The 144,179-nt window shown below is 38.1% G+C and overlaps 3 pseudogenes; 2 read left to right on the top strand and 1 right to left on the bottom strand.

The window, feature by feature from the left end:
* Positions 1-52,801: 52,801 nt before the first annotated feature.
* Positions 52,802-139,958, bottom strand: LOC149172700 (OBERON-like protein; annotated as a pseudogene).
* Positions 54,484-54,974, top strand: LOC149172702 (protein SPIRAL1-like 2 pseudogene; annotated as a pseudogene).
* LOC149172701 (homeobox protein SHOOT MERISTEMLESS pseudogene) lies at positions 55,225-55,755 on the top strand (annotated as a pseudogene).
* Positions 139,959-144,179: the final 4,221 nt, after the last annotated feature.

Raw genomic sequence — 144,179 nt, 5'->3', positions numbered from 1 at the left:
TCGGCAATGGATACCTGTTCTTGATGGTCATTTCGTTCAATTGTCTGTAATCAATGCACAACCTGAGAGTACCATCCTTCTTCTTCACAAATAGTACTGTTGCACCCCATGGTGATATATTTTGCCTAATGTATCCCTTGTTAAGCATTTCTTCAACTCTACCAACTTCAGTGTGCTCATCTTGTAAGGTGCCTTACATGTTGGTGCTACCCCTAGTACTAACTCAATATAAAAGTATACTTCCTTGTGAGGTGGAAACTCTGAAATCTCTGCAGGAAATAGATCCTGAAACTATTGTAGAACTAGGTACCTTATCAAAACATCTGCATCCTCAAATTCCTTACGTTTGTCGCTAGAAATATGCACTACAAATAACGCACACCCTTTCCTGCGATTGCGCTTGGCCTACATAGTTGTCACCATTCTCATTGATGTTGCTTTCCTATTACCCTGCAAGACTCTTTGTTACCCATTTTCATCCACGAACTTAATAGCCTTGTCATAACAATCCACCTTGGTCCTATCAAGATACAACCAATCCATACCCAACAACATACTGTATGAGCCCAATGGTAATATATTAAAAGATGTTGAGGTAGGCATACTATTCAAATAAAAAGCACAAGAACTTACCCAATGATGAACTCGCTTATTTGTACCTATAGACAACTGCACTAACCAAGACTCTGTATGTACTTCTTTATTCAAACCACACTTATCCACCAAGTCAGGATTAACATAACTATAATTAGATCAAGGGTCAATCAAATTAGAAACAAAATGATCACAAAGCTTACTTTCCATCTCGATAATAGACGCTTGGTGATCTACCTTCCTATTATCCAGCATTGCATAGATCCTAGGAATACTCTGTCCAATATATCCCATTGTCTCTGCCTCTTAAGCATTGTAGATCTACGGTCTACCACCTTGATGTTGTGGACAATCTCTCTTGTGATGCTCTCTCCCACACGTCCAACACTGTAAAGGCTTCCAATCTTCATCCTTATTCTACTCCTCAGATCGAAGTCCCTATCCTTTGTCAAATGCATTAAACTTCTTAGATGGAACTGCATTCTCTTTATTACCTGTACCTTGAGGACTTTCTTGCTTCTTGTCCCATTTTTTTGTGTTCTTTGCATTACATTTCCAGTTCAGTTTAGTCTCAGATTTATGCTTTGATTTCTCATAAGAATGATTTAGCTTCCGGATGGCCTCCTCTAATGATATAGGCTCATCAAGCTCAATCCTTTATTTGAATGCTATCAACAACCCACTGATGAATCTCTTAATCCTGGCCTTCTCCTCCTTGACGTAAGGCACATACCTCAACAACTCCATAAATCTACTAGTGTACTCCTCATCAGATCATAAAATTCCTTTGCCCTGTCATCATAGTATTTCTCTAATAGATACTTCTTTCGGAATAAACTCTCAAACTCACTCCAAGTCAACTCCTTCTCATGAATATCTATGATGTTCTTTACATCTTCCCACCAAATATCTGCTTTACCTTTAAGACTGAATGTAGCTATTTTGGCCTTCATGTTCACTGAATAATCATGCAATGCAAAGAACTTATTTATTCCTAGAAACCATGCTTCTACAACCTGTTTCTTCTTCATCTCTCCATCAAATGTAGGTGCCTTTGCTTTCTTAAACTCATCCAGAAAATATCCCCTGTCACTCCTCCTATAAGGATGATAATGATGACAATCATAGTGACTGCTAGATCTAGAACTAGAATAGTACCTGTGTCTATCACCACTCCTATTCGGAGTGTCCAAGAACCTACCATTCCTAATTGTGTCATCTCTATATGACCTGCACCCACGAGGAGACCTACTTCCATATGCCCCATTAGTTATTTCCTACTATCCATGACTGATCTAAAGTGGCCCCTGTTGCTGCAATTCTGACAAACTCTGAAGGACCATTGCATTAACTTATGCTTGTTTCTCCTGTGCTTGTAAGATTCTGTCATTATCTACTTTGCAATTCATTATTTCTTCATTCAATCTTCTCAATGTGTCTGCCAAGTCAGAAGAATTCCCAACACCATGCTGTTCATCTGATCCATAAGGAGAATCTCATGAACTGTAGTCTACCATCTTTCTAGTCATCTAGATCTCTTTCCTGCAAGACATCATATGTCAGTTAAACCACATCATAAACAAACCAATGTACCTTAGCATCATTTAGGGAGGATATTGCTGTTGCACTAAGATGTATTTTTTACAGGCAATCTTAATTCCTACATTAATTGTCAACCCAAGGCAAGTCTTTTTATTTCAAGAGTGTCAGCACTATATATGCAGTGAATTCAGAGGTTAACTAATAACAAATCATTGCAATTTCTAATGACTATCTTTTCAAGCTCAATCCAAACAATTCTAAAAGAAGTAACTCTTGAAATAAATTCATAACATACTTTGCAATTCTACTTAACCTATCATGAAAGAAAATGAATCTGAATACAACTATAAAGAATCACACTTGGCAGCCTTAAATGGAATTGAAACTAACTCACTCAATTATTACAAAGACTACAACAATTGAACAACAAATGATAATTGAACAACAAATTCTGATTGAACAACGACTGGTAATTGAACAAAAAATGATATCTGAACAACAAATAACTATATTGCGGAAAGCGATCAATTCTATCTCTGAAATCTATGATAACATTACTTGGAATGAATCAGCGATCTAATGCTCGAACTAACATAACCAATCCAACCAAAAGCATTACTCATATATAGCACACGGCTAAATCTAAATCTCGAATGAACAACGAAAGAAAATCGAATCGAAAATCCTCACAATAATCAAAATGATATTAACTTACAATGAACCAATAGTAAAGAATAAAATAGAAAAGATTATAGCACAGGCGAAGTAGTAGATCTTCTCTTGACTGGGCCCAAAGTCGCCAGAAGTCTCCACTATGAGATGCTCAGAATATAAATATGATTTAAACACAGTCTTCTTCATTCATACGGATAACAGAGTTACAACATCACTAAAGTAACAATATTATATGTCCAAAAGAATAATTATGAACTGTGCATTTCTAAAGTAGTCGTGTAGTTTTACTTTTGGCCTTATATATAAAAATTAGAAAAGTGAATAGATAAAAGAGAATCCTCATGATCAGGGGATCTTGAGGATTTCGTAATAATCGATATGATTCTATCATAAAATAGCATTGGTCTGCCCGGCCTTCCGTTGCCCTGCCTTGCCTCTTATGTTGTCTTTTTCCTTTATGAGATGTTGTTGTTCTGTCAAGTGAACATCTATCGTCCAATTTGCGTCTTATGCACATAAAGATAGTAAAAATTATCTTTTCCTACTTAGATTCGTCTAATTTGTTACTGATTAATTTTACCTAACTTTAACTGTTATTTCCTCTACTTTTATCCATAAACAAAGATAATCATGTGAGGATGAATGCTAAATAAAGCTATTACCAAGGAGAAAACACACCTTTTTCTTGACCCAACATACTCCCCAGCTTACCTTGTTGCATATCCTCATGCAATTAAATGGTTTAGGTGCAAATGGGTTAGGGAATAGGAAGGGTATACCTCCTCCTTATAAACTTTGAAGCCATTTTTCTTCTTAAGTACAATGAAAGCCTGGTTTACTTCTTGATCCTTCAAGTTGTAGTCACTGCGATACTTATCTGGAGGATACCATATGATTGGGGTTCTATACCGACATCCTATCCATTCAGGCCCCATGGTTAAGACCATGTTACTGTACTTATGGAAATGAGAGGAGGCAACTTTAAAGTTCCGGTATCCAAATGGTTCTCAATTTCTAACAATATTGCTGGAGACTTCCCACCTTTGTTTAGCTGTAGACAAGGCTTCATCTTTGATCTCTTGGAAGTAATCCTTTCCAGATTGTATAATATCTGTGTGGAATGGCCCTAATTGGCCCATAACACCTTCTCGCTTCATAAATTGCTTGTGCTTGACAGAGAGATGTATGGATTTTGTAGGTTCCTCCCTAACTCATAGGTCGATTCCATATTCACTCTTTCTAAAAGTATTGTGAGCCTTGGACCACTTGAGTTGGTTAGTAGAAAAAGAAAGAAATGTCTGGAATTGGACATCCCCTATAAAGGGGCCAGGGTTGTTGTCTCGATCATCTTCCAAAAATAAATTATGCATGAAAATTTCATAGAGGAGGCGATGTACCTGCTTATTCTTCTCTCTGAAACACTTGACCAAATCTGGGGTAGTTTTGATTTCCATAGACTTGCCAGCCTTGACAGCTTTAATTTTCAACAGGAGGTACCTTTCTAGGAGGAATAATGCATAGTTTGTAGCAGGAGCTATGCATGACAAGGTGCCTGAATAAAGAGAGCATATAGTCTCCAACTTCTCTTTAGCCTTTTGTAATTTGTCCTGTTCTTTCTCAACCTTTTTCTGTTCAGCCTTTTACTAAGCGAAGGTCTCATCCTCAGTAGCTATGAGTGCCTCAAACTTTTTCCTTAATTCTTGATGTATACGTAGGGGCACTACTTCCTCTTTATGTTGAGTTAATTCCTGTTGAACCTTCAGTAGTTCATTCTGCAGTCTCCTAATAAATGCCTCCCTTACTAAGGGAATGTAAGCAGGTGTCTCCTCTATTTGGGCTTCATTATCTTGTGTCTCCATAGGCTCAGTTTGGATAGCAGCCTCGGCTGCTTCTTGAATTATGAAAAAATCAATTGGGATGCTTTCTTCAACATCAGTTTGAACGACAATGTTCACAGTAGGGTAGTTTGTTTGGGTCTCCTGTGAAAAAATGCAGGGGTCTTCAATATGCCTTTCAGAGTCCTCTACAAGACATGGCTCTGTCTTAGTTTCCTTTGAACAAACCAAAAGAATCTAAGTTTGGGTTTCAACATCTTTTCCATAACAATGTTCTGTCTGTGTTCCTATGGTCGCCATTTCCACTTTCAATTTTATGGCTTTGGTTGCTTCTTTTAACCACTGTCTAAGCTGCCCAATTATTCTCTTCTGTTTTCTATACCTTTTAAGCATTTTTCTAAGCCTGTCCTTGTAGGAATTATTTATTCTGGGACTCCCAACTGGCAGTGGTACAACTGCATTTTCCTCAAGTTCATTCTCAGGTGGTATTGTGTCAGCACCAGGGAGGTTTTCAATTGGAACTGTATCTCCCGATGGAGCTTCATCTTCTAGCTCTTCTTCATCATGAATTTTTCTCTCAGGAGACCCCAATAAAATGGTGTCTCTTGAGCAGTTATTGTTCTCTGGGTTTTCTTCTGGGTAGGCCTCGTCCTCAGGGGACCTGAAAAATATAGTATTGCTTGGTTTATTTTCATCTCCCAGGGTTTCATCTGCAGGATTTTCTTCACCGGGGGGGGGGTCCACTGGACCGGTATCTGCAATCTAATTTTCTTCTCTAATGGCTTCCTCTTAATTCACCTCGACTTTAAGGGGTTTTTCCATAGAAGGGACTGGTTCCCTCTGTTCTTCCAAGAAATCAGTAAATGGCAGGGTTTGATCATAACTAGGGCTATCAGCAGAGGCAGATTGTTTGGGGGTACAATTTTGTCCTTCAACATTCTCATATTATTCTCTTCCCTCACCAAATATCCCCATGTTTTCCAATACCCTAGCCACCTCTTCCTCATAGTCTTTCAAAGGGGCATTTTGCGGACTTGGAGGTGGTGTGTGAGATGGCCCGGCCTCATTTTTTTGAATTGGGGTATGTCATTGGGACTTCACCTGCATAGAGTGCCTACGCTTGGCTGGGTTCAAGGGCACAGATGAATTCTTTCATTTCAGTGTCCTTCTTGGACCTGGGGTTCTTGGCCCTTGTTGTTTTGTTGCTGGATTTTCTGGAGGTGGGGCCAGAGTAGGATTTACAATATTGTCCTAGGTTAGCTATTGCTAGGCCAGTCCATGCATGATAATCAATTTGATCAGTCCATGATGACTGATGACTATGTGTGGGTCCTTAGCTTTCCTAACTCGACGAGTGACATCATGCAATAGGGAATTCAAATAAAACGACAAATTAACTGAAATTTTTTGTTTTAGGATGGCTAACAATTTGAGTTGGTGGGGCTTTACCACATCTTGACGACTGTTGCATGTGATGTACCATTGCACAATGACCGCCAATTCTTGACATGACTGTCTTAACGCTGAAGGGTGAATCTCTTTCCCTGTTCACACCAATTTCTCACCTGGGTCCTGGAACACTGCGACTGCATTGTGCAGAAGGATGTGCTTGTCTGTCCACTTTGTTCCTTCAGTTGGAATTCCAGTGACTTCGGCTATGACTGCTTCAGAGACCATTATATCCTTGCCTCTTACTGTGGTGCTTCCATTCTGCAAATTCTGCAAGAATTCGAGTGTCATTTCTTCGTGAAATCCCTGCAATTTATTCAAATATTGCAGCTAGCCGGCGTGCTCGAGAATTGCATGAGCCTGGTCCGATACCATGAGCACTGTGGGTTCATTTTGGATAACTCTACCTCCCATGGCTGTTGTTTTCCTGTGACTGGTTCACTCACATGGACTTCTCTTGCACTTTCGTAGTTTAGAACAACAACAAAGAACATTAAAGCAATTAATAGGAAAATGACGTTGTTTTGGAAATTAATAACATATATAGTCAAGTCCTTTGTCTCGTCAACAATATTTTGCGCAGGCTCATTATCAATCCGCATGCCATCCATAATGGTCGCCGTATTTCTCTAATTAGAAATACTTTGATAATTATCATGCATACACAATCATAATCTAGTCATTAAACCGGAAATCAATTTAATAATTATCACTCTATTATCCATAGCTGTCACACATGTTGTTCACACGCAGACCATCCCCCCTCCAATGAGAAAAGGGCATCCATGTCCGCCAAGCATGTGAAAAGCAAGAGAATGAATTGGTAATTCATAAATGCAGGCAACCAATCCATAAAATCAGTTCTATTTATGAAAAAACAATTAAAGCAATACACGTATCAGAGGTAAAATGACTGAAAATAAAAAACAGATATTTAAATTATTATGTCAAAGATTTTCACCTTAAGTGGTATTAGTAACAAATGCATAATTGGCGATAAGTATTAATGACTATCATAAAGTGATTGGACAAATATAATATAATGAATATATAACATAAGTTACCATGCATGTTGGCTTGTAAGAGTGCTATTCAAATGGGAAATTTCCTTAGAAACAAATCCATAGGCGGTAATAGAATAGAGAGAATTTGGCAATGTAAGATAATACTCTGATACCACAAGTAGAGCCACTATTGCCAGAAGGAATTCATAGCCTCGACAGGGTTGCTTTTTAACCCCACAAATGAGCCAGAGTCCTCCTTTTAGCATGTAGATGATTCTTTCTTTTCTTGTCATAAAGAGACCACTATGCTGGCATGGTGACCAAATAATCATAGTGCCATTCACCAGGATATATCAAAGTGATCAGGCTGGCTCATGATGAGACCCCCTGTCCTTCTGAAAGTTTTAATTGTCAAGAAGGTCTTTACCTTGGTCTGGTGGCCAACATGAAATGTTACCTATTACATCCTTATGATCATGGTAGGCTTGCTCGTGATGAGACCCTCTATCCTCTTTTTGTTGTATTTTCATATTTCATTATTTTCATGCTTTTATGCCTTTATTGTAAAAAGAGGGAGGCTCATTTACTCCTTAAGAGTCAGGGATGGTGTAAGAAGTAAGAAAAATGCCATTGAAAGTTTATACTTTTACCCCCATCTCATCATATCAAAGGGATTTATCCATTTAAAAGTGTGAAAAATAAGCCAACATGGTTTTTAAATAATGAATCATTTTATGATGCGTCTGAAGAAAAGATGTCCAACCAGTCATTATAGAGATGCACCATATCAGCTTTTGAATAAAGATAACCATCAAAAGGCTTCATAGGTCATAATGGTATAATTGGCATTATTGTTTTTTCTTCATGTGACGCACAAATCCACTCTGATGGTGTTTATTCAAAACATAAAAGAAAAACAAAGATGGCACAATGATCAACAATGAAGCAATAAAAGAAATCACAGTTCTTCCTATAAAAAGCATAAAAAGTGTTGTTCAATTGATTGAACAACAAAATCGAAAAGAAAACAAAATTGTTGTTCAATTTATTGAACATCAATCGTTCAATCGATTGAACAACAAAATCGAAAAAAAAAAACGCAAAAGTGTTGTTCAATTGATTGAACAACAATCGTTCAATCAATTGAACAACAAAATCGAAAAGAAAACAAAATGGTTGTTCAATTGATTGAACAATGATTGTTCATTCGTTTGAACAACAAAAATTGAAAACAAAATAACATGAAAGTGATGTTAAATTGATTGAACATCAATCGTTTAATCGTTTGAACAACTTATATCGAAAATAAGAAAAAAATGCAAACATGTTGTTCAATCGATTGAACAACAATCGTTCAATCGTTTGAATAGCAAATCAAAAACACAAAGGTTTTGTTCAATTGTTTGAACAACAAATCAAAAATGCAAAAGTGTTGTTCAATCGATTGAACAAAAATTGTTCAATCATTTGAACAACAAATAAAAAACTCAAAAGTGTTGTTCAATCGATTGAACAAAAATCATTCGATCATTTGAACAACAAAATCAAAAACGCAAAAGTGTTGTTCAATTGATTGAAAAACAATCATTCAATCATTTGAACAATAAGTCAAAAACACAAAAGTGTCGTTCAATTGATTGAACAACAATTATTCAATCATTTGAACAGCAAAATCGAAAAAAGGAAACATGCAAAAGTGTTGTTCAATCGATTGAACAACAATTGTTCAATTGTTTGAACAAAAAAAATTGAAAACACAAAAGTGTTATTCAATCGATTGAAAAACAATCGTTCAATAATTTGAACAACAAAATCGAAAAAAAGAAACACACAAAAGTGTTGTTCAATTGATTGAACAACAATCGTTCAATCGTTTGAACAACAAAATTCGAAAACGCAAAAGTGTTGTTCAATCAATTGAACATCAATTGTTCAATCGTTTGAATAGAAAATCAAAACACAAAAATGTTGTTCAATTGATTGAACAACAATCGTTCAATTGTTTGAACAGAAATTCAAAAATGTATAAGTGTTGTTCAATCAATTGAAAAACCATCGTTCAATCGTCTGAACAACAAAAAATACAAAAAGTTGCTATTCAATTGATTGAAAAACAATTGTTCAATCGATTGAATAACACTTACCAAAAACAAACAAACAAACAAGAATCTCATATTTATATGGCGATGCCTACCGAATTGCAATCAATCAAAATAACATATACATTATTTACAATTTAAATAAAATCACAATTTTACGAAAGAAGAGATGTCAGGTCATCACTCCCTGTAGCTAAGATTTGCATGAAGGGGTCCTCACATACCTGCTGGCAGAAAGACTCCTTGGTGAGTGGTTTGTGGTAGAGACACACCCAATTCCCATTCACCTTAAAAGAATGACCAACCCCGTCAATGGTAGTCAAAGTGAGAGTACCATTGTTATGTACTTCTTGAATTTCATAAGGGCTAAGCCATCTTGTTTGCAACTTTCCTGGAAATTCCTGGAATCTGGAGTCATAGAGGACTGCCCAATCCCCTTTTTGAAACCTATTCTTTTTTATAAGGCTATCATGCCACCTTTCCCTTTGCTACTGAATAATTGTAGTATGTCGTAGAGTAAGTAGTTGAGCCTCGTCTAGTTCGTTGATTTGTTGAAGGCACTTGGTTTGGGCTTCTGTTAAATCCAGTCCCACTTCCTGAGTCATTCTTAGAGTCTTTATTTTGAATTCAATCGGAAAAATAGGTTCTTTTCCGAACATGAGTTGGTACGGAGAGTATCCAGTAGTATTCCTCCAAGTCGTGCGATAGGCCCACAAGGCCTCTGGCAGTCTAGCAGCCCAGTCTCGCTGATGTGTTGAGACTGTCTTGGTTAGAATTGCTTCAATGACCTTATTGGTGCTTTTGACCTGCCCGTTCGCCTGCGGGTGATACGAGGAAGTGATCCTGTGTGTAATGTGATGATTTCTGAGAGTGGTTGTAATCTTATGTCCTACAAATTTCCCTCCCCCATCTATTATCACTTCCCACGGTAAACCATACCGCATGAATAGCCCAAAGAGGAAGTTAATCACGGCTTCCTCTGTAGCTCTTGGTAAATCTACTATTTCCACCCATTTCATCACATAATCTATGACAACTAGTATGTAGGATTTCTGATTCGATGGCAGATGGAATGGGCCAACAAAGTCCAACGCCCATCGTTCGAAGGGTTTTATGACTAGTTGGGGTTGCATCGGCATTTCATCAGATTGGTCAAGCTGGCCCATCCTTTGGCAGCTATCACAAACCTGGGAATATTTCTTAGCATATTTAAAAATGGTGGGCCAATGATAGCCCATCTGTAGTACCTTATGCCCTGTCCTCCAATCTGTGAAGTGTCCCCCACAGGGCTCATCATGGCAAGCCTTCAGGATGTTAGAAATATCATCCTCGCACATGCATCTGTGTATACACATATCAGACCCTGTGTGAAAATGATATCTGCCAATCCAAGAGAATCGGGCGCTACGCTGAACGATCTGTTTCCTTTCCCCATTGCCTGATAATTTGCCACATCTATGTACCATGGCATCTTGAATGCTATGGAAAAAAAATGCTTATCTGGAAATTGGTCGTCCACTACTAGTGGATCATTTCTGTTTAGAACTCGGGACAGAAAACCAGCAACTGGGTTTTCCTTCCCCAAACGATCTTTGATAGTGATGTCAAACTCCTGCAAGAGAAATATCCAACTAGTCACTTGACCATTTGTGATAGGTTTGTTAGCTAAATACCGAATGGCAGAGTGATCAGTATACAGAAAAACTTGGTAGCCAGTTATATAATGTCTAAATTTGTTTATGGCATAAATGACAGCTAAGAATTCTTTTTCTGTTACTGTATAATTGAGCTCTATAGCAGTAAGATTTTTGCTAATATAATATATAGCATATGGTTTTTTGTCCTCCTCTTGGTCAAGGACAGCGCCTATCGCTGCATCTGATGCGTTCGTGGATATGTGAAAAGGTAGCTCACTGTTTGGTCCTCGTAACACTGGTGTCGTCGAGACTAGTTTCTTTAAACCTGTAGAAACTTTGTAACATTTGTAAGACATCTTGAAATCAACATTTCCAGTTAAAGCATATAAAGGCGCAGCAATTTGTGAAAAGTTTTTAGTAAAACTGCGATAATAGCCTGCATATCCCAGGAAGATATGTACCTCCGTCTATGTATAGGGTGTAGGTAGTAACAGAATTACCTGTATTTTTGTTGGATCTACCTGTATCCCTACTGCAGAAATATAATGTCCCAAGATTATGCATTTGGTCATCATCATGTGACACTTGACATTACTTCAACATAACCTGTTAGCGATGCATCGTTCTAAAACTTTTTCTAATGTTTTCAGTGTTTGATCAAAGTCATCCCCATATGGAGTAAAGTCATCCATATATACCTCAAGTCCTTCATTTATTAGGTTGACAAAAATGTTGAGTATAGCTCTTTGGAACGTGGCTGGGGCATTGCATAAGCCAAATGGTAACACTCTGTAAGTGAATGTACCCCAGGGATAGGTGAAGGTTGTTTTGTCTTGATCTTCAGGGGCGATTTGAATCTGGTTGTAGTTGCTGAAGCCATCTAGAAAGGAAAAGAACTGCTTCCCTGCCAAAGTATCAAGGACCTGATCAATAAAGGGAAGAGGGAAGTGATCTTTCTGTGTTTCCTTATTCAATTCCTGGTAATCCACACAGATACGCCACTTCCCATTTTTCTTAGGGACGAACACCAATGGAGAAACCCATTTTCTATCCAAAATAGGATAAATGAAATTCACATCTAGCAGCTTCTGTAACTCTTCTTTCACAATGTCTTTGAGATGCGGATTCAATCTCCACTGAGGTTTCCAGATAAGATGAGCATCCTTTTCGGTATAGATGTGATGTGTACACAACTACGAATCTATACCCTTCATGTCAGGATAATCCCAGGAAAAATACGCTTTATATTTTTGTAGGACCTGAATGAGCTTTTTCTACTAATCACTGTCCAAAGTATCATTAATGTTTAAAACTTTGCCTGGTTCAATTTCCACAGGCTTGTTGTTATGAACAATAGTTGTTTGGATGTGCTAATCATTGATATCCTTCAAGGGATCTTCCAAAGCTTCATTATCTAGAATTAATTTTATCATTTGACACTTTAGATTGTTCACATTAGCTGGTTGATTGATAAAGTTATTGATAATGTCATCTTCAATCTGATCTTTGAATTCAAGTGCCTCTGCTACTGTGAGTGGTGAACGGATTCTTTCTTCCAGGTACGTTGGTGGTTTTTTTACATATTTTTACAATGGGCAAACTTGGTTTGGCAAGGGGATATAAAACAAGATTTTTCACAGCATCCCCCTTTGCAATAGTCATGTTGCCCTCACGGTAGCCTATATATGCATCAGTTGTCACCAACCAAGGTCGGCCCAGTATCAGGGATGACCATCCAATCGACTCTTCGGGTTTATATCAAGAAAATATACTGGATATTCCCATGAATCAACAAAAACTGCAATATCTTGTAAAGTTCCTTCTAGCCTTACCGTCGAACGATCAACAAGTTCTAGTAAGGTGGTGGTTGGTTCCAAGGCTGTAATACCAAGTTCTTGATAGGTTTCTATTGTTAAAATGTTAATGGCTAGACCCATATCAACTAGCGTATGGGAAAAGAGCGGCCATATATTTGAACTGTCGCTATGGGATTCCCAGGATCTTCATACTTTACCGAAGTTTCCCCTCCCAAGAGTAAATCAAATAAGGTTCCTACAACATGAATGGTGGTGAAGTTTTTGCTTTCCTCACAAGCTTCTTTACAAATAGCCCTTTAATTGTTTTAGCATAGATGGGAATGTCCTCGATGGCCTGGAGGAGTGGAATTTTTATAAAAAGAATTTTTAGTTCCCATACAAGATCAAAATTTGGATAAACAATCGGCTTAGGTATTGTTAACCTTTAGGAGATCGGGGGAGAAGTGACTATGAGTTCCTCGGGATCTTTATGTTGATCTGTCTCTTCTCCTTGTTTTATTTCAGTATCAATTACAGGTGTTGGCATATGCACAGGTGGTGTTTTGATCTCAATTAATGGTTGATCCCTATTTTCCTTAGGCATGATGATACGTCCTGACCTCAATCTTAGTTCATTACATTCTTTTTGTTTAATCTCATAGTCTGAGATTTCGACAATCTGCTCTATTATTTGGATTCAGATTTAGTTGGGCTAGCAGTTGAGGGAGCAAAAGAGGATGAGGATTTTTTTGTAATCGATAAGGAGGTGACAATGCAGGTTGAGGTTGAGGATCTGTCCCCATAGGAGTATTAGATATTCCCAAAGGTCATTGCCAATTTGTAGACCAGTTTGGATTTTGAGAAGTGGAGGCAAGCTACTGGGATTGATAGGGATTACCTTGCCAAACAGGAGTAAAAGGAGAATTTGGCCAGCCATTACTCGGAAAGGATTGAGTTGACCACGGTGTCATAGGGAATGGCAGAGGTTTCCAATTCAAGTAAGGCGGTTGGCCTTGCCATGCTACCCTAGGGTTCTGTTGTTAATTAAACTGTGAAGAAGGAAAGACCTGGGATGCATCTTGTGAAATACCTGTAGGTTCGGCCTACCGTTGTTGACGCTGGTTCATTAGATATACTGGCTCTATCCCTTATTCTACTTCCTTGAACACTTCTTTCAGCCCCGAGAGTGATGGACATTGTTCAGTGGCGTGATCCTTGGTATAGATGGCGCATGTTTGAACCATGTCTAATGGACACTCCCATTGGTTGTGCTTCTTTCGATAGCGTGGGCAAAAAATGGCCAAGTTTTTTTCTACTAAGGCTTGTTTCTATTTATCCTATAGGATATCCAACTGCATTGTGAGGGTGCCCAGGATGTCCGTCTTGAAATCTTCCAGGAGGTTACCAATTTCCATTCGTGTTACGCCTCCACTGTGGGGTTTGCTTCCCCTGCTCATGGGATCTCGACTTCCTGCTCCTGTGCATGTGCTTCCTCGTGAACACTTGATACACAAGCAAACAATTTCATCATAATCTTCTTGAGAAATATCCCCTTTCCCCATTAAGTTTAGAGTTTCTATCCACTATTCTTTCATTCCTTTAATTAATATAGCCCTTAGGACTTCTTTTGGTAAGGTGGCGTGTGGAGATCTCTGCAAGTTATAATGAAACTGTTCAACATATTCTTCTAGAGTTTCATTATCTTTTGCAGCCATCTTAAATATTTCATCTTTTAGCTCCCTAGTCTTGCAAAAGTCTTGGTATCTTGTGAGGAAGGAAGTCTTCATATCATCCCAAGAATTAATAGTATGTCCACCCAGACCCATGAACCATCTTAAAGCTTCTCCTTTCAGAGTAGAAGGGAACAATTTTATATTTTGAGGGCCAGTGGTGTAGTCATACCCTCTGGAGAGGACATCAAATTCAAACAGGAAGGCATCAGGATCCTCCGTGATCATCCCATGAAAATTTGGGACGCTGTGTAGAGGAATATCCTTCATGGGGGAATTAGCTACTTGGTTGACTATGGGGTATTCCAATGTTGAGGTTTTACCTTGAGGTGGTTGATTTTCCATTTGGTCAAAGATGTGCCAATATCCTTTAGGGATTTCAGGGCGTGCTTTTTGAGTAAGCGAAGGATTGGAAATCCGAGTTGGATTTGCAGCATTGCCTAGATCTGGGATCATAGGAGACCCTTGTTCCAATAGCTGAGGTCCTGCCTTAGTAGTTCCACTGGTTTCTCCCTCTCCTTCTCTTAAGTTACATGAATTTCCCTCTTGTAGAGGATCAGAATGTAAATTTGTTGTAACCTAAAGACTCTGCTCAGATCCTCCAATTTGGCTTTGAATCTCAGCGTAAGCTACAGATGGTGAGCCTACTACCTGAGGGATTACAGTAGGACTTTTCCATATACAGCCTGGAAGCCTACTAATGATTGAGACTACTTTTCTTACAATTTCGTCTATAAAGGTCATTCTCCCAAGGTTCATCGATCCCTTGGGTTTTGTGGATTTAGGTGGGGGGTTCTAATCTTTTTCTATCTTTCTATTCCTAGTCATTCATAAAAACCTATTCCTATTTAACCTCTAAGATTTTGCTGAAAAGCAGGCTGGTAAGCAAGAACTTTACTTGCTAGGTACGCAGGTTCTTACCTCCTGTTTTTAAAACCCAATTCTTTTGTAGCAAGATAAAAAGGAAATCACTTTGAAACACTCTCCTCAACAACGATGCCAAAATGTTGGTGCACTAAGATGTCTTTTTTACAGGTAATCTTAATTCCTACATTAATTGTCAACCCAAAACAAGTATTTTTATTTCAAGAGTGTCATCACTATATATGCAGTGAATTCAGAGGTTAACTAATAACAAATCGTTGCAATTTCTAATGAATATCTTTTCAAGTTCAATCCAAACATCTCTGAAAGAATTAACTCTTGAAAGAAATTCGTAACATACTTTGCAATTCTACTAAACTTATCATAAAAGCAAATGAATCTAAATACAACTATAAAGAATCACACTTGGAAGCCTTAGATGGAATTGAAACTAACTCACTCAATTATTACAGAGACTATGGAAATTGAACAACAAATGATAATTGAACAACAAATTCCGATTGAACAACAACTGATAATTGAACAACAAATGATATCTGAACAACAAATCATATCTGAACAACAAGTAACTATATTGAGGAAAGAAATCAATTATATCTCTTAAATCTATGATAACATTACTTGGAATGAATCAACGACTTATGATGGAACTAACATAACCAATCCAACCAAAAGCATTACTCATATATAACACACGGCTAAATCTGGATCTCGAATGAACAATGTTATGCCCCTATACCAATAGGTGTCATATATCATGATTGACTTGATATTGTCCTAAAATATGTTCATACCTTTACTTGTTGCAAAGGTTTTCCATATTTGTGAAAAACAAAAAATTAAAAAATGTAAAGAGGGTATGCCCTAGAAAAAGAATAAAAGGGTAAAAAAAATAAAGAAAAGGTCAAAAAATGAAAGAAAATGAACCCCAACAAAAAGAAAAGACCATGAAAGTGTGCAAGTCTAAATGCCACTACTATTTAATTTTATGTATAATAAAGATTGTGTGCAATCACAATCCATGATAATCAAACAGTTTAAACTCGGTTATTTCATGTTTTAGAAATAGAGAATAAAGATCTGACCAAACAGTGTAATCTTGGTAGATAAGTAGATAGGTAGAGTGAAAAAGGAGCTCAACAGTTTAATCTGAGCCCTTGGATGTAATAAGTGTAGACTTAGATAGGCATCACTATGTAAAAGAAAAGAAAAGTTTGATAAGGGTTTGCCAGTCTAAGTGCACCCTAATAAAGGAGTAAAAATGCTAGGATAAAGTAGGTAGGGTAAGTAGATGATGGTTGCAGAATAAATGTGTGGTGAATGGTTAAGTTTAATGCTTAAATCTTTTACTTTCATCACTAGGCAAAGGCATGTATCACATGGAAAGGCACATCAACATTCAAAGTCAAAATAATTAACTTCCCTACTCATTCCCCTAAAATCTTTACTAATTCCCTAAGTGCTAAAGGTAATTGCCAAAGTTAGAGGGGCTCAGAGCATTTCTCTGACTTTTGGAGGGACCAGACCCTCGGCCCAATAATTGGAAATGCCTAAAGTACTTAAGTCCCTTTCATCAACATTACCCCCCCATAAGATCACTCATTCCTTTGATAAAACTTTTCCTAAGTAAAATCCTATTTTACTTAGGGAAATTGAAATAAATCCCCATAAAAACTCCTTTTATACACTTTAGCCTAAGTCAATATGTTATATAATGAAATATTTTCGGAAAACATTGGACTTAGCGCTTTTTCATTCATTTAATCATATTAACCACTAATGTTTTATTATATAATTCCCTAATAAAGCAAAAATACCCACACCCGTATTATATTACTATACAAAACCCCAAATCACTATATATCCCGCCCCTCGGTTAAATATAACCATAAAATAAATAAATAAATGGGATTAATTAACTAATCTGTAGTTAATTAATAACCCAACCCCGCCACCATTTAATGAGGATTAATTACGTCATTTGGACTAATTAATAACTCTATAACCAATCAAATCAACCCCGATATGATTAATCTCTTTAATTTATATCGGGCCTGCCTTCCATATCCGCCAGTCACTTCATCTCCCCGACCACTGTCTGATCGGATCCCACAGATCCGACGGTCATCACGCATATCGCACGGGCCTCTGTGGTCGACTTTTAGCGTGTGATGGTGAGCGGTTTCATGAATAGTACCCATGCTACGTGTCAAGCAGTGTATGGAATCGCACGGTCCCTCCCCAATACCACTTACCCTCCAAAAGCGGTGCGATGAAACCCGCTTACCGCCTCCCGCTAACGACAAAACGTCCAATCGCCCCTCTGCTGATGCCACCTATCCATGTCACGAACCTGCCAAAAGCTCTGACTTTGCATAAAAAACAAAGTTAAAACAATTTTCGTCCTTATTCCATAAACCCATGCATGCAACCAGAACGTGAAGTCAACCAGCTTGTATTCCAACCATCAGCCACCCTGGAATTTGCAGTCTGACGCCGCTCCAGTCCACCATTTGCACCCAGTGAACCAGAACTCCATTGCTAATCACTCAAAAATAGGTATTTACCAGTTTCCTTCCAGAAACCCTGTAAATACTTAATTTCCTCTGTAATTACGTTGAAAACCCCAAAATTCATTGTAATTCAGTTGTGAAATTTAAATTGAAGACTCCCAGGACCCCCTGTTTCACCAACTCTACTCAAAAACCCCATTTCCATCTCTGAATCCACAAGAACCAGAAATGGAAACCCCCTTGGCCCTCAATGTACTTCCTATCACTACTCCTCATAGAGATTTGGATTATCTGCCCTTAGTAGATAAAGATTTTCAACTAAAAAACCCTGAAGCTGATAATAACTCCTTGAAAGTATTTTGTCAATGTCGAGACAATTACATGAATGGCTCTGATACTATAGGACTTTGGGAATCAAATCTCCCAAGGTATATGCTCCCTTCTGTGCACATTTTCCCTGGCATTATTCGTCAATGTCAAGCCAATTATAATCCCACCCTCAGAGCAATAATGTCCCCCAATCAAACTGTTCTCTTCACAATCACTGCAGACTCAATCAATGAAAGCTATAGTTTCAACCCGGTCAAAACTTCACCCCCATTTCCCTTGGGGAATTGCTAGAGAAAGCTTCTAAAATGTCCCAGTCTAAGCTTAGTCGCCTTTGCCACACTTTCATAGACAAGGATCACATACCCAAAAATCCTCCTCCCTATCTAACATGTTTTTTCACTGAGATAGGCAAAAACATTGTTAATATGATTGTTGTTGTAATGGGTTTTAATACCAGTGAGTTTGTTGATGAATTGAACCTAGCTTTCATGTCCATATTTACCCCTGGTTAGCCTCCTTCTGTCAAATACAACTATGCTGCTTTCATTGCTGAGAAAATCCATGACCAGTTCATGAGACTGGAAAATGAAAAGGTATTCAAGTATTCTACATTCATATATCACCTTTTCCTTTATTATCAGTCTGAAAAATTCCTATTCTCTATGATTAAACTTGATACCAGAGGTAATCCTAGATCAGTCATTTTCTGGACTTCCATCTTCCACTACTCATATACTTGTCCCTATTCATACAATGAATTCATTGACCAGTTTTTCCACCCTGTGACCACCATGCTGACTGGAAATCCTCCTCCTAGGATTAGTGATGAGATCAAGAAAATTTTGCAATTATCAAAGCAATACAAGATAGGTGACTAGTACTTGTACCAGAATCACAATGAGATCCGAATCTATGGTTGTGAGCTCCCTCCTTTCAAGCTACCTAAGTATGTCCCTATGAGATTGTTTGCCTTGGAATATTACAGGCAAATGTTAAACTCTGACCAAATTCATTTCACCAAGGCAAAGAAGAAATCCCAATTAAGGATCAAAGACCACTTAGGTCCATTTGTATGCAACAATAGAGAAGCAGGGAAAAGAGCAGAAGAAATCATAGAAACAACAATGAAACTCAAGAAAAGCTTTGCTTGGAGATATGACCCACAAGGTTTCATTTGTGATAGGAGAATGAAACATAAGCTGTCACCCTATATCCATCACAGAGTCCTTGAGATTGAACAGTATGCAAATATGGATGAATGGAAGGAAGGAACTCTAGTTGAAATGGATAGTAATCAAGTTGAGGTAGAAAATGTGATGAAAGACTTAGAAAAGAGACTTGACCTAGACCCTTTTGAACAGGTACCAGTTGAATCTACTCAAAGGCCAACATCAGAACCTAGTGCCTCTACAACATAAACTTCTCAAAGGCACACATAGGAAACTAGTGCTCCCCCAACAGAACCACCACAGGAGGAACAAAACCAGGGAACAAGTACTCCAGCATCAGAACAACTAGAGATATCAGAGCAGCCTGAAATCTCTGAAGAATGAGCTCCACCACAACCTCATCCAGCTCAGGTTAATATGGGAAATCCCCCAGTTGTGCAGACTCATCTGAATGTGGAAAAGAATTTGAAAAGAGATAGGGAAGTAGCTACCCCTGCTAGTGGTCCTCCAGACCAGCCTAGTGCTAAGAGGCACAAGCTAAATCCATATTCAGAGGAAGAATTCTTTGAGGAAACAACAAGGAGTTTGAGAAAAGAAGGTGGAGACAGCCTACATACATTCCCAACATGTGGGACACCTTCCAGCTCACAAAGACAAGAGCTTGAAAGACAACAGAGTGTAGAAGTTTCATCTTTCAGATCTTCATATGAGAAGATCATAGACATAAAAGGAAAATTCAAGGAGATAAAGACCAAGAATGAGTAGTTGAAGGCCCAAGCCTATGCTCAATACTTGAAGATGGCCCCAACAAATCAAACCAGATTGATGTCAACTTATGACATCAAAGAAGGAAAAATGCAGATGAGCTTTCTAAAGCCCACAGTACAGCAACCCAAGTCATTTGCAGACTACCTCAAGATTGATTTTGAGGTCTTAGCTAAAGACATCCACCCCATAGATTAGATAGAACTACACAAACAAACAGGGGAGATGGTTTATTCTACACTGACTAGTAAGGCAATGATGGCACATAGGTTGCAAAATTCACTGAGCAATACTACTGCCCAATTGCAACTAGAAAAGGCCTCCTCACAGGTAAAGGACAACAGGATCAAATCATTGGAGGAGTTGATTATTGAGTTGGGCCATAACCCAAAGGATATCAAGGCTGCAGAGAGCCTAATAAAGAAAAAGAATGAAGATATAGTTGCACTGAGAAAGCAGTTGAAATTGCCACCACTCATGCACCCTCAAACTGCTGAAGTGATTGAAAGGAAAAATGAAGAAGAGCTTATGGACCTAGTCCTTAAGCTAAGTGAGCAACTAAAAGAGACAAAGTAGGAACTGGAGAAAACACTACAGTCAAGGCAGAGTGAGTCGACCACAGAGCCTCAGACTGTAGTACCTATAGTTTCAACAACAATCCCTTCTACATTGGCAACTGCTTTAGCACCAAATGTTCCTTTGGCGACAGCTGCAACTATAGAAGCAACAGGTACAGGTACATCACAGGCAGGAGCACCAACACAGAGTACAAAAGAATTGATCAAGTCCATGGAGGAAATGAGACTTCAAGTGACAGAGCTACAAAAAGTGAAAGAGAAATTCATTACTTTGGAGCAGAAATATGATGTATCAAAGTTTAATTTTGCATAAGAGATGAGGAAAAATAAAGGCTTGACCTAGCAGATTAAAGCACTGGAGAAAGACCTTACATTTGAAAAGCCTTTGACAGACATTAGGAAGATATTGTGGACCAATATCATTGATTCCATCAATGATATTTGGTCATCAATTCAAATCATTTTTGAACAAATTGATTTGGTCAAACCTGCTCTTGCAGAAGTTCAAAGGACCAGAGAAGAACTAGGAGGAAAACCTGAAGAAGCAAACTAGTTAATCAATTTTATGAACAGTAGAAACAAGCAATAGGAAAAATTAGAAATAGAGGATAGGACTACTACCATCCTTGAAATAGAAAAGTATTGACCAAGAGAAATCTGATGCAAGGTTTGGAAAGAAGATGTCAAAGTATGTAGGAAGACATAGATGAGTTCATGAGGAAGTTTGACATCCTACGAAGTAAAGGACTCCCAAGTCCTTTAGTCATAAATGATAAGCTTATGGTTCAGGATGATTATGTCAACAAATTACATCAGCAAGTTAACAGTCAGGCCAGTTCATCTGCAGTCAAGGCATTGCCCACAGGGAAAGTTCTCTATGATGGCTTGGAGAACCTTTTTTACATTGAACATGAAGTGAAGCACCTATTCCCAGTGCAACCCAATTTTGTGAAATATACTGAAGCAGATGAAATCTACAGGAAACTGACAAGGATGAGTATACCAAAATATGATTGGTGGAATAGCATGACAGACATCCTATAAATTACCATGGTAAACAATGAGGTAAATAGAAGTATTTACCACAGTAAATTTTGGTAAAAGGGGTGAATGATGGTAAAACAGGTAAAGAGTATCAGTCACAAGTAAAAGAGTATCAGTGAAAAGCTAAAATCAATCATCCAACACAGAATTATGAGCAAGACAACAAGATACACATTCATAGGACCTGCCTCCAGCTCCTTCAATAAAAACAGGGACAACAACAATCAGTTCACATTCGGTTTCTACATTCGAGACCATCTGTCTCTATATTCATGTAAAAGATATTTAATTTTCCTAGAATGTATCTCTCTTAGTTAGGAGATATTTTGATGTAAATTTTGTATAAGTACTTCCTTATTCGAAGTACTGAAGGGTGGATTCCTAGACATTTCTGTAGACAATTTACTTTTGGAATTGAAGTGTTGTTGAACAACTTTTGTATGGCTGGCTGGACAAAGTAATAAAGCAAAGGACTTTTACAGGATACCTATGTCAAATGAGAAACAAATAAGTATTCTATATCTTGTGTTTTTACAGTTTTTCTGGTTTAATAAATATTCAAATGTGTTTCATATATGAATGATAAACAAAAAATTATATTTCAGAAAGAGCTTTATTGCATTCTGTCTTTAAAATCATTTATTTTCTTAATGTTTTCTTCCAGACTTTATAGGTAGGGAATTCTTAATTTCTCTCTGCTTTCATAGTTTATCATTGTGATCATTTAACAAAGAATACTTAATTGCTTTGTGATCATCTTGGACCTTGTTGAAGGATTCTTAATTGCCCTTCATCTTTGTTCAAAACCATTTCACCCATTCTGAGCTATCATTTGTCTTTTGTTTAGCTATCTTGCCTTTTGAAGCTTTCCTTTGTTAAATCAACCTGATCCAGTTAAGCCAGCACTCAGTTGACTCCATAGCCCAATGGCCTGAAATACCTTGTTCTATCCATTTGCTCTCGAATTCCACAACCAAGCAAAATCAAAACCCCCTAAACTGTCATAACTAGCCTAATATCCCATAAAACAAAGCTAAATCATAAAGGGAGAGCCCTCTCTGAGCACATATTGGCTAGATTCTGTACTTAAAAGTTGGTTTGTGGTTACCTCAGACCCCTTTCCTTCTTCTAGCAACTTCAAGGAAAATATGAGTGATAACAAACAACAAAATCAAATCGAATCGACAATCCTCACGATAATCAAAATGATATTAACTTAACATTAACAAACAATAAATAATAAAATACAAAAGATTATAGCACAGGCAAAGCAGTAGATATTCTCTTGACTAGGCCTAGAGTCGCCAGAAGTCTCCACTATGAAATACTTAGAATATAATTATGATTTAAACATAGTCTTCTTCATTAATACAGATATATAACAATTAGAAAAGTAAATAGATCAAAGTGAATCCTCGGGATCAAGGGATCCTGAGGATTTCGCAATACTCGATCTGATTCTGTCATAAAATAGCATTGGTCTGCCCGGTCTTCCATTGCCCTGCCTTGCCTCTAACGTTGTCTTTTTCCTTTATGAGATGCTGCTGTTCTGTCGAGTGAACAACTATCGTCCAATTCACGTCTTCTGCACATAAAGATAGTAAAAAATCAGTTTTTCCTGCTTAGATTCATCTAATTTGTTACTGATTAATTTTACCCAACTTTAACTATTATTTCCTCTATTTTTATACATAAACAAAGATAATCATGTGAGGATGAGTGCTAAATAAATCTATTACCAAGGAGAAAACATACCTTTTTCCTGACCCAACAGATATCTCTTTCAAGATCAATCAATCAACATAGTAAATGCATAAACACAATCATAACAACATGTAAATATGTAGCATATAGATAAAACAACAAATAAACATCATTCCAACTAGAGTCTAGTCATCAATGCACAACCATATCAATCACATACCATGACAACAACCATACAAATGTACACTTGACAACACGTAAGCACTTGATATGCATAAACAATGCATAACCAATCATACACTCATGATGACACATTCCACAAACACACCATTAACCTTCACATGGCGACATCATTACAACCATGATCAACGTCATGCATATGCAACATGCACATAGACCACATGTATGAGTAACACATATGCAATCGACATGAATGCATGCCCAACCCACCGGCCATCCAATTCGAGGGGTGAACCATGCTCTGATACCACTCTGTAATGCCCTCCTCCCACATCTACCAAAGTAACTGACCAACTTAATGAAGATTTACTATGATTTGATTCAACTCCCCATGTGTTAGTTAAGGAAGTGGAACAGATGGAACACAACAACACAAACCTTCTAGACCTACTGCAGAACCCCCAAGAGCCATCCAAACCTTCCTGGTGACTCGCCCCTTGTGACAAACTATTTTTTTACTGCATTAATCCCTCAGTCACTCCCATGAAATGTGTATGAGTGAAAATAGGACCCTCTAGTCACTCCCACAACATGGGTACGCCTGCGACTATGGACTTTCCCAAGCAGTTTGGTGCTTGCAACTCTGAATTATGTGCCACTTTTTTAGGCCTGGGGCTTAGGTCACTGCCCAGAACTCCATGACACTTCCATAAATGAAAGATAACAATGGAATAATGATACAATTATAATTACTTGAATAAGGATTGGACTGGACCCCTACTAGCCATGAAATAAATTCCGTCAAACATGTCACAAATATGCATTATACAAGTTTAAACAACAAATTTGAGCATAGGGGTCTCATACTTATTGAAAATCACTAAGAAGCATTGATGTCTCATCACAATAATTGCATTACCATATATTAAGCCATATTTTCATTGTGCATTCAATGATTAACCAAAACATGATGAGAGCCATACATTTCCAATGTCATAAACCATCATATAACCAACATAAATATCAAGGGTATAACAAGCATATAAACCACATATAAACAAGTATATTTACCCATAAAATACCAAGGAGAGAAAGCTCTTATTGATCATTACATAGGTCGACTAGGCATGGGACTTCCACGAACCACCCGACCGTAGACTAGGCTAAACCAAATATTTCTTTTAGCTAGTCACCCCCATGCCATATTCCAAGCATGAATGTGGGATCTCATAAAAAAAATCAATCAAAACCATCCAAGGTTTCCAAAGGCCAAACCACCTTAACCCTCAACTATTGATTCCACCTCACAGTCGCACATCACTAACCATCACTAGATCGGTCTCTACCCAGGTTGTCCAGGGCTCAAGAGCATTTTTTCCAACCAGGGCTTCTTGGACTAGTAACTCAACCCACATCTGTTGTTGGGCTTCCAAAGCGTTTTTCCGACTAGGGCTTCCAGAACTAGTAACTCAACCCACCAAGGGCTTCCAGGGTGTTTGTCTAACCAAGGCTTCCAAGACTAGTAACTCAACCCAAGTTGTTATAGGGCTTCCAAAGTGTTTGTCCAACCAAGGCTTCGAGGAACTAGTAACTCAACCCAAAACCAAAGGCACAAGAAAATAAAATTACACCATGTCTATCTAGGAAATGGAAAGGATAGGTAATCCATTGTCAATCTAAGCAGTCCTCCATGCCAATGACAAATCATAACAAAGAAACCACATGCATATGCCATGCATGCTAAAACTAGTGAGGAAAACATACATGAAATTCGGTACCTACAAGAAAAACCCATTGTCGTTGTTGATCCAATGTCCTCTTGTACTTTCCTACTCTTCCTTTTCCTTCTTGCTCAAAAAATACAAGTATGCCATAGTCCACCAAGAGTGACCCAAGGAAACTTTAAGTGTCTAAGAGTACATGAGAGAGAGAATAGAGAGAGAGCTCCAAAACGGAAATGACAAAAGCTATGAAATGATCCTCATAATCCTTTTTATTAATGATACCTCTATTTTCTTCATTTTCCATTATATTCCTTCATTTTCCTCCTCACATGCAACTTGTGACCTTTCACCTCCCTTTTATCCTAATTTCCATTATTTTCATAAATAAATGCCAATAAATTCCATTTTTCCTTTCCAAAGCCTTAACCATTGCCTTTTCCAATTTCCTTAGCCATTAATCAATCATAAGTGATCCCCATCACTATGTTTTTTCCCAACATTCAACTTGGAATATGTGTCCCATGACCAAGGTATTATTTTACGTTTATGTTGACAGTGTTGGATCCACCAACATTTAGGGGATCCACTTGGTATGAAGTCCCAACTAGAGCTCACACTATTTCGTGTAGGAGTCCCATATGGTATGATGGACTGATTTCCATTATCTTAAAGATATGCCTTAGCTCTTTCTTGTTAGCATATGAGAGTGATATACTTGGTCTTCAAAAAGCGAAGTACATGTGCCTGGTGAGTGCTTAGTGTAACTTGTGTCCAAGTTCCTTCACTGTAGAGGGGGGGGTGAAAGTGAGTCTCTGGTCAAGAGGGAGAAGTCCCAACTCAGGTCAAGACACACATTGTTGGAAATAATACTGAGAGGGGGGGTGAATCAATGTTGTTATATCAATAATTTAATTTTCAAAACTGATTTGTATACACTACTTCAGCTTAGTGAACTAGAGTGTATACACAACTATATGTAATGCAACCATCGTATATGTAGAGATCTTTTGATTTACCCAAATGATCATGCATTGAACTTTAACTAGTATATCAGGAATTCATTAGACAGTGCAGTAAAAGCAGAATAAAGCATCACACATAAGGAACACACAAGAACACCAAGATATAAGTTGGAAACCCAATGTGGGTGAAAACCGCCTGCTGCTGTCGTCTCTGTCTTCTTTTAATAATAAGAAAAAGCTGTTTACAATTTTTGTACTAGTGCAGTCTTATACTAGTACATAGGCTTCTACCTATAGAAGGCTACAACCTTCTCTCATTCTCCAGCTTCTACTGGAAGGGAGCTACAACCCCCTAGCTCTTGTACTAGTTGATATGTTTACTAGTACGTAGGTGCCGGCCTACAAAAGGCTACAACCTTCTCTTTTCTTCTAGGGACCATGTTTCATAAATTTTCAGACTGGATCCATCAACAACATCATTCAATCATCAAATATATCTACATCAACCAATCTCCTATTGAACCAACCACAACCAAATCAATCAATCACTTTGACAACCCATCAATCTGATCTTTCAGAATGCTGTCACCAGAATACAGTAACTAGAACCCAAGCCAGAACCCAGAACACTGCAACAACAAACAGAAGCAACTAAAACATATTTTATAAGGTATATGCTACTTCCATGTGTCAAACTTGTGTGCATATGTGCTTTCCTCAAGGCGAATCAACGCACAGATCTACAAATCAATTTTATGATGTATACGCTGTTTTGATATGCTGAACCAGCGTGTATACACGTCTTTTCTAAAGTGAACCTGCATGTAGATCTATAAATGATGATTTAAACATTACAACAATATCAGACTTCAGTCATACCTAGATTATCATATTTATAGACTACAACATGCGCCAGTTATTCAGATACATGATCAAACCACATAAAAATAATTCACTTCAAGCCTTAAGATCCTGATATATCATTAGATCTTATCCTTCATCAAATGCTAAAGTGCATCCTTGGTTCAGATCAAGCACAACACCATAAGCCAATAACCTGCATATTAGATCTCACACTTCATCAGATATTCGATACTTGCACACTTTGGCCTAATGATCTTCTCCTCCTTTTATAGTTTGTATGCCTGTCTCAATACCATGGACCAAAACCACTTAGGACCAATACCTTGGACCAAATACCTAGGGTCAATACTTCGGACCCGATACCTTGGACCAATACCATGGATCAAAATACCATGACCAAATACTTCGGACCAAAAACTTAGTTTTCCAAGGTGTACGCGCTTTTCCTTTTGTGAAAGTGCGTGTGTATGTATACGCGACTTGTATATAGTCAAACCGCATGTATACGCGGCTTGGCCAATGGTGAACCTGCGTATACCTCTCTTTCTTCATTCTGTGAAGCCTAATCTGTAACTCTGAGCTGTTAATCTGCTGTATTGTGATCTGTCATTTGAGTGAGTTGCCATCAAGGACAACAACTGTGTCATAATGCCAACAATCTCCCCCTTTGGACTTGATGGCAGCAACCACGCCAAGTCACTCTCCCCCTTTGACATCAAGGGCAAAGGGTCATGCTCCTCGTGAGTGCATGCTGAATTCTCTGATATACTGAAATGTGCTGATTGAGCTCCCATGATTGAGTCCATGCTCCCCTTGAGCATAAGCAAAGTCTGCAAAAAGATGTTCTAAAAGAAGAACATGACTCTATACATACATCACAAATGACCTTCCTATCACCAATGACTCATACATACATCCATCTCCCAACCAAGTGGGGATATATCAATTGTTTTTACATGTCAAAAACAAGAAATATTACATCATCCATACCATGCATAGTGGGGTTACAAAATAGGTCTTCTCATGACCGTTACGTTAAAAGATATACATGACATATATAACAGAGACCAAATATCTTAAACAAGACCATGATAGTCATCAACAACTATCATCAGCAGCATCTGTCAATCAACATCCAGACCAACAACCATGTTCTCCCCCTGAACCTGTTCCACCTGAATAAAAAACAACTATGTGAATCTGTACCAAGATCTTCTAAGATAATGCCAACAATGCATTATTAGAAGCATATGCTCCCCCTGAACCTGTGTCAAATGTTCACTATCAGATCTAATCATTTCAGATATCAGAAGAGTTATCAAGGCATCATCATTAATCAAATGTAAGTTATCGACAACTTATGAGAGCCAACATATTTCCACATGTCATCAATAGACTGTAACCATCATCAAGCAGAGCAGATAATTCACTGAACCATATTAGACCCCTTTCTCCTGAGTCTGGCCCACTTCTTTTCCTCAAACCAACATATACATGACTGTACCTGTTATCAAAAATCAAGCACTGAAGGCTGCTAATCAGTCAGACTCTGTGTAACTATTTCAAACCAGACTTTTGACTAAGGCTTAGCCTCCTTAGCCTGAGAGGGCTCTCTCAAAGGGTTATTGATTTTAAATATTGATGAGATGGCTAACTCTTGCAAAGTAAATTTAACATATAAATTGGCTGGACAGACCTTACAAAGATTTCCATTGGGCTCATGGAGTTAATCATCATTTCAGCAAACTATAAAACCACTCATTCATAGAAGTCAGGGCATGTAATGTTTAAACACTCAAGACACCTCTCAAATAAACCTCAACTTACAAATACACACAGGAAATCAGAGCAGCAGAGTGAATTCTGAGTGATTGTGTATCTATAAAGCTGTAAAACATAAAGGATAAAACAAAACCACATATATCTTGAGCATCTGAAACAATGTATGAATCCTGAGAAGAAAAAGCAGTCATTTGTATTACTGAAAACAAGTTCTTACATAAGCCAAAATAAACTCTGTTTCTCAAAAACATCCAACCCCCATTACATCAAAGTTTGATCTATATATAGAGATACACCCTTAACTAATTTGAGCTTCCTCCTCCAGCATGAGGGGAGCTCGATGATTGCTACTAATTACCCCTATCTACCATGTAACTAACTCATTAAATACATTAAGTGCTGAGCTGTAATTACAAAGAGTCCCAACTAAACTAAAACTCTAATTCTATCCTCCTCGTAACATGATTCTTTCTTGATCCTTGACACCTGTCTCCTTTCAGTTTGGCCGAGATAGCTGAGAGAAGGATGCAATGAACAAGCTAGCTTTGGATACTGAATGCGCTGATGGTTCATTAATCATAAGGATAAAACCCCTGTTTTTCCGGTCCTTGTCTCCCACCATTCTTCAAAAATTAAGCAGCATGTTCCCAGCTCTTTAATACCCCAAAAATAACGAGCATCACCATATTCCCAAATGTGCTGGAAGCTTTGTTGATTGAACAGGTGTATAAGCCAAAATTCTTCGTATGCATCTCCTTCCAAAACCCTAACAACCGGTAATAAAGTACCTTTATCAAAGCCTTAACTTAAGACAAAATATTTCACCTTTACAAAAAGGCACACTTGTCATTATCTGAATGGCTATGCTAGCCTCATGTGGTCTCCTTAATGTTCCTTAGGTATTTCCTTTGATAATTTTCTGATCCTACCATCAAACTGTTTGTCTTCATCATAAAACAACACCTACAGCAGTTTCGTAGCGCGCTACGAAACTGCTGTTTTTGCTAAAACAGAGTGTATTTGCCTTAAGGAATTTTTTGCTTGGACTTTTGACTTTTTAAACCTCCTTTACAGGTGGCAGAGACCTATATGCCTTCAGAATAATGGAACTTAAACAAAATTTGACAAAATTTAGAATATGACCTTTCTCACCATCAATGAGCAGCCAGTTAACCTAGCTGTGCTTTTAAATCTGCAACCTCTCTCCTTAAAGCTTTGTTTTCAGCTCTTAAACGCATGTTCATTTTTCTGATGAGTTTAGCTTGTTTGAGAGCTGGAACTGTCCATGTATATACATCAACCACTGAATCCACTTGACCCACTAGGTTTTTACTACCTTTTAACACAGCTCTTCGATAGTTGGCATACCTGACTGCAAGCTCCCTAGTGACATTCTTTGCCTTGGCAATTTCATCTTTTGCTGCCTCCATCTGGTTCTTTATGGCTATGATATTACCCCCTTGGGAAATAATGACTGTTCTGTTCTTGCCTTTTTGCTTGATTTGTTCTGCCTCCTCTGTTCTAGACAATTCTTCAACTACCTCTGTTCTGGGCACCTTTACAACTTTCTCTCCTTTATGCAGCTTCTCAGCTTCCCTTACTTGTTTCCTTGTAACCGGCCTTCGTGGTTTGAAAATAAATTCCTCACCAGGTTCATCAAACCTTAGTCTCTTTGAAGCTTTGGATTTTTTAGTGCTCTCCGGTGATGATTGAGTCAAATCAATGTGCATTGGTTCAATATGCACTGGTTCAACCTGCTCAAACTCAATGGCCTCAAGCAAATCACTCAAGCTGGCCTTAGATATTGGACTTTCCTCAACAGCTACTGATTTGCCCTTTTCTTTGCTTATTTGACTCCTGGTCTTAACTCTTGATACTTTTTCAGACCCACTTGATCCAGGTACATCTTTCTTGTGCTTGACCTCCTCTTTTGATGATGGCTGAGGTGGCTCTTTAATAACCAAGGGCTTCACTGATTTTTTCAATTTAGACTTGGTCTTCTTTTTATCCTTTACCTCCTTTCTAAGCTCAGCTATTGTGGGTTCCTCAACTGATTCTTCTCTTTCTCTAACCGGCTGTGGAGTAAGGCCTGTTTTACTCTGGAAACCAGCCATAAAGATAAAAGAGTTCCAATCCCTACCAATTTTCTGAAGACCATCCAGCACTAACAGTTTCACTAAACCATGGTGAAATAATGATGTCTCACAGTCATCCTTCCTTAATTGAACTTTGTCACACATCTTGCTGAGACTACGAAACAAGTAAAATGGAATATCTATAGATGCCTTACCCGTAAAATGCAACAACAACTTAAAATGATAGGAGTAAACCTTATTATATCTCCCCTCACAGGTTAAATACTTTTGAATACAGGTAAGAAGAAGGGCATAGTGCTCCTTAACATAATTTCTAGGCACAGCCTTTGTTAGATCTTCATTCACATATGCCTCTTTCAAGAACTCTTTGCAGGGGTTCATATCAAATTTGAAGTTCTTGAACCATTCCTGCCCCCCTCTTGGAATCTCAGTTACATTAGCAATTGCCTCTGGAGATACTTGAACCTCTAACATAGATACTTTAGAATTTAAACCTGTAAAGTTTAAGGCAAACTCTTTTGTTACCTGAGCATGACCACCCTGCAGCTTCTCACAGAAATTCCAACAGCCAGCATCCTTGAAAGCTTTCCTCACACCTTCATCTCTCAATGCAAGGTCCAATCCTTCAGGCTCTGTTCTCTGACATCTTCCAGACCTATGCTCCTTCCTCTCCATTCCGCTTTCGAAATTTTTGCACAGAGAATGACCCCCAGCCTCAGCTCAAATGGCAAATTCAATTTTTTAGAACGCAGGCTCGCTTGTAATCAGGCTCACTTGAAAAAGAAACTCGGGCTCATTTGCAATTCGAATATCTTATCACACAAGCTGGCCACTTTATGCATCTTATCACACAAGCTGGCCACTTTATGCATCATTTACAAACATCATAAAACATCCATGCATGATAAAACCGTTTGAATGATTTTTATGTGCATGCCTATGAATCTATTGGTGGAGTGATGGCTCATAAGTGTTTGGGAGGTACGCCAACTGACAATAACCGGACGGAGACAATGACTCATCCCCAGACGTGACCCTTTAGGAATCTGCGCTGCAAAATGCCCGAATCTGCGATTTCGTAGCGCAGATAGTTATAAATTAGCAAAATGCGCTGCGAAACGGCTGGATGCTGACGCGCTGCGAAATGGCTAAAACATAATTGCGCTGCAAAATCAACCAATAAGACTGCGCTGCGAAAATACGGAAAGGACCAGTGACATGTACAAGATAAGACATGGCTTATGCAATCATGATGGAGGATGACCAATAGTATTAGATAATGATTCACATCAAGACCCTTTAGAAACATGACCCCTAAGTAAGAAACATAGGACAAAACCCATTTGACACCAATTTTTGACAGTGAACTTTGGACAAAAATTATATACATGTGACTGTAGTTCTAGGTGATAACAGTACCCACAAAAACCAGCATATATACGCGACTACGCTTCATGAAACTCGCGTATAACCACCTTTTTCTGAAGAAGATAGGACAGTAGGATGATGCAACAACTACTCCCATCTTTTGTCTGAGATATTCAAATGTCTCTCTGGGTAGTGGTTTAGTGAATATATCAGCAACCTATTCTTTGGAGGGAACATACTCCAATTTGACCTTTTGTTCAAGCACTTGTTCACATAGAAAATGATATTTGATGGGTATGTGCTTGGTCTTGGAGTGCATGACTAGATCCTTTGAAACACCGATGGCACTTTTATTATCACATAGAATGGAGATGAGTGGGGTACATGTGATCTGAATGTCTTGCAAGGTTTTCATCATCCAAAGTAGTTGTGTGCAGCAAGATGCAGCAGCCACGTATTCTACTTCAGCTGTAGATAATGCAATTGAACTTTGTTTCTTGCTGAACCAAGACACTAACCTGGAACCCATATAGAATGCACCACCACTAGTGCTTTTTCTGTCATCAACACTTCCTGCCCAATCTGCATCTGTATATGCATGAAGTGTAAGATATGTATCTCTAGGATACCATAAACCAAAGTTCTGTGTTCCTTGAAGATATTTGAAAATCCTTTTGACTTCCTGAAGGTGTGATTCCTTTGGATTTTCTTGGAATCTTCCAACTATTCCTACTGCATGCATGATTTTAGGTCGGGTACCTATTAGATAAATCAGACTGCCAATCATGGATCTGTAAGTTGGTTGATGTACCGCTGTTGATCCATCATTTGAGCTGAGACTGCATCATGTTACCATTTGGGTACATACTGGTTTAGAATCTTCCATGCCATACTTTTTCAAGATCTGTTTGAGGTATTTGGTTTGTGAGAGAAAAATACCATATTTATTTTGTTGAACTTGTAGACCAAGAAAATAGGTAAGCTCACCAAGCAAGGACATTTCAAATTCTTGCTGCATTACTGAAGCAAAATTCTGACTCATGGATTCTTCATTGCAACCAAAAATGATATCATCAACATACAAAACAATTATTAGCAATTTATCAGTGTCCATCTTTGTATATAGATTATTATCTGTTGACCCCTTTGAAAAACCCTGTTGGTGGAGATATTTGTCAAGACCGTAATACTAGGCCCTTGGAGCCTGTTTTAGACCATAGAGAGCCTTTCTGAGTTTGAATACAAGTTTTTCATCATTTCCAAGAAAGAATCCTTTTGGTTGTTCAATATAGACTTCTTCTTCTAAGTCTCCATTAAGAAAGGCACATTTTACATCCATTTGGTATACTTTGAATTTATAAAAACTAGAAAGAGCAAGAAACATTCTTATGGCTTCAAGTCTAGAAGCAGGTGCAAAAGTTTCTTCAAAATCTATACCTTCTTGTTGAGCGTATCCTTTGCAGATGAGTCTGGCCTTGTTTCTCATAACTTCTCCATTTTCGTTCAGCTTGTTTTTGAATATCCATTTGGTTCCTATGATTTTCTTATCATGAGGTCTAGGAACTAGTTCCCAAGTGTTATTCTTTTCAATTTTCTCAAGTTCTTCATTCATGGCCTTGACCCAACATTCATATCTGCATGCTTCATTTACATTTTGAGGTTCAGTGAAAGATAGTAATGCTAGATAGCTTGAAGCTTCGGTAATGGTTCTTCTTAGATATCATTTTGGGATTCAACTGCGTTAAGTAAGTCATTCATGTATGACCATTTCCATGAGAGGTAGTCGTAACTGACTAATTTCTCATGATTTTTGAATAGTTAACTTACTTAACGCAGTTGAATCCCAAAATGATATCTAATATAATGCACTACGTAGAACCCCCATACTTAAATTCAAAAAGAGTGAATGGTTCTTCTTGTCTGCACACCTGCCCCTTTTTCCCCTAAAATTTGAATTTCTGGATGATTTTTCTAAACATACCTGGACAGAGTCTTTTCTTCTATCGTTATCTCTTCTTTTGGTGCTTCATTGGTTTCTTCTTCAGAATCAGTGTGATTTGATGTGGGAAAATGATCCTCATCTTCATCATTGTCATAATCTTCGGTTTTTATCTGTTTTGGACTTTTTCATGCTTCATCAACCACAACATTAATACTTTCAATAATTTTCCCAAGTCTTTTATTATAACATTTATATCCTTTACTTCGGAAAGAGTAGCCGAGAAGAATACCTTCATCTGCTCTGGGTTCAAACTTACCAAGTTTTTCATCAGTCCTTTTGATGTAACATTTTCTTCCAAAACATTTGAAGTATTTTACTATAGGAGTATTACCATACCAAAGTTCATGTGGAGTTTGAGTGTTGTTTACCTGAACATTTACTTGGTTGAGAATAGTGACGGTGGTGAATGCAGCTTCACCCCAGAAGGTTGCAGGAGTTCCAAAATTCATCTAGCATATCACGAGCCATTTGTTGAACAATTATGTTCATTCTTTCTACCACTCCATTTTGCTGAGTCATCCTTGTAGTGGAGAACTGCCTTTTTATTCCACGTTGTTCACAAAAGTCAAAGAATTCATCTGAGGTAAATTCCCCTCCTCGATCAGATCTAAGGCATTTGATTTTGCGATCTGATTCATTTTCAACCAAGGCTTGAAGGCTTTGAACTTTTCAAATGCTTCATCTTTATGCTTTAGAAGACCTGTCTAACACGTTCTCGAAAAATCATCAATGAACAATATAAAGTATACTTCTCCACGAGGTGACTTTTTCCTTGATGATCCACATAAATCAGTATGAACAAGTTTAGGAGGCTTACTAGCTGACCCTTCCTTTTCGATGAATTGAGATCTGGTTTTCTTACCGAATTGACATGATTTTCATATAGTATTCAGGAATGTTGATATCTGGAAGATCACGAAAAACCTGGAATCTACATGCTTTTCTTATTTGAGAAAAGCTTAGATGTCCCAATCTTCTGTGCCATAATCAGTTTTCATCATTTTTTCTTAGATAGCACTGTTGTTGTCCTCCATTGAGTATGTATAGGTTGTTTGGAGTTCTTGTGCCTTTAATCACGGTTTCTCCTGTATCAAGCTCACGAACAACACATCCATTTGATCAAAACACTACTTCATTTCCTTGATCACACATTTGAATCACACTCAACAGGTTATGCTTTAAGCCATCAACATACATAACATTCCCAGCTTTAACTTTTTCTTTCAAGAAAACAAAGCCTTTACCTTTTATGACAGCATGAGTGTCGTTTCCAAATGAGACACTCTTTTCCTTTTCTAAGGCATTATATGAGTGTAGTTTTTCTCTGTCACTTGTCATGTGTTTTGAGCATCCACTGTCGATGTACCACTGGTTTTCTTGTCCTCCTGCATACAAGCCTATACCACATATTTCTATTTGCAGTTCTTTCTTTCTCCATATTTTGGGATTTAATGGAGTTTGCTCCTTTTGAGATATTTGCCAAAATTTACTCCTGCATTCAGATTCTTCATGGCCAAAGTTGTTACAGATTGAGCATTCTATTTCATTTTCAAGAAGAGAAAAGTTATTATAGGAACTTTTCTTGATCCCTATCACATTCCTTTGATTTCGTGCTTCTGTAGTCATGATGGTTTGTAAGCAACACATTGAGCAGTTTTGTGTCCAAAATTATGACATGAGAAACATTGACCATTAAAGAAGTTCCTGCGATTATCGAATCTACTGACCTGGTGATTGTAGTTTCTATTCTTCTTTGAAGCAAATTGAGTATGATTTACTTGAGGTTGGTTGTGGCTTCTGTTCATTCTTGAAGTAAATTGAGCTTGAATTACCTGGTGGTCTGCTTTACGCCTTTGCTGATGATTGTCAACTTGTTCGCTGCTCTTTGCTGCATCAAGATAGCTTTTAGTGGAGGTTGACGGCTTCTATGCTTGAGATGCTTCTTCAGTATATCCAAGACCGGTCTTTATCAGAGGAGAACCCTGCACTTTGATAATTTCATTTAAGATTTCCAATCCTTTAGCAAATCTAAGATTGAGAGATTTTGTTTTCTCAAGATCCTTTCTTAGACTCACAATTTCACATTCTAGTTTTTCATTGTGTTTTTCTCTTTCAGCAAGTTGGAATGTCAGGGTATCTATAATCATATTCTTTTCTTCTAGATAGATTTTGAGTTTAGAGATTTCTTCATAAAGGTAATCTTCATCTAAAGCATCCAAAAAATCATCATCTTCATAAGCCATCAGAAGTCTATAGTCACTACTATTTTCATCTTCATCACTATTTGATAAACCATCGCTATCTTCATGAGTATAGTAGCTCTTTTTACTTACACTTTGATTTCTATTCCTTTTTGCAGATTCCTTCCCTTTATCATATTTAACTTTATGGGGACATTTGGCAACATAATGACTGACTCTACCACAGGCAAAACATTTGAAAGGTAGTTTACCTCTGAATCTTCAGGAACCCTGTTCAAGCTTCTTGACAAAGTTAACTTCCTCTTCTTCTTCTAAAAGATGTCCTGATTCATTGAGTTATTCTTTTCCTTTTGCTGAAGCTTTAAATTTAGCTTCTCTCATATCTGATGGACCTCCTTTTCTCATCTCAAAGGCAGTTAAGATTCTGTGTAGCTGTGTCATAGTAATAGTTTGTAGATCCTACTTTTCTTCTATGGCAGAAACTTTTGATTCAAACTTAGCAGACAAGGATCTTAAAACTTTTTCAACTAAGGTAACTTCCTTTATCTCTTCACCCAGATTCTTCATGCAATTAACAATCTCATATATACGTAAGAAGTAACTAGAAATACTTTCATCATTGTGCATATTGAGAGTTTCATATTGAATTATGAGGGTTTGCAGTTTAGCACGTTTTACCTAAGAGTCTCCTTCGTAGCTTAGAACGATTTTGTCCCATATTTCTTTGGCAGATTTGAGATGCATAACTTTGACAAACTATGATTGTGACAGACTTCCCAACAATGTATTGACAGCCTTGACATTGGTTTCATATTGCTTTTTACCTACCGTATCTGTAGGAATTGCTGATGGGAATGTATATCCTCCTTCCACGATTTCCCAGACATTTGTTCCAAGATATTGAAGATAGGTTGTGGTTCTTACCTTCCAATAAACAAATTTGCTTCCATCAAAGATTGGTTGTCTGATGGATCCCCCGCTTTCCTGATTACTTATGATGATGGAACTTCCTTCAAGTGATCAAGCTTCTTCTGAAGGACCTGCTCTGATACTAATTGTTGGAAATAATACTAAGAGGGGGGATGAATCAATATTGTTAGATCAATAATTTAATTTTCAAAACTGATTTGTATACGCTACTTCAGCTTAGTGAACTAGCGTGTATACGTAACTATACATAATGCAACCAGTGTATATGCAGAGATCTTTTGATTTACCCAAATGATCATGCATTGAACTTTAACCAGTATATCAGGAATTCATTAGACAGTGCAGTAAAATCAGAATAAAGCATCACACATAAGCAACACACAAGAACACCAAGATATAAGGTGGAAACCCAATGTGGGTGAAAACTACCTGCTGCTGTCGTCTTTGTCTTCTTTTAATAATAAGAAAAATCTATTTACAATTTTTGTACTGGTGTAGTCTTATACTAGTACGCAAGCTTCTACATGCAGAAGGCTACAACCTTCTCTCATTCTCCAGTTTCTACTGGAAGGGAGCTACAACCCCCTAGCTCTTGTACTAGCTGATATGTTTACTAGTATGTAGGTGCCGACCTACAAAAGGCTACAACCTTCTCTTTTCTTCTAGGGACCATGTTTCATAAATTTTCAGACTGGATCATCAACAACATCATTCAATCATAAAATATATCTGCATCAACCAATCTCCTATTGAACCAACCACAACCAAATCAATCAATCACTTTGACAACCCATCAATCTGATCTTTCAGAGTGCTGTCACCAGAATACAGTAACCAGAACCCAAGCCAGAACCTAGAACACTGTAACAACAAATAGAAGTAGCTAAAGCATATTTTATAAGGTATATGCTACTTCCATGTGTCGAACCTGCGTGCATATGCGCTTTCCTTAAGGCGAACCAGCGTATAGATCTGCAAATCAAATTTATGATGTATACGTTGTTTTGATATGCTGAACCAACATGTATACGTGCCTTTTCTAAAGTGAACCTGCATGTAGATATATAAATGATGATTTAAAAATTACAACAATATCAGACTTCAGTCATACCCAGATTATCATATTTACAGACTACAACATGCGCCAGTTATTCAAATACATGATCAAACCACATAAAAATAGTTCACTTCAAGCCTTAAGATCCTGATATATCATTAGATCTTATCCTTCATCAAACGCTAAGGTTCATCCTTGGTTTAGATCAAGCACAACACCATAAGCCAATAACCTGCATATTAGATCTCACACTTCATCAGATATTCGATACTTGCACACTTTGGCCTAATGATCTTCTCCTCCTTTTATAGTTTGTATTCCTGTCTCAATACCATGGACCAAAACCACCGAGGACCAATACCTTGGACCAAATACCTAGGGTCAATACCTCGGACCCGATACCTTGGACCAATACCATGGATCAAAATACCATGGACCAAATACTTCGGACCAAAAACTTAGTTTTCCAAGGTATATGCACTTTTCCTTTTGTGAAAGTGCGTGTGTACATATACGCGACTTGTATACAATCAACCCGCATGTATACATGGCTTGGCCAATGGTGAACCTACATATACCTCTCTTTCTTCATTCTGTGAAGCCAGATCTATAACTCTGAGCTGTTAACTTGCTGTATTGTGATCTGTCATCTGAGTGAGTTGCCATCAAGGACAACACCTGTGTCATAATGCCAACACACACAACAAAACAAGATCTGCGCAGCCGCCTGTGGATTAGCCCACATGGATGTGGCAGTAACAAACAATCAGGTAAATAAATAGCACGAACAACACGTAGCAGAGTAGTCCACACATATGCAACGATCGTTATAACAAATATACGAGAATGAATTTGTCTAGTGTGTGCGGATTAGTCCACATGGATGAGACAACAATAACAACCATTACAACACATATTCAACAATATATGCACTAGAATAGCCAAAGTAGTTCAACTATCCTAGTACAAGTTAAGAAGACATGCATTACAAGTGTTTAAATAATAGTCTTACAAAAAAATACAACACATGCACGAAAATGTGTTGGCTCGTGATAGCTTCTGAGTTAAGCAAAAGTTCCAAGACACATTCGTACACCATATATCACTAGTCTTAGTAGTGGAGCGTTGGAGCCACTACTCGCTCCTCAAAGAAAATACTACAGACTCTTAAGGCTATGTGGGAGGAGCCAAGGTGAAAAGTCTTTTGCATGTACAATGAGGGGGTATATATAGCCAAGGGTGAACTGACCCTTGTGACTCTTAGACTCTTCGACTTCCCTCTTCGATTGAGGGGCCTCATGATCCACAAGAGTTGAGGAAGAAGGGAAATCAAGAGGTTCACCATGTCAGGAAACATGAACCAATAATTTCAACTCTTGGCTCATGAAGTCAAGGTCCAAAAGATGTTCAGGAATTTCATGATAGAGGTGAAGGAAGTGGGTAGCAAAGTCCTCAACTGATTCACCAGGCTTCATTATTAAACGAGAGATCCTTTCATAGAAATCTTGGTGGTTATAATTATTGAAGGATTGATGGAGCTCCTTAAGGAGAGTAAGAAGGGAATTGACGGAAGCAAGTGATAGGGTATGACACCACCAATTAGCATGACCTTCAAGGGTGAGGAAAAAAAGTATGCAAACAATCTCTTCACTATCGATTTCATGAGATTCACATAAATGAAGAAAATCACAAATGTGCTTGGTTACAGATGTTTTGTCCTCACCGTCAAACTATAACAAGGTCAAGTGATCGAGAAGCTCATCGGGGAGTGATAGTTGACTAAGGGAGAAATGGGAGAAACACCCCAGAAGCACAATTTGTGTATGATCCATTTTGATAAGAGATTCAAACCAAATGCAACAAGCTTATCTCGTCATCTGGCCCTCCTTCTAGCAACATAAATGTTGATGGTGATGAATCTACCAACATTCAGGGGATTTCCCCGATATGAAGACCCAACTAGACCTCACACCATTTAGTGTGGGAGTCCATCTAGTATGATTTCCTGGTTGCCATTATCTTAAAGATATTCCTTAGCTCTTGCTTGTTAGCACATGATAGTGATATACTTGGTCTTCAAAAAGCAAGGTACGTGTGGATGGTGAGTGCTTAGTGTAACTTGTGTCTAAGTTCCTTCATTGTAGAGGGGGAGGGTGAAAGTAAGTCTCTGGTTGAGAGGGAGTAGTCCCAACTCAGGTAGAGACACACACACCACAACAGGATATGCGCAGCTTCCGACGGAGTAGTCCACATGAATGTAGTAATAAAAAACACTAAGGTAAATAAATAGCACGTACAATACCTAGAGGATTAGTCCAAATGGATGCAATGGTCGTTATAACAAATATATGAGAATGAATTTGTCTAGTGTCTGGCGGAGTATTCCACACGGACGAGACAACAATAGCAACCATTACAACACATATTCAACAATATATGCACTAGAATAACCGAAGTAATTCAACTATCCTAGTACAAGTTAAGCAAACATGCATTACAAATGTTTAAAGAATATTCTTACAAATGAATACAGCACATTCATCAAAACATGTTGCCCTGTTATAGACTTCTTAATTAAGAAAAAGTTCCAAGACACATTCGTACACCATACATCACTAGCCCTAGTAGTTGATCATTAAAGCCACTGCTCGCTCCTCAAAGAAAATATTACAGAATCTTAAGGTTATGTGGGAGGAGCCAAGGTGAAAAGTATTTTGCATGCCCAATGAGGGGGTATATATAGCAAAGGGTGAACTGGCCCTTGTGAATCTTTGACTTCCCTTGTGACTCTTTGACTTACATGACTCTTGAACTTCATCTGTGGGTTTCTTGGACTTCCATGTTACATTGAATTTATTACAACAAGTATGGCCCATAGTAGCGATGTGTTTGAGACGTCTCATGACACAACTTGACATGAAACTGCTAACATGTACATGTTGACTGTGGTGTCTGTGTCGATCTTCTACGTTGCTAAGTGATGAGTATTCTCTCGGTGTATCATATCTTCACCTCTAGATGACGAAGTGTGTGGGGTCTTTGATGGTCTTGGTGTTCGCTTGATGGTGCATGTGTATGTGTCCCCTTCGCTTGTTGCTTGGTATGCTTCATGTATTTGTTCAATCACGAGAAATTATTCTGGCATGTGCTCCTTCTTCATCCCATTCGTTGTCATGCTATGTTCCATTCATGTACCTGTTTTTGCAATCACTCATGATGAGACGACATCAAATACAAAAATCTCCTAGTCTACCATGATTCATTATTTTCCATGATCGGTCCAGGTGACTAAGAGGGAGGACAATGTACTGATATTGCATAGAGAACAACTCAGGCTAGGATGCAGGACAATGGAGTGTGGTATGCACTGTGGGTAAAAACTGCGTTGTTGTCACTGGGAGGCAAAATTGCGCAGTAAGGGGAACCAGTGACAGCTGCAGGCCGTGAAACTAAGAGATATTACTGTGCATATTCTAGAGGGAGATCCCGACAGGGCAGTCGGGAGACCAACAGGAAAAACTATGCATTTTTCTAGAGCAAGGCTAGGCAAAACTACTGAGAACTACTGACCAAATCTACGTGGTTTTCTAGGGCAAGCCAAGACAGGGTTGCTGGAAAAATGGCAGGAAAAATTGCACAGTTTTCTAGAGCAAGGCGAGGCAGAGCAGCTGGTGGACTGGAAAGAAAATTTGCATATTTTCCAAGGAGAGTGTGGAAGCAACGACTTGATAGACATGACTGTGAAAATTTTGAAGACAGTGCAAGGCAGGCAGTTCAAGGGAGAAGCTGAGCATGCCTGCACAGTTTTGGGGAACAGTGCAACCCGGGGTCTCAATGCAGTGTAGATTTTCGACAGACCAGAGGAAGGCTTGATGACTGTGATGCAAGAAGTGCATCTTGGATTAGGTTGGGAGATAATTTCTGCGCAGTTCTGGGCAAAAACAAGGTTACTTAGGGCTAAGACTACACAATGCAACTCAGTTAGGATCCATGTGAAGGAGGTTTCCCAGTCGACAGATATTTCAGGAAAAATGGCTAAGTGTGGGAGAAAGTGAAATCATGTATACATCACCTTATGAACACACACTTAGCATGAATCGATGACAAGAAACCTCAAACCAATAAGCCAAACATGGAAAAGCATGACCCTCTACGAGACTGTCTAATGGTGAAAGTGACAAGTGCGACACTTGGATGGATCTTCGGATGACCACGACGACACTTGCGCAACAATGCTTACAACATTGTTTGTGAGTGTGATGAGTGTCTACATAGTTGAAACAACCCATGCACACAAAGACAAACCTTCGATATCACTAGAACAAGGTCGCAAGCATGACATAGCAATCAACATGCCAAAGACAATAGTTGGTCAAACAAGCGAAAAGGAAGCAAGACATGTAGAGGAAACACACGCAATGACTTTTATGTTTGCACACATGCATGTTATTGAAGAAAGGATGATATGACAATTACAAGCAGTCCTACAAACTACACTAAGAGATGTACTTCAAAAGTTGTTCTTTTACCATACTTACCCTCAAGATGATCATGCATCCGACGGAGTTTGCATGCGGTCCTTATCTTTTTCCATCACTTAATCTCTTGGTCCTTCTCCTCAACTCCTTGGGAGTGATCTTAGCATGTCATCTTTTCCTGCAATCACTAAGAGATTGATCAATGCAGTTTTAGTGGGCAGTGACTACTGCTGGGATGAGGCCCTAGGAGGCCCATCCGCACATTTTATGAATGCAATACAAATAGGGCAATGTGGAAAACACTACGCAGTTTTGAGGCATAGGACATTTCTGCAGGATGGGGTCCTGTGAGGACACCTTTGCATAGTTTTTTAGTGCAGTGCATCTTGGGCAGCTGAGAGGAAATATTGTGCAATTTATGGATGCAAGGCATTGTTATGGGATGGGTTCCAAGAGGACACATCTGCGCAGTTTCAGGTTGCAAGGAAGAATGAACAACTGAGGGACAATATTGCGCAGTTTCTGGAGACAGTGGGTTCTGGCTGGGGGAAGGACATTGGAGGAAAGTACTGCATTGTTTTGGATGCCAAGGGAGGCTAGGGTCCCTGCACACTGCGTAGTTCCAACCACTACAACATAAAAGGCCATTGGTGACAGTCAAAAAATGTCACCATAATCTCATTGGTGATGGTCAAAAGAGCCTTTGTCACCAAAAAACTGCACGCCACCAAAGGTGGCATTGCCAAAAATATAGGTGTTGTGGTGACATTCAACGTGTGTCACCAATAAGGATCTATAACAATAGATAATGATCATCACCATTTCATATGAGAAATGGTGAGATACATTAACCTTTGTCACCAAAAAATTGAACGTTACCAAAGGTGGCATCACCAAAAGTATAGGTGTTTTGGTGACATTCAAGGTACGTCATGAATAATGATTATAATGACGGATAGTTACCATCACCATTTCATATGAACTTCAATTATTTATTGTGATGGACCTTTCATGGTCGTTGTTATTGATGCATATATATGGCGACGTTCGTTGACTGTCACCATTTCATATTTTGGTGAGGGTAGAAAAATGTCACAATAAGCTCATTGGTGATCGTAAAAGGTGTCTCCGTCACTAAAAAATGAATGTCATTGTTGATTCATATATATGTTGGAATTCATTGATCATTACCATTTCATGTTTTGTTGAAGATCGAAAAATGTCACCATAAGTTCATTGGTGATGGTCAAAAGAGCCTCCACCAAAACATAATCATCGCCACTCCATATGAGTATCAGGGTACGATGGAATTGAACCACCAACCTCCTGCTTATAAAATAGGTGCTCTTCCATTGAGCTAGCACCCTTTAAAGAATTAGACCTTGAAACTTTATAAATTTTAAATTCTACAACTTTCAATAAATTATAAAACTTTGTAAAGTCTTGGAAAATCTTTAACTAAACAAACAAAATAGCATCGAAGTTACAGGTCCCTACTTAATGGTTATGGAAGTTATGAAAAGTGGGTGGAGGGAAAATTAGTTGTGTGCCAAATATTCAATATGTTCAGTTGAATACTCAATTAGAAGTGAAACTTTGAAGACATTTATAGCGTATAAATGACCTATGATGGATCCCATTTGGGATTCGAAACGTTGGTGTAAAAATTCCATTACTGTGGGTTCTCCGGTCAAAAATTCAAAAAGCTCAAACCACAGATCTCTGAAGACCTATAATTATCAAACCTAAAATCTGCAATTACACTAAAGATAGATTTTTCACCTTGCGAATCATGTAAATTTGTTGTGACAACATAAAAATTTGCCTCTAAAAGACGAATTTGCGTGTCAAAGAAAAAGCAGTGAGTACATATGATGCAATTATAAATAATGAGCTACATGTTTGAATCCTACTGGGTATGGGGTCTAGAAAACTAATTGGGAGTGCTTCTCGTTATTAATTAATTCAAGATGTTAAAATACAATGATCAATAACAATGATCCTGAAATGTAACCACTAAACATATGTTAAAATTGTAAGCACAAAGTTTGGCTAATATTTTTTACACCAACAAAATATTCAAGGGGCATTCAAACACTTCCAAATCCACACCAAGCATGAGTATCCAAAGATGCAATTGCATGGATACAAACAAATAACTCTCTACCTCTCAATGATAACTATGTCCTCCCACAAATACTTCAACTAGCAAAGGGGTGTCAAGACAAAAACCTCAAAGAAAAAAGAACTACACAATACAAAAATACACTTCATTCCCCCTCTACCTTTATAGAATAGATCTAGGGGAATAACAAAAATATCTATAGAGAATAGGACTAGCAATTGCCCCTAAAGGTGCAAAGATACACCAAAGGAGTCAAATGTGTTTGCCCATCCCAAGCTTGCAGAGAGACACCTTTGATGTAATTATGTTGTTTTGTCTCCATGTAGCTAAAAAGAGGTTAAATTCTCTTGAGAAAACTTTGTTGCAAAGTCTTCCATTAGCATGATTCTTTTCTTTTCTAACAAGAGGATATGCTCTGGTTTAGGAATTCATGTTTCTCAAAATGTTTTAGATGCTCTAATAATTCCATTGAAAACATATGAAAAGCCTATCCATAGTGCTGAAAGTAAAGTTTGTCCTGTTGTTTTTTTGGCCAAAAACAAAATTCAAGTTCAACCCAAGTTGCATACTGACCAAAAACAAGTCCTGCATCGGTTAATGAGGGAAATCAGATTTTTTGACATCTAAACCATTCATGATCTCTTAGACTGATTAGTGGTTCATTTCATGATCTATTATGTTTACTGCATAAGGTCAATGACTGCACCATCTTGTTTTCTATATCGATTTCTTGTAAAAGACATGTCTCAATCTCATCATGAAATATAAGAGGATATCTAATGTTCAACAATTTGTCTACTCTCCACAAACTATAAGTGTTTTTTCTTTTACAATAACTATAGTTTAAATATCAACAAAAAACTTAGTAGACTGGATTGACTATTTAGTGGAAGCTTCTGATTGGGGCTCTGCATTTTGCATGTGTCTGTCACTTTATAAGGGCTAGAAAGTCCATGGAAGAATGAAATGTTACATCACTACAATGCAGCTAAAAAAAACAATTAAAATGCAAAATGGCAGCTAATTGTACTAATGTATTTAAGATCATGATGGACAAGGAAAAAAGAGTTGGTTGATTGATAGAACGATCCTTGTATATGTGATCATATTTTCTGAATAAAATACTCAGTGCAGAGTTTTTCCAATTACTATCAGAGATTCTTGTGGTATTGTCCTTTAAATATGTGTTTCTCTTTTGCAATTGTTATTTCATTTCTTTTATCTCAGTTTTGTTTAAAGGTGTATTGAAAACAGTCTTTCTAGAATTCATCATATATGCTCTAGAATCACTATGTACTTCTGTTTCATATGGGATTCATTATGCCTTTGTCTGCCTTCATTTCCTAAATACTCAGTCATAAGGTTTGATAACAGAATTCTAATGTGCTCTGTTGCATTTGAATGGGTATTGTCATGTGTTTTTCTCTCTTTCATTGTACTACAATCGATATAAATTTGGAGGATGTACTTGTCCTACCTCTGTCCTTGTAGTTGGTTGATATGTGCACTGATATATTAAATTGGCGATATTTTGGTCTCATACTCTAATGTTCTCTCTTTTAACCTCCCAACAAATTTTTATCAGATTTTAAATGTATTTATCAGATTTAGTCTCTATAAACTCACTGAGCCTTGATATCCTTTATCTTTAGATTTTGGTGAGGGAGCCCCCTCAGGTTAGAAAGGACCAGTTTCTAGCCCAAAGAGGCTCATTGTTACCTCTACGTCCCTTTCCTCAGCCTAAAGGAATTTACAGAGTGATAACACTCTGCAACATGAGTACTAACAAAAAAATGAAGGGGATACAACATGATGATTGCAAACTATATTGCATGCACATACATCACGATTTTATAACCATGAAATTTAGAAATGATGGATTCTATATGTTATATTTTTTCCTAACTGACTATTTAAGATTGCAAATGTCATGCTTTCTAACTTTGATAAAGAGGCTACTTTTAATTAATGTTGATTTTAGACACTGATTTCTAAATCTCGTGATGGCATGATTGTAGACATGTTGACATGTATATGTATTCCTAGTGTTTAGAACATGTAATTGACATGAAAATATTAGATGCGTGGATAGCTGCAAGGTAACATGCTTAGTGCTAGCATGGGAAGCCAAAAGCTGAATTGCTTGTGACATCATGTGAGATAAAATAAGATGAGATGACTTAGTTTTAGCAAGGATAAAGGCATGGAAAATGGCATGGTGCAACATGACATGGACCAAATCCACCATGAACATAAAAGGGAAAATTCCCTTGAAAGAGTAGGAAACTTCATGAGTTTGAAGGCTAAGTTCAAGAGTTGCAAGGCAGAGAATAGAAGACTTATTAGAGAGAAGAAGGAATAGGCATGGTTGAATGCCATGTTTATGCAAGACTTGTCCTACATACAAGGAATGTTGCAACACACTAAGAGGTGCAACAATGTCATGCTGGCTGGAGCCAAAAAGAGGCCTCGTAAGGTTGAAAAATATAGGAAAATTATTTCCTATTAGCATTGCATAGGGGAGCACTTGAATAGGGATTGTGCCAAAAAACAAAAAATAAGATGGATAGTTCATGCAAGCCATAGACACGAAAGTCGAAAACAAGTTATGTTGGAGGAAAGGAGGGAGCATCCCCTCTCAATCTTTGATTGATGTGTGTGTGTGTGTGTAACTGAAAGGAACCATCCATAGACTAGTTTCGGGGCATTAACAATTGAAGATCCATGAAAATCTGTGGAAAATGATTGGTTTTAAAATTGAACTTGTATATGTATTTCATATGGTAAATGATGCATCGAACATTGAAATTGGGGGAATTTAGTCAATTATTTTGGGTTTATTGTATGTTTCATGTGTCTTCATGAATGCATTTTATTTTTATTTTTTATTGACTATGGACTACATGCATAGCCATGCTGCTTTTTCATGATTTTTTGTTGTCTTGAATCTTTTTAATTTTATTGTTGCCCTCATTTCCTTTTTATTCTTTCGTTTTGTATTTTCATGCTTTCGAAAAATTTGTTTGGTGTGGAAAGAAATCCATGGAGCTTTGGGGGAATGGATGAGAGGAACCCAATATAATTATGTGACCTAAGTAAAGTCCTATGCATAAATAAAGAACAATGAAAGATGACAACGGTTGGATTTGGGTAGATGGGCCATAAAAGGTCATCATTGGTGCACGTTGGATAGTTATTCATGAATGTGGCAACAAACATGAATGATGAATATAAGTCGGATATAAATTGACTATATGAGAAACAATAGAAAAAAATGATAGCTAGAACATTGGTAATAATATCAAGGTAAAAAGGTAAAGGGGAGGAATTTGGATAGATGATTCCTTTGGTAGAATTGGAAATTGTTTATGCAATTCTATACATGCTTTTCATGGATGTAGGGCTTTTCATAGATGCAAGGAGTCTCTAAACTATGATCTCATCGACATGTGTGATTATGTGTGTGTTATATTCATGAACATGGTAATGGTTAAATGAATGTGTAGAAAAATTCCACTGAAATTGATAGGTCCCTGTCAGGGATCATTCTCATGGAAGAATGACTAATCATGTTTATGAATTGAATGCATGTATGGATGACATGCTTGAGATTCCTGGTTATGTGAGGAATTCATTGAGGAAAAGGGAATTTTTGCTACTATTATTTTACTGTCATGTGATTATGAATTTCATATGCCCATGTTTATATTATGATGATGAAATATTGATCATGAATAGTTATTGGGATAGGTGGACCACCTGAGATTGGGGGTTTCCCGAGCCTACGAGAAGTGATGGGTAGAGACTGTGTAGTAACTAGATTCTCATGATATTGTGTAATGTGTATATGTGTATTTTTGTGTAATGTGTATATTTCACTACTACATATAGCACTAAATTGTGACTACAAAGTCTGACGGTATGGCCCATACTATCGCAAAGGTCAAGAAAAATGTCATTTTTTTAGTTTTGGTGCCCATGTTTGTCACAATTACAAAGACCTATTTTACATGAGTCATAATTGTGACATATTATTTCTAAGGAAAAATAATTGCTACAAATTACGTATATGATTGAAAGTACGATGAACCACGTCTGTTGTCATAATTAAGAAGAGCCATGTTTGTTGTCGAAATTGTGATGACCATTATATATATGTTTTTTTATTTGGTCTAAATCTAGTTATATGTGTTATATACATGTGTGTGTGTGTGTGTGTGTGTTTATATATATTATGTTATTGAATATTATTTATATATGTGTTATTTATATATATGTTTGTAGCCTTTTTAAAGTTATGCATGACCACACTAAGCAAAAGGATTTAAACATTTGGTGGGCGCACCTAGTACCAAGTATTCATGATACCTAAACACTGCTCTGTCGTACCACTTCACCATTTCACAACCCCTACTTGTTTTCACCAATTGTGCCAAGTGTTAGTCCCAAAATCTCTTCGCTAAGTTCCCACCTAAGCACCCCTTCACTAGAATCTAGATCCCATGCCGACAATAACTAAGGTATAAAATACAAAGGTAACAGATCTAATGGCTTGAGATTGAGTGAGAATTCTAGTTTAAGTTTCACTGATTAACCTAATTCCATCATGATTTCTTGTAGATACCATTTAAGATACATATATTGTACTCGATGATTCAGATATTGTAGTTTAATACCTGGAGATACAAACCCCGTCGCTTGTAGATCCAAACTCATTTAGAGCTTGTATCCACCGATTGTGTCACTTATAGATCCAAAACCCACCGCTTGGAGATCCAAAGCCTTGGCAACAAAGACTAAATAATGGTATTACTAAGGTTTTCTTGTTGTTATTGTTAAACAAATCTCTATGGAACATGATTAAAGAATTAATTTCATCATGGAATATAAGACCTGATATGTGTGCCAAAAGACAATCCAAAAAATACCATACCTACATGGGCAACTCTATGAATTCCACCAAGATGAGACAACATTATTTGGTAGCTTACTCAGCTAACAATTTTGCCATCACATGGAGACAAAACCACTAAGGTATTACAACAAATTCAAGGGCCTCAAGAAATAATATTAACATAGTCAGATTCTTTTTTAAATGAAAACAAAAAATATATTTTGTTAGCCCACAAATACTTACAACCAAACATGGTTTCCAAAGTTCCTATACCCAAGCCTTAAAAATTGAATTAGATAGAACTCAACCAAAAAAGTACACAGAGTGTGCATTTCTTGAACTTATCACATACACAAAAATTAACACCAACAAATATGTGCATAGGAGTTTCATTAGAAAGGATTCTATTACCTCAAGGAATCCCTTTAAGACAACATTTCTTGGCATTTTTAGAGAAACAATCATTGCAATTTCTACCTCCATGAATAACCAAAGAAATGGTTGAGCCAATAAACTCAATTCATGCCCAAGGGCACCCATTTTTAGGTTCTATCATGCCTTGTGACAACGTCAGCTGCCTAGGACCATTGGAAAACGACTAGGATATCAAAGCAAAGAATTAAAGACAAATAATGGAAACTGAATGTTAACAGTACCAAGCATTAAGCCCTAGCAGAACACATATAAAACCCCAATTCAGAGGTATTCATCCCATGTCCTTTCTAAAAAACCAACACCAAGTGATCCTTCCTTCTATTGCATTCATTTAGAGAGATTATCCATTCTTCCACAAAAATATATAATTTACAAAGAGATCAACTTGGAAAAGATAATTATCGAAATAAACAGTGATAGATGCTCTATACCTTTGCTTATACTACCTATGCATTGAATTTGACCTATGCTTTCCTTGATGCTGCAGGGTCTCATGATTTTGAAGTTTACGTATTACCAACCAACTTTGTATTTTGTTTCCCCATGATAGTCTACCGTTATGAAATATTTTCGGTAAAATATTGCACTCCTCAAAACTTAGCAGAACTCTTAGCATCCTTTATTTTTCAATCTTGACATTGAGCCCCATAGCTTAAGATCATCCATGCACATATATTATGAGGTACCAAATTATGGGATATTTCTTAAATCCAACCTAACCTTCTTATATGTTGTTAAATAGGAGAAGTTATCCTTCTTCCACAATAATTATTAGTAGAGGAACTATTCCATCTAATTGAGAAACCATGGAAAGATACGTGAACACTGAATTTAACCTAGAATGAAAAATTAGCCTCCTATGCAAGAATTTGAATGGATTCCTATACAAGAATTTTGAAAAAGGGAAGTCTCCAAAAGTTACTTCCAAAAAAATTCTAAAACTTGAGAATGTCTTTGATATGCACGATCTTCAACAAGTATAGGCACCTACAATGATCTTGTTGAATAACAAGAAATATAGAAGAGGTAACGAAGATAAATGCATTGAATCAATGACCAAGAGTTTAAAAATATATATATCTTTAATACCTCAGTAAAAATATCAAATTGCAAAAAAAAGTGGCTTCATCCTATGTGGAAAAAAAGAGTGAAATAACAGATTGCAAACCATATTCTCTAAAAGTATTCCAACTATCTTATGTTGTAATTGATTTTTATTCCAAAATATATGGTGTAGACATAGTGCTTGATTTCATAGTTTCTATATATAGAGCTTGTAAATTTTAATGTTTTCTTCATGCCAAAGAAATATTGTAGTTCAAAGAGTCATCACTATCCTAGAATATTTGTCTAATAGTTAGTGTGAGAAAGAAGAGCCATATTTTAGAAGGGTCTATACACAATAATTTCCAACAATTTCTAACAGAGTTGTTGGTAAAATGGTCAAAGCATTTTGTAGTTTGCAACCATTTCTGGTATTACTGCTGAGTTTCTAAAAAAGTTAAGTGGGTTCTGAAAAAGGTTGTTGGATTCCTCCTTTGTGTTTCATGTAGATGCAAGTTGAATCCATTAGTATAAAAGTTTGTTAGACACCTAATCTGTTAGGGTTGGTGGGGAGTAATTCCAATATTCATTGAATTCCAAGTGACCTCTTGGAAGATGAAAACCAAGGGTCATAAAACTATGTATTAATATGTACATCTTGTGAATATAATAAATCCACATGAGTTATTCAAATATTTCCTATCAATTTTGTGTGTGTTTGACCTGGTATCATTGTAGGTTCCTCTCTAGCCTACTTAAATGTGTGAAAGCCATTAGTTTTTTGGCCTTAATGTGGGCACCCTCACCAAAATTGTGCCCTCTCTATGCATGTCAATTTTTCTTGTTGAATCTACACCTAAGCATTTTACCATTTATGTTTTCCATATTGAAAACCTAACACACTTAGCTACCCCTCTACCTAGTTTTGTCACAACTCTAACCAATGTTCACCTACAAGTTTGTCAGTTATATTTAATGCATGTTAAGGAAACATTGGCATATGATGCTTCCTCCGATCCTACACCCATTTCTCTCTTGCATAATTTGAAACCATAGAAATGCACACTACTCTTCTCTAGTGGACTCTCTTATGTCTGTTATAATCCTATTTAGTATTTACCCACAATTAACCTTCAAATATAGTCAGCCCTATATTCAAAGAAAATATCATTTCTTTATTTGTAATAATCCCTTACCACCATTATATGGCATGGTAGCATTACCAGCTGAATATTGTGCATAAAAAAAATTGATATAACAAAACAAATTTCCATATGTTGGAGAAACCAAACCTTGAAAGAAATGTTGCATCACACTTTGAAAACTATAGCCTCATCAACAGCTCCAATATTAAGACCTTTCAATAATTCTTCAGACTTCCAAAATAGTTTTCTACACCTGGAGTCCTCACTTGCATGAAATATCCTCCAAACACAATCAAATTCCTTCATGAGGGCTTCCCTATCCCAATCATGGGCACAGTGCTGAAAGACATCCTTCACCCACCCTAATAGTTTTGATGTCCTCTTACAGGACCTACACCTGAAAAGCATTTCATATGACCCTATACCACGCTCCCATATCCTGAAAAGTCAATAAGTCAACATATAACATCTTGATATGCATATTAAAAAGAATCAGCACTTATTTTAAATGACTAAATATATCACAGCAAAGAGGCATATTGACAATATGAGAATTTATTAACATGTCGGAAGTAATAGAATTTGTTTAAATCCTCATCTAGCTAAAATATGATAAACCTAAAATTATGAAAATTTTGTCAAACTTTATAAAACAAATATATATAATCTTTCAGCCCCAAGGGTTAGCTCAATTGGTCGAGTCCCCATTGTTAAGTACCTCACCGATCGGGAGGTCAAAGGGTCAATTCTCCTTGACCCCCTTGGGGTTAGGCCCTGCTAGTTTGGCCGAAAGACTTTAAAAGATTCCCTTCGAGGTTGATCTGCCCAGATTTTTCCAAGGGAATCTATATATCTATATATATATATATATATATATATAATCTTTCAGCATCATTTCAATTTTCAATGTTTTTCAACTGCTTCTAAAATTGTAAATTCAACAAATAAGATTGATACTAAATACCATGGAATTTAAGAAACTTGTAATGCATAATTTTCAGTCCCAATTGGATATGTTTCATATCCACCAGGTCAATGATTACAAGACACTAAGCTTAACTCTCTTCTCCAAAACCAACTTAACAAAAACAAGAAATAAAACTAAGTAGAAAACCTATAGGATTTACAAACTCTTATCTCCTCCCAAAAAAATGGTTAAAAGACTGGTACCTATGCTTATTTGTCCAGCATGGATTACACAATCTGTGTGTGTCTAGTGGGAACAAGTATCACAGCCCACCCATCGACAAGTATTCACTTCAAAGTCAAATTTGTTGCAAATAACGCACATGCAAAGGCTACAGAATCCGCTCTTGGTGCTACAAATTTCACAGCTACAATCATCCATAGGAAGTTGACTCTGACATGTTATATTTCTACATCGTTTGTGGGAAAAGATCTCAATGAGGACCGTTTGAGTGACACTGATATCTGGATGCAAAAAGGCTTGAATCCCTGTTTTTATAGCAACAAATACTTCTAACTGAACTGTGTGCCCTGGACATTGACATAGGTGTAAGATCACTCCTGCCTTATACAAGCTTTTGCAAAAGGGAAAATTCTTCCCTGTGTTGAAGACCTCTTGTGCCTTCAAGGATCACCCAAAGCTCCGCTTCCAGATCTTCTAGAAATTCCTCTGGTTGTTCACACATTCTATCTGCAATTACATCAAGCCCTCCCCCTGCTACATCTCGAAGCAAGATCTGATCTGAATTGGCTACTCTATGTCCCATTGTCTTTGTTGGAAATTCACTTTCTTCTAATGTTTCTTTCTACCTCTCCATTTCCTTCTTTCTACCTCCTCCCATCTTCCTTTGCGCAACTCACATATCTTGAGTCTATAACAGCAGGAATAGGGGCAGAACCTCAAGTTTCATATTTGGCATTTTGTATTTGTATTTTAGTTGCAGAGGTGCCATTTTTTAGTTTCTTGGATCTCAAATAGTGAGACAGTTTTCAGTCGGTCATGGGGCGTGGTGTGAGCAGTGGAGGGGGGTAGAGTTCTCTGGGGTATTTTTTTGGTTCGGATGTGCCACCACCCACAAATATTGCTGAGAAAACATAGCCCACCACACAGGTGGTGGTGGCTCCCAATGTGGCTCAGCCTCCTCCTCCTGCTGCTGCAAAGCCTGAAGGACAGGCGAGCAGAAACATGAACAATTATCACCAGGCTGATGGGCAGAACAACAAAAATTTCATTACTGACCGACCCTCTACAAAGGTGCATTTTGCACCACGAGGTGGATCTTCACTTGGGTACCTCTTTGGAGGTCAGAAATGAATACCCAAGTGGAGAAACGAAGGACCCACATGCAGATTTGGATCTCATAGAGCACTCCATGTTTTTCCTTCTTGTATGTGTTATTTTTGTTAATAAGTATGTATTGTCTATCACCATGATAGCTTATGGTCTTCTTGATGTATGAATTGAAGGCATGAATCTAGTAGGATGGTGACTTCCTTGGAGGTCGATATTGATAGTTCTTGTTCCAGTAACCCTAACGATTCCATTAAGCGCTCCTCCAGAAGTTGTCACATTACTAGATGAGATTATTCAGGAGAATTAGCTTGGATGACATTCGAGAACTATGGATATTGGAGTGGATCCCAAGCTTAATCAATTCATGGATGCCTATTGTCAGATGTTGATCAAGTAACATTTAGAACTAATGAAACCATTCAAAGGAGTGAGAACATTTCTGAACAAGATGGAGACATAGCTAAATTGCTTGAGTAAAGGAGCTATCAGAAGTTTCCATTCAGGCTACTGTGAAAAAAGGGAAGATGGAGGTGGATCCTTGGAAGAGTTCATCTGTGGTGAAATCAAAGTCCACAAAGTTGATCCACGTACAGGGAATTGAAATATCAACTTCTTCGTAAGTACAATGTATACTTCAGCAGTCTCAAGCAAGAATTTCTGAAGAATCAAAAGAAAGGAAAACTCCCGAAGGAGGCAAGGCATAAACTGCTTGAGTGGTGGAATGTACACTACAAATGACCATATCATTCATTCAGAAATAGACAAGGTTGCTTTCGCTAAAAGTACTGATCAGAAACAAATAAATAATTGGTTCATAAACCAACGAAGGTGCCACTCGAAACCTTCAAAGGATATATAGTTTGTGAGAATGGATAGTCTAAATCCTCACAATGCTTCCTTTTATATAGATGGAGCCGAATGCTAAAACTATTGGTTTCTGTCTGTGTGGTTGACCTCCACGCTATGGCTTACCTTGTGTTCATTATATATGGCAGATATTTATTTGAATGTATAAATATCCCATGTATTTCTCAGTGACAGTTCTCAATGAACGTTCTAGTTTCCCAACCTGTTAATGTATAAATGTCAAATGTTTTCTGAACAAAATATATATATATATATATATATATATATATATATATATATATATATTTTTTGAAAAGTTTACCTAAAGGATTTTGGATCTCTGCAGGGCTCATTTCTTGATTCAATATCTCTGCTACCACCTCCACGTGTGTCTGCTCAGTATGCTATGTTTCCCGTGAGCTTTCACTCTCTAAGGGAGACTCACGCACATTGTCAGGATGGGAAATAGGCCCTTGTAGGTCTGTTGATCCACAAGCTTTAGATGATGCAAGGGAAAGAGAGGTATGTAGGCTAGGATTCATAGATTGTTGCCGAGGTGGAAGGGTTTGTTGTTTTTATTGTTGAAAGGAGGCTCCATAGGAGGTCCCATTGAAATCAATGACCCCACCCAACAGAAAACCTGAAGAAAATGAAAGAAATGAAGAAAAAACCTACCTCGTAGTCAAACATTGTGCACATGCATAATTAGAAGCTAATGGTCGATTTCAAATCAAGGCACCAGAATTCAACCCTGTACATTTCACATCATCCTGAAATAAAAATAACAATAATATTTGACCGTCTTGCCCTCCCTGCAGTTACACTAATTCGATATAGAATCCAAAGAGTTGTAAGAGTTCGCTAAGGTGTGTTTTGAGGAGACAATTAGAACCATATTAGACTCCAATGGGTTGTTGCGTGGGTTCACCGATAAAGATACTCTAAGTTAATGATTGTAATGTTATATAAAGTGTTTATGATATATGATTAATGATTTTCTATTTTTTATTTTTTATTTTATTTTATTTTATTTTTTTTATTTTTTTTATTTTTCGGAAATGGGAAGAGAGATATGAGAAAGGAGATGCACTGGGGTTTGTTGTAAATAGATTAAAAGGAAGGAAAAATATCTCCAAATAACAAGATTTTTCAAGTTTCCTCTTCAATAGGACTAAATTTTAGTTGGAGCTAGGGAGTTGGACTCGAAAACATTGATTTGGTACTCTAGAAATCAAGACTTGACATATCCAAGCTAGTCCATTAGATAGATTTGTCTTGCAAAATCGTTGCAAAGGCTAAGGTGCAAATATCCCATATTTAATGTGGGTTTTAAACCTTCCATTTTAGAATGCTAAACACAAGGTCAAGATCTTGAAAGGAGGTCCTTGATTTTAGCAAAACTCATTATCAATGCTTAATCAATGATGTGATTCTTTCTATTTGGGTTTGGCCTCGAACTTTGGCATCTATCTTTGGGTCTAGTTATCAATCTGTCATTTCATTAATGTGTTGATAAGGTCTTAAGGGATATAGGGGATAAGATGGTTATTTTCCAATACCCCTCGCTTGAAACCCTATAAAGAGATGGTGCACCCCATTTTTGTTGTTGTAATATTTCAACCACAAGCTCTTCCTATGAGGATGGCCCCATAGGGAGGGTATGTAAAGGAAGTGAAAAAATAACAAAATTCTGTGTTGAGTCAAAGGAGGGTTATAGATTATAGGTGCATCTAGAGGTCTCGACAAAGGTGAAGGGGAATGAATTTTACCTCCTATTGCAACACCTCCTATTCCACCATTCGAGGTGATAAAGGGAACTAACTTTAAGGGTCATAGGTGAAAGCTCACAAAGATCTTAACAATGAGAAGGTAGGAGTGATTTAGCATAGGATTGATTCTTCAACAATTGACTTTTTGGGTGAGATTTCCCAGTAAATGGAAAAAATTGAAGCACTACCACCTACAAATTAAGTAGATTATGAGAAAATATTTCCTAATATTAAAAGAGTCTCTCCATATTTGTTCCATGAGATCCATGGCAAGTATGTGCAAGGTTGATAACTCATGCTAAGATATCATCTTTAATTCATGACACAAATACTCCTTCAACTAGTGATGAAGAGTCCAAACAATGAGTAGGAATGGTTGTTCATTTACAAGGTTGGCATCAATCAAGTATTCTCCCTCTCTGGCCAACTCTAAGATGAGGAGTGTGTATAATGGACTTATTATTGTAAAAAATTGCAAATATTGGATTATATTCAAGTTCAAGAGCTTGAAGTGGTTGCTTCAACCTACAAATCTTTAAAGGAAATATGTGGTTTTTAATTAGACCCTTACAGTCAAGGAGCTGCAAAAGAGGAAGGCCCTATGGCTATTTTTAAGGGGTTGGCCTAGGCTCACTTATGTACTAACTTCTTTTGTCAAATTACAAATGTAACTTTGGTTACTATTACATAAACTAAATTACTCTCTTCTCACTTGTTTATTCTTGTGTACTATTGATCCCAAAAAATTAGATCATGTGATAAGTAACCTCTGCTTGAATGGTTTGTAACAATTGTTCAATATTGTAAAATTCTACAATGTTTATCTTTGACTAACTTGCTCATGAATAAGGCCTTTCAAGGTATTCTAAACAAATACGTATAACTATCATTGCCAATATCATGTGCTCCTTCTTTATTGACATCCATGGAGGAATGTTATTGTTAATAACAAAAGAAGGTCACACTAAGTAAGTAGACTTAAGCTCTCTAAATGGATTGACACCATGAGCTACCAATGAAAGCCTAAGATTATAGAGAAACCAATGACCCCTAAAACACTAGTGAAGTGATGGGATAACACCAAATTAATTCAAGGAATTTACTTAAGTGTTGTACTCTACTTAGAGTTTCAAGTTGGTAGTTTAATATTCCATGTTCCTAATGAGCATATCATATAGAGAGGAAGACATAACCCATTTCTACAAGAATTGGATCCTTGTGTTTTATGTCTTTATGAATACAAAACCATCTTCAATGAGGTGGATATCATCTCCAACAACTTGGTCCATACATAGATAATTTCAAGAATAATTTCCTTGGTTAATGTTTCAAATTATTTATGTCCTCCTACCTAGCAAATTGTTAAGTATGTTCTTTAACACATTCACTAACCTATCCTTTGGGTTGGATTTAGAATGTATCTTGCAATCAATGTATTTTTCCAAAATATTTAGAATTTGAAGCATATTCACTACTATCCTATGGCTTTTTATGACTTTATTTCCCCATTCTATAAATTATCTTTGAGGAGTGCCCTGGGTTCTCCCCCACAATTGTGGTTTACTTGGAGTTGATTGGTAATAGATATATAACTAAGAATGGAAGATACATACATGCATATGGAGCTACTAAAATTGTAGGGCCCACTTTAGAGTCAGGTTCCACATTAGTGATTTGGGGTCTTGTAGATTCGATTGGGAGCCCATTTTGATTACATAGCTCCATCCCTTTGATGTTACTCTAGACATTGGAAGCTTTCCAACTGTGTGAAAATCACCTCAAACGAAGTTCGTATGTGAAAGTTATGTCTCTCGCAAGTTGACCTACCTTATTGACCACCATGGCAATGAGTGGATGCCATGTCAACCCCCATTACTCACACATGTGGGGGTGTTCCAAAATAGAAACACTAATTGAAGATTGAAGCATGCAAAAACCCTAACCTTGATGTTGAATGACTACAGGTTGTGTTATACTAGGTTACTAGGAAAGGAAGGGGCTCCATTATTTTGGCATTATTATTATTCCATAGTTGAGGATCGCATCAGATAATGAGACATCGAGCATAACATAGGAGGAATAATATTTTTGTAGTAATATTTCATGCCACAATGTCCATTCCCACTCCATAGTGAGTGACCCTTTCTTTGTACTTATATTTCATAATTGAAAAAGAGAGACTAGAGCATATGCCTCACCTTCTAGCTAGGATTTCTCTCGTATTAGGTTTCCCAAGTCATATATTCTATTCATTTGTGTGGATGGTTTGTTTATTTGCTTGTTCCTTCCATTTTGATTTTGTTATGAAACCATCTCACAAAAAGATAGAAAAGAGAGATAAATGCCTTAGAATTCAGCCTCTTTGAGGGGGCAACCTCCTTTACATTACACAAATGAACAATTCTTGGATGATACAAATGACAAGACCTCCTTTCTATATATAGGAGTCTAAGGGGTCATAATATAATTAGAGCCGACATAACAATAATAATGTGAGGGCACAATAATAAAAATGGTGGGCTTCTATGTGGCACAATAATAATAATATGGGGACTACATGTGCACAACAATATAATAAGGGGGTTGTACTAATAACAATAAGGGATTACACTAGTATTATAGGGACATAACATGCCCCTCTCCTTCAAAAAGTGTTGTCCTCAATGCTTGAGTAGTTCTTGATGTTTCTGTATAAAATTCTTGTCCTCCCATGTGGAATCTTCAGTGAGTAAGTTCTTCCACTTGCTGAGATACTCTGAAGTTGATCGATTTCGTAGCTGTCGGGTTCTTGTTTCTATGACTGCTACAGGTTCCAATATGCTTTTTCCTTCCTCCTCAAGTTCTGGCAATATTGTTTGAACTGGGATCGTCTGCAACTTTTGAATGAGTGGCCACATTTCCTCTTCCTTATACCATTCATCCCTTGCTTCATTTATCCAATCTGGTTGGATAATAGAAATAGCACAAAACAATGCTTCCACATCCTCATCCTTTCATGAGAGTGCATCTGCAACAACATTTTTCTTCCCTTTTTTGTAGATGATTTCAAAGTCATAACCCAACATATTTGTGACCCATTTTTTCTGCTCTTCTAAAGATAATCTTTGTTCTAAGAAGTATTTAAGACTATCACAATCCATTTTTACCTTGAAGTGTTTTCCCATTAGGTAAGGTCACCATTTCTGAATTTCATGTAGTATTGCCAACATTTCCTTCTCATAAATAGCTTGCTTGAGATGTAGCCGTAAAAATACCCAATTGCCTACATCAAAACTTCTTTCACTGCGATGTTGATCTGCCTGTTGTTTCATTCGATTTTGCACCAAAGTGGCATTATCCTTTAAAAGTTGGAGAACTTGTTGTTGATGCTCAGTGTGCTATTTCACTGCTTGAATCATTTTCTTCTTTATATGTCCTTCTATTTTGAGAGTTTGAGGAATGGTAATTTCTTCCAATGCATTACAAGATATGGTAGGATTCATTTCTTGGTGCTCGATGTGATCTTTCACTTCTTGAACATTTTTCTTCTTGATATATCCTTCTATATTGATAATATGAGGAGTGGTAATTCCGGCCAATGTATTACAAGATATGGTCGGATTCATTTATTCTTTCTGGATGTGATCTTTCACTTCTTGAACCTTTTTCTTCTTCATATGTCCTTCTATCTTGAGAGTTTGAGGAGTGGTAATTCTTTCCAATGCTTTACAAGATATGGTCAGATTCATTTCTTCTTTCTCTGGGCTTGGTTCCTGGTGTATATCCTCTTCTATTGATGTTTCTTGATCCATTTCTTCCTCCTCTTCATAATCTATGTAAAATCATTTCTTCTTAGCACACTTATGACCTTCAGTGTATTTTCCATCACAATTGTAACAAATCTCTTTTTCTCTTTTTTCTTCCAATTGTTGTGGTGTAAACCTTGTAGGTTGTGGAAGGCTAGGAGAAAAAACACTTTCCATAATTATAGTCCTGAGTGGTGGGATTCCTTGTTTCCATAATTTCGCTTTCAATTTTTCTTTCCAACCTCAATGCCTTCTCCAATGAATCAGGTTCCCAAAGATGAAACTCATGTTGAATGTTATCATTGAAATTTCCTATGAAGACATCAATCCTTTGCTTCTCTAGAATATCATTTACCTTATATTCAATTTTTGAAAGTCCTCAATGTGCTCTACCATTGAACCCTTTTGTTTGAGATTTATCAATTGGCTAAAGAAGGTGTTTCTCTTTGTATCCTCATAATGTGTTATCATTTCCTCCGTGAAAATTGACCATGTAACAAATGTTTACGAGAACAAAGCCCTTTATACCATAAAAATTGATCCAGTTCTAAATATGAAGATGCAATATGTACCTTTTGTAACAGTTGCACCTCATGTAGATCAAAATATTGCTCCATTTGTAGTATCCAATTTATGGGATCCTTTCCATCAAACTTCATCATATTGCCTTTTCTTGATTTTAGGAGCTCAATCTTGAAAGGATTGTAACTCTGTAATTTCAGATCTCGAAGTTTTGAAATTGCATCCTACAGTAGCCCATTGAGTCCTCTTTCTAACCCCACAAATTTGATCAAGATTGGATTCTCCAAGGAAGAGTTATGTCAAATATCCCACGATAACCTCATTATAGAGTAGTTTAGTAGAGTGAACTTGTATGAAGTTCCACATCACTGTTTCAACCTTAGGACTTGAAACTGATACACATCAAACTACCATCCGTTCTCTTTCTGTAACTTCTTACGAAATTTCAATTTGGATGCTCAAAGCGGAAGTTATGATGATTTTCCCAAGGTCACCTATTTGGGATGTAATTCGAGAGCTCGTAGAAACCCTAACTTTCTTGGACTGTATCTCCGAAAATATAGAAAAACAAGATCTGAAATTCGGGCCCAAGCTTCACCAAGTTTTTGTTTCAAATAGGTTTTAATTTCAGAGTCTGAAACTTTGTAGAAAAAAATTATAGCGAAAATTCCACGATGACCTGTTTGAAATGGAATTCTAGAGCTTGCAAAAGCCCAAAATTCCTCAAATCATATTTCCAAAAATATAGCGAGACAAGATATGAAATTCAGACATGCGGTTTAGCGAGATTTCGTCTCAAATGGTTTTTTTGCTTAGCTTCTAAAACGTTGCAGAAACAAAGTTATAGCGAAAATTCCATGATGATCTGTTTGGAGCAGCGAAACCCTAGAATCCAAAGCTCTGATACCAAATGTTATGAAACCACCTCACAAAAAGATAGAAAAGAGAGATAAACGCCTTAGAATTCAGCCTCTTTGAGGGGGCAACCTCCTTTACATTACACAAATGAATAATTCTTGGATGATACAAATGACAAGGCCTCCTTTCTATAGATAGGAGTCTAAGAGGTCATAATATAATCAGAGCCAACATAAAAATAATAATGTGAGGGCACAATAATAACAATATGGGGACTACATGGGCACAACAATATAATAAAGGGGTTGTACTAATAACAATAAGGGGTTACACTAGTAGAATAGGGACCTAACATATTTCAAATATATCCATAATTTGGAGTGATACACTAGTAATATTTAATCTAATATCTAAGATAATAAACTACATAATAAAATATTTCAAAATAATGTAAGAACTAGTGTGACAAACTATTCTAATAGAATATCCACAAAAATTTAAAGATCAATGAAATTGTTCTTAATGATTGTCAATCATTGGATTGACAAACTCACAATATGACCTAGAGTTTCCTACCTATGAGCGCTCTCCAGTGAAAACCTTATTATATTGTGTAATGTGGTGTGTGGATGTTCTTATGTTTGGCTATCTATTTTTTTCTTGGTATTTTGATTATGAACCAAAGTAATAAATAGCATGAAGCATATGCACAATAGTTGTTGAATAGATAAAGAATATATATTGTTTATGCATTGGGTAATTTTGACTTGTTCATTATAATGTGTTTAGGATCCCACGCTAACTCCCCTAATTAGGAGAATAGACTATCACTTAACGTATTAGGGTAATATTTATTGAATAATTATCATGAGGTAGTAGAGTGTCAAATCAATAATTGTAGGTGGTCTCATTGAAGAAGGTCCACTAGTTAGTGGTTGAGGCCTCACTAAGAGAATTCCACTAAGTGGTCAGGGTTTTGGTCAATTATAAAGTATATATATTAGTAGAAGCTATGTAAGCAATTTCCATGTGAATATTATTGTATTTGGAGCTCTATTTATGTTTGGGGTTGCCCCCTCTAGGACACAATTGAACATTTCACTCAATTTTGAATATTAATAAAGGTTTTCTTACTATTTTTATCTCCCAATTTTTGTTTTGTTTACTTCTTGAAATTATATTTATGTCTATTTTTCTCTAACTATTATATTTCAATAAACAAGGAACACCACAAGTGGTATCATAGCACTATGTTTTTCTATCATGCACTCTCATTTTAGAGAAAAAAAGAGCAGAGATGTGTTTTTATGTCTCTAAATATCATGATGTTGTTGTTTAATAGGTAAACCAGTGTTTGGGGAAGAATACACATAGAAAATACAAGTGACATGACTTGGTTGGACACCTTTCTAACATCTATTAGTACCCCTTTGCGTAGTATCATATCAGAAAACACTTGTATATGAAGTTGTCTTCCACATACTCTCAGGAAAATTGGAAGCCCCGTAGGAAAACTTGACACCAACCTAACATAATCATATCATCCATATTGCTAGCATCACTTGTTTGGACACCCGTTTAACCTTTGTTGGTGTGCCTTTAAGTAGCATCCCAACAAACATCACTTGTAGATAGAGTTGTCTTTTGCATGCCCTTAAGGATAGTGGAAGACCTTGAAGAACAATTGAAACTAGCATAACATATTTCTATCAACCATTGTGTTATAATACATCAAGAAAAATATCTGATGAGATCAATATTGCATACAAAGTAATTGAGTAGTACAACAAAGGGTACTATTTGTCATCCCTAGTTAGTGCCATGGAATATTTGACCAAATATTATTATCAAAAACCCTTTGGTATATCAAAGAGATAGAAATTGATGCTTCTTTTCCCCTAATACCCGACAAACCCTATATTCTCCTTGCAAACCTTAGCCTCTATAACCAAAGAAACAAATTTCCTACATAATTTACAATGTCATGAATTTGAGAATTCCACCAATTTAGCGACACTCCAAAAATAAATGCCTATCTCAAAAGACTCCATGTGTGGCATTGATCACCATGATGTCACTCTCTAGTAAATATTTTTTGGTGGACTCACCAATATAATTTATTTTGATCCCTCTCCATATATTTCTCTCAAGGCATTGATTATGTTGGGCTATATCTTACACAATCTTTCTAATGGCCATGTGGTCCCATGAAACACACCTAAAACATGTCATCCATAGATGACACAAATTAAATGGTTCAATCCCTCTCATAGTACATTAACACTCTCACCCGGTCACTCAACACACACCAACATGCCTTCCCTCACTGTGTAAGTTGGCCTTTATTTTGAGAAGATTAGGAATTGGAGGGTAAGCATGACGAGGGTGTCATTTTCTCAAGATGAGTCTCTCATAAGGATAAGCACTTTAATGAGAAATAAAATCACAATATTGACCACTCACTTCTTACCATTCCCACACCATAAAACAAACCCTAAAAATGTCATTCTTAAAATATCTTGTGTAGTTTCCTAATGTCATTCAAGTAGAATCTCAGAATTACTTATGTCAGTAATGGTGTGATCATTTTTTTATTCTCTTAAAGGAACTATTTCTATATATGCACCCCATCAAACATAAATCATTGAGTCAAAATGAATGGAAATGAATGAATAAGAGGGTGTGTCGGGGAGTGTCAGCGAGTGCTAGGTGTACCAAGGAGGGAGTGACAATGCATGCTAGGGAATGCTAGGGCATGTCAAGAAGAGTTAGGGTGTGCTAACATGTGCCAAATAGTGCCAAGGCATGCCAAGACATGCCATGTTCTAAGGAATGACAAGATGTGCCAGGTGTTAGGGTATGCGAATGTGTGTCAAGGAGTGTCAAGGCAACAAAAGGGAACACCAAGTTAAAATGAAAAGAAATTAACACATAAGAGGGTTAATAAGTTAGGACCTTACCTTTTTAAGAGGGGAATAGTAGGCATACCAACATTAGTGCAAATACATGCCAAGGGCCAAGTGCTAGTGTGTCTTAAGTGAAAATCATCCTTTATTACTTCTCTCTTAATTCCGAATAATTGATCTCAAATAAATTTTATCTTAAACCATGGCAAGGCATTCCACGACATTCCAACACATGATAAGAATTGTCAAGTTCCACCAAATTCCAAGAGCCAATATGTTCCAGGGAGTTACAGGGCATGATATGGAGTGGATAGGGCATGTCAAGGAGTGAGAAGGTGTGTCAAAGACTATTAGTGCATGCTGGGGAGTGCTAGGGATACACAAGGGAGCGCTAGGTCAAAATGCATTGAAATGAATAAATAGGAGTGTGTTCTAGAGAGTGTCAACGAGTTCCAAGTGTGTCAAGGATTGAGATTCCTAAGAGAAGTTCAAAATAAGAATGATAAGAGGCTAGTATTTGGTTGCAACAACGAGCTAGACAAAGAAATTTCAGGAAAAGAGAGACTTTGGGTTGGGCACAATATTGTTTTTTCAATGACTTGGTTGGGCTTTCAAGTCGTAAAAAATGTAAGACTATCTATAAGTGCATGATAGCTAGGGAGTGACAATGTGTTTCAGGGAGTGTTAAGGAGTGTCATGGAAACACAAGGGAGAACTAGTTAAAAATGCATGGAAATGAATAGATAAGAATGTGTGATAGGGAGTGTCAATGAGTTTTAGGTGTGCTAAGGAGGGAATGACAAGGTTATATGTTAGGCAGTTCCAGGACATGTTAGTGAATGGTAGGCTGTGATAGGGAGTGCCAAAGCATGCTAAGGAATGCAACCAGTGTTAACACGTGTCACACAGTGCCAAGGGATTGGTAAACGTGTAAGGTGCTATGGCATGTCAAGATGTAAACTATGTTGTTCAATTGTTTTATGGCCACTATTGGACGTGATCCTTGACTTGATAACTTGTAACTTGTTAAGTGGGATAAGTTGAAATTGGACATGAGTAGCCTAAGATGAGTTATAGTTAGTTCTTAGGTGAACAAGGCATAGTCTAGTTGTAGTAATCGTAACTTGGTCAAGCTATTGTAGTCGATGAAGGACTTGGTTAGGTTCCCAAGTCACAAAAAAAGTAAGGGCAATTGTGAGGGCATGATAGCTGAGTGTCAGGGCATGATAGCCAAAGAGTGTCATGGCATGCCAAGGAATGAAAAGGAATGCTAACATATGCCAGATAATGTCAATGCATAGTGAGGAGTGTTAGGGAGTGCTAGGGAATCACAAGGGAGAACTAGGTCAAAATGCATGGAAATGAATGAATAAGAGTGTGTGCCAAGGAGTGTCAGCAAATTCTAGGTGTCCCAAGGATGAAGTGTGTGAGGAGAAGTTCATAATAGGACTTGTAGGAGGCAAGCCTATGGTTGTGATAAGGGGCTAGACAAAGCAGTTTCAAACAAAGGGAGACTTTGGGTTGGGCACAACATTGTTTTTCCAATGCCTTGGTTGGGTTCCCAAGCCACAAAAAAAGTAAGGTTATCTATGAGGGCATGATAACTACGAAGTGCCAAGGTGTGCTAGGGAATGAAAAGAAGTACTAACACATGCTAGATAGATCCAAGGCATGTTAGGCATGCCAAGACATGCCAAGTGCTAAGGCCTTCCAAGATGTTCCAGGTGCCAGGGTGTGGCATGAACACATGCTAGGGAGTGTTTGGGCCAGGTGCTAGGGAAACACAAGGGAGTACTAGTTTCAAATTGATGGAAATGAAGTGTCAATGAGTTTCAAGTGTGCTAAGGAGGGAGTGAAAAGATATGCTAAACAGTTCCAAGGCATGCTAGAGTGGTAGGGAAGCATACGAAGATGTCCCAAGTGCCAAGGTGTGCCAATGCATGCTGAGTGTTAGGGAGTGCCAGAGAAACACAAGGGAGAACTAGGTCAAAATGCATGGAAATGAGGGAATGCCACAGAAACATAAGGGAGCACTAGGTAAAAATAATGCATGCAAATGAACGATTAAGAGTTTATGATATGAAGTGTCAATGAGATCTAGATATGCTAAGGAGGTGATGACGTGGTGTTAACAAGGTATGCTAGGTAGTGCTAAGGCATGTTAGAGGACAAGGAAACATGCCAAGATGTGTCAGGTGCTAGGGTATGCCAATGCATGCTAGGGAGTGTTATGAAGTGCTAGGGAAACACAAGGGAGCACTAGTTTCAAATGCATGTAAATGAATGAATAAGAATGTGTGACAGTGAGTGTTAGCGAGTTCTAGGTGTGCCAAGGAGTGTTAGGGAGTGCTAGGGAAACACAAGGGAGCACTAGGTCATAATGCATGGAAATGAATGAATAAGAGTGTGTGATAGGGAGTGTCAGTGAGTTACAAGTGTGCTAAGGAGGAGTGACAAGGCATGCTTGGCAGTGTTAAGAAATTCTAGAGTGTTAGGGTGGCATGCGGCGAAGATGTGCCAATGCGTGCAAGGAAGTGTTAGCTGGGAGTTCCAAGGAAACACAAGGGAGAACTACGTCAAAATGCATGTAAATGAACAAATAAGAGTTTGTGATTGGAAGTGTTAGTGAGTTCTAGGTGTGCTAAGGAGGGAGTGACAAGGTATGCTAGGTAGGTTTAAGGTGCCCTAGACGCAAGGACACATGCCATGATGTTCTAAGTGTTAGGGTGTACCAACATGTGCCAAGGAGTGCTAAGGAAACACAAGGGAGCACTAGGTCAAAATGCATGGAAATGAATGAATAAGAGTTTGTGACCGGGAGTGTCAGTGAGCTCTAGGTGTGCTAAGGAGAGAGTGACAAGGTATGATAGGTAGTTCCAAGGAATGCTAGAGTGTTAGGGCGACATGCCAAGATGTGTCAAGTGCCAGGGTGTGCCAATGCGTGCTAGGGAGTATTAGGGAGTGTCGAGGAAACATAAGGAAGCACTAGGTCAAAATGCATGTAAATGAATGAATAAGAGTGTGTGACAGGGAGTGTCAATGAGTTCTAGGTGTGTTAAGGAGGGAGTGACAAGGTTATATGTTAGGTAGTTCCAAGATATGCTAAACTACTAAGGCATTTCAGGAAGTGCTAGGGTGTGCTAGGGAGTGTCAAAGCATGTCAAGGAATGTAGGGGATGCTAATACATGGCACATAGTGCCAAGGAATTTTAAGACATACCAGGTGCTATGACATGTCAAGATGTAAACTATGTTGCTTAGTTTTTTTATGACCACAGTTAGATGTGATCAGCCTAAATTGTTAAGTGGGGTGAGTTGAGATTGGAAATGAGTAGCCTAAGATGAGTTAAAGGTAGTTCTTAGGTGAACAAGGCATATGTTGAATTCCCACAGAACATGACAATATCGTTTTGGTCTTAGAATCTTTGATGAAAACACACTCAAGTGCCATAACACATCTACTTTTCACAACAAAATCTACATACATCATGGAATAAACTAGTGAACATGAAAAAATTTAAATTTTTCAAACCCTTATTCATTATATTATAAACTATAATGGAACAGGCTAGAGCTTTCGTACTAGGGATCATAGGCTTTTGCAATCACACTGATACAAGGAATACAACTAAGGCTTGGTGTTAGTCCTTTGACAACCAATATACATTGAACAAGACAACACTTGACCTACTTGTTGATGGTAGCCACACACAACCCTTTCAATCCACATGTCCTGAACACACCTAGAAGGTCCTCTTGCCTCCCAATCTGAAACTTCTCAGTCCTCCTCTATCAATGAACTCAACTCCTTTAAGTTACTAACTCAACTCAAAAAAAAATTCCCTCTAGCTACCTCCTTTTTCCTTCAAGGTCTGCAACACTTAGGGTATTTGATCAGCTATTCATAACTCTATTTTTGAACACCTCTTTGGTCTACCCACTTTTTCCATGTTGATGGTCCAAGATGACAAGTCTATGATTATGGAGGTTTCCCTTCTTCTCATTGACTCAACCCTCTACAATATAGTGAATTATGGCTAGTTGGCTATCCCACTTGACTAATACTTTAGTCCTTCAAAGTTTTCACGTCCTTAGGCCTAATACGCCCACCCTTCTACCAGTTTTGTTGTCCTTCACAATCACATGACTTAGGGCTCTTCTTTGATAGTCACCTAACAACCCTCCAATTGTACTTGGACTTCCATCAATTTACCCAACCACAATCAATTATTTTATTGATCTAAGGCCCACAACACTACCCTCAACTAGGGCTCCTCAAATATTCCACCTAATAGTGATTTGAGTCCTCTTAAAATCACTATTCTTGTGTACCAATTTCTTTGTTGTCCAATCTATGAATAAATTTGAACTACTCCTCTTATCATCCTTCTAACAATCTATAGATGACTAAATTAGGGTCACAAATCATCCACTAACAGTCCATTTACTAACTATTTATAGGATGCTTCAGATCTCTATCCAAGACTCTATGGAAAGTCCACTAAAATCAACTCCTCTTCATGTCAATCCATTCCTCATATGGCACATTTTTTTTGCTCAATTTTCTACTCAGGTTCCACCCTTGTTTGGATTTGTTATCTCCACGCATACTTCTGCAAACCATCTTCCAAATCTATGGTCTATATTGCAGAGATAAACCTCGCTCTAAGGGTCACGACCCTTCTTCTTATACGCAGATTTGTCACAGTCTTAAGGGAATACCTTATGGAATGAACATGCTAGGAAACTGCCCTAACCAGAGCATTATACTTTTGTTCTAGTTTCTTTAGAAAACCCCTATCCACCCATAGAAAAAACAACTCTTGCCTCCATAAGAGACTCAGCCTAGCTCATACAGATCCATAGATTTTGGGAATTTCTTTGACTAGATATTAACCTAAACTTAAGATCTCTATGACCCTCAAACTATAGTTACCTTAGTCAATATTAAACTTGTGACTACTTTTGTTCTGGCCCTAAATTCGAGTGCAGGCCATCCTCCATTTGTGTTGGTCTTTATCATAAACCTTGTGGTGTACTAACCACCACAAGATAGGGTCTCAACCCTCTCTGCTAATTCAGAATTTGACACGACCTTCACATAGAAACACCCCTTAAATTACATGCCAAAAATCTCATGAGTCACCTCTCTTGAGATTGATCTGCCAGAAGAGAACCAACAATATGCCATCCTACTTCCTAGATCAAACCAATTAATTTATGAAACATCCTTTTGAACCCTCACATGATGATCTTTCTCTTGGTGGATGATCACGACCTCCCTTTAGCAACCCTTGCTCATCCCTCTAACTTAGCCTACTTTAGGACTACATCTCTCCTGGCCTCCTTGGTCAAATGAGCTCCATATCACTTGATGTTCTTGCCTTCATTCTAAGGCATCCTTAAATAGATTTTCCTAGCTGGGCCTCTTAGGAACCATTTAGAAATTATGGCTTTTATCCAGTTAGACCTTAGGAAATATTAATTTTCCTTTTTATTTTTCTTTTAGATTTTAAACCCCATCTTGGGTCCAAAACCCATTCGCTTGGGTTTTGTTGACGGTGCTAGACCGGACACCATGTTAGGGGATCTCCATGATAAGAAGTCCCAATTAAGCATCAAACTGTTTGGTGTAGGAGTCCCAACAGTGGGTTGTACGGTAATGCCTTGACCGCAATTTCGCACAGAGACAAGTAAGATAACTTTGTTGGTAGCAAGGGTGTGACAGCTGTGGCAAGCCAAGGAAGGTGCATGAAAGGTTCTAACACATGGGGAGTGAGGTGAGTGCACCCCTTGGAAACCTGTAATAGTACTCTGCTTGGAAGGGAATACATGAGCAAAGATGCATCACTGGCTGGAAATAAAGATAAAGAGCAATCCAAAGTGATGTTCAAACCAACAGCATATCTGCAACACGATTCATACAATTGCATACAAAATAGTTCATAAACAGATTCGTAATTTAAACAACATACGTTGCTACAACAACCGGAATAATCCAACTACAATAACAACATATGCATGAAAACATATTGGCTCTATTTTATTAAGAAGTGTAAGTTCTAGTCATACAATACATCCATGTACCCCCGCTAGTTCCAATAGTGGAACGTTACAGCCACATCCGCCTGCTCCTCCAAAAGTTGTATTAGCTTTGTGCAGTGGAGAAGCCAAGGCTCATTACAATATTGTCCAAGCTCTCTCCGAGATAGTCTTATCAGAAGCTTGGCTGACCAAAAGCCTTTACAATGAGATGAGGGACTATTTATAGCAAAGGGTGGGGTGACCCTTGACATTTCGCTTTATGGCAGTTCAACTACCCTCATGACTCTTCATCTACTCTATGACTGTTACGTTTGACTATCAACTCTTGACTTACACTTGACATGACGTTACATTACAATGCACATGTACTCATGTGAGACAAAATGACTAGAGAAAGCCATGCAAGACATTAGTGAAACTCGATCTGTTGTTGTGAGACCAACTCTTTGACATGCTTGTGAGGGTGAAGGTGGTGAGTTGATTGCTAAGCTTGGTCATCTGTGATGGTGTTCATGCGCTCCATGGTGACATCTTGCTGAAGAAAACTCTTGCCTCCATTGCATCTGGTGCATTGGTGTGGATCCTTTGTCGAAATCGTAATGTAGGTTTTAACCCCGTACATAAATTACTTGCATACAAATTCTAAAAGACAGAAAATAAACAATGCGAGAGCATAACACATAAAACACATATACACAGAGATTTTCCCCTAGATCCCAAAATCGGGACTACCATCTTGATCTTTCATTATGTTCTTTTCAATGTTATAATACATATTTATACATGCCGAAGCATCCAATACCATGGACCAAAAACCATCGCGTCCAAAACCATGTGTGAAAAATCATGCACAAAACCATAGGTAGGTCCGCCCAACCTAATATAGGGTCCAAAAACAAAATTTTACGGGGCACTGCCCCGGACCCCATAGAGTGGGGTTACCTACACCCCTCAAACTATGACCCTCCCCCCTTGCTATGCAATCAGCACAATGAAGGGGGGGCTCCGCTACCCTTCTAACCCTTGGTTAACTACGTGGGCTAGTCGTGGAAAGAATATAACACAACCCAAAATTCTCCCACTTGTGTTTTCTTTCCACAGGGAGCCACAAGAGAGCTTAGTCATTTATCCAGCCCTACAACACCCATTGTTTCTATACACCAAGAGAACTTCTCAGAGCTCACAGATTTTGTCAATGCATCTATAGTATTCTTCAGAGTGTCCACCTTTACCAGCAACACCTTTTTGTCTTCTATCATATCCCTCACAAAGTGATACTGAACATCAATATGCTTTCTCTTTGAATGATATGCAGGGTTCTTTCCCAAGAAAATTGCACTTTGGCTGTCACTGTTTATCCTTATAGCTCCCTGTACTAACCCCATACGTGAACACAAACTCTACAACCAAACTTCTTCCTTTCTTGCATGAGTGGCTGCCATGTATTCTGCCTCTGTAGTTGATAGTGCCACTACAGATCGTTTCTTACTCATCCAATTGACTGAACTTCCAAATAGGTTAAACACATACCCACTTGTAGATCTTCTTTGATCCAGATCTCTAGCCCAGTCTGCATCAACAAAGTCACGAATATCCAACACTTTGTCCAATATTGGTCTTCCTTTGTAGCATAAACCATAATCATTAGTGCCACGTAAATACTTGAAAACCCACTTCACTACTGTCCAGTGCTCCTTCCTTGGTTTTGACATAAACCTGCTCAATACTCCCACTGCATGTGAAATGTATGGTCTAGTACAGACAATTGCATACATTAGGCTATTGATTGCACTTTCATATGGAACACGGGACATGTCCTCTTCCTCTTCTTGTGTCTTGGGACACTGTTCAGAAGATAACCTCACACCTATAGGAATAGGAACCTTCACCGGTTTACTATCCTGCATATTAAACCTATGCAGTATTGTCTCAACACACTTCCTCTGGTTTAACCAGAGCTTCCTCTTTTCCCGGTCTCTTTTAATTTTCATGCCCAAAATATAGTTTGCAGCACCAAGATCTTTCATGTCGAATTTGGAGGACAATTGGGTCTTCAAATCCTGGATAATTTCTTTGTCATTTCAAACCAACAACATATCATCCACATACATGACCAGATAAATAACACGGTCGCCAATTAATTTAAAATACACACAGTGATCTGCTTTGCTTCTGGTGAAGTCAAGTCCCTGTATAAATGTATCAAATTTTTTATACCACATCCTTGGTGACCGTTTTAACCCATACAGAGACTTCTTTAACTTGCATAATAGTTATTTCTTACCCTTCACCGCAAAACCTTCAGGTTGCTTCATGTAGATCTCCTCTTCCAGATCCCTGTGAAGAAATGTTGTCTTCACATCCACCTGCTCTACCTCAAAATCAAAAGCAGCAACAACAGATAGAAGTAATCTAATAGAAGCTACCTTAGAAACAGGAGAAAAAATATCACCAAAATCAATTCCCAGCACTTGGGAATAACCTTTTGCTACTAACTGAGCTTTGTATTTCTCTACCTTTCCTTCTACATTTGTCTTCTTCTTGAACACCCATTTGCTGCTAATGGGTTTTCTTCCAGCCGACAACTCCACTAGATCCCAAGCCTAATTTTTGTGCAAAGATGCCATTTCTTGAACCATGGCCTCTTTCCAGAGTTTTCCATCCTTTGAAGTTACTGCTTCCTTCATAGTTTTGGGATCATCATCAGTAATAGATAAAGAAAAATTTGAGCAGAAAGCAGATGGACTATACCTTTTTGGTTGCCTTCTTTCTTGAACTGATCTTCTCACACCCAGAGTTTGTGGCTCTTCATCTTCTGATTCCTCCTCTATTGTAGAGTCTGATTCTTCCTCCTTTAGCTCAAACTCTATATTCTCAGGTTCCTTTGTTTGGAATTCATATTTAATAACATCTTTCACCTCTCTGAACTCCACATCTTGGCTGTACACGACCTTCCTTGTCACTCGGTTCCAAATCTTATAACCCTTTAAACCATCCTTATACCCAATAAAGATGCACTTTTCGGATTTACTATCCAACTTGGTTCTTTTCTACTTTGGAACATGTACATATGCATCACATCCAAATACTCTCAGATGTGAAAGAGAAGGTTTCTTACTAGTCCATACCTCTTGTGGAGTCTTATCTTCCAATGTTGATGAAGGTGATTTGTTGACCAGGTAACATGCAGTCTCCACCGCCTCTGCCTAGAATTCTTGTCCTAACCCGACACCACTGAGCATGCTTCTTTCCCTTTCCGTCAACGTCTTATTCATTCTTTTTGCAACTCCATTTTGCTGAGGTGTATATGGAGTAGTCTTATGCTGTGCTATACCACACTTCTTATAGAATTATTCAAATTCCTCACTGCAAAACTCTCCACCATTATCTGTCCTCAACACCTTTATCTTCTTCTTTGTCTGGTTTTCCACTAGAGCCTTAAATTCTTTAAACCTGTCAAAGACTTCAGATTTCTTCTTAAGGAAATATATCCATGTATTCCTTGAGAATTCATCTATAAATGATACATAGTACACAGACTTACCCAGTGATGGAACCTTCACAGGTCCAAACACATGACTGTCCACAAGCTCTAACATACATTTCACCCTCTTACCACCAGAGGGGAAACTCACCCGATTCTGCTTCCCATATACACAATTTTCACAGAAATCAAAATCCAGAGAGCTATTACTCATACCTTCTACCATACCTTTACCATGAAGTATTCAAAGGCCCTTCTCTCCAATATGTCCAAGCCTTTGATGCCACAACATGGTCTTCTCTCCAGAGACCACTAAATTTTCTGCTCCACTTTTAAGAACAACAGAACTATTGCACCCATCAATAACATTACTACCTTGAAGCTTGTACAGAGTTCCAATCCGAACTCCCCGCATCAATATTAGTGCTCCCCGAACTATTTTGCAGGTATCCATCTCGAACACTGTTTTTATACCTACATCATCTAGCTTGCTTACAGAAATCAGATTTCTAGCTAATGGAGGAATATGCAGAACACCCGGAAGTGTTCTAACCCTTCCACCTTGCAACTTCAACTTTACTTTTCCACGACTAACAATTCTAGCCTTCCTGTCATCCCCTAAGAAGACATCACCACCATCATATTTCTCATACTCACAGAAACACTCTCTATGGGGAGTGAAGTGAAAGGATGCACCTGAGTCAATCAACCATGCCTCATGATCTACATGTGTACTTGAAGAAGCCAAGTACACATCCCCACCTTCATCTGAGGTGGTTTTCACGTTTGCAGAAGGAGCATCATTAGATCCATTTCCTTTGTCAGGAGCTTTAGATTTAGAATCCCTTTTGTAGTGCCCTTCCTTTCCGCATTTCCAACACACCACCTTTACAGGTTTTCCTGGAGATTAGATCTCCCTCTAGATTTAGATCTCTCACTCGATGACTTATTTTTGTTTCTGTTCTGGGACCGTCCTCGTACAGACAAGGCATCACCATTTTGGCTCTCCATATTTTTCCGTCTCATCTCCTATGTCAACAAGGATGAGACTATTTCATCAAAATGCAAGGCAATTGCATTGCTACCTATTTCAATAACCAAACTATTCCATGAATCTAGTAGAGAACACAACAAACTGATGCACTTATCTTCACCTAAAATTTTAATATCAACAGATAATAACTGACTTACCATAGTATTAAATGCGTTTAGATGTTCTGTCACCGAGTCTCCATCTTTCATCCTCAGGTTATACAGATTTTTCCGTAGGAATAGTTTATTCACTAGAGACTTAGATTGGTACAAAGTCGCTAACTTGTCCCACAAAACCTTTGCCGTAGCTTCCCCCTGATACATTCAGTAATACTAAATCTGAGACACACAATCGTATTGTGCTCTTAGCCTTCCGATCCAGCTTCTTCCATTCTTCATTAGACACTCCCATTGGTTTAGTACCTAGATCTACCGTGACCCACTGATCTTTATCCACCAACAGATCCTCCATATTGAGTTTCCATAACTCAAAACTCTGACCATTAAATTTCTCGATCTCTATCTTTCCACTGCTCGCCATCCTCTTTCACCACTAGAATCGATCCCGTAGATCTCCCACTAAACAGGGTCTACCACAGGCCTGAGCGAAAACCCTCAGCAACAAAGGCGTCCCCTTGAAGCCAAAACTACTCTGATACCAGATGTAGGTTTTAACCTCGTACAAAAATTACTTGCATACGAATTCTAAAACACAGAAAATAAACAATGCGAGAGAATAACACATAAAACATATATACACAAAGATTTTCCCCTGGATCCAAAAACCAGGACTACCAGCTTGATTTTTCATTATGTTCCTTTCAACATTACAATACATATTTATACATGTCAAAGCATCCAATACCATGGAGCGAAAACCATCGTGTCCAAAACCATGGACCGAAAACCATCGCTTCCAAAACTATGTGCGAAAAATCATGCACAAAACCATAGGTAGGTCCGCCCAACCTAATATAGGGTCCAAAAACAAAATTTTCTGGGGCGCTGCCTCAGACCCCATAGAGTGGGGTTACTTGCACCCCTCAAACCTCGTGTGACCCCCCTCACTACGCAATCGGCGCAACAAAGGGGGGGCTCCGCCCCGCGGTTAACTATGTGGGCTAGTCGTGGAAAGAATATAACACAACCCAACAACTAACATGCGCATGGTCTTCTTGGGTGTGACCGAAATGGAAACACACTGATGCATAGTGTCCATGTTGATCTTCTAGTGTGTGTTGTTGGTCATGCACATCAACTGTCAACTACATGTTCAGCTCCAGTTGGACTTGCTTCTTGTCTTCACCTTGGTGAGTGTACTGAATGGGTTGAATCGCATGCATGCACACAATGACATGCATGCTGTTGAATCCCTTGCATGTGATCAACAACACTTCTCACCATGTCTGCTCCGTGCCAACTGCTGGGATGGATCTATAACTTGTACGGGTGCAGTTTCATCTATGAGTGCATGTTGCGCCCGCTGTTGTTCCTGTTCCTACTGCACTAATTCACTTGTCTGTGAAGCTCATGTTCTTCCTTGAGTTGCTTCTTCAGCACATGCAACTCCTTCTTTGTTCCATTCTCTTTCTTCGTGCGATATTCATTTCGCGTCGTCACCTCATATCTTGAATCTCCAAAGTTGCTTTCATCATAAATGGATCTTCTTGAGCTTGCAACATTGTTCCGCCTCTGTGTTGTCAACAACCTTATGCTTGCATTTGTTGCATTCGATATGATTCCTTTATTTGTCGTTCATGATGTTGCTCGTTGTGATGCTGCTGCTATCATATCTTGATGTCCTTGCCTATGAACAACTTGATGTCTTCATGAGTAGGCAAGCTCATAAACACTTGATCAACTGCATCCCCAAGTGTGCTCTGAGCAGTGTCTTCGACTCTGCTTTCCTGCAAACCATTGTACTTGTGTTGTTGAGAAGAAGATGAACACCTATGATACTTGGAGACATGGAAATACTCGTGGCAAGCAATCTGTCAGTCAAAAACCAAAATGAACTTGAGAACTGACTTGCAACATACCTGTGTGACTGATCATGAAGGTCGCGCAATTTTGGTTGGGAGGTCAGGAGACTGAGTGCCAAGACTGCGCAAGGCATAGTTTGGGCTACTAGGAGGCTAAATGACTATTGGAATTGTGCAATGCATAGTCCAGTTTGGCTGCTGACTATTGGAATTGCAAAATTTGCCATCTTAGCTGGCAATGGCTGCAGGCTTAGTGATTGCATTACATAATTTTTTGGGCTAGAAGTCACTGTCCCTCAGAAATGCTCAAAATAGTTCTAGAGGATAGTGCCTGGGTAGAAATGCACTCTGGAGAGGAAGACAAAGCCATCCTTCCCCAGATTGCACAATGTTGTCTCAGTGAAGGTAGAGTCTAGGCCGAGGTTGCCCAAACTCGCCGACGGGCAATTGAACGTGAATGAGAGTGCAAATGCATGGTGATACTGAGTGTAAGCGTAAGTTAATGATCATGCATTAAATGGTGAATGACAGATCCAGAAAATGGAGCAACATGCATGTGGGTGAAGCGACTCGCCGAATTGACGACCATTCGTGAAAAACAGTTTCATGCATACGACAGCAGTGAGATGTTGATGAAAACTGAAACGGTGCTAGTACAAGCTAGTATGTATCAAAATGACAGCAAGAACTCACTGAAATCAAGCAGACAATGTTCATATGAAGTGAAACACAAAAAGCACGAAAAATACAACACAAGTCATGGAGAGTGGGCTTACCCCAAAACAACTAAGCTGAGTGTGCCGACAGCTCCTAGATGTGATGTGGGATGTCAAAGTTTCAAGGTTGATGTGAGGAATGAGCTCTATAGTGTCTGGTTGATGATTTTTGATAACATAAAGTTTTTGACACGCATGCCAAAATCTAGGGAAGTGACACTTGGTGGGAGGTTTCTAAAACGATCCTTGCATGTAACCTCCAACTACTAAAAATAGATCCCTAAAACAAGGGATGCCTTTGCATGCTACCATCGGAGAAACAACCCATGTAAGAGACTGCTCAACTGCTGGGAGAAAATGCGCATTTTTGGCTGCGAGCTGGGCTGGTTTCCTAGGAGATTTGTGCAATTTCTGGGCAGAGCAGCTGACTACTGCCCAGATTTGCACAAATTATGGGTTGAGCGGCCTTGCTGGGGAAAATTGTGCAATGTTCACTGTGAGTGTTGACTGCCAGCGTTGCACAATTCTAGAGCCCAGCTGGTTGCCAGTTAGGATTGCACAATTTCAAGAGGGAAGGCTGGTTACCCTCCAGAATTGCACAATTTCTTAGGGGAGTTGCTTAGCCTGCAGCTGGACCAGGTCCAAGTGATCAGCATGTGAGCGGAATGCATCGAGCTGTGATCAATAGGCTACCTTTGTGCAAGAAAAACACTAAAGCTTGTGTACTTGACGAAGCAAGACATGCTACTGTGAAGGTTGGAAGGGAGGCTCCAAAATGAAGCTAAGGCAAAATTTTGGAGGGTGGTTGTAGCCACTACAATAGTTTCTTTCCCACAAAGACTTTTGTGACCAAATTTACACAAACCCATCTCACTAGGTTTATGGGGTACCTCCCAAGATACACAATGCAACAACATAGTCTAGTTGTAGTAACTGTAACTTGGTCAAGCTCTTGTAGTTAAGCGAGGACCTAGTTGGGTTCCCAAGTTGCAAATTAAGTATGGGTAGTTGTGAGGGAATCATATCTAGGGAGGGTTAGGGCATGCCAAGGAATGAAAAGGCATGCTAGCACATGCTGGTCAATGTCAATGCATGTTGAGGAGTGTTAGGGGTCTCGAGGAATCACAAGGAAGAACTAGGTTGAAATGCATGGAAATGAACAAATAAGAGTGTGTGCCAGGGGGTACAATGAATTCAAGTGTGCCAAGGACAAAGTTTGCTAGGAGAAGTTCATAATAGGATTTGCAGGAGCAAAGCCTACAGTTGCAATAAGGGGCTTGATAGAGGAGTTTTAGACAAAGGGAGACTTTATGCTAGCAACAACATTTTTTTTCCTTTCGCTATCATTTTATATAACATGTGGAACACTTTGGTCGGATTCTCATGTTGTAAACAATTTTAGACAATTGCATATTATACATTGTTTTGTATAAGTTTTGGGGCACTGGGCTTGTGCCAACTTATATCTTATGTGTCTTGTGCATCTTGTGCATCTTGTGGTTCTTACAAGCTCTCAATTAATGTTGTATTGTTTATCTGAACTAGAAATACATGTGATATATGGTTTGTGTAAGTTATGTTTCTTAGTTGTTTTATAACCATGGTTAGATGTGATCCTTGTCTTGGTAAGTTCTTAAGTGGGACAAGTTGATCTTGGAAATGAGTGGCCTAAGATGAGTTATAGAAATTTCCTAAGTGAACAAGGAACAATCTACTTGTAGTAGGTGAAATTGGTCAAGTTGTTGCGGCTAAAGAAGGCCAATGTCACATGAACTACAGTAGCTAAGGACTTGATTTCGTTCCCAAGTCGTGAAAAATGTAAGGCTAGTTGTGAGGGAATTATTTCTAAGGCATGCTAGGGAATGCTAACATGTGCCAGATAGTGTGAAGGCATGTCAAATATGCTAATATGTGCCAAGTGCTAAGGCATGCCAAGATGTGCAAGCATGTGACAATACGTTCTAGGGACTGTCAAGGCAACAAAAAAGAGAAACAAGTTAAACTACAAGGAAATGAACACATAAGAGGGTTAATAAGTCATCAATTTACCTTTTCCAAGAGGGGCATGCTAGGAACACCAACACCAGGTGCCAATAGGTGCCAAGTGCCAAGTGTTAGTGCATTCTAAGTGCCAAATCTTCCTTTGTTACTTCTCATCTACTTTCCTATAATTGATCTCAAATAAATTTAATATTAAACCATGCCAAAGAATACCAAGGGATCTAAACGAATGCTAGACATGCTAAGACTTCCCAAGTTCCATTATGTGCCAAGTTCCAATGTGTGTTAGCAAGTGATATACATGTTATGAAGTGACATTGGATGTCAAAGAGTGCTAAAATGTGCTAGAGAGTGCTAATGCATGTTGATGAGTGTTAGGGAGTACTAGGGAAACACAAGGGAGAACTAGTCAAAATGCATGGAAGTGGATGAATATGAGGGTGTGTTAGGGAGTGTGAATGAGTGCTAGTTGGCCTGCCAAGGAGGGAGTGAAAAGGTATGATAAGAATTGGTAAGGCATGCTAGGGAATATCAGGGCATGTCAAGAAGTGCCAGAGTGTGCTAGGGAGTTCCAGTGCGTATTAACACATGTGAAATAATGCCAAGGCATGCTAGGATGTGGAGGGTTCCAGGGTATGCCAATATGTGGTAAGGAGTGTCAAGGAAACAAAAGGAAGAACCACAATAAAATGCAAGGAAATGAACACATAAGAGGGTTAATAAGTTAGGACTTTATCTTTTTCAAAAGGGGCATGCTAGGCACACTAATAATAGGTTCAACCATATGCCAAGTGTCAATGTGTTCCAAGTGCTAACATATGTTAATGCATGCCAAGGTGTTCCAGGGCATGCTAGGGACTACAAGGCATGCCAACACATTCTAGGAGAGTGCTATACTATGCTAGGGATTTCCAACCTATGCTTGGGTGTCCAAGTCATGGCAAGATGTTCCAAGACATGAGAGGTGCCAAGGAGTCTTTGTGTGTGCCAAGAGTGTTGATGAGTTATAGGTCTCTATCATTAATAGAATTGACAGAGCTTGATTATGCTTTAAATAATATAGTTCCTACACACACTAGTGGAACTTTATATAAAGGGAATTTGTTAGATAATAAACCTAATAGAGATGAATCATGTGTTGACTCATAGGAAAATTATATTCTCATTACTTGAGGGAAATGTTACACACTAATTACTTCTTAAAAAATTGACTGAACCTAATCACTATGGCCTTGGACACATAATGAAAAAGACTCCACAAAAATGCTATTAAATCATTATCTTTTGACAAAAATATAGTAACATGCATACAGTGTCATCAAAAAATCATTGGAATGATCAATGATGACGAACATTTCTTGACTGTCACCAAAAGTAACCAAAAATATCATTGATGAGGGTCCATAAAATATCGTCACTAGAAGTTTCACCAAAGAGAGAATTAGTGGCAGGCATTTAACAACCCTCACCAAAAGTGTCATTGAAAATGGCTTTGGTGACAAACCTTAAAGGACCATCACTATATGCACTTACAACAACGTTTTTTTAAGGACCGTCACCATATGCAACATTGGTGATGGAACTTAAAGGTCTGTCATAGGCATGAACCTCACCAATGACATTTTTTGTTGTAGTGAGTAGGCAAGGGAAAAATCTTAAGGGTTGCAGAAGCAATGTGCATAGTTCCAGGATGCTGGATGAGGCTAGGTTTCTCGAGAAATTGGCTAAGTGTGAGATCAGTGAAACAGATGTAAACAGTGATAAGACTCGACTATGATCACACACGAACACTTAGTGATACAATGTAGACCATCCAAAATTTATAAAACATACTTTTCTTGATACAACAACCTTCGTGACAAGAGTGCATGAAGTGGGTGTGAAACATGTCTATGTAATGAAAACAACTCATACACACAATATTTCCCTTGAAGAAAAAAACATTCCCTTTGCATGACAAACAACAATTCCTATGCCCAAAGATGACACACGCTTCATAAAGATGAGAACATGAAAAGCTCTTAATATCAAGGAGGGGAGCTTGATATCATTAGCTTACCAATAAGTGACCAAGAAACGATCAATCACAGGATCTAAGGTAGGCTCTAAAATTTGCATGAGAGCCAAAATTTTGCAGGGTGGTTGTAGCTACTACAACATTGGTGACACACTGGTAGAACTCCAGCTCTTTGTATGGACCTCGTTTCATGAAAATTGAGTCTAACCTTTCTGGAAGTATTGTTCGATTCTTTGATTGTGATAGCTTCCACACTAGCTTGTGTGAAAGATGTAGTCCCTACCATTCTCTTGATCGGACAGCACACATTCAAATCCAAGTCAACTTAGTTGTTTTGAATGGGGATGAGGGTTATATTGGTGCACAAGTAATATAGTTGTCAGAGTTTATGTTTGATCTCTAGTGATTCTCTGCTACTGGCAAACCTAGACAATACCCTGACGGAGTCACCCAGGAACACAAGCATCGCTCCGTTGCCAGCGAGCCTAGTCATTACCCCGGAGGAGTTACTTGCATCACCTCTCTGCACAAGAAGCCTTTCTCTTCTTTCTCCTTATTCATTTTTTCATTATTTATTTATTATTTTCAAAGAACTGTGCATAGGCACTTATTTATTTTCGTGAGGTGGAAGAGGGATCCCGACTTATTGAGAGCAGAAGAGGTTGTTCCTTCAGATAATTATGTTATATATACCTTTGAGAGACTTTTTAAGGTTTTTCCCCTCACCTTACTCTACTTGACTGCGCTGACAAGGGTTAATGCAAAATAACCGACTAGAGTAGGCGGTACTAGTTAACAGTGCAACCATTGTGTTTTCACCAAGACTCACTCTGAACATAACATATTTTCTGTCAGGGTATCATCAACTGAAAAAAACAAGCTCTTCATAAAGAGAGAGGATTACAGATAACTAGATGTTGATAGTTGTACAAGTCTTATTATATTTCCCGGTCATGTGAGGCTAACCTAGGATACAAGCAAGAAAAGAAAGCAAAAAGCAAAAAGCAAAAGTAAAGCGAAAGAAAAAAAAGAGCAAAGAAAACAAGCAAGAAAATAAAACATGCAAACTAGAAAGAAAAGCAAAGCAAGAAAGAAAACACTACTCCTACTCCTACGCTAAACAATCAAGGTTACATGAAATTAAATTTCCAATGAAACCACTGTAGGTGTACCCGACCTACAACCACAAAGATACAAGCGATTAAAATAGATAAAAAATAGTGTGCAACAAAAAATACAAAAACTTGACAATCTTGCACACGAGAGAGAAGGTCTTGCCTATGGGCAGAAAGATGTGTCACAACCACCCAACACACATGCTTACCTATTCGATGACTACCATTTTTCAACAAACCTCAGAAGCCTCTTGTGAGTGTGTGTTCATCTGCACCAAGCTTCTTAGCAAGCACAAGGAAGGAATGAAGCTTGTTACTTACAATTTGGCTCGCCAAGTAAGATCGTTCTAGTCATTCAACGATTGGATCTTAAAATTCGTGATGGTTTTTTTGAAAGACTCGTGATCTTTGAAAATATGGATTTCTGATTCGAGAGAGGGGATCACGATGGCAATTTGGTATGGATAGATAGATCTTATCATTATCGTTAGTCATGTCAATATAGTGAGGACCTGGCATAGCCATCATCGCAGTCTAAAGGGCCTCGCCTTCTTGACAGAAGTATGAGGAGAAATATATTACATGGTGAAGATCATAGTGTGTGAAGCGAGTGTCATTGGATGTATTGTTGGGAAAATGATAAACTACATGATAGTAACCCAAGATAAAAGAAAGATCATATGCGTTGCTCGAGATGCCAGATTCACAGTTTGACATGAACAAGGATATTTTTTAACAATCTTGCGAATGCTCTAAATGATGGAACCAAGTTCACTGTGTGCTAGATATGACAAAACACCCACCTAAAACTGGTGAAAATTTGCGCAGGCATCATGGTCATCACAGGAATGTAGAAAGGATGCCAACACTGTGAATGCGTGAATCCAGTTAGGGTGTGGTGAAATGAGAGGAACTCGATTCGTGTGATATCTTTTGTGCTCATCATCACACAGGGAGATTACTGGTGTGATGAGCGGGCAGATTTGAAGTGCAAGATTCGCAAGAAGACCAATGAGCTGATCTCGGGAGAGAACATCCGATAAGTATGATTCCAAAAAAAGACAGTCTTTGAGATAATCAACTTGATAGTTCCATGATTGCATGAGAGACAAACACTCCCAACCTGAGTTGGATGTACGATACTTGCATGAAGATGGACATGTTGTAACAGTCTGATGGATTCAGTTATAAGTGAAATTTTGAAATCTTGAAATATCACACCCGAGTTAATAGACATGTTTTACACGGGGATCCACATTGAGTGCAACCATGTAGATAGATAGATTATGTGTGAGAAACCAGACCTGATTCGGTTCAAGGGGCTTACCATAGTTTCAAGGTCTTGACATAACCATCAACAGACATTAAAGTGCCTCGACTCCCTGGCATGTCCCAGAAATTTCCAAAATTGAAAAAATGCATTTTGATATGTGAACCAGATCATGCATGGCTTAAGGATGGTTTTTGTTGTTGATTTCAAAAATACTCTTAGGATGGCATCCATCTTTGTTATAGGCTTCTGTTGTGGCCAGCAACAACCCCCCTTTTTATTTAGTATTAGTAATAACACTAAATAAATGGGGACCCTTCTAAAAAATAAAAAACTAGCACTTAGAATTCCCTTTTAATAAAACACACTATCATAAACTTAGGAAAAACATCCAAAAACGCAAAATCTTACGTATTATGAAAAGTCTCAAATAAAATAGCTCTCTTAATGATGAACATCGCATCGCAAAAGAGTAATGGAGGGAATCATATATAAAGAAATTGTCGGAATTGCGAAAACACGATGATGTGAGATTGCGAACCACACAGATTCATCGCATATTGCAGATCCCATATATCGCAGAGCCACCTAAGATAAAACGTCCCGATATTGTGAAATGTGATAAATCATCTAGTAAATCGCATCTCGCAGTCGCATAATGAAGAAAACGATTTTTAACAATGAAGGATTAGCGATATTGCGAAGCAAATCGAAAAATCGCTTTATCGCAGACCAAAAGGGCTCACAGTTCGATGAAATATTTCTCGTCATCCGATACTGAGTTATGGGCATTAATGTCAACTTAGTGGTTTATTTATGGTTATTTATGAGAAATGACTTACATCTGAACAAAAGCGTTATTTCACGCAAGATGATATATTTGATGTGATTTTAAAATTAAGATCTTTCCCGTCACCTTATTATTTACCATCATTCATTATGTTTCTTATTGTGTCTTAGTTCTCTACTTGTGAACTGGCAGGAGCGGTACGCAAAACAATACACAAAGCAGTGTGCAAAATGTGATGGGGAAGAAAGGAAAATCTCCGGTATCTGAAAATCAGAGATGACTCCATTATTCACGGACACCACCTGTACCAAAGAAGCAGGGATATCTACTTGGGAAGGCATGCATAGACTGCTGGAGGAAGGAAACCCAAGAGTCATGGAGGTTACAGCTACGACAAATGGATGCAGGTCATCCGAAGCATCACTTATAGAGCTTGCATGTTCATTCCTGCACTGTATCGCAATAAGGCCATAAATACTTCCCTATATAGATATGGTCAAATGGATGATAGATCATGCTGAGATAACGGACAGGCAATCCAAGATGCGGAACCAGGAAGTTATAGGGTCGCTTACCCCACAAAATTTAAGACGTACATATCATTTTCCAGAGCCGCAGGCTAGCTATAACAAACAGTTCATGGAGAAATTCCCCAAGGAGAATGAAGATTTGGAAAAATGCACCAAAAGCTGGTCAGCGAAGGAAGAGCCATTAAAGAACGACAAAAATGGTATGTACAACACTGGTTCCCTCTCTTCTCCATATTGTTTTGATGCTACAATGTTATGTATGCTATTCGGAAAACCTGAAATTAATAAGTTTTCATCTGAATGGCTACCCCTACTGGATGCGGCCACCAACGCCACGATAATGGACTGGGCCCAAATATTGTCTGATAACTTAGCCTTTGCTATTTGGAATTATCAGACTAAAAGGAGTTTTGCTCAGAGGTTTTATCCTCCCTTCTTTCTAGCTGCCTATGTCATGGATGCTATCTGTTTTGTTTCTAAATTTCCTCTCATGGGTTGGAAATGGACGGTACAGAATCCCTTACCCATTCAAGTCTACCATAAGGAATTGTGGGATTCTAAGTTCACCCCATATTTTTATAAAATCTACCATGGAGTTATGCTACCCATTCACAAGATGTTGTATAATAAAGATGCCCCAAGATTTTCTCCTGAAGCCGAAATTGATATTCTCCCTGTGGGAAGATGGTTCAGAGAAGAATTTTTCACTTATATCAGAGTATTTGGAAGCATTGCCTCTCCTCATATACTTCCCTTGTATGTTCCTGACAAATTGATGGCCCGGGAAATAGCCTACCAAACCTGTGGGGTTGGGGGAATGAGCAGAGAACTTAAGGACAAGAAAAAGGCAATCTGGCCATAATTCCCTGTGGTCTGCGAAGCTTTTTCATTGTTTGATCTAGGTCACACTTTCAAGGAAGTAGACAACATGTTGAGTCTACAATTGCCTAAGTTCCCAGGGAGACAATTTGATCCCTTTGATGTGATAAAGAATTTTACCACGACAGTTAAAATAAAGGTGTTCACTAAGGAAGATGATCTCTTCGACGACGTTTTCCAGTAGAAGAGCACACTCAGAGACATCTTACACATGGCCCAAATCAAGTTTGGCCTAGCAGAACTCCAAGAGTTTAAACTCTACAGAGAACGAAGATTGGCAAATGTCCCATTGGACAAATTGCGTGTAGAACCAATGAGGGAACCCACTCCCAGCATTAGCATGAGTGGAAGCTCGGGGCAAGACAAGTCTAAATCTAAGTCTGAAAGATAATTGGCAGAAAGGTCTAGACAGTCAGAGAGCAATCACAACAAAAATGAAGGATCAGTCACGGATACTGCCCAATCCAAGGAGAATATTGAGCAGCAAGTGTTTTCACCAAAACAGGTGGAAATTCCCGCTCCCCTCATCCAGCCAACGAAGCCATTAAGAACAGAGCTGGAGAAAAAATGGGAAAAATTTAATGAATTGATCAACATGGAGGAGCAAAACGTAGAGACAACAAAGAATCTAGCACAAACAACCACATAAATGGTGATTGAAACAGTTGTCAATGCTCCAGAAACTGGGCACGTTCCCATAGCTCCGTCATCTGAAATCATACTAAAGATAGAGGAAATCCCTCCTCTAGATGTGTTTTACAGTCTGCAGCACAAAGATGTGGTCAAGAGATAGAGAAAGAAGCAAAAACTAGACAACATGCTCTCACCTGAAGCAGAGCCGCTAGATGTCCTTTGGCAAGACCCTACCACTAATCTGACAGAGAACCTGACTAGATTATCCCAAATTGCAGGAGCTTATGCTTCTGCTACTATTGACAAAGCATCCGAAGTTCAACTATTGCTTAAAGATAAAGAGGATAAAATCCTATTTTTGCAGCAACAGTTACAACAGGCCAATGTTAGCTGGGAAGTAGAAGAAAAATTGGTAAAGTTACAACATGACTTCCAGCAAATGCAGCTTGGTTATCAAAGCAGTCTAGCTGAAAAAGAACAACATTTACGAGCCACGTTAGAAATGCACAAAGATGACCCTAAAATCTCAGAATTTGTCAGAGAAGCCCTTGCCCTGAATGATCAACTCTTGCAACAGCAGGAAACACTTTGCCAAAGAATATCGCAATGGAACTCTCACTGCAAAATGAGTGACAATATCACAAGTCAAGTCGTAGATTTGCGACTTGATTATGATTTAATTTATAAGAAAGTTTTTGACTATTTGAATTGGCAGGAATCAGAGGAAGGCAAGAAAGCAGGGTTTCCCAAGATCAATGAATCCCACAAAGAAATGTTGTTTAATAAATGGGATGCACAGATCAAAAAAATAGAACAAGCAACAGAAGAAGCAGCGACAACAGAAAGCAATATCATTGACTGTGTCAATGAAAATCTGCACAGAGCCAACCTAATATCGGAAACCACTCCAAGATTTCTCCCAAAAACGCAGCAACTACAAACAAGTTGGAGAAAAAAAGCTGAAGAAAAGGCAGAATCAATGATAAATTTAACTAAGTTAAATTGGGATACTTACTGGCAATATTTGGTGAAACCACGCAGTCAGTGTATGACTCTGAAGTGCCTTACAAATTTCGCTAAAAAGATAGCGCCAGCACTTGTTGATTTTGTCTTTGCAGGACAATTAAAATCGGAGGTCGGCCAACTGACACTCCTGAAGCCGATGCTGGATGCTTGCGACTTAAGAGAACAGATGCATAGTTGATCTTTAGATACAGTTTCAGTTTAATTTCATTTTATTTTTGCTTTAGATGAGGATGGTCATTTAAACCTCCTCCTATATTTTTGTAATAACTATTTTTAGTCTTTAGTTAGTAGTATTTAAACCCCTCTCATGTATGTAGAGAGTCCAGAAATTTATCAAAAACAGTTCTTCAGAACATGCACTTTTACCCCGTTGAAGAGGTTTTGATAAATGAATGGAACGATATTTATTCATATCTGTGTTTAATGTCTGCTACTGAAATTCACTTTTGTACTCTTAGTAGATATTGAATTATGAGAAGATAAATCTATATTGCTGAAGCACATGAGTAGGACTTATTATCAATGGTACTTTTATCTCTTAATGTTTTTTGCTTATGCGTCAAGTGATATGTTATTTTCAGTTGTTTATATATGAAGGTCTGAATGTTCAGTTATCATTTTTGCACTTTTGTACGTTGGTAACTATTCTTTTTATGCTGAGTGTATGAATAACTTATTACGCGATATGCTTATCATAATTGTTTTGGCTAATTTTTTATATGAAACAATTTACTTCTAATGGATTCTTTTCTTGTAGCAATTGAATAATTATTTATTACCGATTGTTGTTGGAAACTATTTTAGATCGCATAAGTGAAGAGTTAATCTTCGGATAGTTTTTAGAATTAGATGTTTCCATTCATTAGAATAAAATTGCATGGGTTAGATTATATTTAGATTAAAAGCATTCTCTTTATAAACTTTTAGGAAGGAAAAAATCATCCCTTATCATCATCACAAACAAATTGGGAAACTGGTCCCATTAACCCTATTCGGAGCCACTATCCCAAACGGAAAAGGAGCTGCTTTCAAGGTCTGGACCGGGTGGTTATCCCCCTTGTTGTAGACTCGATTTTTGGGGCTTCAACATATTTGGCACTAGAAGGAGGGCCCGAAATGTGAATGGCTAGTAAATCTAAATCTAAAACCCATTCTGCGAGTAAATTGCCCTCAACATCTCCCCTGACCTCTCCATCTTATTTTGAGTCTTTAAATCTTAAGCGAGAAGTTGAGAAAACAACAACCACTGCCGCAAAATCGAACATTTCAGATAAATCTACTATCGAACCCCCTGAAGTTCAGTCTTTGATCCATAAACTTCAAGGATTTTCCATATCACCGCAGAAATCTGAATTATCTCAAGGTAATGTGACTTCGCAATATAATCCTTCTCATCCTCTTACCAGATTACAGAGTGAAAAGCTTGGTATTGAACCAACTGAATTACCTCTGCCTAAAAGGAAAAGAGCAAGGAAGACACCTCAAGGGTCTGATAGTGAGACTCTTTCATCATCATCATCCATTTCATCTTCTCCATTGCAAAGTCAACCATCCACTCCTCCACTTCATATCGTTGTTCAACAGAGTACTGGAACTTTGACATCTTCGTCCCCACCACAAGGAACTTCATCTGCACTTTCCTCTGTTAGTAGTTCAACAATGGCTCAAAACCCATGGAACAATCTAGGGGTAGTCACAATGCCTGCGCCCTTGAGTCAATTACCGGCCCATCCTGAGAAATGGCTGCCCAAGTTTAATCCTGAAGCAGGCATGCTAGCAGAAGAACACATAAATAACTTTATGTTATCAATAAATTTAAATGGAGTTACAAATGAAGACATTGTTGTTAGACTTTTTCCATATACTTTACAAGGAGCGGCTAGGTCCTGGTATTTTTCATTACCATCAGGATCCATTACTAGTTGGAACATTTTCCAAGAGCAATTCTTGACAAAGTTCGGCGATGATAGGTCTACGACAACATTGATCAATGATCTATCAAATATTAAGACTGAATCAAGAGAACCTATCAAAGATTTCAACTCGCATTTCAACAAAATCTTGAATAAAATCCCTACCGCTTCCAAGCCCAGTGAATAAGTTTGAAGTGAATGGTACATATCTACTCTACCATCGAATATAACATTTTTTTGTTGATAGGGCCGCCAAGCCAACATTAGCTGAAAACATGAAGGAAGCAATAGCGGTATAAAGGCGTATCTTAGCTTTAGAAAAGAAAAATGCTATTGATGAAAGAAAATCTAAGAAGGTTGCCCTTAGAGATGATCCTAAGAAAAAGCAATTAAAGGACCCATTTGATTTGGAAGGATTATAGAAAGTTTTAAAAACCATGTCTAATGAAATGGTTGACATTAAAAGACAAGTAGCAGAGACTTCTTCTAAGAAACCCTACAAGCCTTTTAGAAAAAACCCTTCAACTGATCCAAAGCCTCCTAATGCTATAACAAATGCAGAATCTAAAGGAGAAGAAGAAGAAGTTTCCAATGAAGAACCTATTGATGAAGATGAGGTTATATAACTACAGGGAATGTGGGACTTCATTCTTCCAGACGAAGAGGATCAAGAGGCATCACCAATCAGTACCAAAAGTAGAAATCAACTCGATCCTCCACAACCCAGTTCTAAACAGAAGAACGCAAGCTCGGTTTCCAAGGATAAAGTCGTAGGTAAGAAATCATCACCAAAAGTGACTCAAACAAACCCAGTCCAATCCGAGTCATCAACTCCATCTAAAACATTAATCGTTTCCGATGAGATGGAGTATAATATTGTTGAAGACATGAAGAAGACTAGGGCCAACATTACTTTTCATGAACTGAGTAAATTAAAGCATCAACAGAAACTACTTTTGAAAGAGCTGCATGCAGTACCCGTTGCACCTCTTCCTGCTACTATAATCTCGCAAGCTTCTCATGAAATGGGAAGACCTCCAACTAGTATGGAAAATAAAGTTGACCCAAATGATATTGCTTTAATTGGAGGTAGGTCAAAATCCCATACTCCTCCATTCCTCCTTACTTTCGAAATTTTCAATAAAAATTTGCATAATTGTTTGGTAGATTCAGGTGCTTCATCTAATATTTTGCCTAAAACAATTTGTGCAAAGTTAAACGTCCAACCTCAAAAATCTGTAGTATGCATAGTTCAGTTGGACCGGTCGCAAGTTGAAGTAATTGGTGAACTAAATCAAGTGACCATAAGGCTCTCATCGAATCCAAAGGTATGTCAAGTCATTGATATTTTAGTTGCAGACATTCCTAAATTTTATGGTTTAATTCTTAGCAGGGATTGGTCTGAAAAACTTCATGGATACTTTGTGACCGACTGGTCACATATGTGGCTCCCTTACAATGGTAAACCAAATCAGATAAAGGTTGAGCGAGAAAGACACCAAAAATACATAGTGATGGAACTGGAAGGAGAAAATGAACCTATAATGTACAACAACAATATAATTGGGAACTATTCTATTGACTCTTTCTGTTTTGAACTATTCTATGAACCTTATTTAGAACATTCTGCTTTGTCTCAAGTAGAAAACTTTTCTCAAACAGACAGTTTTAAATGCGTTAATTTTGTAGATAGCCTATAAATAACTCTTTGTTTTGGAAATTATTTTTGACAATTCTAAGTCTAATGATGGAGCAGGAGCAGGATGTATATTAATTAGTCTAGAAGGGAATAAAACCATGCTAACCTGTAGACTCGAGTTCGATTGCACAAACAACACTGTAGAATATGAAGCTTTAGTGCAAGGGCTGTACAAAGCAATCAGACTGGACATCAAGTATCTACAAGTCTTTGGAGATTCTGAGATTGTCATTAAGTAGGTATGAAATAATATGCATTGTCTATTAGGTCATTTAAAGCATTATCAATCTTTAGTACAAGATCTGACTACACATTTTATAGCATTCAATATTTCATCCATTCCCAGACTCCAAAATGCTAGTGCTAACCTCCTGGCTAATGTAGCTTCCAAGCTCATTCCCTCAGAAGACTATAACCCAGAAATATTCTCAATCGAATTGATCTTTAGGCCCTCCATCCCTAATAATGTTACCAACTGGAGAATTTTTAATGATGACCCTGATATTGTAAGTTTCCTAACTTCAGAAGGATCTTACAGTAATCAGATAATTGACGAGGACCAACATGACAAGCAGTTACAACAAGAGAGCACCAATAATGCCATACCAAAATCTGTAGTCAAGTTAGAAGACCTATACGATTTAAAAGACAGATTCAAAAGGTCTACCAATTCAAAACTTTAGAGTTCAACTCTGAACTATGAATTAGTAAATCTAGGAACGGATACTAAGCCGTAGAATATCAACTTAGGTCTTGGTCTAGCCCCAGAAGAAAAATTAGCCTTTGTTCGACTCCTGAAGCAGTATAAAAATGTCTTTGCCTGGAATTACGATGACCTTAAGACTTACGACACTTCAATCATTTAGCATACTATCCCGATGATAGCTGATGAAAGACCAATCTAGCAAAAGTTGAGGAAGATCCATCCTAATCTGGAAAGTCAGATTAAGTCTAAGCTCAATAAATTGTTGAAAGCCAAAATTATTTTTCCCGTTCGACATTCTAGATGGGTTTCCAATCTGGTTCCAGTCAGAAAGAAAAATGAAGACATTTGAATTTGTATTGACTTTCGAAATCTTAACAAAGCCTGCCAAAAGGATAATTCCCCCCACCTCCTATGGAACAATTACAAGCAATTGCAGGATCAGAATGGATGTCCTTTTAGATGGTTTCTCCGGCTACAACCAACTATTAGTCCATCCGGATGATCAGCGAAAAACCACATTCAAAACCAAATGGGGTACATGTGCATATCAAAAGATGCCTTTTGGGTTGATTAACGCTGGCACCACATTTCAAAGAGCCATGGATATTGCATTTAAGGGATTAGTAAACAAATCAGTGGTGATTTACTTAGATGACATAATAGTATATTCTAAAAAATGTAGTAATCACCTCAGAGATTTAAAGCAGATCTTTCAACGTTGTCAAAGGTATGGGATTTCACTTAATCCAAAAAAGTCCTTTTTTGCATTAAGTGAAGGAAAACTTCTTGGATTTATAGTGTCTAAATCTGGAATCCATATTGATCCAGATAGGATTAAGGAAATTTCTGAAATATCCTTACCACATAATAAGAAAGCAATGCAATCCTTCCTTGGTCAAATTAATTTTGTTAAAAGATTTGTCCCAGACTTCTCAAGAATTGTGTCACCATTACAAGAAATGATCAAGAAAAATTCACTCTTTAAATGGGGTCAGGTAGAATATGAAGCATTCAATCTGATTAAGCAAGCGATTGTTAATGCCCCATCCCTAGTGACTCCAAATTTTTCCGATCCTTTCATTTTGTATACATTTTCCTCTGAGAAGTCATATGCTGCAATACTCACGCAAGCCAATCAAGACAAAGCGGAAGCCCTAATTGCCTTCTTTAGTTCAAATTTGCAAGGGGCTGAATTAAATTATTCGGACTTTGAGAAACAAGCTTATGCTGTTTTCAAAGCAATCAAACACTTTAGACCGTTTCTTCTTAAGACTCATACAAAGATAATAGTGCGATTTCCAGTAGTAAGAAATCTCTTGGTATAGAAAGACGTGGGTGAAAAGAGAGAAAATTGGGTCACTGCCCTACAAGAATACGATGCTGAGATCAAGCCAACAAATATTATAAAAGGTCAAGGCTTTTGCAAAATGTTGGCTGGTGCATCGCTTATATCAGAAATACCATCTCCCAATCAAGAGGTACAAATGTATGAGGTAAGCCTAAACGATATTGAAAATCAAGATATGCTGATATCATGTTTTATTTAAAAAATTGATATGCTCCTTCAAATCTAAATCATACAAAGAAAAGAGCTCTAAGATTGAAAGCTAAGCAATATCAACTTGTAAACGATGTACTTTTTACGATGAATTATGATTATGTTCTTCTTCGATGTCTTGAGAAATCTGAGGCTGAAAAGGTGTTGCAAGAACTCCATGATGGGCTAGCAGGTGGACATTACGCAGGAGATGCAACAACACACAAAATTTTGCGCACAGGATACTATTGGCCTACTTTATTTAAAGATGCACATAGCTATGTAAGGAAATGTCAAGTTTGTCAAACTACTGCTGGAAGACAGAAGAAACCATCATTGCCATTGCAACCAGTTAATATCGACCAACCATTTGAGCAATGGGGATTGGATATAATAGGTGAGATCGTTCCTCACTCTTCTAAACAGCATAGGTACATCCTTACAGCTATAGATTATTTTACTAAATGGGTAGAAGCAGTTCCTCTCAAGACAGCTAATGCTGAACATATCATTGATTTCATAGATCAGTTCATAATTACCAGGTTTGGCTTACCTTCTACTTTAATGTTTGATAATGAATCATATTTTTCTGGCAATGCTATGACTGAATTTGCACTTAAAATAGGTTTTAAACTTAAGTATTCTGCCAATTATTACCCACAAGGGAATGGGTTGGCTGAATCAACAAATAAAAACCTAATCAGAATCATTAAGCAAATTATTGATCAGAATCCTAGAAATTGGCACAAATCTTTGATGTATGTTCTTTGGGCAGATCGAATAACTCAAAAGGCTTCCATTGGCACTTCTCCCTTTAATTTAGTTTATGAGAAAGAAGTAGTTCTCCCAACTCATCTAGCAATTCCTTCTTTAGCCTTAGTTCAATTTATTAAAGAAACACCTTCTTCATCTTTGCAACTAAGACAATTGCAGATCCTTAAGCTAGAAGAGCAACGAGAACAGGCTAAAATTACCCATGCGCATCATCAAGCATTAGTAAAGGCTTCTTTCGATTCAAACATGGTATCTAGGAAGGATTTTCAAATTGGAGATTTAGTATTAAAATGGGATAAGGCCCATGAAGAAAAATGCAAACATTCTAAATTCCAACGGATGTGGCTTGGGCCATTCCAAATTGTTGAAATCATAGGTCCATCGACTTTCATGTTGCAAGATTTAGTAGGGAAAAGAGAATCTTTACCTGTTAATGGGCAGATCCTTAAAAAATACTTTCCATAGAAGATGACCTCTTCTATTTTTGTAAAAATTTATTTATAGCTTTATTTTGATAATAAAACAGGTTGTAAATGGTTACTTTTGGATTTCACGAAAAAGATTAGTGTCTCTTGTAAATTTTGTTTTTCGCTTGTATAAATAGAACTGATTTGGAAAATTAATCATTATTATTGAAAGATATAGTCAGGTGCTACAAGCTTGAAAATCTTACTAGTTTCAACCTTACAAATTTTGATTAAAAACAACCTTTAGTGGGAAGCTGTTTTATATCGGTCATAAAAAGCATCAATAACAAAACGAAGGTTCTCAGTAGAAAAGTTGTCTTCAAAAACTCTATAATTTTCGTCCAGAGCTATTCTTAAGGAACCGATGACTTCCTCCCCACTTAGGGAATTACAAGTTTCAAAGAGTAATCCACTTATGCACTATAAACTTAAAGAATAAGAGGTCTCCTCAAGAGCCGACTTATCATGATCATAAATATTATAACTAGTTGACATTGCCAAGCTACATACCAAAACAAGGAAATGACTCAAGATTATTGCAATCAAAATACAAAGGGTCTCATCACGAGCCAGCTTGTTTAGTAAAGTTATAAATCAAGTGAATGGCACTGTCAAAATTTGGCCACCAAACCAAGACATTGTTCTTTAAGAATTAAAAGAAAATGAAAGCAATAAGTGTGAATGTGGATTTATCTTTGAAAATTGTATACTTCTTGAAGTAGGATACTGGATCATTGTTGGGTAACAGGTAACCTTGTCGAGGCTATAAACGCCTACTGGTAGCAGAGGCTCTACCTATGACAAATGAGCATACTTAAAACTGATCTACAAAGATGTCTTTGTTTTTATCCTTATAAACCAAGTAGTGACTAATGTAAATGCAATGACTAGCTTTGGGAAGAAAATAATCAGAATTAGCACGGAAGGAACAAACTATTGTTAATGGAAAAAAGCATTATGCACTTTATATTTATGTAATTTGATTTTCTAGAAAACTTTTCTGTTTTGGAAGTTTTAGAAAAATTCAAAAGATAATCAGAGATAACTGGTTCTTTCTAGTGAATCGCCAATTGTTGTGGCCAGCAACAACCCCCCTTTTTATTTAGTATTAGTAATAACACTAAATAAATGGGGAGCCTTCTAAAAAATAAAAAACTAGCACTTAGAATTCCCTTTTAATAAAACACACTATCATAAACTTAGGAAAAATATCGGCAAACGCAAAATCTTAAGTATTATGAAAAGTCTCAAATAAAATTGCTCTCTTTATGATGAACATCGCATCACAAAAGAGTAACGGAGGGCATCATATATAAAGAAACTGTCGAAATTGCGAAAATGCGATGATGTGAGATCGCAAACCACACAGATTCATCGCATATTACAGATCCCATATATCACAATGCCACCTAAGATAAAACATCATGATATTGCGAAATGCGATAAAGCATCTCGCAAATCACATCTCGCAGTCGCATAATGAAGCAAATGATTGTTAACAATGAAGGATTAGCAATATTGCGATCTGCGATATTGCGAAGCAAATCGAAAAATCGCTTTGTCGCAGACCAAAAGGGCTCATAGTTCGATGAAATATTTCTCGTCATAAGATACTGAGTTATGGGCATTAATGTCAACTTCGTGGTTTATTGATGGTTATTTATGAGAAATGATTTAGATTTGAACAAAAGAGTTATTTCACGCAAGATGATATATTTGATGTGATTTTAAAATTAAGATCTTTCCTGTCACCTTATTATTTACCATCATTTGTTATCTTTCTTATTGTGTCTTAGTTCTCTACTTGTGAACTGGCAGGAGCGGTATGCATAACAATACACAGAGCAGTGTGCAGAATGTGATGGGGAAGAAAGGAAAAGCTTCGGTATCTGAAAAATCAGAGATGACTCTATTATTCACGGACACCACCTGTACCAAAGAAGCAGGGATATCTACTTTGGAAGGCATGTATAGACTGTTGGAGGAAGAAAACTCGAGAGTCATCGAGGTTACAACTACGGCAAATGGACGTGGGTCATTTGAAGCATCACTTACAGAGCTTGCATGCTCATTCCTACACTGTATTGCAGCAAGGCCAAAAATACTTCCCTATACAGATATGGTAAAATGGGTGATAGATCATGCTGAGATAACGGATAGGAAATTCAAGACACGGAACTAGGAAGTTATAGGGTCGTTTACCCCATATAATTTAAGACGCATGTATCATTTTCTAGAGCTGCAGGCTAGCTATAACAAACAGTTTGTGGAGAAATTCGCCAAGGAGAACGAAGATTTGGCAGAATGCACCAAAAGTTGGTCGGCGAAGGAAGAGCCATTAAAGAAGGACAAATATGGTATGTATAGCACTGGTTCCCTCTCTTCTCCGTATTGTTTCGCTGTTGCAGTGTTATGTAGGCTATTCGGAAAACTTGATATCAATAAGTTTTCTTCTGAGTGGCTACCCCTACTGGATGCGGCCACCAATGCGACGATAATGGACTGGGCCCAAATATTGTCTGATAACTTAGCCTCTGCTATTTGGAATTATCGGACTAAAAGGAGTTTTTCTCAGAGGTTTTATCCTCCCTTCTTTCTAGCTGCCTATGTCATGGATGCTATCTGTTTTGTTTCTAAATTTCCTCTCATGGGTTGGAAATGGATGGTACATAATCCCTTACCCATTCAAGTCTACCATAAGGAACTATGGGATTCTAAGTTCACCCCATATTTTTATAAAATCTTCCATGGAGTTATGCTACCCATTCACAAGATGTTGTATAATACAGATGCCCCAAGATTTTCTCCTAAAGCCGAAATTGATATTCTCCCTGTGGGAATATGGTTCGGAGAAGAATTTTTCACTTATATCAGAGTATTCGGAAGCATTACCTCTCCTCATATACTTCCATTGTATGTTCCTGACAAATTGATGGCCCGGGAAATAGCCTACCAAACCTATGGGGTTGGGGGAATGAGCAGAGAACTTAAGGACAAGAAAAAGGAAATCTGGCCACAATTCCCTATGGTCTATGGAGCTTTTGCATTGTTTGATCTAGGTCACGCTTTCAAGGAAGTAGACAACATGTTGAGTCTATGATTGCCTAAGTTCCCAAGGAGACAGTTTGATCCCTTTGATGTGATAAAGAATTTTACCACGACAATTAAAATAAAGGTATTCACTAAGGAAGATGATCTCTTCGACGACGTTTTCCAGCAGAAGAGCACAATCAGAGACAGATTACACATGTCCCAAATCAAGTTTGGCCCAGCAGAACTCCAAGAATTTAAACTCTACAGAGAACGAAGATTGGCAAATGTCCCATTGGACAAATTGTGTGTAGAACCAATGAGGGAACCCACTCCTAGCGTTAGCGTGAGTGGAAGCTTGGGGCAAGACAAGTATAAATCTAAGTCTGAAAGATAATTGGCAGAAAGGTCTAGACAGTCAGAGAGCGATCACAACAAAAGTGAAGGATCAGTCAGCGATATTGCCCAATCCAAGGAGAATCCTAAGCAGCAAGTGTTGTCGCCAAAACAGGTGGAAATTCCCGCTCCCCTCATCCAGCCAACAAAGCCATTAAGAACAGAGCTGGAGAAAGAATGGGAAAAATTTAATGAATTGATCAACATGGAGGAGCAAAACGTAGAGACACCAAAGAATCCAGCATAGACAACCACAGAAATGGTGATTAAAACAGTTGTAAATGCTCTAGAAATTGAGCACATTCCCATAGCTCCATCATCTGAAATTATACTAAAGATAGAAGAAATCCCTCCTCTAGATGTGTTTTACAGTCCGCAGCACAAAGCTGTGGTAAGGAGATAGAGAAAGAAGCGAAAACTAGATAGCATGCTCTCACTTGAAGCAGAGCTACTGGATGTCCTTTGGAAAGACCCTACCACTGATCCGACAAAGAACCTGACTAGATTATCCCAAATTGCAGGAGCTTATGCTTATGCTTCTGCTACTATTGAAAAAGCATCTAAATTTCAACTATTTCTTAAAGATAAAGAGGATAAAATCCTATTTTTGCAGCAATAGTTACAACAAGCTAGTCTTAGCCAGGAAGCAGAAGAAAAATTGGTAAAGTTACAACAGGACTTCCAGCAAATGCAGCTGGGTTATCAAAGTAGTTTGGCCGAAAAGGAACAACATTTACAAGCCACGTTAGAAATGCATAAAGATGACCCTAAAATCGTAGAATTTGTCAGAGAAGCCCTTGCCCTGAATGATCAACTCTTGCAACAGCAGGAAACACTTTGCCAAAGATATTGCAATGGAACTCTCACTATGAAATGAGTGACAATATCACAAGTCAAGTCGTAGATTTGCAACTTGATTATGATTTAATTTATAAGAAAGTTTATGACTATTTGAATTGGCAAGAATTAGAAGAATGAAAGAAAGCAAGGTTGCCCAAGATTAATGAATCCCACAAGGAAATGTTGTTTAATAAATGGGATGCACAGATCAAAAAAGTAGAGTAGGCAGCGGAAGAAGCAACGATAATAGCAAGCAATATCATTGACTGTGTCAATGAAAATCTGCACAGAGCCAACCTAATATTGGAAACCACTCCAGGATTTCTCCCAAAACGCAGCAACTACAAACGAGTTGGAGATAGAAAGCTGAAGAAAAGGTAGAGTCAATCAAAAAGTTAACTAAGCTAAATTGGGACACTTACTGGCAATATTTGGTGAAACCACACAGTTAGTGTATGACTCTGAAGTGCCTTACAAATTCCACCAAAAAGATAGTGCTAGCGCTTGCTGATTCCGTCTTCGTAGGACAATTAAAATCGGAGGTTGGCCAACCGACACTCCTGAAGCTGATGCTAGATGCTTGCGACTTAAGAGAACAGATGCATAGTTGATCTTTAGATACAGTTTCAGTTTAAATTTTATTTTTGCTTTAGATGAGGATGGTCATTTAAACCTCCTCCTATATTTTTGTAATAATTATTTTTAGTCTTTAGTTAGTAGTATTTAAACCCCTCTCATGTATTTATAGAGGGGTCCAGAAATTTATCAAAAACAGTTCTTCAGAACATGCACTTTTGCCCCGCTAAGGAGGTTTTGATAAATGAATGGAACGAGATTTATTAATATCCGTGTTTAATGTCTGCTATTGAAATGCACTTCTGTACTTAGTATATATTGAATTATGAGAAGATAAATCTATATTGCTGAAGCACATGAGTAGGACTTAATATCAATGGTACTTTTATCTCTTAATGTTTTATGCTTATGCATCAAGTGATATGTTATTGCAAATTGTTTATATATGAAGGTCTGAATGTTCAGTTATCATTTTTTCACTTTTGTACGGTGGTAACTATTCTTTTTATGCTGAGTGTATGAATAACTTATTATGCGATATGCTTATCATAATTGTTTAGGCTAATTTGTTATATGAAACAATTTACTTCTAATGGATTCTTTTCTCGTAGCAATTGAATAATCTTTATTACAGATTGTTGTTGGAAACTATTTTAGATCACATAAGTGAAGAGTTAATCCCTAGATAGTGTTTAGAATTAGATGTTTCCTTTCATTAGAATAAAATTGCATGTTTATGTAGATTTTCTTCTAGATCCATCGCATTCAATTTCTTTTTAGATCGACGTTTCGAACCAACAACGGTGGTTCATCTTCAAGATGTGAAAGAATTATTGAAAAACTGGTCTTATTTGTCAAATATATAATCCATTCTAACTAAATTAACACACTATGACCATATTAAAATATAATCTAACAATAAACATCAATTGAAAATATCTTAACCATAATAACTCCACAACCTCGGACAATATATAGGAAGCTTCCTATATATTGTCCTAGGTTGTGGAGTTATTATGGTTAAGATATTTTCAATTGATGTTTATTGTTAGATTATATTTTAATATGGTCATAGTGTGTTAATTTAGTTAGAATGGATTATATATTTGACAAATAAGACCAGTGTTTCAATAATTCTTTCACATCCTGAAGATGAACCACCGTTGTTGGTTCGAAACGTCAATCTAAAAAGAAATTGAATGCGATGGATCCGGAAGAAAATCTACATAAACATTAGACTCACAGAAACCTCAAATACAAAAAAATTGCATGTGTTAGATTAGATTTAGATTGAAAGCATCCTCTTTAGAAAATTTTAGGAAGGAAAACATCATCCCTTAGCATCATCACAAAACAAATTGGGAAATTGGTCCCATTACCCCCAGTTGGAGCCACTATCCCAAACGGAAAAGGAGTTGGCTTCAAGGTCTAGACCATGTGGTTATCCCCCTTGTTGTAGACTCGATTTTCGGGGTTTCAACAACTTCATCAAACTTTTCAGCTTCAGCAAGATTACTTGACAAGTTGTATTCATGCAACATACAAGATGATGACGAGTCGGAAGAGTCCTATGTGTTGAGATTGTTTTCATCATGGACAACCTCACTACCTTGTGTCGATTGAGGATATAACTCATCAAATGAAGATGCAAATGAACAGGGAGTATCTTCACCACATATATATGCACTAAGAATGGTAGGACACATGAACAAGTGTGGTGCAAAGGAAGCTTCGATATGGACGTCTACTTTAACAGTGCCCATTCCAAATCTGAGTTAGAGTGTAGATGAGAGAAAAACATATCACATGATGTGCTTAAGCATTCATCACAACATATGGAAGCATGGGAGAGATGACAGCCCAATACTGGAGGTTGATCGAAAGAATTAATTGTGCATGATATTTCACCAAGATTAGCAGGTTGAGAATCATTCAAGAATGGAAGATCATTTTCTTGATGTGAATCATTTTAAAGTATAGAGGAGGAATTTATAGTGTCTTCACCTTTCTACTCCTCCACCTTTGTAATGAGAATGCCTTGCACATGACCGCAATTTGATCCACCAGCTTGAGAATCAAGAGAATGTGCACAGCTGGCTGGTGAAGCAGATTAATCAAGTTAGTCATGGTAAAAGGAGTCATGGCTTGTAGATGATGGAGGGTGGCAGAGATGAAAATCAGACTCGAGACTTGGGTTATGAATGGTGATGTCCTCTTGCAGAATGGAGGAATGAGTCTTCGCCATAGGCTTTCTGAGCCATTATGGAATTTCCTCCATTGGAGTGGGAGATGGTTGAGAAGATGGGTTGGGAACATGTTGTGCAAATTTCTCAGCTTTACGACCGTTGCGAGGGGGCACCCTCTGCGCAAATTTCTTAGCTTTATGACCACTGCGAGGGGGCCCCCTTTGCGTATATTTTTCAACTTTGCAATCACTGTGAGGGGGCACCCACTTCGGGACTGAAGAGGGAGGAGGACAAGAAAAAAACATGGTGTTGGGATCCTCCTCTACAAACTCAGAGGCCTCATAATCCGCAAGAGTCGAGGAAGAAGGGAAATTAGGAGGTTCACCATGTTGGGAAACATGAACCAAGCATTTCAACTCTTGCCTCATGAAGTTAAGGTCCAAAATTTTTTCAGGAATTTTATGACAGAGGTGAAGGAACTAGGTAGAAAAGTCCTCAACTAATTCGCCAGCCTTCATTCTTAAATGAGAGATTCTTTAATAGACATCTTAGTGGTTATACTTATCAAAGGATTAAAGGAGCTCCTTAAGGAGAGTAAGAAGGGAATGGAAAAAAGTAGGTGGTAGGGTATGACACCACCAATTAGCACGACCTTCAAGGGTGAGGAAGAAAAGCATGCAAACAATCTCTTCACTATCAATTTCATGAGATTCAAAGAAATGAAGAAAATCATAAATGTGCTTGGTTACAGACATACTGTCTTCACCGTCAAACTTTAACAAGGACAAGTGATCGAGAAGCTCATCAGGGAGTGATAGTTAACTAAGGGATAAATGGGAGAAACACCCCAGGAGCATGATTTGTGTATGATCCATTTTGATAAGAGATTCAAACCAGATGCAACGGACTCAGCTCATCATCTCGTCCTCCTTCTAGCACCAAAACTTTTGATGGTGTTGGATCAGCAAACATTTAGGTGATCTCCCCGATATGAAGTCCCAACTAGACCTCACACCATTTGGTGTAGGAGTCCCATCTGGAATGATGGTCAGGTTGCCATTATGTTAAATATATGCCTTAGTTCTTGCTTGTTATTACATGAGAGTGATATACTTGGCCTTAAAAAAGTGAGGCACATGTGCCTGGTGAGTTCTTAGTGTAACTTGTGTCTAAGTTCCTTCACTGCAGCGGGGGAGGGTGAAAGTGGGTCTCTGGTCGAGAGGGAGTAGTCCCAACTTAGTAGAGACACACTCAACACAACAGGATCTACGCAACCTTCGGCAAGAGTAGTCCACATAAATGCGGTAATCAAAAACACTAAGGTAAATAAATAGAACGTACAACACCCAACGAATTAGTCCAAATGGATGCGATGGTCATTATAACAAATATATGAGAATGAATCTATCTAGTGTCTGGCAGACTAGTCCACATGGACGAGACAAAAATAGCAACCATTACAACACATCTTCAACAATATATGCACTAGAATAACTGAAGTAGTTCAACTATCCTAGTACAAGTTAAGCAAACATGCATTACAAGCATTTAAGGAATAGTCTTACAAACGAATACAACACATGCATGAAAATGTGTTGGCCTATTACAGACTTATGAATTAAGAGAAAGTTCCAAGACACATTCGTACACAATACATCACTAGCCCCATTAGTGGATCATTGGAGCCATTGCTCGCTCTTCAAAGAAAATATTACAGACTCTCAAGGTTATGTGGGAGGAGCCAAGGTGAAAGGTCTTTTACATATACAATGAGAGGGTATATATAGCGAAGGATGAACTGACCCTTGTGACTCTTTGACTTCCCTCATGACTCTTCGAGTTACATGTCTCTTCAACTTCATTCGTGGGTCTCTTGGACTTCCACATTACATTACATTGATTACAAAAAGTATGGCCCATAGTAGTGATGTGGCCGAGACGAATCATGACACAACTTGACATGACACTGCTAACATGTACATGCTGATTGTGGTGTCCATGTTAGGCTTCTATGTTGATGAGTGATGAGTATGCTCTTGGTGTATCATATCTTCACCTCCACATGACGAAGTGTGCGAGTTCTTTGATGGTCTTGGTGTTCGCTTAATGGTGCATGTGAATGTGTCCCCTTCACTTGTTGCTTGGTATGCTTCATGCTTTCGTTCAATCATGAGTAAGTCTTCTAGCATGCACTTCTGCTTCATCTTGTTTGTTTTCAAGCCATGTTCCATTCACGTGCCTGTTTATGCAATCACTCATGACGAGATAACATCAAATCCAGAAATCTCCTAGTCTACCATGATGCATTGTTTTCTGTGATCAGTCCGAGTGACTAGGAGGGAGGACAAGGTACTGCGGCTGTGCAGAGCACAAATCAGGCCAGGATGCAGGAAAACTGAGTGTGGTCTGCATTGTGGGTAAAAACTGCGATTTTGTCACTAGGAGGAAAAATTCCGCAGTGAGGGGAACTAGTGATAGCTGCAGGCTGGAACACTGAGAGAGATTACTGTGCATATTCTAGAGGGAGAGCCCGACAAGGAAACTGGGAGGCCGATAAGAAAAAATACACATTTTTCCAAAGTAAGGCTAGGTAAAGCTACTGAGGACTGCTGACCAAATCTGCATAGTTTTCTAGGGAAAGCCAGGACAGGGGTGCTAGCAGTCTAACAGGAAAAACTGCGCAGTTTTCTGGAGAAAGGCAAGGAAGAGCTGCTGGTGGACTAGCAAGAAAATCTATGCATTTTCCAAGGACAGTGTGGATTGGCGTAGCTGGGAACTACTGGTCAAGATTGTGAAATTTCCAGAGGCAATGTAGAGCAATCCATTCGGGGAACAATAGATCATGACTACACAATTTCCAAATTCAATACAAAGCAGGGAAGAGGGGACTTAACGGACATGATTGCGCAAATTTTGAAGATAGTGCAAGGTAGGAAGTTCAGTGGAGCAACTAATCATGTTTTCACAGTTTTGGGGAATAATGCAATTCTGGGTCTCGATGCAGTGCAGATTTTTGACAGACCAGAGGAAGGCTTGATGACTAATGATGCGGGAAGTCCAGCTTGGATCAGGCTGGGAGATAATGTTTGTGCAATTTTGGGCAGCAGCAAGGTTACTGAGGGCTGAGATACGCAGTGCAGCTAAGTCAGGGTCAGGTTGAAGGAGGTTTCCCGATCGACAGATATTTCAGGAAAAATGGCTAAGTGTGGGAGCAAGTGAAATCATGCATACATAACCTTGTGAATGCACACTTATCATGACTCGATGACAAGACACCTCAAACCAACAAGCCAAACATGGAAAAGCATGACCCTTTGCGAGATTGTCTAATGTTAAAAGAGACAAGTGAAACACTTTGGATGGACCTTTGGATGACCGCGACGCCACTTGCGTGATAATGCTTACAACGTTGTTCGTGAGTGTGACGAGTGTTTACATAGTCGAAACAACTCATGTACACAAATACAAACCTTCAATATCACCAGAACAAGGTCGCAAGCATGACATAGCAATCAACATGCCAAAGACAACAATTGGTCAAACAAGTGAAAAGGAAGCAAGACATGTAGAGAAAACACATGAAGTGACTTTTGTGTTTGCACACATGCATGTTATTGAAGACATGATAATATGACAATGACAAGCAATCCTGCAAACTACACTAAGAGATGTACTTCAAAAAGTGTTCTTTACTTACCATACTTACCCTCAAGATGATCATGCATCTGATGGATTTTGCATGTGGTCCTTATCTTTTGCCATCACTTAATCTCTTGGTCCTTCTTCTCAGCTCCTTGGGAGTGATCTTAGCATGTCACATTTCCTTGCAGTCACTGAGAGATTGATCAGTGCAGTTTCAGTGAACAATAATTGTTGTCGGGATGCGGCCTTGGGAGTCCCATCTATGCATTTTCTGGATGCAAGACAAATAGGGCAGCATGGACAACACTGCATAGTTTTGAGGCATAGGACACTGCTACAGGATGGGGTCCTGTGAGGAAACCTCTGCACAGTTTCTGAGTGCAATGCATCCTGGGCAGCTGAGAGGCAATACTATGTAGTTTCTAGATGCAAAGCACTATTGCGGGATGGGTTCCCGGAGGACACATCTGCACAGTTTCAGGTTGCAAGGCAGATTGAGCAGCTGAGGGACAATACTGTGCAGTTTCTAGAGACAATGGGTTCCGATTTGGGGAAGGACACTGGAGGAAAGTACTGCAAATTTTTGGATGCCAAGGAAGGCTAGGGTCTCTTCACACTGCGCAGTTCCAACCACTACAACAAAAAAGGCCATTGGTGACAGTCAAAAAATGTCACCATAAGCTCATTGGTGATGGTCAAAATAGCCTTCATAACCAAAAAACTAAACGCCACCAAAGGTGTCATTGCCAAAAATATAGGTGTTGTGGTGAAATTCAAGGTTTATCACCAATAATGATTTATAATGACGGATAATGATCGTCGCCATTCCATATGAGAAATGGTGAGAGACATTAACCTTTGTCACCAAAAAATTGAACGTCACCAAAGGTGACGTCGCCAAAAGTATAGGTGTTGTGGTGACATTCAAGGTTCGTCATGAATAATGATTATAATGACGGACAGTGACCGTCACCATTTCATATGAGCTTTAATGATTTATTGTGATGGGCATTTCATGGCCGTCATTATTGATGCATATATATGGCGGCGTTCATTGACTGTCAACAGATTCCTCACAACATATTTTCTATGCCTTGGCTTATGTTATCATGGACATGGGACCTATCATGGGGAAGGTAAGCCTCAATATATCGACTCAAGAACATATACCAGAAATTGAATTTTGAGGAAAAATGGAATTTCACAAAAAAACAATCTATGTATGGTAAACAATACATTTGCAACCTCATGTTTCTTGGCTTATCCTCTGTCACAAAGGTTGTGCACCTTGGAAAATAAGCTACACCGTTTAAAAGAATGAATGGACAATAAAAATGGAAAGAGATCTTTGATATCTCTTCTTGGAGCAATGAATTGGGTCAATGTTTGGAGTGGAAAATTGACTCGTCCCCATCACATTTGCAACCTCATGTTTCTTGGCTTATCCTCTGTCACAAAGGTTGTGCACCTTGGAAAATAATCTCTTCAAATCATAGGGGTTGGGGACATGCAGATTAGAGTGTCAAGCGGGGGTATTCACATCAGCTGCAGTCTCTATCACTCCCCCTAGAATCAACAATATGGAATCAAATATGGCACTCTGACGACCTCCCAAAAGTTAATATATTTTATTGAGCATTAGTTCATGAGAAGATACTGACGTAGAAAATTTGCAAAGCATGGCATCATTGTCCCCTCGAGATGTGTTTTGTGTCTCAAATTTGAAATTGATTCATTACATATTTGAGTGAAAATTTACAATCAAAGTATGGAAATCAACTTTCATTGGCTTAAATAATAGAATGAGAATTCCATATTTGTGGAAAACCATGTTTTCTCAATGGAATACAACTAATGGAACCCTAAAAGACCAACCAGTTTTCAAAAGTCAGGTTAGCATTGCCAAACTGTTTATGTTTCAAAATATGGTTTGCCTAGAATAGAGAAGTATTTCACCAGGAATTGAATAACCCCTCAGTACTTATTCAAATTTTATTCACATCAGTTGTGTTTCCTTATCTGCTATTGCAATGTAAAACCCTTTAATATATAGTTGTAGGTTGGGGAATTGAGCCCTGGACCATTATTAGGGACTAGCTACATCCAAGAAAAGAGCTCTTTATTAAGGGTTGAATCATAAGCGTACATCTTAATGGCCGCTTCCTTATGTACCTGTACAACATTGATTAATTCCACTTACAAATATTTGAAATGGTACATGGAATGATAGGTTGGGAAACACCCAAATGGTATATGATCATGGTGGAAAATCGATGAGGGTGGAGAGGGACCCGGAAGAAGACGACACATAGAGAGGTTGCAACACATGTCCTTAAGGAAGTTCGAGGGGGAGAGATCGATAAAATATACAACATAAGACCAAGGTCTTTGCAAGGGACCATTCATTAAGGGTTGGGTTGGATATTATTCCATTGATAGATTAAGGCCTTGAGAGATTCTTTTTCTTCTTATCCTGTAATAGAGATTTTTTCCTTCCATCATTGGCAAGCCCCACAATTTCCTTTCCCCAGAATGATAAGCCTACAATTTCCTTTCCCCAGAATGATAAGCCTATGATTATTTTGTTGCAGGAGACTATGGTTTGTGGAAACACTTCCATTGGAAATCTTAATAAATGTCTTAAGGATTGGGATTTTTACTTTGGCTTTAAACCAAACCAACCCAAGCAAACAAGCCTAGATGTTATTAGAATAAATTCAGTGCTAAAAGACTGGAAATGATACCTTGACGATTAGTTATCGGCTTGCATTCCGAAAGGGTCTGCCCCTCTTCCACCCTTTTTTGTTTGGCATGAATAGTCTACCATTTCTAGTCCTCTAGAGGATGAAAACCTGGATTGGATATTTGATGTATGTGGTCAATAGTAGAGCTAATATATGTTTCGCAATAAGAAATTTGAGTCAACATATGGTTAAGTCAAGGCAGAGTCACTAAGTAGCCAAAAACATGTGCTAAGTTACTTAAAGGGAATAGTACATTATGGTAAGTTGATAGCATATGGGGTTGTTGATTTTGAATGGGAAGGGATTATAGTGACATGAAGAGTTCTTCAAGTTGTTTCTTTGGTTTGGGTTCAAGAGTGATATATTGGTTTAGAAAGAAGCAAGCATTAGTCACATTGAGTTCATCTAGGGCAGAGTACATGGAAACAAAGAATGTTAGTTATGAATTCATCTGACTTCACAAGTTGATAACAAAGCTGACAGGTGAGATCTTGAATCCTACTATGGTCTATGAGACAATCAGTGTCATATCAAACTCTCTTAAAATCTAGTATTCCACGACTACAAGCATATTGACATCAAGTACCATTTTCTTTCTTCACAACGAAGTTCAAAAGACAGTAGTGGCTCTAGAGTATTATCAAACAAGTTAGCAAGCTAAAGATATTTTGACAACCAGTGTTGTATCAAAATCTCTTAAAATCTAGTATTCGATGACTAATCCAAGCATATTGACATCAAGTACCATTTTCTTCACAACAAAGTTCAAAAGAGAGTAATGGCACTAGAGTATTATCAAACAAGTTAGTAGGTTGTAAATATCTTGACTAAGCCCCTAGCAAAGGGGAAGTTGAACAACATGTTCAAGAAGACACTAGGTTTGGTGGAGAAAACTTTCCACACTAAAGGGAGTGTTTGACTTTTTACCTCTTTTATCTGCAATGGTTTTCTCCATAGTACCTAGGCACACTTAATAAGCATGTATAACAACAGATTCATACAACAACAATACGGCCACAACTATTGCAACTCCATATAACATAAGTATGTATTTGTTGGAAATACTGAGAGGGGGGTGAATAAGTATTTCTCAGCAACTAACACTTTTTAATCTTTTCTCAAAGCATTAGTTAATATTCAATTATTATTATTGTTCTTCATATGATCATAAATAATAATAAACAGTAGACAAAACCATACAACAATGAAGAAAGATAAAACAGAGGACACAAATATTTTTACGTGGAAAATGCCCTTAGGGTCAAAAACCATTAAACGCTTCTTTAGTAATTGTCTTCTCCCTGTTAAAATAAAATTGATTACATCAAGATTCCAGCTATAATTGAGGGATACCTCACCCCCTAATTTACATGCCACAACATGTAGGATGCTACTAAACCCTAATATCTTGTTGCAACCAAAAGGATGCCCCAATGCGCTATAGATCAGGCCACATCCTAATGAGTGTCTCAACACTCTATTTACCAGTTTTTGTCGGAAAGGATGCTTTGCTACCCTATTAGTTTATCAGCCACAACTAAATGGATGCCACAACACCCTGTGCAAGCCACAAATTGCCATAGCACCACCCTAACGCCCTGAAGTGTTCTCAAGACACAACTTGAAGTCCAATCACCCAGAAGAGTGGGTAGATCACGTTTCACGATTTTCACACTAAATCCCATGTACTCTGAATCAATGTAGAATAGTTGTAAGGAAAATGTAGAATATATGTTGAATCTTAGTAGTCGTTGATCACTGTTCTCACAAATTGATTGCTGCACAAAACTACGCATCAAGCTATCACTATTCAACTGCACATCACTGTGACTACACACTGTATATCATTTTCACTACAAATCACTGGACAATTGCTAGTTATCATTGCATGTCACTGCCCATGAATGAACAGTCATCAATGCTCAAAAACTGTTATCATCAGGTTGCACACGATGTTGCAACCATCTAACGTTGATATCAAATAATGGCACAAAAAAAGGTGCCTCAGGTCATCCAGATGACCTATAATCAGTGCTTTCAAACTTTTTCCTTAGAGAGCTACCAACATACGTGTAATTACTGCTGCTCAGATTGTCAATGCCCTAGAGCCATCATCACCCACTTCAATCACTGTCCAAGAATTCTATCACAAACCCATTGTAACATTGTTACATAAATGATGTCACATCACATCAATTAAGCAAGATACAACATGATTGTTAAGACAAGAATCTTTGTCATCACAAGTACATTCCCAAAAGACATAAGTCACTGTTTCATTGTTGTCAAGTTCAAGATATTATATCAATGGCTAAGTGTAAACTCATTGTCCTAAACGTCGGGTCAAAGTCACTACATCATGTCAATGTTAATCTAAACCACTGTATGACATTTTATATCACTGTCAAGTCATATGTCAACTTACTGTAATAAACCATTAGTGAATTCAAGTCAACAGGCCAAAGGACTACTATAGTTAAGATATTAATGCTAATTCTCTTTGTTCATGTGCGTAGGATCATTGTAATGTTGTAGGTGTCACTCTAAAATGTTAAACAAAGATGTTATGTCATAGTCAATGCCAAAATTGAGGTGTCAAATCAATGTCAATGTCTTATCTAGATGTCAAATCAATAGTAATGCAACATTTTCATTCAGTGTCTTAGTCAAGTAAAAATAAAAACAATTGTCAACTAGATGTAAATTCATTGTTCCAAGCAATGTGTCATAGTCTTATTCAAAATAATTAAGTCAAGGTCATGTCACTTGCGTTAATTCAAAATCAAGATATTGTATCAATGTCAATGTCAAGTTAGTAATAGGTATTATATTACTGTCAAGTAATTGTATGCCAGGAATATGGGTTATGTCATTAGTCAATTCTTATATTTAAGTACAGATTAACAGCCAAGTTGTTATGTATTTGTTTCACTAATGTATTAAGTTGAGGTCTTAGATTTCACTAGTTGTCCCATTACATACTTCACTTGCCAATGTTTTATCACTAGATAAGAACAAGGGAAATCCTAATAGTATTGAATGTGTCAAGTCAATGTTAAAGTAAAACATCTTATCATAGCATGCTCATCAAGGTATTGTTCATTAAAATGTCACTTATCTCAAGTCTGTATTGATTGATGATCCAAGCTATATCAGAGTTTTGTCACTAGTAAGATTGATCTTCAATACATATTGTTGCTATAAGGTTTTTGCGGATGACAAGATAGATCATAAGTAGAACCTGCTATTAAGTGATGTCGTCTTCTCCCATAGATTTTTAAACAATTAACAATTGTCAACAAAAATAAGGCTTTTAGACCTTCGCTGACTTAGTGCTAGAGTAGATGCTTCCAAGCTGCATCATTTTATAATATCTCAAAGGTTAAATTATTCCAAACCAAGCCTTATCGTGATACAGAAAAGGGAACAAGGCTATTGAGAAAAATATATTTTCGTAGATAAGCCCAATGATGCCCTAACATAGATTTTATAAACCATCAAATAAGTCTCTCTTCAAGGCTTAAGTGCATGAAGATCCATTTCAAGGCATATGTCATTTGATCTACTCCAAGGGAGAGGCAGAATGGCTTATAACAGACCTGTGTCAAGATAAAAACCTTTTCTGGACTATAATCTCATAGAAGAAGAGATTGAGACCTTTATACAATGAGACTTTCCTTGGAACACCTGAAACTTAGTGATTAGGGAATTAGAACCACTCGTTTTGTTTGCAAATCACTTCATACTAGCCCTTTAACAGTTTCAAGTGAGCTGAGATGTGGAGATGGATAATAAAATTTCCAAGAATGCCAACTGAAACCCTCTTGCTTGGGTTGAAGTTCTATAATGCTGAGTCCAACAAAATGATTAAAGATTGAGTTAGAAGGGTTGTTTGCTACCCTAATCGAATCATGAATTTGTGGCTTATTAAACTTACAATAGCACTATAGAAGAAACCTGTTCCAAAATTATGCCCTAATGCAAGAGAAAGAAAAAGTTTCCATAGGCCTACGACCTATCCCTACACCTGTAAACAAAAGCCTAAAAAAAATCACCAAACAGTGAACCGAAACACATACCTTGAACGCAGAGTGGAGGAGATATACTTGGAGTCCAATCAGAAAATTAACTAAGATTTCGCTTCCCTAGATATTATTTTCCATTCTTATTTCAGGAGGCTGAATTTATTTTTTCAGAGCATTCACATAAGAACAATTCGTTGATATTTGATCTGATGAGAGTTAGATGAGGTGACCTTTTATAGTGTAAGGTAGAGCTAATTAGGGGCTTCTACTTGGTAGGCCTTTTAGGATATTTAGGAACTCTTTAATTCTTATTAGGATTAATTTTAATTTAGTATTTATTATCTATTAGTTTGTTTGAATGCTAAGAAACATGTACACTAACCCTTTTTGGTGTGTTTTTTAGGTGACACATGAATGCATTAAATCAATGATTTATATATTGTCTTTGATTTTTGAAGTTATGTAACCTATATGGGGTGAAATTACAGTGATAAACAATTTCATATGTTGAAAACCGTACGAGGAGTTGTCATGTCACTACCCCCTGGGGTTTTAGCCCAAAAACTAGGGTCACAAACTTCCATTGTGAATATCTCTCAAATTAGGAGGCCTCTCGGGGCGTACCACATATCAACAGAAACATATTTTCAAAGAGAATCTAATGACCTAGATCACCAACACAAAATCAATGGTTTTACTCTTAAAAACCCATCATCAAGGTCGGGTTAAATCATTAGTCTAGGGAACCCAAACCCTAGGACTTGGGTTTTCAACCATCCAACAGTATAACTGTTATCTTGATGTAATCCGACAGTTATTAAGAAGCATTAATTAATCATTTGACATCAATGACTATTGTTTTTGGTCAAGGTCAAACCTAGTCACCTCCATGGGTTGACATCATGACAACACCATCCAACAATCTCCGCCTTTTTCATTGATGGTAATACACATACTCCTCCTGCAAGTACAAGAAGGAGATTGAAATCTCGAGAAGGAGGTGAAGCATGATGTCAAGGGGAGTTCTACTCACAGGAGGAGTATGTGTATTGTCGTCCATGATAAAGGGAGAGATTGTTGGATGGTGTTATCATTAATGTCAACCCATTGAGGTGACTGGGTTTGACTTTAACCAAAAACACCAGTCATTAATGTCAAAAGGTTAATGAACACTTCTTAGTAACTATCAGATTACATCGAGGTAGCAGTTACACTGTTGGAGGTTGAAAACCCAAGTCCTAGGGTTTGGGTTTCATGGACTAAAGATGTACCCTGACCGTGTCGAGGGTTTTTGAAAGGTTGAATGATTTATTTTGTGTTTTATATCTAGGTCATTATATTCTCCTCGAAAACATGTTTCTGTTGATATGCGGTACACCCCGAGAGGCCTCCTAGTTTGAGAGATATTCACAATTGAAGTTAGCGACCCTAGTTTTTGGGCTAAAACCCCAAGGGGTAGTGACATGACACCTTCTCCAAAGTTTGTCAACATATGAAATTGTTTATCACTATAATCTCACCCCGTATAAGTTACATAACTTCAAAAACCAAAGACAATAAATCAATCATTGACTTAATGCACTCATGTGTCACCTACAAAACACACTAAAGAGGGTTAGTGTACATGTTTCTTAGCATTCAAACAAACTAATAGATAATAACTACTAAATTAAAATTAATCCTATTAAGAATTAAAGAGTTCCTAAATATCCTAAAAGTCCTACCAAATAGAAGCCCCTAATTATCTCTACCTTACACTATAAAAGGTCACCTCATCTAACTCTCATCACATCAAATCTCAATTAAATGTTCTTATGTGAATGCTTTGGAGAAAAAAATTGGTCTCCTAAAATAAGAACAACCAAGAATCTCTAGGGCAGTGAAATCTTGGTTAATTTTTTTATTGGACTCCAAGTATCTCTCCTCCACTCAAATTTCAAGGTATGTGTTTTGGTCGATTGTTTAATGATTTTTTTTTAGTCTTTCATTTACAGGTGTAGAGATACGCCCCAAGCCTATGGAAACTTTTTCTTTCTCTTGCATTAGGGCACAATTTTGGAACAATTTTCTTCTGTTCTAGTGTAACTTTAATAAGCCACAAATTCATGATTCAATTAGGGTAGCAAATGACCCTTCTAACTCAATCTTCAATCATTTTGTTGGACTCAACCTTCTAGAACTTCAACCTAAGCAAGAGGGTTTCAGTTGTCATTCTTGAAAATTTTATTATCCATCTCCAAATCTCGGCTCACTTGAAGTTGTTAAGGGCTAGTATGAAGTGATTTGCAAACAAAACGAGTGGTTCTAATTTCCTAATCGCTAAGGTTCAAGTGTTCCAAGGCAAAATCTCATTGTATAAAGGTCTCGGTCTCTTCTTCTATGAGTTTCTAGTCCAGCAAAGGTTTTTATCTTGACACAGGTCTGGCATAAGACCATTCTGCCTCTCCCTTAAAGTAAATCAAATGACATATGCCTTGAAAGGGATATTCATGTACTTCATCCTTGAAGAGATACTTATTTGATGGTATATAAAATCTATGTTAGGGCATCATTGGGCTTATCTACAACAATATTTTTTTCTCAACATCCTTGTTCACTTTTCTGTATCACTATGAGGCTTGGTTTGGAAGCATTCAACCTTTGAGATATTCTGAAATGATGTAACTTGGAAGCATCTACTCTAGCCCTAAGTCAGTGAAAGTCTAAACGTATTATTTTTGTTGACAATTGTTAATTGTTTAAAGATTTTCATACTTATACATGTGCCTATGGGAGAAGCCGACATGTTATGAAACAAGCTCATAAAAAGATAGAAAATATAGATCAACGACTTCAAAATCAACCTCTTTGGGGTGGGGGGGGGGGGGGAGGGAGAACCTCCTTTACATTACAAAAATGAACAATTCTTGGATGATACAAATGATAAGACCTCCTTTCTATATATAGGAGTCTAAGGGGTCATAATATAATCAGAGTCGACATAAAAATAATAATGTAAGGGCACAACAATAACAGTAGTGGGCTTCTATGGGGCACAATAATAACAATATGCAGGGGACTACAAGGGCACAAAAAATATAATAAGGGGGTTGCACTAATAACAATAAGGGGTTACACTAGTAGTATAGGGACCTAACATGCCCCTCTCCTTCAAAAAGTGTTGTCCTCAATGCTTGAGTAGTTCTAGATGCTTATGTATAAAATTCTCGCCCTCCCATGTGGAATCTCTAGTAGATCAGTTCTTCCACTTGATGAGATACTATGAAATTGATCAATTTCGTAGCTATTGGGTTCTTGTTTCCATCATTGCTTCAGTTTCCAATATGATTTTTCTTTCCTCATCAAGTTCTGATAACATTGTTTGAATTGGGACCTTGTCACCTATAACCTTCTTTAAGCATGAAACATGGAAAACTAGGGGCACTCGAGAAGATGCGGGAAGCTCCAATTTGTATGCCATATACCAATCTTTTGCAGCACTTTATAAGGACCATAGTACTTTGGTGATATTTTATTATCCTTCTTAGCTTACTTGAGGGACATTTGCTTGTATGGTTGTACTCATAAAAATACCCAATGGCCTATGTCAAAACTTCTTTTGTTGCGATGTTGATTTGCCTGTTGTTTCATTTGATTCTGCGTGAAAGTGAGGTTATCATTTTTCTTCTTGATATGTCCTTTTATATTGAGAGTTTGAGGAGTGGTAATTTCCACCAATGCATTACAAGATCTGGTCGGATTCATTTCTTCTTTATCTGGGCTTGGTTCTTGGTGTATATCCTCTTCTTTTGATGTTTCTTAATCCTTTTATTCTTCCTCTTCACAATCAATGTAAAATAATTTCTTCTCAGCACACTTATGACCTTTAGTGTATTTGCTATCACAACTGTAACAAAGGTCATTTTCTCCTTTTTCTTCCAATTTTTGTGGTGTCAACCTTGTATTTTTTGGAAGGCTAGGAGCAACAACACTTCTATTTTTATAATTGTGAGTGGTAGGATTTCTTGTTGCCATAATTTTGCTTTCAATTTTTCTTTCCAACTTGAATTCCTTCTCTAATGAATCAGGTTCCCAAAGATGAACCCCATGTTGAATGTTATCCTTTAAAGTCCCTATGAATACATCAATCCTCTGCTTCTCTGGAATATCATTTATCCTTATATTCAATTTTTGGAAGTCCTCAATGTGCTTTGCCATTAAACCCTTTTGTTTGAGATTTATCAATTAGCTAAAGAAGGTGTTGCTCTTTGTATCCTCATAATTTCCTATCATTTCTTCCATGAAAATTGACCAGGTGATAAGTAGTTTACGAGAACAAATCCCTTTGTACCATAAAAATTGATTTGGTTCTAAATATAAAGATGTAATACGTACCTTTTGTAACAGTTGCACATCATGTAGATCAAAATATTTCTCCATTTGTAGTACCCATGTTACGGGATCCTTGCCATAAAACTTCCTCATATCGATCTTTGGAATATGGTGGGTCTTCAATACAATGTTAGATTCTATGAAATCATGATTAATATTTATTTATTTTTCATCCTGAGTTTCCTCTACTACCTTTTTGTCATTAGGAGGCCTTTCTTGTAGCAGCTTTCTCCCACCTTCCTCCAAACCTTCCATGTCTTTCTTCAAATGTTCCATGCCTTTCTTCAAATCTACTTCCCTACCATCGATATTAGCTTCCATGGCACATATAAAACTATTTATCTTAGCTTCGATCACATTCTTCAAATCATCCATCCAATTGTGCTTACTAGGTGTTTCTATTTTCTTAATTCGAGCCATTGTTTTTTCTTGCTCTTAGCATCACAATATTGAATCTGTTTTATCTCTGAAATTTTAGATCTCCAATGTATGAAATTGCAACCTACAATAGCTCTATATGTCCTCTTTCCAGTGCCACTAGTCTGATCGAAATTGGACTCTCCAAGAAAGAATTATGCCCAATCTCTCAAGATGACCTGATTATATAATTCTTCAGTAGAGCAAGCTTGTACGACGTTTCACATGTCATTGTTTCCACCTTCGGATCTAAAACAGATACACAGAAAACTACAATCTGTCCTCTTTCTATAACTTCTTACGAAATTTCAATGTGATGCTCAAAGAGAAATTTATGACGATTTTCCCAAGGTCACCTGTTTGGAATGTAATTCAGGAGTCTGCAAAAACCCTACTTTCCTCAGATCATATCTCCGAAAATATAGTGAGACAAGATTTGAAATTCGGACCCGAGCTTCAGAATGAATTCGACTCAAATGGGTTTTTTTTAGGTTCTGAAACTTCATAGAGAAAACTTTATAGTGAAAATGCCACGATGACCTATTTGGAGCAGCGAAACCCTAGAATCCAAAGCTCGGATACCAAATGTTATGAAACCAGCTCACAAAAAGATAGAAAATATAGATCAGCGACTTCAAAATCAGACTCTTCGAGGGGGAAACCTCCTTTACATTACACAAATGAACAATTCTTGGATGATACAAATGACAAGACCTCCTTTCTATATATAGGAGTCTAATGGGTCATAATATAATTAGAGCTGACATAAGAATAATAATGTAAGGGCACAACAATAACAATAGTGGGCTTCTATGGGGCACAATAATAACAATATGGAGACTACATGGGCACAACAATATAATAATGGGGTTGCACTAATAACAATAATGGGTTACACTAGTAGTATAGGTACCTAACACGACATCACTTAATAACAATTTGAACTTATGATCTATCTTGTCATCTATGGAAACCTTGTAGCAATAATATATATTGAAGGTCAGTCTTACTAGTGACAAAATTTTGATATATCTTAGATCATCAATCATTACAGACTTGAGATAAGTGACCTTTTAATGAATAATACCTTGATGAGATGTTATGATAAGATGTTTGACTTTGACATTGACTTGACACAATGACTATTGTTAGGATTTCCATTGTTTTTATCTAGTGATAAAATATTGGCAAGTGAAGTATGTAATGGGAAAACTAGTGAAATAGACCTCAACTTAATACATTAGTGAATTAACTACATAACAACTTGACTATTAACCTGTACTTAAATATAAGACTTGACTAATGAAATAACCCATAGACCTGGCATACAGTTACTTAACATTAATCTTATACCTATTAGTGACTTGACATTCACATTGATACAATATCTTGATTTTGACTTAACGCAATTACATGACCTTGCATTAATTCTTTTGTATAAATCTATGACACATTGTTTGGAACAATGAATTTAAATCTAGTTGACAATTGTTTTTAATTGTACTTGACTAAGACATTGTATGACAATGTTGCATTACTATTGATTTGACATCTAGATAAGACATTGACATTGAGTTGCCACCTTAATTTGGCATTAACTATGATAGAACATCTTTGCTTAACCTGTTAGAGTGACACCTACAGCATTACAACAATCCTATGCACATGAACAAAGAGCATTAACATTAGCATCTTAACTATAGCAGTCCTTTGGTCTCTTGACTTGAATTCACCAATGGTTCATGACTGTAAGTTGACATATGACTTGACAGTGATATAAAATGTCATAATGTGATATAGATTGACATTGACATGATTTATTGACTTTGACCTGACATTTGGGACAACAAGTTTACACCTAGCCATTGATATAATATCTTGACCTTAACAACAATGAAACATTGACTTATGTCTTTTGGGAATGTACTTGTGATGACAAAGATCCTTGTCTTGACAAGCATGTTGTATCTTGCTTAATTGATGTGATGTGATGTTATGAAACCGGATCACAAAAAGATAGAAAAGATAGATCAACGCCTTAAAATTAAGCCTCTTCGAGGGGGAAACCTCCTTTACATTACATAAATGAACAATTCTTGGAAGATACAAATGGAAAGACCTCCTTTCTATATATAGGAGTCTAAGGGGTCATAACATAATCAGAGCCGACATAACAATAATAATGTAAGGGCACAATAATAAAAATAGTGGGCTTCTATGTGGCACAATAGTAACAATATGGGCACTACATGGGTACATCAATATAATAAGTGGGTTGTACTAATAACAATAAGGGGTTACACTAGTAGTATAGGGGCCTAACATGCCCCTCTCCTTCAAAAAGCGTTGTCCTCAATGCTTGAGTAGTTCTTGATGCTTCTGTATAAAATTCTTGTCCTCCCATGTGGAATCTTCAGTGGGTAAGTTCTTCCACTTGATGAGATACTCTAAAATTGATCGATTTCGTAGCTGTCGGGTTCTTGTTTTTGTGACTACTCCAGGTTCCAATATGATTTTTCCTTCCTCTTCAATTTCTGTCAATATTGTTTGAATTGGGATCTTTTGCAACTTTTGAATAAGTGGCCATACTTCTTCGTCCTTCTTCCATTCATCCCTTGCTTCGTTTATCCAATCTGGTTGGATAATAGAAATAACACAAAATAATGCTTCCACATCCTCATCCTTGAAGAGTCTTCCCATTCGGTAAGGTCGCCATTTTTTAAGTGCATGTAGTATTGCCAACATTTCCTTCTCATAAATAGCTTGCTTGAGATGTAGCAGTAAAAATACCCAATCATCTACATCAAAACATTTTTCACTACGATGTTGATCTACCTGTTGTTTCATTTGATTTTGCACCGAAGTGGTGTTATCCTTTAAAAGTTGGAGAACTTGTTGTTGATGCTCGATGTGATCTTTCTCTGCTTGAACCTTTTTCTTCTTGATATGTCCTTCTATCTCTAGAGTTTGAAGAGTGGTAATTTCTTCCAATCCTTTACAAGATATGGTTGGATTCATTTCTTGATGCTCGATGTGATCTTTCACTTCTTGAACATTTTTCTTCTTGATATGTCCTTGTATCTTGATAGTTTGAGGAGTGGTAATTTTGACCAATGAATTACAATATATGGTTGGATTCATTTCTTCTTTCTCGATGTGATCTTTCACTTCTTGCACCTTTTTCTTCTTGATATGTCCTTCTATCTTGAGAGTTTGAGGAGTGGTAATTCTTGCCAATGCTTTACAAGATATGGTCTGATTCATTTCTTCTTTCTCTGGGGTGGGGTCCTGGAGTATATCCTCTTCTTTTGATGTTTCTTGATCCTTTTCTTCCTCCTCTTCATATTCTATGTAAAATAATTTCTTCTCAGCACACTTATGACCTTTAGTGCATTTGCTATCACAATTGTAACAAAGCCCTTTTTCTCTTTTTTCTTCCAATTGTTGTGGTGTAACCCTTGTAGGTTGTGGAAGGCTAGGAGAAACAACACTTCCATCTTTATAGTTGTGAGGGGTAGGCTTCCTGGTTTCCATAATTTTTCTTTCCACTATGTCACAAAGCCCTTTTACTCTTTCCAATTGTTGTGGTGTTGCTCTAAAGAAGGTGTTGCTCTTTGTATCCTCATAATGTGCTATCATTTCCTCCGTGAAAATTGACCACGTAACAAGTTGTTTACGAGAACAAAGCCCTTCATACCATAAAAATTGATCCGGTTCTAAATATGAAGATGCAATACATACCTTTTGTAACAGTGGTACACCATGTAGATCAAAATATTGCTCCATCTGAAGTATCCAATTTACTGGATCCTTGCCATCAAACTTCCTCATCTTGCTTTTTCTTGATTTTAGGAGCTCGATCTTGAAATGACTGTAACTCTGTACTTTTGGATCTTTAAGTTCTGAAATTGCAACCTGTAGTAGCCCTCTGTGTCCTCTTCCCAATGCCTCTAGTCTGATCCAAATTGGATTCTCCAAGAAAGAGTTATGCACAATCTCCCAAGATGACCTGATTATAGACCTTTCCAGAAGAGCGAACTTGTATGAAGTGCCGTGTGTCACTATTTTGATATTTTGCTCTGAAAAATATCTACAAGAAACTACAATCTGTCCTCTTTCTGTAACTTCTTACGAAATTTCAATTTGATGCTTAAAGAGAAAGTAATGACGATTTTCCCCAGGTCACCTATTCGGAATGTAATTCAGGAGTCTGCAAAAAGACCAACTTCCTCAGATCATATCTCCACAAATATAACGCGAAAAGCTCTAAAATTCGGATCCGAGGTTCAGTACGATTTCTTCTCAAATGGGTTTTTTTTTTTAGCTTTTGAAACGTCGCAGAAAAAAATTCATAGCGAAAATGCCACGATGACCTATTTGGAGTAGCGAAACACTAGAATCCAAAGCTCTGATAACAAATGTTATGAAACCAGATCACAAAAAGATAGAAAAGATAGATCAACGCCTTAGAATTCAGCCTCTTCGAGGGGGAAACCTCCTTTACATTACATAAATGAACAATTCTTGGATGATACAAATGAAAAGACCTCCTTTCTATATATAGGAGTCTAAGGGGTCATAACATAATCAGAGCCGACATAACAATAATAATGTAAGGGCACAATAATAACAATATGAGCTTCTATGTGGCACAATAGTAACAATATGGGCACTACATGGGTACATCAATATAATAAGTGGGTTGTACTAATAACAATAAGGGGTTACACTAGTAGTATAGGGGCATAACATGTGACATCATTTATGTAACAATGTTACATTGGGTTTATGCCATACTTCTTGGAAAATGATTGAAGTGGGTGATGATGGCTATAGGGCATTGACTATCTAAGTAGAAGTAATTACACGTATGTTGGTAGCTCTCTGTTATAGACATTTTTGTGCCCTACAACCCCAAGCATGAAATGTCCATAAACCAAGGGCTCCTAAGTCCCTAAAAGTGTTGTTCTAACCCCTAAAGGAACAAGGTCAACAGATTACAACTTCTCCCAGAAGTTATCCATGAGAAACTACTCAAAATTGGTCAAAACAGGATCATTGTAGCTGCTCCACTGGCTAAGTGCGTTGCATCTCACCTAAATACACTGTGAGGGTGTGTTGCATTTCAAAAGTCCCTTCTGTGGGGTGCGATGGGCAAGAAATGACAAATGGCAGTGTCATTCCGCGAGGTGGAGAGGCAATGGAAGCTTCCAGAATCTTCTCCTGCGACACTTGCCTCACTGAATTCGACCAAGGATGAGTAAGAGGCCCTCAGTCTCCAAGTGGAAGCAAGAACTATCAGAGAGAAGACACTAATCAAATCACAAGCTGACTCATCCCCCTTACAGATATCTATATATGGATCCCTCATCCCAAAGATCCAGAGGCTGGAATTTTGCATATTGTAAGGAATTGTTGTTGGTTTCTAGAGACAAACATCATATTGTTGGGTGATCTAAGCTTTGTTTGAGGTGAAGAGGGGCTTCTTTGCTGGGAGGTTGATGCTGGGTTAGAACAACTGGTTGTAACTCCTCCTGGATCTTTTCTTGTTTATCAATAAAAGCTATTTGAGTTTTTCCTCCATGCTTTTGTATCATTGATGCTTGTTACATTTGTATGGTCAATTTACATCTGATCCTAGATTGTTTATGATTATAGATCCATGTCTTCGTATAGTGCTATGCTTCTGTGATCTTACAGGTACTTTGTGTAGCTGGGCATGCAAAGGAGCAGGTAGTTGAGGACTATCAAAGAAGAGAGGGATCGAATCGAAGGATTAGTGCAAGATAGAGGTTGGTCTTTCTGTTCCTCTCTATCTATAATTCATAAAGGAAAAACAAAAGTAGTTTTTCTCTGTTTGTTTCTAAGGCAGTTGTCACACCTTACTGGGATAGAGCAGTTCTAAATAGACACTTTTCCCTATAACACTCTCTGAGGACAAAGTTTGAAAGAACTTATTTCAGCTCATCGAGATGACATGATGCACCTAGGCTTGTGCCATTATTGGATAGTAGTGTTAGATGGTTCCAATATCGTGTGCAACATAATAATAACAATGTTTGAGAATTGATGACTATTCATTCATGAGTAGTGACATGCAGTGATAACTAGCAGTTGTGCAGTGATTTGTAGTGATAATTATATACTGTGTGCAGTGACAGTGATGTATAGTTGAATAGTGATAGATTTTGTGCAGTGATTAGTTTGTGGGAACAGTGATCAATGGGTACCAAGATTCGACATCTATCCTACATTTTCCTTTCAACTATTCTAAATTTATTCAAAGTACAGGGGATCCAATGTAAAAATGGTGAAACGTGATCTACCGAGTCTTCTAGGTGATTGGAGTCACCTTCCAGTTGTGGCCTGAGAACACTTCCAGGTGGCAGGGTGGTGCTAGGGGAAGTTGTGGCTTGCACAGGGCATTTCAGCATCCATTCAGTTGTGCCTGATAAACTAACAGGGCAGCAAAGCATCTTTTCCGAGAACAACTGGTAAATAGAGTGTTGGGGCTCTCATCAAGTTGTGGTCTGATCTACAGGGCTTTGGGGTGTCCTTCTGCTTGTAGCAGGATATTAGGATTTAGTAGTGTCCTACATGTTGTGGCCTGTAAATTAGAGGCTGATGAATCCCTCAGTTGTAGCTGAAATCTTGATGTAATCAATTTTCTTTTAATAGGGATAAGACAATTAGTAAAGAAGCATTCAGTGGTTTTTGACTTGGAGGGGGCTTTCCACCTAAAAATCTGTGTCCTCCATTTTGTATTTCTTCATTGTTGTATGATGTTGTCCATTGTTGACTATTTTTTATGATCATCTAAAGAATAATAATAATAATAATAACTGAATATTAACTAATGCTTTAAAAAATATTAAAAAGTGCTAATTTCTAAGAAATATTGATTCACCCCCCTCTCAGTATATCCAAAAATGGGTATCAAAGCTTGGTCCCTTGAGTAACAACTTAACCGCTGGAAGGCAATTTTTAGAGCATAGAGATGGGAAAGTCAAAGAAGCAGGTTGCAAGGGTTTCAAAGGAAGGTACATGTACAACAAAATATGAAGAAAGTGAGTTTTGTGTACTAACCCCTAATTTTGATGCAAATAATTACTGGATATGGGAATCTAGGATGGAAGTACATTTGCAAGCACATAGAGTATGGGAATCAATTATTTATGGAAAAACATCAACCGATGAAGCTAAAAGGTACAATTTGAAGGCCATGAATGTAATTTTGAATGTTTTGCCAAATTCATGAAAACAACAGTTGGTCAATGTTCAACACCTAAATCTCTTTGGGAAAAGCTTCATAATCTCTATTCAACAAAGCAATCAGGTCAAGATGTTATTGAAAATTCAGATCCTTCTGATTATGATGAAGAAATTGGAGAAATGAGTAAGACAAAGTTTCAAAATCAAGTGATCAAGGTGATAAAAGAACTCAAAAGCCAAAAGGAAAGGGAAAGACTTCTGGAAGCAGAATTGGAAACAACAAAATAACTCAATAAGAAAAATGAAGAATCAGGGAAGATCATTAGCAGTCTTCGAGTACAATTGGAAGAAGTAAAAAATACAAAGACACAAGACCTCAAGAGAGAAGTCCAACAGAAGCAACAAGAACTCAACATAGCCTTTGCAGAGATTAACAGGCTCAAACAACAAATGCAAGAAGAAGAAATTGAAAGGAAGAAATATGATCAAAGATACATATCCATAGTTGACCAAAATAAAAAGGCATTAGAAACATCTTCAGCATAAATAAGTAGGCTCGGGATTGAAAATGAGAAGCAAAAGGAATAGATACAGGTTCTCAACGGAGAAGTAGAGAAGACCACTCTTCTCAAGCTACAGGTTGAGGAGGTAGAAAAAAGAAAGGAGATCATGAAAAGATGGTTTCAAGAAGATCTTGCTCAAAAGCAAGAAGAACTTGATGAAACCCATGATGAGATCAACAAACTCAAGGGGATCACAAAAAGAACACTTGCAAGATAAGATAGATAAAGCAAAAATGAATTCAATTAAAGTTGGTAAAGCTCTAGTTGATTAAGGTACAAGATCCACATCTTCGTAGGATGATTCTAAGAAGGAAGTTGATCTAAGTGAAAAGACAAAGAAGAATGTTGCAACTCCAAAGAACAAGACCAACGTAGTCAAGAGCAAAGGACGACAACAAACTACAACACCACCTCCAAAGAAGAATGATAAATATTCCAGGTATGTTCGTTTATTTAATGGTTATTGTTTTTCATGTGCTAACTATGGAGATATGGCTAGGGATTATAAAGTTGTTGACAGGTAGAATTATCAACGACCATTTCATTTGAATGAACCATTCAAGTATGCACATTTATTTAATGGTTATTACTTTTTATGTGCTAACTATGGACATATGGCTATGGATTGTGAAGTTTCTAGCAAGTACAACTATTATCAGCAAAACCCTAGAAGCAAGTTTGCAGGATCATGAGATAGACACCTAACGGAATCTTCTATGAATGATGTTGAATGTTACAAATGTCATAATGATGGACACATAACTCATCATTGTAGGTGCAAGATGGAATCAACCATGAATGAAAAGGTTGACGATGAGAATAAAAAGGTTTGTAAAACAAAATAGGTATAGGATGAACAAGTACAAGATCAGCAAGAAAAGGAAGAAGGCAATAAGGTCTTAGCAGTTATGCTTTTAGGATTCGTAATAGGTCGTAAGGAATCAACAATTTCTTTGGATAATGACTCGAGTCAAGATGGTTTGTTAGATGACTCACTATTCTGAACGATTCAGCTCATCGACTCCTTGAAATTTGAAGAGGAGGAGTCTATGCAGCAATATATGGCACAACTCTATGATTGCCATACAGATAGTTTGAACAAGATGACAATTTCATTATAGGTTCAAGGGAAGTAGAACAGTTGAAGGATTACAAGTTCACAAAGGAAGGTTTCTCTTCAAGGGAAGCACACACAGGACATAGGTCCATAGGGATTGTCATTGACAGACTATTACAATAAGGCTTCTTGTCAGGGGGAGCACAGGAAGATAATAGGCCCACATGAAGCAAGAAAATTCTCAGGAGGAGTAATCCTTTTCCATTGATGTCAAGGGGGGGAGACAAAATTAAGGAGATTGAAATCTTGAGAAGGAAGTGAAGCATGATGTCAGGGGGAGTTGTACTTGCAAGAGGAGTATGTGTATTTCCATCAATGACAAAGGGGGATATTTTTTCATTGATGTCAACCCATGGAGGTGACTGGGATTGACTTTGACCAAAAACACCAACCATTAATGTCAAATGGTTAATGAACGCTTCTTAGTAACTGTCAAATTACATCAAGAGAACAACTAGACTATTGGATGGTTGAAAACCCAAGTCTTAGGGTTTGGGTTCCCTGGACTAAGGATGTACCCCAACTGTGTCGAGGGATTTTGAAGGGTCAAACTATTGATTTTGTGTTGTATATATAGGTCATTATATTCTCCTCGAAAAAAAAATGTGTTGATATGTGGTACGCTCCGAGAGGCCTCCTGGTCTGAGAGATATTCACAATTGAAGTTAGTGACCCCAATTTTTGGGCTAAAACCCCAAGGGGTAGTGACATGACACCTCCTCCTATGGTTGTCAACATATGACATTGTTTATCACTGTAATCTCACTCCATAAAAAACATGTTTATGTTGATATGTGGTACACCCATAGAGGCCTCCTAGTTTGAGATATATTCACAAATGAAGTTAGTGACTCACTCCATAAAAAACATGTTCATGTTGATATGTGGTATGCCCCGAGAGGCCTCCTAATTTGAGAGATATTCACAAATGAAGTTAGTGATCCCACTTTTTAGGCTAAAACCCCAAGGGGTAGTGACATGACACCTCCTCTACGGTTGTCAACATATGACATTGTTGATCATTGTTTGTCAACTTATATGGGGTGATATTACAGTGATAAACAATGCCATATGTTGACAATTGTATGAGGAGGTGTCATGTCACTTCCCCTTGGGCTTTTAACCCAAAAACTTGGGTCAATAACTTCAACTGTGAATATATCTCAAACCATGAGGCCTCTCGAGGTGTACTACATATCAAAATAAACATATTTTCAAGGAGAATTTAATGACCTAGATCTCCAACAAAAACTCAATGGTTTGACCCTGTTAGCACTTGAAATTTCACCTCAGGCTGAAAAAGGTAAACTCCAAGGCAACATCAAACCACTTAGCCTCGTAGCTAGCCCTACGGGGCAGGAGAGGGCTCTATCCGGTCTATCTCGGCAAAGATCTTCAATGGGCAGAGATAACCAATAAAGAACACTGATTTTAGGCTAGTAAACTGATATAAAAAGGTTTGATTTGGGATTTTTAGGGTTTTGGTGGAAAATTGGGGAAAGGCAATTTTGGGTGCAGGGATTGGACACAGTTTTCGCAAGGGGTTCTTTGGGGCGAGGTAGGAGACTGTATTGATGCCTTTGAAAGATTTGGATGGATGAGAATGACTGGTGAGGAGCTAAGGAGAGCAAGCAATCACCTTGAATTCTCCTTAAACAACTAAAAACATTGATATTAAGCAAACTTAAAGGCAGAGCATAGCAACCATGAATTCTACCTTAACACTTCATTTGCCTAATTTGCAGAAGAAAAAGTAAGAAGATGATTCACATAACAAACTTACAAGTACAAAGAGAAACACACCATCAATACATGTAACCACAGAAATCCCAAAAAGGACTGCAAAACAAGGATAATTTTAGGGGCGAATGTTCGCCCTTTGGCGAAATTAAGGGGTTTTAAATTTTTAGTGGGCGAATATTTTGTATCATAGTACATTTTTACAAATCACCTCAAATAGCCCACCTTATTTTAAGGGAGAGGGTATAAAAGGTAAATTTAGCCCTTGAAATTAGGACTTACAACCTTCCATTCGCCCATTTTCAAGAATAGGTTTTATTTAAGTGAATCCATTCGCCATTTTCAAGAATAGGTTTTATTTAAGTGAATCCTATGGGCCAAATACCATATTTATAAAACAGGTATGGTAAATTAATAAAAATATAAATAAATGAGAGGTATGGTAAATAAATAAAACATTTTTTATATTTACTCCATAAGTCACCTTATATACATGTAAGGGTGTAAACAAATAAAAATATAAGTAAAGTGGAGGTATGGTAAATATATAAAACGTCTTTTTATACTTACTCAAAAGGTATGGTAAATAAATATAAATACAAATAAACTAGACGTATCGTAAATAAATAAAACCTCTTTTTATATTTAGTCCATAACCCTCGTTCTATTTATGAAGGCTCAAGAAAGAGGTTTTATTTAAGTTAATCCTATGGGCCAAATACCATATTTGTAAAAGAGGTATGGTAAATTAATAAAAATATAAATAAACGAGAGGTATGGTAAACAAATAAAACATTTTTTTATATTTACTCCATAAGTCACCTTATATTTATGAACACTCAAAAAATGGGTTATATTTAGGTGAAACCTATGGCCAAAATACTATGGGACAAATACCATGGACTAGATTGTTATTAATACCATGCAAAAAACCATTATTAACCCTAATATTAGAATTAATAAAAATAAAAATGGCACATGGTATTGACCCATGGTATTCACCAAAATGGCACATGGTATTGACCCATGGTATTCACCTGGAATGTAGCCTATTTAAATGGGGGAATTAAACCAGCATGTAGCCTATGTTAAGATTCACTAGGACTTTACAAAGTTTTATTATTTAGTGAAAGACTCGCCAAGATCTTACAAGATTTTATAATTGAGTAAAATATTCGCCATGCCTGGTGAGAGATTCGCCAAAAAATTATATATACATATTATATTATTGATAAAATCGCCTTCCATTTTTCCTATATACCATGGAGATTCGCCCATTTATTATATTTATAAATTTAGGGGGGGTTCTTAAAATTTTCCCTGCTGCAAAACCCTGGTCTTTCTTCCTTTGCCAAAATTGCAGAGATACAATGAGTAATACAATAGAAGCTTTCTCCCTCAAGAGTCCAACCATGAAAATGACCAAGAAAGTACATAATATAGGCAATCTAACATCTTTCCTTGCCTCTAGGGGTCGAGCTCACTATCCTAGGAGCTGTTTCAACCAATTCTAAACTGAGCACTGAAAACTAGGCAGTCAAAACAACTTGCCTCTATAAGCTAGGAAACCAATTCATTCATTAAATTTTTGCCTATCTCATGAATGAATCTTCTAGAAGAGATAAATAAGTGTCAAAATATCATAAAATTACATCATTTACAACAAGGAAGATCAAAATCTACTCCAAAAAGTCAAATCTAGTCAAAACTGCGTTTTGCTGAGCTGTAGGTGAATTTCTGTGAAAACTGCCCAACACGTCGCGCCCTGATCCTGAATGCGTCACGCGCCTTTGGAGTTGTTTTTGAGGCACTTCCAGGTATCCAAATGAGGCAAAAGTTGGCTTGTTGGAAAGGTCTGGATGTCTACTTTCCAACCCAAGTATAATTTCTGAATTTGGTGGCCATTTGCCCCTCCAAAATTACAATCTCCCAAGACTGCTTCCTGTGTGTCAAAAAAGTGGCAGAAAGTCATTTTTTGCATGTTTTTTGACCTTCTGGAGGCTCAAAACTTGGTGAAACTTCTTGGTAATTGCTGAGAAAGTGTATCTTTGCATGAAAAATCCAAAAATGCTGAGTTTTCTTGAAAAGGAGTTGCCCATCGAAAGGGTCGCGCGCGGCGCGCGACGTGTTGGGGGCAAAAACCTGTGTTTGGCACAAAAAATTCACAATTGACAAAATTTTCTCCAAATTTCTTGAAATTTGGGCTAGGAGTCCCCAATCAAGTACCATGCTCATTCAAAGAGGCTTTGGCCAAAATTTGGAGTGGATCGGGTCTTTTCCGTTGTTTTAGTGCCTTGGCCAACCTCCTTGGATCTGGCGATTGTATTTTTGACATTTCTATAAAACCATGACACCTGTGTAAAAAGTGAAGGAGGTTTTTCTTACTTGGCATGTTGTGGACAAAAACCTCTCTCAGTTTTCCCAAATTCATTTTTGATTGCTCAGAAACATCTTTTGAGTGAAACTTATCCCAATGTGTGAAACAAGGAATTTTGTCGAAATGAAGCGAAATGAAGGGGATAAGAGGCTTCTAAATTCTTGGGGAAATTTTTGGAAGTAGGGAGGGATGTTAGGAAGCAGGGGAAAGTGGAATCGTGGAGATCGAGTGAGGGGAAGGGGTCCAAAAGGGCAAAACACAGGCCCAACCTAGAAAATTGTCAGGTTGTAGCAAGAAACTAGGGTTTGTGCGAAAATGAAGAATTTGGCGGATCTAAGGGATGGGAAGCATTTAATAAGGTACTTTAAGGATAGGGGAAGGTGTATGAACATCTGGATACAAGTTTTGCCGATGATTTGACCGTCCAAGAGAACTTGGCTTCAAAACCCTAGAAGAGGGAAATGACCTTGCCTAGGTGCAACTGAAGCATGAACAAGATGTAAAATGACTCATTAGACATTGACATGATAATGAAAACCCTATGAATGATGATAGACTCAGCTGAATAGTGACATAGATTGGCATTTGGGCAATTTTGAAAAGAGTGAGAGCAAACCCTAGACCTAACGCCTAGTGACCAAATTTTGCTTGAAGACTCACTGAAATGACAAAATTTCACCTTGACACTTCAAAATCACTTTGTAAGAGCACGTTTGATCACTGGAGGAAGGCTGGAAAGACTGACAGTAACAGACCCTTCAAAAACCCTCGACATAGTCAGGGTACATCCTTAGTCAAGGGAAACCAAACCCTAGGACTTGGGTTTTCAACCATCCAATAGTATAGCTACTATCTTGATGTAATCTGACAGTTACTAAGAAGCGTTCATTAACCATTTGAGATCAATGACTAGTGTTTTTAGTCAATGTCAAACCCAGTCACCTCCACGGGTTGACATCAATGACAACACCATCCAACAATATTGTCACCCTATGCACAATTGTGTGGAGAGGACTGATCCATGAACTGATCTTATAATGCACCTTCAATGAATTATATTTTACACATTGTTTCATATTTATCCATTCCATTTTTTATTCAGTTTAGTTTATAATTAAAATTCATTTCAATTCAGTTCTGCGTGCATGATCTATCATTAGGAGAAAACAAATCACTAGTTAATTAAAGGGATTGCACATAATAAATTTCAAGCTTAGGTAGAGGGATCAATTCTCATGGAAGGGTATGCACTCCTGCATGCTCTAATTCATCTTCTAGTTCAAATGCACTTACCTGGCACACTTATCCATGTAGTTGGAACACACTAGGTGATTAGACTAGGGTGAGGCTCTAGTGAAGGTTAGGAAGATTTATGTTTTGAGTTATTGCTATGTATTTTTTTCTTTCTGTATTCAATAGAAGATAGATGTGATCCAAATCTCATATCTATGCACTCACTATTATTATTTTTCTGCATTATGTGTCTATAGAATTATAGATTTTGGTTTTTGAAGACTGTTATTTTCATAGGTTTCCATATTTAAAGTTACCTTTTGAGTGAAAAATATAATTATGATGGGCAGAAAAGCAATTATCTTGGAGGTAGCCACAATTGCAACATGGCAACATAATGGTTTTTTAGTGTGTGGTTAGCATATTACAACAATTAAAACAAGGACAACACACCTTAAAAAGAAGTGTGTTACACAATTTTGGACCTGGTTTTTCTTCGTCCTTAATCCCTACATGCTTTCTTGATGGTGGAAAAAGTGCCATCTTGTTTGAAAATTTATCTTAGAGACACCAAAGATAACCTTATTACTGAGAGATTTTATTGCAGTGAAGAAGAAGCATTGGATGATGTAAACTATCTGTTGGATGATATTGTTGTGGTATTTGCAAGATCTAGCAATAACCAGTTTCCTGCTCTTTGGCTGTGTGATTTATGTTTGGACTACATCCAAAAATGGATGGACTATGTTTATAGGGGTACAAATAAGTGATGTTATAATATTGACACTTCATTCTATGATCATAGATTAGCCTTATTTTTGTTAATATTTTTTCTATGTGTAGCCAAGACTATGTTCCAACAATGGCACCTTTCTCTTCCAGTAGTAGCAACGAAGCTACTGAAAGCAACAAACCCTCCTTTAGTAACTTTTTACAACAAGAAATGAGAGTGAAGTAATTTATGGAGGAGAGAGAAAGGTTGAACGCTTGGAAAAATCATACATGCAACACCCTCAATTCATTTCTAGTTTAGATGCTTTTCCATGTTTAGCGGTCAGTGTTATTTCTTAGTTTTCATTAATTAGTAGTCTCCATGCACTATTTAGTTAGAAGGTACAATTCCCTAAATAAACAAGGTGGTCATGCATGTGGATTATTAGTGTTAGTTAGGGTATAATTATTTAGGAGGATGCATTTCTCAGTTCATATCTAATAGAGGCACACTTCACTTGTGTCATCTATTCATGGATATCATCACCTCATAAATGAAAATCACGATTTGGAACTTAACCATGAAAAAGAAAGCTCACATCTTGATTTCTCCACATTTGTTCATGAGTATGATGGTCTGGTTATGAATAAAGTCACAAGAGGAAGCGTGAGTTTTGGATGAGAAACTCCAAGGATAGGGTTCAACCCTTACCTCAATTTAAAGGCATGTTGACGGTGTTGGACTCGCCAACATGTTAGGGGATCTCCCTGGTAAAAAGTCCCAATTAGACCTCAGACTGTTTGGTGTAGGAGTCCCAACAGTGGGTCGTACGGTATTGCCTTGACCACGGTTTCGCACAGAGGAAAATAAGATGTCCATGTTGGTAGCAAGGGTGTGACCGCTGCGACAAGTCAAGGAAGGTGCATGAACAGTTCTAACATATAGAAAGTGGGGTGAGTGCGCCCCTTGGAAACCTATGATAACATGTGGCTTGGAAGGGAACACATGAGCGAAGATGCATCACAAACTGGAAAGCAAGTTAGCTAACAATCCAAAGTGATGGTTAAACCAACAACACATTTCAGTAAGATTCGTACATAATTATACAGAATGAGTCCATATATGCATGAAACATGTTGTCTCTATTATATTAAGAATTGTAAGTTCCAGTCATACAATACATCCATGTCCAACCACTAGTTCCAACAACAGAATGTTATAGTCACAACCGCCTGCTCCTCCAAAGAGATATACTAGCTATACACAGTGGAGAATCCAAGGCTCGTTAAAATACTATCCAAGCTCTCTCCAAGATACTCTTATCGATAGATTAGCTGACCAAAATCCTCTACAATGAGTTATGAGGGACTATTTATAGCAAAGGGCGGGGTGACCCTAGACACTCCCCTTTGTGACCATTCATCTATCCTCATGACTCTTCAACTACTCTATGACTGTTACATTCAACTATTGACACTTGAACTTCCACTTGACGAGACATTACATACAATCTGCACATGTACCCATGTGAGACAAAATGGCTTGAGAAAGCCATGCAAGAAATCACTAACACTCGAACCGTTGTGGTGAGACCAACTCTTTTTCATCCTTGTGATGGTCAATGGTGGCGAATTGATGCCAAGCTTGGTCATCTATGATGGTGTCTGCGCACTCAATGGTGACATCCTGCTAAAAACGAACTCTTGCCTACGTTGCATCTGGGTACACTGATATGGCTCTTTTGTCCAACTCATCTGACAACATGCAGATCATCTTCTTAATTGCAATTGGACCAGAAACATATTGATGCATAGCGTTTGTGTTGATCTCCAAGTGTGTGCTGGTGACCATATGTGTCAACTTGTCAAGATACATGTTCAGCTCCAGTCGAACTTGCTTCTTGTCTTTGTTTGGGTGAGCGTGCCAAATGGGTGGGATCGTATGCGTGCGCATAATGACATGCATGCTGCTAAATTCCCTTACATGCAATCAACAACACTGCTCACCTTGTTTACTCCATGCCAGTTGCTAGGATGGATCTATAATTTGTACAGGTGCAGTTTCATCCGTCTGTGCATTTTGTGCCCCCTTCTCTACCTGGTCCTACTATAACTCATTCTCTCATCTATGCAGCTCATGTTTTTCCTTGAGTTGTTGCTTCAGTACATGCAACTCCTTCTCTGTTTCTCTCTTTGCCTTCACGTGATCTTCATGTCACGCCGTCACCTCATAGCCTCAATCTCTAAAGCTACTTTCATCATGAGTGGATCTTCTTTTAACTTGCAGCTTTGCTCCGCCTCTATGTTGTCGACAACCTTCCTCTTAAACTCGTCACGTGTAGGTGCGCTGACTTCTGCTATTGTTGATGGTGCTGCTCGCTGTGATGCTGCTTCCATTCATCTTGATATCCTTGTCCATGAACAACTTGATGTCTTTGTGGATAGGAAAGTTCATAGACACTTGATCGACTGCATCCTTAGATGTGCTCTGAACGATGTCTTTGACTCTGCTCTCCTGGAATCCATTGTACCTGTGTTGCTGAGAGGCAGATGAACACCTGTGATACCTGGAAACATAGCAATTCTCGTGACAAGCAATCTGTCAGTCAAAAACCAAAATGAACTTGAGGACTAACTTGCAACATACATGTGTGATTCATCGTGAAGGTTGCGCAATTTTCGCTGGGAGTTAGGGAGACTGGCTACCAAAACTGTGCAAGGCACAGTCCGGGCTATCAAGAGGCTGATTGATTGCTGGAACTGTGCAATGCACATTCCAGCTTGGCCTACTAAGGACTGAAACTGCACAATGCACATTCCAGCTTGGCCTGCTAAGGACTGAAAATGTGCAATGTAGATTCCATCTTGGCCTGCTGAGGACTGAAACTGCGCAATGTGAAATTTCATTCAACAGTGACATGCAACCAGCAAACTGCATTGTGTAGTTTTTGGGGCTGGAAGGACATTGCCTCCAAGAATTGCACAATGCAAACATGGAGGTCAGTGCTAGGCCGTATTTGCGTAATTTTTGGAGGGAGGGAAAAACCTTTGCTTCCGGAAATGCGCAGTGCTAGCCGGGCAAGGGATGGTCTGGGCCAAGGTAGCCTAGACCGGCCGACAGGTGACTGAAAACATGAGAAGTTTGAATGCATGATGAGATGAGTGCAAACAAGAGTGAATGATCATACATGAAAACAACAAGTGCAGGATTCAGGAAATGGGAAAGCATGCATGTGTGTGAAGCGAGTCGCCACAACGGTGACCATTCGTGAAAAAACAGTCCAATGCATGCGACAGTAGTGAGATGCGAACGAAAACTGAAACAGTGCTTCTACAAGCAAACATACATCAAAATGACAACAAGTGCTCACTAAAATCAAGAAGACATCACTCACACGAAGCAAAACACAAAAAGCAACAGAAACACAGAGCGAGACATGAAAAGAGAGCTTACCCTGAAACAGCTGAGCTGAATGTGCCACCGACTCCTAAATGCAATGTGGGATGTCAGAGCTACAGGGTAAATGTGAGGAATGATCTCTGCAGCATCCAGTTGATGAGTTTTGCTAAATCAAGGTTGTGACGCGCATGCCACAAATCTAGGAAAAGCGACACTTGGCGGGAGGTTTCTGAAATGATCTTCGCATGTAACCTCCAGCTACTAATATATATCCTTGAATCAAGGGATGCCTTTGCATGCTGCCTTGGGAGAAGTAGTCCATATATGCAAATCATTTTTTCTCAATCCTGGAGGGAACTGGTCAACCTGAAGGCACATGTGTCGGTCTGCGAGCCTGGGATGAAAATCTGAGCAGTTTCTGGGTTGAGAAGAGATGGTTGTCCGAGAGGGATTGTGAATTTTTTTATAGGAATAGGCGACTGTCTCCCTAGATTGCACAATTTCTAGGTTGAGCAACTATCCTGGGTCAGACCTCGCAATTTTCTTAAGGAAGCCTGTCTGACTGTATCTCGTAATTTCTATGCTGAGCGGCTGTCCTGGGTCAGACCTCACAATTTTCTCAAGGAAGCATAATTGACTGTATCTCGTAATTTTTGGGTTGAGCAGCTATCCTGGGATGAATTCGTAATTTTTGAGAGGAAGTCTATCAGGAGGAATTGCACAATTCTAGAGCCCAGCTAGGTGTCCAACTGGGTTTACGCAATTTCTGGAGGGAAGGTTGGTTCCCCTCCAGAATTGCGCAATTCCCAGAGGGAGTTGCTCAATCAACAACTGAAACTAAGCCTGAAAGCAGCCTGTGAAGAAGGTGGAACAAACTTGCATGCACAGGTTGAAAATACTCTATGAAACAGTTGAAGCTGATGTGCTTGACAGTGCAAGACATGCTGCTGAGGATGGTCGGTAGGGAGGCTCCAAAATGAAGCTAAGGAAAAATTTTGGAGGGTGGTTGTAGCCGCTACAACAAGGCACCAATTAGAAATGATGTCTTAGGATGTATGACTCTAGGAAATTATGACTTGTCGTCAAGTAGAGACCAAGATTCAATTGACAAAAATGCACTGCATTCCTCCTAGCCATAAGATTATTTAATGTATGAAGTGGGTGTAGATTGTGCCAAAGTGTTGGATGATGACACTATTTGCAAAATCCATGATCAAATCGAGGATAATGTGCATTGTTCACATGATCTGGGGCCTTGGAGGAGAACTTACAACATTTTCATATGAATGTTGACTAGATAATCAACTTCGTGGACAAGCCCCATGGGAATAATACTCTAGGTATATCAATCATGCTTGTTTTAAACAGATCTGATATCCCCTCATTTTCACCACAACTGATTGGTTTTAACACCACTGTGTATCCAAAATGATATTTTCTAATGGCTTGATCAAATCACGCCTCCATTCTCATCCACATTTTCCTCACTTCAAGACATAAATGGGCAAGACATTTCATCACTATACTTGTGCCCCTAGTAACTTTGGACCAATATGTCACTTGTATCTTAGGGTCGACAGGCAAACAATGCATCTCTCTATTATTGGGTTCTCTGTAGGATGATTTAGTATGCATAAAAAAGTCACATAGTGTTATAAATGTTTCTTTAAGAGACTCGAAAGCATTAGATCCTTCCTCGTCACATGAATAAAACAATCCATGTGATAGTCAAACAAGGATCAAGGGTTGTCTAACAAATTTCGTTCATAGACTTGAGCATAGGATTTAAGCATGGGAACATTCCAATAAATCATAATCTAGGATTTACGCAAGGGAAGCTAAGTGGGTTGATTGCGGGGAAAACTCCATAGTTAAGCACGCTTGAGCCAGAGGCGATCTGGGATGGGTGACCTCCCGGGAAGTTTTGGTTACTGGGTGCAAGCCCCGAAAGCAATGATTGACAATATGTGCTTCATTTCACTAGTTTCAATCCCACTTCTTCACCCCTGTGGTGCAAGCCCCAAAAGTGATGATTGACACTATGTGATTCATTTCACTAGTTTCAATCCCACTTCTTCACCCTTGTGAGCATCACCTGATGCAATGAGTGCTAAGTGGACTACTAAAAAATCATGAGAAATTAGCCAGCTACGACTACCTCTCATGGAAATGGTCATAGATGAATGACTTACTTAACGCAGTTGAATCCCAAAAATGACATTTAAAATCATAATCTATTCTTCAACAATATTTTTAAAGGTATTAAGACTATTGTCATCATCTAAAATTGCCAAGATTTAGAGTCGATTTATTATTTGTCATGCTTTGTGCAAACTTTTCCTTCCCTGTGGTCCTGGCCACATTAATCATGAACAACAAACATGGTACACTGAAATGGCCACGTTTGAGATTATAGTTCACTTGATGTATGTGTATCTCCATCAGTTCTATTATTATGAGGGAACATCTGGAGGACATCAACACTACCGATGAGTTATAGGAGGTTAATATTTCAACACACAAGGAGTATTTTCTCTATAAGTTGCATGATCTAGGATGTACACAATTAACATTAAGAAAAATACCTTAAATAAAAAAAGTCCTTGAATTGTATTTAATAACTTATTATTTTGTACAGAGTCCAGAATACCATTTTTTTCTCTATAAAAACTAATTCTATTAAGAGGAAAGAAAAATATAGTTACAATGAGGCAGTAGCCTCAGCCGAGAACATCTGAGTTTCTTCTGGTTATCAAAACTATCCCATGTTTGGGAAAACCAGTTACACTTTGCAAAAAACCATGCAGAAAGTCGAGAATACAACAGTAAAACCAGAATGAGAGCTTGAGAGAGCACCATTTGAAGAATTTGAGACAACATCATATGACAGATTGCTACACAAGTCAGCAACAGAACCACAAATGCCAGAACCACAAAACTACAAACAGTATCACAAAAACCACTAACAACAGAGCCTAACCAGTCAGCAGCAAAAAACTTGGGTGACACGTGGGAGACCATGTGGCATCACATAGGGAAGTCCAGGTCCAGTGGCTCCTCAATGACGGGGCACTCGTTCCCATACCAAATCTTGCCTTCCTTCGCCACGCTGCCCTCCACCCCACCACCTGGAGGTTCCGAAGCTTGAAGGGTGCCGCTCGAGCTGCCAGCAATGGCCATTGAAATTGTGGTGCCGTGAGAGTTGCCACTTGGTTGCCGAGTGTCACCTACAGCATCACCTTCCTCATGCTACCCGTCGTGCCTTGCTGCTCTGCCTTCATCCGCCGAGAGCTGCTCTGAGCCATGTCTGCCAACAATTCTGCGGCTGTCCTGAGGTTGCTCGGCCGGGTTACGCTCCGGAGCCCTGTGTTGTTCTTCTTCTTCAGAGAAGATGATGGTAATATTAGCAGTGATAATGGGCCAGTTCAGGTTGCTCTGGAATCTGAAGTGAGTCGACTGGAAGGCATTGTGCGGATAGACTCTGCGAGGCGGGCTAGGAGGGGGAGAATTAGCCTGGGATGAAGTCGGAGAGGCAGGTGGTGGTGGTTGCTCCATGCTTTGCGCTGCCTGAGAGCGAGCATGGCCCCCTCGGCTACCTCCATGGCGGCTCCTCATGCGGTGACGAACCATGGTAATGTAGCGAAGGAGAAGCGCAGGCGAATTGGGTGCTTGGATGGGAAGCAAAGAGTGCGCAGAGGGGGCCTGAATAGGGTTCAGAGGGTAGAGCTGGGAGAGTGAATTAAGACAGCAAGGAGTTGAACAACGATTGCCTGTAACAATTCTGCTGCAGGGGTTTCCTGCTTGGAGCAGGCATATACTGAAGGAGGGAGGACAGACAATGGAGTTGATGGGCTTATGCACCATGTTTAATCTAACCATCTCCTTATCTCGACCGGGGCGTTCATTTATTATGTCCTGCAGGTGGATCTGCTCTCGCCTGAGGTGAGTTTGCAGGTGCCTGAGCTGGGCATGGAGATTAGCGCTGGCCTGCAGCTGGCTGGGCCGAGCGTCGTCGTTCCTCTGAAGCGCCATTAATAGCCTTGAATATCACCCGCATCTGGGTGCTCTTCTTCTCCCTGTTTCATTTCATTCTTCACCAGATTTTGGTATTCCATTGATTGGATTTCAGTTGTCAGCATAGAGAGTGAACCAGTATGTAGATCCATGCCACTTTCTACTCCGATATTAGCCAGTAGATCAGCTACTTTGTTTCCTTCCCGACGTATGTGCTTGAAAGTGATCGCTCTATGAGAAGAGAGCCAGATTTCAATGAGTTCAAGCCGCTTCGCCATTCTCCAGTTGTTGCTCACTTTGCTTGAAGGTGTGCCTTGCATAATTTTGTTGACCATATTTATGAGGATCTGAGAGTCTCCTTCTATAATGAGTGGAAAGTATCCCTTTTTTTGAGCTAGAATAAGACCCTGCCATAGTCCTTCTAATTCGGTCGAGTTGTTGGTGTCCCATCCATTTGAACCCAAGAAAGTAAGAAGGGGAGTGCCCTTATGATCTTTGTATATCCCTCTAAATCCTGCTTTGCCTGGATTTCCTTTCGAGGCCCCATCAAAGTTTAGCTGGACCATATGTTTGGGAGGAGGAAGCCACTTTTCAGGAGTTCTTTCCTTTGGCGTAGTTGTTCTTTTGATTATTAAATCTTGATTCCACTGAAGGTTCCAGTTTGCCCAGATATTTTGTTCCTGGGGGAGAGAAGGAAAGTCCTCCTCATGCCAGGTTTGGAGAAGTAAGGTGTTAAATTGGCAACTAGGTCCAAACTCCATGTGGGTCGGCTTATTTATGGCAGCTGATATTTTTATTGGATCCCTCTTGTTGAGAGGTGTAGGATTGATCCAAAGATAATCTGATTCCGATAAGTATTTATGGAGATATGAATTTATTTTGTTTATGTAATTATTATCAAGCCGACTAGCTCTTATGTAGGCTCTAGAAGCCCAACCGACGTGTCTATTCATCATCCTCGTTGTGGTATAAATAGATGAGGATTTGATATCATTCACACACTTACTCTTTATGTGATCTCCTCTCCACGTCTTGGGTTTTTGGAGAAGGAGAAAACATTAAAGAGTACACTGGCCTAGTATGAAGACATCACGGTGCCCTAGCCGCAGTGAATCTATACGCATAGCAATAAACTCTATACGCTGAGACCTTATACATGGATTACACGCATAGTATAATGCCCTAACCTAAGACGCAGTCATCTGCACTGCTGGAAGGCGTATACAGGTTTCAGATGGACCACACACGCTGGATAATTCATATATGCAGTTCACGCTGTCATATAATATGGAGACAGTGATACGCAGCAAAGAAAACCTACGTGGACAGCCCTATAAATATGCGCAGTTCATACAATGCTCAGCACCTATACGGTGAGAACTTGTACGCTGGATAAGATACCACGCAGGGTAGCCGCAGTATCCGCAGTGGAAACCTAACGCTGTAATGAACACAGTTATATTGATAGAACGCAGAGAAATACGGATCATATTCATTAGATGAATGGAACGCAGAGATATACGGGTCATATCCATTACAGGACGCAGTTATATTGATGTCAATGGCACGCAGCAATGGCAATAGATATTACATGGAATATATTTATGCACAACGCAGGTGGATACACTTGAGGGCACTCATAGAAATACATGCGCTCGGCTGTCATACAATATACCACACAGTTATAACACTCATAATGGGAATGAATGTCATGCTGTCATACCCTGCTGTAATATAAACTTTGTCGTATATACGTTGTAGTACCGTTGGACAGTATATACGCTAGGCAGAAAACGTTGGAGTATATACGCTACAGTATATAGGTTATATATCATCATATACGCTGGAAATTAACGCAGCAAAATATATTACAACGTGGGTTAGTCTGACTACAGATTATAAAGGTTAGACATACACATGATAAGAGGACGCAGTCTCGGCATATCTGGGAATGAAGTGACACAGTCTCGGCATAATGGTTATCCTAGTGAAAATATCCAGACCTGACTTCTAGCAGCCTCATTATATATTAGCAAGGTCAAGATCTCAATGAAGCAGTGATGGATGAATGAAAAAGGTATGTGTATTAACATATATATCAGTATATATATGTGTGTTGATCTGTGCTCCTACTAGCTGATCCTAGTGTTTATATGATGAAACCATGATTATATGAAAGAAGAAAAGAGCACAATGAAGATCTCAATGGATCTCATCATTGGAAGATGCAGCAGTGACAAAGGTAGAAGTGCAGCAATGATGCAACTGTGATGACAACATGATGTATGTGATCATGAGCAGCATGATGATGATGCACATTAGTTTGAGCAGCATTATGATGGATAAGATCATGGACATGGGCAGCATGATGATAATCATGATTAGAGCAGCATGGTGCAGTATGCAGTGGTGCAACTAGAGGACCAGATGCAGCACGATGATAGGTATCAGTTGAAGTAGAATGTCTTCAACTGATCTCATCGTTATAGGAGATGATCTATGCTTAGATCTAAACAAGTCAAAGTGTTGACTTCTGTTGTAAATGTACTATCTCTCTCTCTCTTTCTCTGCTGAACTTTGAAGAACATAAAAGAAGAATTGATCAAGGGTTTCCCCACACATTGTGGGGTTTGTCCCTGGCTCGCGCCATATCTTGTGTCCTCTTGGCTTGGCTTGTCTTCTGCATTTTATATTTATGTTCTATCTGCAGTTTATCGTAATGCTGATGTGATTGCTAACTGTGAAAATTTAAATAAATTGCTCTAGCATAGAACATACCTAATCTTAACATAAGGTTTCCTTGATATTTTGACAGATCACATTCCATAGATTTCCCAGGGGTGAGGAGTGATCCTTCAAGATTCTCGTGTTTCTCTCCTTCCATATTGTCCACATGAGAAAGCCTGGAATAAGCTTCCATAAAAAATTTAAAATATTACTTTGAAATGGGTTCTGATCCCAATTGTGAATAGTGGCTATGATGTCTCCTTGGATCTGTCCTTCCTTTTGGCATCGAAAACTGACTTTTTCCCAAAGCTTGCGAGCCAGTTGACAGGAGTGCATAAGATGCTTAGTTGTTTCCTCTTCTTGCCTGCAGTTAGGGCACAGGGAGGGCCCGTGATAGTTTCTTTTCCTGAGATTGTCCCATGTGAGGATTTTGTTTTGACATAAAAGCCATAGAAAGGTTGAGACTTTCGGCCAAATTGTTGGGTCCCAAACTTTGTTCCAGATAGGATCTTTGACCATTTGTTCTTTGATAATGATATTATAAGCCTCCCGAGTAGTGAAGGTACCTTTTTCTTCATAGCCCCATCTAAGTATATCCCTTTCGTCTGAATGCTGTATTTTCCTCTTCATTAGTTTTGTGTCAAGAATCTGTTGATCTTG

Source organism: Pinus tabuliformis, chromosome 4_2 (genome assembly GCF_031772625.1).
Source record: "Pinus tabuliformis cultivar Carrire ecotype Pingquan chromosome 4_2, CPIR1, whole genome shotgun sequence".
NCBI lineage: Eukaryota > Viridiplantae > Streptophyta > Pinopsida > Pinales > Pinaceae > Pinus > Pinus tabuliformis.
Note: the sequence above shows the minus strand (reverse complement) of the source record. Positions and strands in the feature narration are given on the sequence as shown.